The following is a 144,179-nucleotide window of genomic DNA, read 5'->3' as shown; positions in this document are numbered from 1 at the left end:
GGGAGAGGTCGAATCCAGCTGGTGTGGTGAAGAACCATTTACCTTAAGGAGCACGGAGTGAGGGTTTCTCTGTCCGGAACTCTGACCACCTCTTTCTCTGTGGCCCCTGGTAAATGCTATCCCTTTTCCTGGAAAATGAGATGCTCAGTGTGGACGGCTGAAGAAAATAAGTGCCCGGGCTGCAGGTGGACGCTGGAGACGGGTCCACTGAGTGTCGTGTACTGAGTGTCTGTGATCTGTCAAGGGGTTTGACTTTGTGCTGCCAGTGCTAAGAATCAACCACCTCTTTTAAATTTTTTATTTTTTTTAGAAAACATGTGTGTGTTTGATTTCATATTGTTAATATAGCTCCACTGGGGAGAGAACGATTAAAAGCCGGGAATGTAGTTGGCTGACAGCTGATCAGATCGAGGTAAAAGTGGAGACCTGACATGAAGACGGAGGCTGGGTGGTAGGACAATGTCCAGGACTTACTTTGGTGGAAGAGTTCAGTTCAGTGGTAGATTGGGTAAGGAGGGACTGTTAGGAAGAGTCAAGATGGGTGAGGTTTCTTATTTGGCTAAGTGGGTAGGTGGTGAAACCATTAATGAGTTGGTAAAGAAGCTATTCTGACAAGCAGTTACCTTTTGGAATTGTGAGTTACAGGTGTGTTTGGATAGCCAAGTGAGTTTGCTTTGGGCAATAAACGTCGAGGTTCTGCCAGGCAGGACTGGCTCCTGGGTAGTAGAGTGGGGCTTTCAAACCTGCACCATGTTGTGTTTGTCCAGCACACAGCCAGCTGCCTCTCCAGCAGCAGCACGTCTTTCTGACAGATGATACTCATGGATGATATGTCCAGCTGATTCCGAAATCTGTTAATAAAGTGATGGCAAGAAGAGAAGTTAAAAGGTGGGATGGTACTGCAGGGTGCACATGCTCCGCGGGATCAGGGACATGGGGTCACTGCAGCAGATGCTCTAGAACACTGTAGCTGGTGCCTCTGAAGAGGGAGTCAAGAGAGTAGGGAAGTCTGGGATCTTAAAGGTAGAAAAATGGGGTGACCAGGGACCTATGTCACTGTGGAACAAGGCAGTGAGGCAGAGCCTGGAGAAGGCAGAATCAAGGATCCCAAATAAATGCACCTTCAAGGTGAAGCGTTCTGCCTGATGAGAATGGGAAATGGCACAGGCCAAATATCATTTTTTAAAATATCTCACATTTCCAAATGACTGTGGCCAGAACAATGTGGTAAGGTTAGAGGAAGTTAGCATGTCCTTCTGGTGTCTGGATTATAGGGAACAGTGTCCTTGCATAGTGAGGAGGAGGTGCGAGCCCTGGTCTGGCATCTTGGTCCAGGAATCCAGGGCCACCTGGTCTGTCAGGCACTGTTTTTATTTCCACACAGTCTGCCTTACAGAAGGGCTGTTATCTTCTTCAAGATACCTCATGATTTGGAGGTGAGTAACTACTTTTTTTTAGAGCTCTACCAGGAACATATCTTTAGGTCCATTAAGAAGTCAGACTCTGCCTTACTCACTTCTTGGCTTTAGAAGTTTCAAATACCTCCACCAACTGACAGTGTCTGATTATAGGGATATCCTTCTCTAAAACTTCCATGGTCAAGGGGAAGGGCCTCTCTTTCTAGTGCTTTACTATCCACAGGATGTGTGCTATGTTAGAGAGTAAACTGAGGGGTGATGAAACTTGAAAAGTCTATTTGAGCAAACAACAATTCAGGAATTAGGCAGCTTCAAACCAGAATGGAGGAAACCCACAGGGGGAGCCTCTCACAGGAAAGACAGAGAAGTCAAGGAAAACGTGTCACTGGTTACACTCATGCAACTACTCCATGTGGAATGGCTCTTTGGAAAGTCCCTAGGTTGTAACTATAAATGCATTGGCTGCTTCTGATTGTTTGAGATTAAATTCCATTTTATCTTACAGATGTTCACAAGAACTAGCTCAAGTTAAGTCTGTCTAATGTTTGCAAAGGTTACTTGTGCATCCTCTGTGGTTTTCTCTGTTTAGGGATTCTTCAGCCCTGGTCCCCATTCTGATTTACTTTAACATTAGTGAGCACAACTCTATTTCTTGAGGGGGAGTTGAGTCTGAGGGTTGTTGACTTCATTGTAGAGCTAGGCTATGACTGTGGAGGGCCTCGAGCTGCCAGGCTAAACGGTCTAACGAAAGAAATGGTTGATGCATGGGCCCCTGAGATGAGATAGACCACCTCCTTGCCCAGGAAATGCTGGGGAGAGTTGACTCAGGGTCCTGTCATGGTGTGACACCTGGCCCCAGTGAGAAGCAACGTTTAAATGACTAGAACGATCTGGGCTCTATAGAGACACAGGTCAGTGGGAGCTCTGGCAGAGGCCACCCTGATGTACAGAAGGACTAACAGGTCAGAAGGAAGAGGAAAAGGCAGGGAATCCAGGCCTGCCCAGCAGAGGCCCCTGCATGGACCCGGTCCCTGTTTTCTTCATACTTTCTGCCCAGGCTGCGGAAGGCTTCCTAATGGGAATGAAGACTGAGGACTGTGTTTGTGGTCAATGGCGACGGTGTCAGTCCTCACTAAGTCTCAGTTCAAGTACTACGTTCTCAGTGAGCCTTCCCTGTGTGCCATCCTGAATACAGACCCACCTCCTTTATAACAACCGTTTCAGGTACATCTTGTCCAAATTCTGAAGTCTTTCTTTGACCATGCTATACATTTTCAAAGAACAGTGTTTATATTTGTCTTGGAATTGTATTTTTAGCAATGAACAAAAATAGTGGCATGTGGAAATGTTCATAAAGTGTCTATTGGATGGAAGGACATTAGAGAATAGAGCTCTGTGCATCATGCAGCAGTGAATTTCACCAGTTCATAGGGCCTGAGGATGTCTGTAAGTTCAGAAGGACACAGGACTGACATTCTCTCTGTTGGTTTGTGTTTTTTATTCATTTCTATTTTATGCACATATATCTCATTGCTGAAACTAAGTCCAAGTACATCAGGTACTAGATATTTTATATGCAAAATTATTTTGTGAATGCAAAGAATGCATAATTAATTGGCATATATTTTTATTGCCAATTAATTACTAAAGAGTAATATCTTATAAAAGAGGAAAATATTCTTTTCTTTAGAATCCTCTTCTTTTTCTCATTTCCTTAAGTATTAAATGGCATAAGGCAAAATGAACTGCAGGTAGTTTACATAATTTTAAAAATATTTAAAGCAAAATATTTAAAAGCTGAAATTATTTTCCATATTAAGCAGATTGAGTTTGGAAAACATCAGTTTCATCACTTAATTGGAAATATAAAATATAAGTAAAAAGTCATAGAAAGAAACCCACATTCCTTTGTATTAATGAGAATCCTTTATACACAACAGGTACTGTGTGTAAAAGTACCTATCTCCTAGTCTAACTCATTAGTTGATCAATATGATTTATTTTCTAATCCTTCTTTTTCAACTTGTCCATTAAAGATATGCTTAATGGAGGTATCCTTGTAATTTGCTATAACTATCAAATTAAAATTCGATCAATGCAAAAAATCATTTACCATATTCAATGGTTTTGTTTGCTTTTATTTTATCTTTAAAATAACTTCACAGGAAGCAGCTAAATGTGTAACATGTAACCATACTACAATGCAAATTACACACTGGCAATTTTTCACATTAGGGAAATTGCACCCAGACATTTCTATATCATTTTCTGCTCCATTTTTAAAGGAAGGAATTTTATATTATAATCAATTGTATTTAACGTGTTCCATCATTTTTAGGGAATTTATGGAGATTAAGCTTAGGTCAAAGCTCCTTCATGACACTCTAATATGTTTTCTAAGGCTTTTTGAAATGAGAGCAACACATTCAAAAACAACCCCTGGGAATATCTTCCAAGATACATAAATGGTTGTATCCACAGGCTCCTTTCAAGACTAAACCCTCGTGTATTTATGAAGAGAATGTATAAGATAATATGATAGAAATGCAGAGAAAGTTTGCCCCTGCATTTATCATCCTCTAGACTCAAATCCCTCCTGATTTGTGTGTCAACAACAAAACACCAACAAAAATCCCATTAATCACAGGGCAGAAACTGACCTCCTGTTATCTGCCTGCTTCTCCCTCACAGAGCCTATCTGACCCTTTCTGAATTCGACAAAGAACGGTTTGTGGAGTATTTTCTTTCCTGCTAGATCATTTGAACACTGTGAATTGATGGTGCTGGGGGAGTCGACTGACTTAGAAGATAAGCTAGACTCAGGGATGATTAGGTCGCCCAGCTGGACCCATAGGTTAGCTAAGAACACCAAGCCCAGGACTCAGGCGGCCAATTGGTATTCATGGTTTTCATGGGGCTAAACAGATAAATGCTCTCCCGACTCCTCAGCATCGGGCAATGTCTAGAGATGCAGAGGTTCGTTTCTTACGTCCAAAGGCATTCAAGTCAGGAGGCAGGAAAAGGTCGGCTAAGGCCAATAGAAACTCAGGGCACAGGGCACAGGGTGGAGTGTTCCACTGTGCTGATGGATGAAGCTCAGATCCTGCTTCTTATAAATGAAATTCAGCGTGCAGTAACTGCCTAGCCATTAGACGTTTGGGCCTGGGAAATAAGAACAGAAGCTGCTTCTGTTTCTGGGACTTTCACGGAACCTGCAGAGGTCAGAAAGGGAACCCACAAAAATCAGGGTCTTACAGGGTCTTGTGGTGGTGACAGTCGGGAGTCGGGGATGGAAGGACAATCTGAGCTGCCTTTGCAAGAGGAGATGCAGTGCGGGTGGGCCCTGAGGGCACCCAGTGATCCACCAGAGGAGGAGTGCGCTGGACAAGTGGAGAGCAGAGTCGTGGGTCTGAGTGCGCGGGAGGGGGGTCAGCAGGCGCCAACGGGCACTGCAGAAGCACAAGGGGGCTGTGGACCGAGGTACCCTAGTTATCAAGGGCTTTTGGTCCTCAGCAGGAAGAGGACTATTTTGTTTTCTCCGTTGCCGCAGTCTGGCTGGGCACAATCAGGAGCCACTTGTCAAAAGAAACTAACTTTATTTTTAGAACCACACACACCAAACAAAACAGCCTCTCAGGAAAAACCCTCAGAGCCTCAACTGCCACCACCGGCTTTCCACAAGCCTCTCTCTCCCCCCCCAGCTTCTCTCCACCTCCCACAATCCTCCTGCTCTTGAGGCCGATTGGCTGGGTCACGTGGGTGGAGCCAAAAAAGTCCCCCAATGAGCAGCTCCGTGGTCTGAAAGGGCAGGGAAACAGTCCAATGAGCATCACCGCAGAGGAGCCAATCAGCTAGATGTTGCTGGGGCCGAGGAGCCAATCAGCTAGATGTTGCTGGGGCCGCTGTGAGCCAATCATCAGCCGGCAGCTGGAAGTTTGCTGGGGCCCCTTCGGCTGTGGCTCTCAACATCTCCTGCCACAATCTGGCTGGGCACACAATCACGAGCCACCACACAGCTTGTAGATTCAAACAGCAACTCTTTATTCCCGAACTCACACCAGCCGTCTACAATCACATTCTGGGGAAATCCACGTTCTCTGCCCAAATCCACCTCCACTGGGCTTCTATCTCCAAAATATACTGTCTGAATCCCGTGAGAACTCAAGGGGAACTCAGGCAGCAGGATACGCCCTATTCCCAGCAGGAATAATCTTAAACCTTAAACCTGGAACCTAAACTGGGAACGCCCTAAACAAGATTATCTTAAAACCGGGAATACCCTAATCTGCCTTGGTCCTTGAGCAAGGTTAAGTACATTCAATGTCACTGCAACATGGGGTACGCTGGCAAGGAAATTGTCATACCTACTTGGCTAATGGCTCCCAGCATCTCCCCCCTTCTGATTAATTAAACAACAAGCAATGTGGCTTAAGGACCGTGCCTGGTAGGTTGTCCAATTCAACATATGGTTCTTACCCGTCATCGGAAAACTGACCTTTAGGCGTCAGCCTCCTGTCTTAGGTTGATACCACTGCAATTGAATCATACCCGTCACTGACTACCGGTCCAGCATACAGCCATACTTGTGGATAGGTCTATGCACCAGTGGGGGGGTGAGGTTCTTTGCCTCACCTCTGTTGGCCCCCAAATTTGGCCTTGGTGCCAGTGGGGGAGTGAGGTTAATGTGGCTTATGGACCGTGCCTGGTAGGTTGTCCAATTCAACATATGGTTCTTACCCGTCATCGGAAAACTGACCTTTAGGCGTCAGCCTCCTGTCTTAGGTTGATACCACTGCAATTGGATCATACCCGTCACTGACTACCGGTCCAGCATAAGCCATTGGCCCCCAAATTTTAGACCATCACTAGCAGAAGGGAGGAGGATACAGAAATGCCACGACACCAAGCCAATTGACGGCTCCTTGGGAAAAATTGCATCACTGGTGACACCTTCAGCAAAGATATGCCAGCATTACCACAATTCGCTGCACCAAACGATAGTTACATAGTCCAGGCAAGTTCTGCAAGCAGTTCAAAGCAGAGGAATCTATCAATATGTCCATATCCTCCCAAAATCCGTTTCCTCCCAAAGTAAGTTGACTCTTTGATTGAGCATTACTTGTTGAGTTCTTCACCCGCACTGGGATGGAGATAGGAATTCTGGCAATGATGCTAAAGAGACATTATCCTGAAAAATTATTAAATATAATGAAAAGGAAAGGTGAAAGTAAACAAACAGATCTGTTAACCTACTTTAAAAACAATCCTTAACAGCCTTTTACCTAATTTAAACTAGTAAACAAACAGATCTGTTAACCACCTTTAAAAACAATCCTTAACAGCTGTTTACATAATTTAAATTAAACCATTTAAATCACGTGAATAAAAAAATAATAATAATTCGGATCCATTTTTTCATGAGCGCTCCTCATACAAGAAATATGGACATACGCACATACAGACATACAACACAAAACACAAGAGTGTACACAAACGTACAACACATAAGAAAATAGTAAAGGCCTTGTAGCTTTACCTAGGTGAAATCTCCATTGCAATGTTTAAAAACTCCACAGTCAAAAAATAAAACTGATCAGAAAAACATTAACCTAGGTTTGTATGAGCTCAAAAAATAAAAATAGAACCTTATGATGTGGAAAAATGCAATAATAAAATAGCTATTGAAAACAGCATCCTGGTTAATCACTGTCGCAGATGTAAGAATGGCCAAGCTGGAGTTCTGGATATCAGCTGTTATGGATTTGAGTCAAATCATCTTCTTTTCGATCTGTAGAAACTGTTTTAGTTAATCTCTCTGGAATCCAAATGGGCTGCTGTTCTCCCTGTGGAAAAACACAAACAGACCCCCGACTCCAGACAATCACTGGGTCAGGACCTTTCCATTGTCCTGTTAGAATATCTTTCCAAAGTACTTTAGGCTTATGTACATTTTTTGGATACATATGCCTTTCCGCAGCACTAAGTCCTGATGAATCCAAATTTAAAAAGTTTAGAGTAAAAAGCGTTATTTTAAGTTTATCTTTGGGGGATATATACCCCCTTCCAATTCCCTCTTTTTGCTTTAATAAGTATGTCTGTATCTAATAGTTGTCTTAGCTTTTTGCATTTTCTATCTGTGTAATACCTTACTTGACATTTTCAACCATTTTCTATCTTATTTCTATCTTCTAGTTTTTTTTTCCCTAAGGTTTGTATTTTTACCCTTAGTTGCTTATTTTCCTCCTAGTTTTTTTTTTCCTATTTTGTGGGTTTAAAATTATTGTCTTCCTACATCTTTTCTATCTTCCTATATCTTTTTTATCTTTATTCTTTTTAACTTTCTATACTTCTGTCTTTAAAGTTTTTCACTTTAAATTTTTAATCTTCTTTATCTAAATATCTTTTATCCTATTATCTTCCATTTTTTTTAAAGTAATGCCTTTAAGATTAAGCTTCTTTCCTCCATCATGAAGGCATTTTAACCACCTTTAATTTAACCTTTTAAAGCCTTTTAATTATCATCTATACTGTACTTTTAAGTGTACTTTTTCACCACCTACAACTTCACTCTTTTAAACGAGGCTTAGATTTTGTTTAAATCACTTCAATGTTAGTTTACATGGCTGCCCTTCAACCAAAGACTTTTTTTTTTTTAACTCCATTGAGAAGCTTTGTCTCAATCTGCCATGTACAAATACCTTTTTCTTGTTTCTTCCTTTCTCAAGCTTTTAAAGTAAGTCTAGTTTCCTCAAAATCTTTTTAAATGGCATTTTACACCTTTTTACTTTACCACACAGAGATTATCTCATCTAGAAACATTTCTTTCTTTTCCTTTAACCTTTTATATTAAAATATATTTCCACATCTTGAATTTTTTTCTATCTCTTTTTTAGCCATTAACCCTTTTTATAAATTCACATTTTGAAACAACTCTTATAAAATTTCTGATTTAGACAAATTACTCCACTTTAATAAAATGAAAGACTTTCATGTTTTTTATGATACTATAATACTATAATTGAAACCCAACTGAAACTTCTTATACTCTTTGTATATAAATTACACATGATAGAATCTTAACTCTTAGTAACCTTGTTTTAGCAAAGACACAGACCAAAGCAATATTAAACCTTTTTTCCATTCACCAATTTATGAAAACACACATGCTTAAATATATTACCTTATGTAACTTAATAAGTAAAGAGTGGTTGATGTTTCAACATTTTAGCTTTGTAAATTAATCAGAACTTTGTAGAAACCAAGATCTTAGACAAGTGTAGCAAACAGAACTAGCCATCTCTTTCTTGTTGAAGAAAAATCCTTCTACAGGATACCATGGTGGTCCCATTGATATACTTAATAACTCGTCTTTAAAAAGCCATGGGCTACATTTTTGTATTGTATCAACATATGCCCTAATTGTTCTTGGTCTCACTGGGGTGCCTCCTTCCTCTAACAATTTCTCTTGCTCGGAGGTGAACAACTTCAAACCTTGAGTCAACCATTTTCCCCAGTTTGCCTGAGAAAGTTCTAGGAACAGGCAACTTGAAATAAAAACAAAATAAGTCAAAACAAGAACACATTGTTTTTTGAATTGGTCACCCATTCTTTCGCTCTTCTTCAGGGGTGAGAAATTTCACTTACCTTTAAGCTTCAGAAGTTCCCCGCACGGGCCGCCAAATGCCACAATCTGGCTGGGCACAAATGCCGCAGTCTGGCTGGGCACACAATCACGAGCCACCACACAGCTTGTAGATTCAAACAGCAACTCTTTATTCCCGAACTCACACCAGCCGTCTACAATCACATTCTGGGGAAATCCACGTTCTCTGCCCAAATCCACCTCCACTGGGCTTCTATCTCCAAAATATACTGTCTGAATCCCGTGAGAACTCAAGGGGAACTCAGGCAGCAGGATACGCCCTATTCCCAGCAGGAATAATCTTAAACCTTAAACCTGGAACCTAAACTGGGAACGCCCTAAACAAGATTATCTTAAAACCGGGAACACCCTAATCTGCCTTGGTCCTTGAGCAAGGTTAAGTACATTCAATGTCACTGCAACATGGGGTACGCTGGCAAGGAAATTGTCATACCTACTTGGCTAATGGCTCCCAGCAATCTCCCCCTCTCTGTTTAAACAACAAGCATGTGGCTTAGGGACCGTGTCTGTTAGGCAGTCCAATTCAACATATGGTCCTTACCCGTCATCGGATGTTTGCTGGCAGCTGGAAGTTTGTTGGGTCCCCTTCAGCTGTGGCTCTCAACACTCCGTAAAGTCACTTACGGTTCTGAGGACATCTATAAAGCAGTCAGCTCTCGGGGACCCTGGCAGCTGGAGGTCAAAGCTTGGGATAACGGAAGCATGGCTGGAGGCTTCCACTTCTTCCCTAGTTCTCAGCTTGCTAACTTTCCACCCATTTGTCATTAAACTGTCATCTCTGCATGAGCCACAGTGGGGGGAACCAAACTAGTGGCTTCCCTCAAGGGTAAACACTATTGTCACGTAAAGGCTTTTCACAAGCCATTTGTGAGCCTCAGTGTTTAACCTTCCTGCCCTGAGAGGAGTATCTTGATGGGGAAAAATCTCCATTTATTTTATTATCATCATGACTAGAGGAAGAACAATGAAACAAGGGAGTGGAAAACTTACTCTTAATTCAGAGATAACGAACAACAAAACCACATTTCAGAGGAGAATCTTAAAGCTCTTAAAGACACTTATAAACCTGTAACTATGCATGCAAAACGTGATTTTGCCATGCATACAAAGCAAATGACTGTGCAGAGTGTGAATAATTCATAAATAATTTACCATCACTTTAACCTATCCATTTTTATCCTATTTAGAGAAATTAAGATTCAAGTGATTTCATTCACTTCTTGTTTAGTAGAGTTTAAACCAGACAGAACTGGAGATGTTCAGGAAGACCCTGAAGTGGACGCAGCCTGGCCAGGGAGGAGGAGGAGCCTTGTCCACAGTCCCAGCCTGGGCTTCGCCTTACTCTGGTCATCTGTGTCCGTGTGAGTTAGACTGAGCTGTTCACGTGCCACAGACCAGAGGTCTAAACAGCAAACTCTTACTCCTAAGGTCCTGGAGTCTCAGAGGCCAAGACCAAGGCACCTGCAGACTGTGTCCAGTAACGGCTACTCTGTCATCACAGCTGTCTTCTGGGTCCTCACATGGCAGAGAGGAGAGGGCAGGCTTTCCTGTGTGAGGGCTCCGTCCCCACGCCTAGCACCTCCTGAGGCCCCAGGTCCTCATGCCAGCACCTTGGGGTGAGGATGGCGAGTGCACAGTGAGGCCCCCACAGACCTCCGGTCAGCCACCTGCCCTGCCCCCCGCCCTGTGTACTTAATGTGGACCCAGCAGCTGGCTCCTGTCCCCCCCAGTGGGAGAAGGCTATGCACTGCCTCCGACTCTCCTGTGTTTGCATCCTCACCTGATGGGTCAATTGAGTTTTCGGCACAGCCCTTCTGGCTGAATAAGGTCTTTAGAAATAAATATTCCCCAGTGTGCTTGAGTGTGTACCTGCCTCTGTGAGGGCTTTTGAGCAACAGATACCGTCCATCCACCTGTTGTCAACGTCCTGATCAGAAATGATGACAGGAAGAAACTGCCACAGAGCAGAGGGTTGTGAGGTGGGAGCTGGGAACCTGGGGTGGCTGAGCCTGGTGGAGAAGGGGCTGAGGCCAGCCTCCCCAAGGTGAGCCTGCACACAGCTCCTGGGCTCTTCTCTCCAAGTGAGTCTGGGCACTGGTTCCCTCAGAGGCCACAAGCAGCACAGTGCTCCTGTAGTGCCGGAGCACCTGCTGGATGGGGAGGTTAGAAAGGAGCAGGACTCCTCTAAGCTAGGCCTCCTTACCTCCAGCTCTGGACCAGGGAGCTAGAGTTTCCTTGCCATAAATTCAGAATCAAGCAAGGCTCATCTTCCCCTTCTCCTGTGTTGGCTTCCTGTGTTCTTCATGAATCTTTCCCTACTTGCTCCTTTCCTCGAGAGTCTGCTAGAAAGACTGGAGATATGTCCACATGATAACAGAAATCCACATGTAAGAGAGAGCCCAGCCAAGCCTCTCATTTTGCAACTGACCATGCGAACCTGCGAGCAGCTGAGCCCAGCCTTGGAGCAACAGGGTCCTCTTAAGGAGGAGAAGTTAATTTAGGGGCCCCAGTTTCAGGGGTCTGTTCATAGATGCCTGGCTTCTTTGCTCAGGGTTGAAAGTGAGGCAGAACATCATTGCAGAAGGGTGTGGAAGAGAAAATCAGCTCAGACATCACTCTAGGAAGGAGGGAGGGAGAGAGAGAGAGAGAGAACTCTTTCCCCAACAAGGGCAAAATGTAAACCCCAAAGGCATGCCCCTCAATGACCCACCCCTTCAGCCACATCCCACCTGCTTAGTTATCACCCAACTAATCTGTCCAATGGACCCATGCACTAACTAGATCATGGCTCTCACAACCCAATCATGTCAACTTTGAACTTTCTTGCATCATCCCACACAAGAGTTTGTGCAAGATAGTTCACACCTAAACCATAGCAGTTCTTTCTGAAATTTTGTCACTTATAATGTTCTGCAAACATTTCAGATATTATTTACAATGCTTTAGGGAGTGGCTATATGGCTCAGCACAAGCCCCGAGGGATGCATCCAAGTGGTTGGGTATATCTTTTTATTGGTGAATAGTATTCCATTGTATAGCTGTATTGCAGTTTGTTGGAATATTTGCCTTTTTAAGGACTTCTAGGTTATTTCCTATTTTGGGCTATCATGAATAAAACTGAATGTTTATGTCCAGGTATTTACATGAACATACCTTCTCAATTTTCTGGATAAATGCGATGTGTGCAATTACTGAAACACATGGCAGACAAACAGGTGGATAGGGAAAAACAAAATGAGAATAACAACTTACATTCATCTTAGAAAGGGTGTTCATTATATGATTATCCAAAAGTGGTGGTTGCCATTTTAAGTCATTCTGAATGCTCATTATTTTATTTATCCTCAATGATCATAGGAGAGAGAAAGTTATCAAGGACATTTTATTGTTAAACAAAAAATCCACTCAGAATGATTGACTTAGATACATACTTTCTAATGGAGCTAGTCTTTATATATGGCTCTGGAGAGCCAAAGCCTGAGCACTTAGCTAGTATGCTCGACCATGGATATGCTCCATCCGCCGACCAGGGGATAGAAGTTAGAATATACATGAAGCAGTATTTCCAGAAGGACCCATATGCCCTTGTCTATGAATACATGCTAAATTATTGTGAATCCTAATTTTACACTCAAATTCAATACTGGGGGCTCCTCTCCCTAAAGTTATTCTCTCATTATCATCTAGTTTTCTTTATGATAAGTCCCAGTGTGGATGCAGTTCAGCAGTCTCTCTGCCAATCTTTGAGGAGTGAGGTGGCATTTGAGGCCCTGGTCCACCGATCAGCTGTTGGGTCACAGACTCTGCACTTCAGAATCGTAAGTTCCTACTTTCTCAGATATGGAGAGGGGCTGAGGCCCAAGCAAGTGGCTCATGCTCCGTGGTTCTGGGCAATTCTGGCCAAGAAGAGCATCCACTGATGTTGGAGGAAACACTTTGCTTTCTCCTGCCCAGGCTTGGTGCCTCATCTCTGGAGGGGAGGAGTTTGCTGGTGGAGAAGGAGATGATGCTCTGTAAAGAAATGAAAAGGAAGACGATTTCGCTCCACATGGTCGCAGCCTCTTGATTTTAAATAGTATTTCACGTGTGGGGACTGTACAGAGAAACCAGTGAGTTTTCACGCTTACACAGTAAGAATTCGTTCCGTTCCCTACCCCTCTGCCCAGTTAAGACGTGCAGAAACAGTGCCCGACTACTGAAACTCACCTGGTTTCTCCGTGGGTTCTGGTGAGCTAAGGGCAAGAGTGATGGTGTCTCCCTGCCTTCCTGAGAACGCAGGTCCCTGGGAGTTTCAGGACGCAGAGCCAACGGGGTGCAAAATGAGAGTTCTGGGCTTCAGAGATAACACCCAACACTGCATACTGGGAATCTGTGGAACAGTCTAGATAAAGACGTGATGTGCACCTTCAAGCTGTCAGTCACCATTTGCAAGAAGGCAGTAGTCAGCATATTAGAGGACGTCTTGGCAGGTGACAATCTTGGTTTGAAAATGACCACAGTGAACTGAAGTCATATTGCAAATGGCATTCAGCAGGAGAGAGAATTGAAGGAGCTTTGAGAGATGAAATCACACTCCGGCTGCTGACTCAGCTAGATGTGTCCTGTGCTCGCGCAGTCTCCATCCTCTTTCCTTCAGTGAAGCGCAGACAGGAAGGTGACTCATGAAGCCTCAGGTCAGCGGTGAGGACCAACCTGGCCATATCTGGGTGGCAGTGTTGAGCTTCCATGAAAAGTAAGGGTGATTGGGATTGGCACCATCTGTTGTAACCCACACAGGGCAGCAGGTGACAAAGCTACTGTGACACGGTTCAGTTCAGCACATTTTGATACAACATGTCCCACAGCCCTTTCGCTTGGCATTGGGACATACCAAGAAAAAAGAAGCCCAGACTCCAGAGGGAGAGTGCCACAGAGCAGAAATGTTACTGTGTGCAGAGAGGTCAGAGACCCAGAAGATCCAGGTGTCACCCAGAGCACAGGGAGGATTTGGGAATGTCTCTTGCAGGAGGTAACTTGAATTGAGACTTACCAACCAAAAGAGCCCTGGAGGAAAGCTCCGGAAAGTGGGAGGGGACCAGGGGAAGCAAAGATCTGAGAGAGAAGGGGAATGGAGGGGCCAGCCCCAGCCATGAGGGGGCTTTGAAGGCTGGTGGCTCCATGTGCAATTAGATTTTCCAGCAAAGTGACATTCAGTGCTGAGCTTCCAAGCCTTGGTCTGCTAGAAACGGGATGAGGAGAGATTCCTGCTTTTCTTTGCTCCCATTTCCTTCCCCTTTCTCTACTGAACCATTTTCATCCAGAAGGGGAAGAAAAATAACTCAACGTCCATGAGTTTTTGTTGTCACAAAGATCAGACTAACGAAAGCAAATGAGGTGTATTTGCAGGTAAGCCTCATGTAGACATGGGGCGTGCAGAGGGAAGGAGTGATCCTCAAGGAAGGGCTTTTGGGTATCAGCTTGTACAGCGTCTTCAGGGAGACGCAGAGGGAAGGGCATGAGATGGTGGGAGTGGAAACCAGAGGGGGACGGGCAGACAGGCGCTAACTGGCGAAGCTGGCTCACGCAGACGCCCCAGGCTGTCTTCCCTGGTAACGTTTTCCTCCCTGGTGGAAGGCGGGTTAAACAGCTTCTGTTCTTGCAAGTCTCCATCCTACCTTAGGTGACTAGAGGAAGGGCCGAGTGTTGTCTCAGGTCTCCTGCTTCTTGATTCCCTCAGCTCAACAACGCTTATGCAAAATGTGAACTTAAGGGTGGTGCACCCACATTAAGGGGGGTCCTCCGGGGTCTGGAGTTTCCATTTAAAGTCCTGGGAGCAGCCGTGGAGAAGGAAAACCTGAATCAAGCCTCATGGCAGTGCCCACGGAGGTCCCTATCCTCAGGTGATGGTGTGCTTCTCAAGAATTCCACAGCCCCGGTGAGAACTGTCCCCCCTGAGCCATGAAGCAGGAACCCCGAGGATGATGACCATTGCTTTCCAGCCTTTGACTCTGCCATGTATATCGTGGGTCCAGCTGCCCTTGCTGAGTCAGTGGCCTTCTGGGGACAGCCCACTACCACTAATCCACCCAGTCCCGAGTTCCTGCTCCACCTGGGCTGTCTGCTCAGATGCTGGCTCCCACAGCAAATCAGCCTTCCCTGACTGCTGGGTTAACTCAGTTCTTTCTTAACACAGAGTCTGGATACAGTTTCAGAGCTCCAGGGGAAAAGCATCTATACCTGCATCCTGTCTGTGGAGGGGAGTAAAATTCCAGTCACAGTTTTTATCAGACCATTCTAAGCCATGACCTACCCTTGTCCTTGAATCTGTAAAAGCCCGTATAAAAGTTAGGCTTCTAAATGCACTAACAGTTAAAAAGCAGACATGGGAACACAGTGACCCAGGGAGGAATCAGACTCTCTGAAAACTTCCTTCCAAGTGACACACTTTAAATGCTTTTCAAAAAGAGCTCAAGAATAAGAGTTCAAGAGTTCCTTTTCAGCCCCGCCCCTTCGCCGCTGTCCTGTGCTGGGCATGGGGGTAAACAGTGGTGAGTGTGGTCACAGCTCCTGGATCCACGCTGGCAGCGTTGAGCACCTGTTCTGCACTTAAACCTGTGGTTATGTGAAAACCACGAGTGAAGTTAATGAGCCATCCAAGCTCGGAATCCGCCAGGATCCGATTTTAAAGCTGAGGTCCTATGGTAACGCTTCCACTGCCCTACTGTATGCTCTTGGAATTTGTCTGTGATTATGTTGCTGTTGTAATTACGGGGAACTTTACAATGCCTGGGTTGTTCGCAAAGGCCTTTATTTATTTGCAGTCTGGCAGCAGCGAGTTACATTCATCAAGAGGAGGCAGGAGGCACAGCGCTACCTGATGATTCAGCGCAAGCCTGTGCTCCATGTTGGGCAGGGGCCTCTTTCTTCTTAAATATTCATCCCGAATGAGTCTCGAGTGTGGAGAGACATACAGCAGCCGAGAGGAGATAACGAGTCTCATATCTCTTTCCTAAAGAGAAGGTCTCCTCTGACCTTGTGCGCTGCTGCGCCAGAGAACTGACTGAGGCTCTCTACCTTGCAGGACATGAGTGGAATTTGCTTGTGATTTAACTCAAACCACAAGTGAGTCTTCGCTGACAATCACAGCCTCTGTGTGTCCCTAGCAGATGGAGGATGGTGGGAAAGAGGGCTCTCTGAATCCGACCTGGTGCCCGACTGGCCTTTCACCTGCTGCCGAGCACAGCTGTGTACAGAATCAGCAGGTCAGATGTGGACGCCCGGCGTGTCACCAGATCTCTGCAAACGCAAAGGCCTCAGGAGTGTCCTCAATGCTGGCAGTGTGCTAGACTCCCGGGAGCTTCAGAACCCTGCACTCAGCCACTCACAGAGCAATGGCATCAAAATCCTATGGGTGGCCACCGGGTACCAGTGTTCCCAGCGTGCCTCACCAGGCTTCAAGGAACTTGAGGAGGGGAGCCACTGCCTGGGGGCACCGTTGGACTCCACCTGGCTGTACGTGAAGAGGAGCTAGCTCCCGAGTTAGTACACTTGGATCTGAAAAATCAGAGTGGTAACTGGGACTGGGAGCAGGTGGCTTTGACGAGAGTGACAGTCACAGCTGGTTTGCTGGTGATTTAATTCCCGTGTTCTAGCCCTTGGTAAGATCTTTATATTTACTCTATTGTTGATTTCTTATAGAAACTTTAAGGATAGGTGTTTTTATTCCCATTTCACAGATGAGAGAACTTGGGTTTAGAAAATGTAGGTAACTTGCTAAAAATAACTTGTTTATTCCGAATTCAATGAAGGCTAGAATTTACCTCCAGCTCTAACTCCAGAGTCACGGGCTTTGTCCACCACAGTCCTACTTACAAAACCCTGTCGACACACCTTTCCATCTCCACTCTAGTGAGGGGCACTTGCTTGGCCTGGCCCAGCACGTTTGTCACCCCACCATAGAGTACCCAGAGCCTCCACGGGTATCACCACCACGATCATTTCTACCTTTTCTGAAATCAACACAGACATCATGTATTAAAGGAATAGATACTATGTTTCCTACATATAATGATTTCATTAACGTGCACAGGATATTCACACACACATAGGATTCATGCTTAGTTTAGACCACTTGCTGTGTGCCAAGTTTTTGGTTGTATATAGACCCTGATCAGGACCTCCCCTAATTCCTGATCCCTTGGGATGAGTTGGCTTAGACATGCAATTGCCAAACACTATGCACCCACTGACTGCAAAGACTGAACTGTTAGAGAGGGTGGCATGACTACAACAGAATCACAACAATGTTACATAATTCCTTCTGGAATAAAAAAGAGCATCATCTCTAATAATAGAAAACAAATGCAAATAAATTAACTAAAATATATTAAGAAGGTAGCAAATTTAGACTATTAATAAGTTATTTTAGAACCCAGAAACATCTAAGGGCAAAAAAACAAAATAAAAATGCAAATGAATCTTACAGTGCACATGTTATATTAAATGCTTTGGTTGTATATTTATTCTATCAACAATATTGACATTGTTCGCCTGATATTTTGAGTCTATTGCATCTACTAATGAAGTTTAAATAGGATAAAATATATTTTCTGTTGATTCAATTAGCAACAAAGATTTTCATTACAGAGAAAAGACATGCAAAATTAAAATCAGAAAAATTAAATAAAAATCAAGTTTCACAATATTGACATAAATTACAAATTTATTATGAACTCACAATTTTCCTCTTCTATGAAATATCTGTTGAAGTGATTACAAGCCAGTACCAGTCAACTACTCATGGTACAATCTAAGTACCCCTCCCTGTTGTAAGAAACCAGGCTACTCAGAGAGAAGCCAAGTCCAAGACTGAATTAGAGTAAGTATTAGTTTGAACTAAATGAAATTGCCTCTTTGTAAGTTGAATATTGGCTATTTCAAACATTTCACCTAATGTGGAATGAGCTTGGGACATGTTGGAAGCAAAGAAATTATCATAGACTAAATCAAAGCTCTCTATACAAGAGGCAATGTGAAAACTGGATTCCCAGTGGTGTATAGTGAGAAAATTTGAGCAGCTCAGAGGAAAACACCTTCAATGGATTCATAAAAATCATATACATGTGTATATACATATATGTATACATACATGTGTGCAAATATATATGCATATATACATATATGTACATAATCATTATTTCATAGGAATGACCTTTTAAAGTAATAAACTTTTTTTTTTTTACCAACTATGGAGGTTTCTAGGACATTCACTCATTATTCTAAACATTAAAAAGTAAACTAAAAGATAAACATTAGGTACATACACCTGTAATCTCAGTGACTCTAGAGACTGAGGCAGGAGGATCCAAGGTCAAGTTCAGTCTGAGCAACTTAGCAAGACCCTATCCTGAAATATAATAAAATAAAATAAAAAGGGCTGGGGTAAAGTACCCCTGGGTTCATCCCCAGTTTGAAAATAATAAATAAATAAATAAATAAATAAATACCATCTATTCTGCTTTTCCAGTTTGGGCTGCAATTCAGGAAATGAAATACAAGAAGAGGTTACATTTGTTATAAAACATTATACCTAAGAAATGCAGGAGACACTTTGTTATTTAGAAATGACCATTATTTCACTCCCAGTGCAGTATGTATCAGTGCCTGATAAACTACAGGGAAAGGCTGGGGAGTCCACCAGGGAAGGAGCAGGGTGACGCCCATGCCATAAGGCAACTTAGTGTCTCTAAAGCAGCACAATAGGACTGTGTGGGCTCCTTGATGGGCTTAGATAGGAGGGGCCCCAAAAGCTCCCATGTGAGACAGTGCGAGAAACTCAGAGGTGAGAGGATTGTGTATGAGAGCCTTAGCCAATCAGTGGGCTAGCGTGGGTTAACTGGGTGGTAGCTGTGATCCCGTAGGGTCTGACTGGAGGAGGTAGGTCACTGGGGATGGGATTTGGGGGTTCCCTTTCTGCTTCCCGATGGCCCCGTCCTGAGCGCATTCCTCCCCCACACCCTTCCACCATGATGCTCTGCTCACTCAGGGTTAGAGCAATGCACTTGGCTGACCATGGGCCAAGCCTCTGATAAATGTTTCCTCCTCTCTGTTGCTCCTGTGAGGTCTTTGGGTTCCAGAAGAAAAGCCAACGAACACAGATACAGTAGGGAATGCTTGGCATGCTCTCCCAAACCTCTGGACCTAACTGGTTGGTCACTGGGAAGCAGGTGAGCAAAGTTGTTAAATAGCATGGTGTGTGAGGAGCTGATTCCAGATTCCGGACTCTTATGCAGTTTCTTAAGACAGAAGCAGCAATGAGAAAATGTGAGGAGTGAGTGGCGGCTCTGTTAGAGCCTCCAGCACAGGGGCAAAGGGTGGGCAAGAAGCCGGCTCTGGGGGAGCAGAGACCGCGTGGTCACAGGAAAAGAAAACAATTTCTGAAGCCAGAATTCTAGCCTGAGGCCTCCTAGTTATATCTTCCAGGCAAACCACTTCACCTTTCCCAATTTGTCACCTGGAAAACAGGAGAGCCCGGCTCCCTGTCAGCGTGCTCAGCGGGACGCGGAAGGCACACAGCACACTAAGTCTGCAGCTGCTGGTTTCAGTCACTGTGCTGTAAGACACATGGGACCACACAGGGACGTCAGGCCCCAGAAGATAGTTATGGATAGCAAAGGCTTACTTCTTTATTTATTTTTTGCTGTTCTGCTGTTGCTGCTAAGTCATAGTGAAATCACTTCTGAATGCTCCTTAGTGAATTATAGTCATGAAATTGCAATGACCAAATGTTTTTCTCTAAATATCAAACATAAAACTATGTTATATAATTGAACATATTCTGAGATTAAAAAAGACAATTGACTAGAAATTGAAATTCACCATTGTGCTTTGAAATGAAGTTCATTTAATGTTTGGTAAGTTCATTCGAGAAGCACTTGTAATTAATATGTGAAGTTATTAATTGGTTTTTTACCATACACCATCTTTATTACAAAGGGCTACAGGGAAGCCAGAGAAAGCAATTGGGAAAGCAACTGGGTGATTCATAAGGAGAAAATTAAGAACCTTTATCTTTTATTTTCATTACATTTTACACTAAACTGACCACACTTTTGTCTTATGCATGAATCTGTGGGTGAGGGTAGATGTGGGCGTCAACAAAGCTGCCTTGATTTGTTCCCGGCTCAGAGACATCTGGTGTGTCCTGATGTTCTGCCCTGATGATTGTCACAATACAGATCCAGTGACTGTGTTAGCAGTCTCTCTGGCTCCTGTTAATTCTGCCTGCCTCTTCTTTTCACATGTCATATAATCATGGTAATGAACCAGGAAGTGGTATTTGAGAAAAGTACAATAGACAGAACCAATTTATCATGTTCTGTTAAACGAAACTGTAACAATAAAAACAAAATTGCCCATGACAGTGGGAAGCCTTCTGGAGGATTTATGATGTGCAGGCCTAGCCCTCCAGGCTGACCCGCAGTGGCCCTGCCCAGAGCGCCATACAACCTTAGAAAGCACGCATCAGTGGCTTTCAACAAGCTATGTCGAGGCCTGCACACTTATTTATGTGTGTGTGCACACTGTGGCATGAGCTCTGTAACACTAAAAACTTTTGCAAATACATGTCAAAGCCTTTAGAGATAAACTAAATGAGAATGAAGCAATGGTCCTCTGTGGGGCATGAGCTCTCAAGTTGCAGATTAGAAAGAGGATTCTAATAGGCACAGCATTCACAGATTTATATCACAGAGTGGAAAAGTAACTTCAAAATGTCACCATCTCATGTCCACCAAGCATGTTCATGTGGACTTCATCTAGACATTTCAGTCCATCTTGGATACCTTTAATAATTAGAAATTCTTTCCTATATTGAGATCTAGCTTTCAGATATGAGTTTTAGTTTTGCTTTCTTGAATCAAACAGAAACTTGACACGTTCCTCAAATACTGGGAGAGGGAGAACCAAAGGTTTTATTGTTCTGGCTAAACTTTAGCCACTTTTCTTCCTCAAAGGACTTGTTTGCTTTCTCTGTTTTCATCTTGACCACTTTTCTCACCTTAGTTAGTCATGAGATTCTATGTAATTTCTTTTTTTAAAACTTATTAGATTTATTGTAAAACATTTATGTATTACATAACTGCATTGAAATTCATATTACATCTATATTAAAATATGTATATTACAGAGGACAAAATCACATTTTAAATGTCATGTAGAAATAAACTATTTTGTGCATGTGAATTTCCTAGATAAGTAAAAATTTACCACTGTGAATGACTCTTTAATATTATAACCACTAAATAAAAGTATTGCAGCTTTTTCACAAATCTTACAGACATTTTAAAAATCATCAAAAAATATTTTCTTGACAAATGCAAGGTCATCATTTGGAAAAAAAAAAAGAATTGGCTGTGAGCCCCCAGCAGGCCAACGTGGAAGGAAAGCACAGTCAGCTATAAACTCCTTGCTGAGTACGAGACTTCACTCCAGGGATCCTGGACCTCCACCTCTGAAGTAATGTTCTCTCCTGGGGCAGATGCCAGGAGGGAGAGTGAAGGATTCCTTCTGCATCATTCCCATGGCAGAAGCAGTAGCCAGCTTCTGAGGCTTGGTGGGCAAGATCGGCTGGGACCTCATCATCCCCTCCCCTTGGGTCCTGTGTATCTCTGAACATTTGCAAACATCCCTAGGACCAGAGCTCCCCAATACAACTGTGACACTCAGACATTTACGGAAGTGGTTCTCATCACTGCAGCTAGCAAGAGAGGAACTGAGTGATTTTTCTAGGCTTCTCTTTCTGAAAAATCTCAGCACTTCAAATATAACTGAAACAGTGAATTACGTTATAAGGTCACGGAAGATACGGGGTGCTGCGGTGCAGGCCTGCAAACCCGGTGACTCAGTGACTCCAAGGCTGAAGCAGGAGGATCACATCTTTGGGGTCAACCTGGGTACATTAGCAAAACCCTATCTCAAAATAAAAATAAATAAATAAATAAAAATAATGACTGGGAATGATGCTCGGTGGCAAAGTGCCCTTGGGTTCCAGCCCTAGTTCCAAAAAAGAAAAAAAAATCATGGAAGTGCATAGAATAAGTATGTTCCACATTAACAGTTTTCTGATCATGCATCTGGATTCCCTGAACTCATCTGCAGAAATTGTTAATGGTTGATACATTGAAAAAAATGCATCCCATGGTCAAGTATGTTGGAAAATACTGAGTTTAAAGGAAATAATACTATGTTATAGCAATCTCTCTACCTATATCACAAAAACATAGCATACCCCATAACCAAAATGTTTTTTTCTGCCTATGCTAAAACATTTTAAAACATTTCAGAGATACAGGAAATGAAGAAAATAATTTAATAGAAATCTATTTATGCAAAGCTGATATTAAAATGCTATTAACCCTTTTGCATTTTATGCTTCTAATTGTTCCTTTTTAAGCAAACAGTCTGATAGATACTCCTAAGCCCCCAGCTTCTGGCCCTGGCCCAGACGTGATCACTTTCCTGGGATGGAGTGCGGGCTTCCCATGTGTTCTACCTCCCAGTCATTCACTATTTATTGAGTATCAATTATGTGTTTGACAATGGTACAAGAATGGTTGATAGAATAGTTAAAAAAATAAGATATAATGAAACGGAGTCATCAGGTAGGCTAGCCTCACGGAAGCCGACAGTGAGATGAAATGCATAATGATTTATTGAGCAGTGACAATGTTTAGGTGGAAAATGGAGCAAAGTAAAGAGCCTGGGGCCTCTCAAACAGCCATGGGACACCTGGAGAATGCAGGAGTGCCCCCCCAGCAGCCTGGAGGTGGCGTCCTAAAAAGCCACACACAAACCAAAGGTGGGACCCAGCCAGGGAGGCAGCAGAACCAGAAAGCAGAAATAGGGGGTGGGGGTACAGGAGGAGGTGAGACCCCAGATGGAAGTGCAGAGGGCGTGGCTTAGGTGCCACTTTGGGAACCAGGCAGTTCAGGACAGAAGCAGGTGACCTGGCCTCCAGCATAGCCTGCCACACTGGCGGTCAGCACTCTCCTGGGCCTTGATTTTTTCCTCAGGTAGATGCCTCTAGTACTTTACTTCATGTGCCAGCTGCAGGCTGAGGAGGCTGCTTGGGAGGGCAATGCGAGCTGGGTCTTGGGTGCTGGCCACATAAGGGTGACCACTCCAGAACAGGAATGGGAGTTGGTTCTCTCACAGCTGGAGACATGAACTGAAGTATGGAAAGAGGGTTAACTGGAGTGAGCTCTGAATGTTGGGTTGAGATGGAAGGATGGACGCTCTGCATACAGTGACAGAGGGAGACAGGGATGCCATCCTTGTGTGTGACTTTCACTGATGAGCCCTTCGCTGTGCACGTGGGTCAGAATGTGACTCACCACTCTGCTCCCCGAGAAGCAACAGACCCCTTTCATGGTTTACTTCTAGGCACCATGTGTGTGTGTGTCATCTGCACCAGGAAGAGAAAACTGTTCCCAGAGAGAAAGGTATGGGTCATGGCCAACAGCAATTTTTCTGTTTTTTTGCTCTACAGGTCTCAAAGTAGAACAAGGTTAAACTGCTGCTACCCAATAAAATGCAATTTGCACCTCGCCTGATGCTACGAGATCATGGCTCAGCCGGTGCCACGTACCCTGCCCTTATCTTCTCTAAAGTGGTTCCAATATGCAGTCCTGAATCCAGCCCTCCTTCTCGGAACATGGTGGGTTGTTTGTCATCTCTGTTCCACTTATTTCTACCCAGCCCAAGCAGAAACTCCAGAGACATTGCAAAGGGACAACCAACCACATCTGAGTGGAAAGCCTCCAGTCCTCTGGACTTTCTCAAACAGCGGTGTCTCGTCTGATCTGCTGCATGGGACAGATCTCCCCTCTGCTGGGAAAGTCTCTCTGACAGACTGCAGTTCGCAGCTGAAGGTGCTGAAAGCCGGCAGAGGTGCCCTCCAGCTGCTGGTCCACACGTCAGCATGCTCCTGCTCCAGCATGCTCAGTCCCCCAGGGATGCATTCACAGAAACACTTCAAATAAAGTTTTTTACATCTGTCTTGCTGGATTCCTCCACCGATCCTCCTCTACTGCTTAAAAATCTCAAAACATGGCTCATTTGAAAATCTACATTTAAATCTCTTAATTGCACTTTTTTTTTTGGCACTGTCTTCCCTACATTCTGTGTTCAAATGCAATTTCAATAATACTCATCTCTGTCGATATCCAGAGCCAGCTCCATCTTTCAAACGAGTTTCTTGGTCATCCGTACCCAACCATTGTGTCAGCTGGCCTCCGCAACGCATTGCCCACAGTCTTCTCTCAGTTGCATTTTATGTTTGTAATTCATCAATTCGGCAGCTGGACCCTAAACTGTGGACAAAACAAGCCAACTGTGCTCTCCAAAGTGAAGGAGATCACAGCCACAGTCAATAAATGATAGTCTAACTCTCCCTATGTGTGGTGGATTTCCTCAATTAAAGGTGGGCATACAACTGGAGTAACAGAAACTGAAGTGTGGGTTTTCTTTTTCTTTTGAAATGCTTACATGAAATCATCTGCTTTTTAACCTTTATAATATATGTTTCTTTTTTCATTTTTGTCATAAACATAAATTGCCAGTGGAAGAATATGAGCCCTTCCCACAATTTTTATATTGTCTTTGGTTTTCAGGAGGGAATCAAAAGTACTGGTTTTAGTGCAGGTGAGTCCTGATTGTTTTTATGTTATAGGTAAAAGTATTTGCATGGGTGCTGAGGATGGAACTCAGGGACTTGGGTGGGCTGGGCAAGTCCCTGATCACTGAGCTGCTCCCCAGCCCTTAAAGTACTTTTAAATAAAATCTACCTGAGTATGCCAGGCCATGATAGGGCATGCATTTTACCATATAATTAAATCTTACTTCTCCCAAAGTAGTTAGTTCAAGTACTTGACCTTAGCTATTGAGAGAACCAGTGGGACACTGCACATAAAGTTTTTAAAAAGTAAGACTGTAAGATTCTTTATAGTCACAATAATTATTGAAATCCAACAAGACATATTTCATAATTCATTTTCTATATTTAAGAAATCTACTCAGTGCTTCTTTTGACTATCTTGTTTTCCACCCACAGAAGATTAAGTTCAGCAAGTTTTAACAAGGGCATCTAGAAATAGAAAGACTGAGAACAAAAAGTAAATATAGCTGACAATCTGACAATGAAAGATAAAAATATTAAAACCAAATCAACATCAAGAATCTGACAAGCTTGGGACACAGCAGACATTCTGGCCAGCCCGAACCTGAGAAGGCAGCCCTGCACCGCAGTGAAAATTGCGTTCTAGAACCTAAAGCTCAGAGCCAGTGCTTACACACAGCACACACTTGTGTTAGTTGATGTGATCCTGCATCTGAAGCAGAGCAGAGCTGTGGCTCCCTCTGAATAGCTAAGTGCTTTGTATGACACTCACCAGCAGGAGCTCAGGACCAGATGGACTTGGGAAATCATGAGCTGCATCCAGCTTGATCTGTGCTCCTGGTTAGCACAGTGGAGACTGTGCAAAGGGTATAGTGATGCCTACCTCACCTGATGCCGAGAAGACAGGTGAGATGATGCACTCTGACAGGCAGAAGCCGTCAGTAAGCAGTCATTGCTGCCATCAGACGCAACAAATGGAAGCCCAGAGCTCCGGACTTGCTCTGGATCACAGAACCCAGAAGAGGTGCAGCTGGATCCGAGGCTCCTCTTATGCAGGGCCCTTTGTCCTTCCTGCAGTTCTGCCATTGTCTCCAAGCTGACACACAGAATCTACGGTGTGAGGCTAAGTGACATTCAGGAGTTTTTACATCATAAGAGATGATTGGGATCTTGAAGTACTGAACTTTACTTATTTGTTTTCTTATAATCATGGGGTCAAAGATCGGCTCCAGCTGTAAAGAGAATTCTCTGCAGTGACATGAGTAGTACAGCAAAAAGGAGGCCGGCAGCGTGTCTTAGGGCAGCAAGGACCAAGAGAGCCTGAAGGAGCAGCAGCTGAAGAGGAATACGGAAAAGAGCTCACTGCATCAACCAGTCCCCCGCCCTGGACTCCATTCCTCCCTCCCTCTCTTCCTCCTCCCTCCCTCCCTCCCTCTCTCACTCCTCCCTGCCTCCCTCCCTCTCTTCCTCCTCCCTCCCTCCCTCCCTCTCTTCCTCCTCCCTCCCTCCCTCTCTCCCTCCTCCCTCCCTCCCTCTCTCCCTCCTCCCTCCCTCCCTCTCTCCCTCCTCCCTGCCTCCCTCCCTCTCTCCCTCCTCCCTCCCTCCCTCTCTTCCTCCTCCCTCCCTCCCTCCCTCTCTTCCTCCTCCCTCCCTCCCTCTCTCCCTCCTCCCTCCCTCCCTCTCTCCCTCCTCCCTCCCTCCCTCTCTCCCTCCTCCCTCCCTCCTTTCCTCCCTCTTCCTTTTATTCTTTCATTCTTCCCTTCTTTCCCCCTCTCTCCTTCCTCCCTTGGCATAGAGTTGGCTGTGCCAAGAGCCACTCTACATAGAGTCTCCCGTCTAAAAGAGTTTGCATTTAACCAGGGAAACAAAGAAACAGACACGTATAATATAGTGAGGAAAATAGTGTGACAGAAAGAGTAACAGAGCTACCAGCCACAGAGGAGAAGGCTTGACCTTGACTTGGAAAGCTGGGGGAGGGGTGTTTTGGGGTGGTGGCTGGTAATGATAACCACCTAGTGGTGGCTGTGAGTTCTAGAACAAGATCGTGCTAAAGCATGTTCAGCACCTGGGGGTGGGACACAGGGCCCGGGGGACGCAGAGAGACTGGTTTCCCTTTGAAAACTGAAGAGCTGAGTAACAAGGAGAAAGGGTGAAGGACGCCAACTAGAGAGGCGGCAGGTGCCAGACAATAAAGGGTGGCGTGTGTGTGGAAGGACCTGCGGTCTAGCTGGGATGCTGGGGTGGGGTTCCTGGACACCCCTTCCACCTCCTTCCATCTGGGTTTCTGGCTCACAGTTGTCCTCGTGGGCTGGGACATGGGAGTGAGCCGAGGACTCACTGCCCTGCAGAGGCAGCAGAGGCAGCGGGGGAGCCTGCAGAGCCACTTGGATCCCACATGTTTATGCCCCGTTCTCTGTCATGGCAAGGAGCTGCCTGGCTGCAAACTCACAGGTGCAGACAGTGTCATCCTGAACCAACGTGCCGTGCTGAGGACTTTCACGCCTTCCTCCCTTAGGTCCTGCTCTGGCTCCTTGACGGTCCACCTTCCTCCTTCCAGCTCTCACCTGACCCTGACCGCAGCTCCTGTCCTCCAGGGTTGCCTGGTGCCCTTGACTTGTTAAATGCCACCTTTTCTTCCAGACTTGACTTTGCAGTTCCTTCCAAACTTTTACAAGATCCAAGAATTTTACCTACAATATTTTACCATTCTACTCTGTTTCCATTCACACCATTATTGACACTAAAAGTGTTTCTAGAGCAACAACATTTTAGCAATGAGACACTGGAAATGGTTATCTGCCTATTGATTAGGTATAGGCCATTAGTGACTGTTTGAAAGGGGACACTGATGGCATGTCAGGTGACACCTGTTGGCACCTGTTGACACGTAGCTATGGAAGGCAAATCCATCACAGCAAACATTAGTGAAAGTAAGTGGGTGGAATTAGCTGGTTGCATGTAAGCAAGCTGGAGATATTGGAGGAAAATGAGCTCTTGGATTTGCATTCTCAATGTAGTCCAAATTGGACAACAAGTTTATCATTTCCTTACAAAATCCGATCACCTCCTCCAGCCACAGACATGAAATTTCTGAAAAACTAAACACCATGTCTTGCTCGTGGGGGAGTAAATAACCACAAAAATTGATTAATCAGTTCGAATTAAATGAAGCTGAAGATGGGGACATAAGAGCAAATTCCTCCGTGGAAGAGGACCTTGAACTCCTAAATGCTCTAGGGCTGCCTCGGCTCAGAGGAGCAGACTTCTCTCCCACCTGAGGATGCTCTTGTGGAAGAGACACTGGAGGTCATCCCCAAGCCTCATCAAATTTTATTGCTTCTAGTTCACAGATTTTCAAGTTTTCTCAATTTCTGGCTACCTTAGCATCTCAACAATGTTCCACAGTTTCCTGAGGCCAGAAGAAGTGGCCAGCAGTGGCATTCATGAAAGAGGTTAGCCCTCAATGCTTTTTTGCTATTCATTTTGTATCTTGATCCCAATTTCACACCTCCTTTTTTAAAAGCATACATAACCTGAAAGGAAAAAATAGGTTCACTTCATTCTTAAGTAACCACAATTACTTACTGGGGTACACATGCACCTGATGTGCATGCCACAACTTCTCAAACCTAGAAATCAAGAATGGACACCCCAGATTTTCATCCTGGCAACTTCTCAAATGCTCAGTTTACAAAAGATATGACATCACCAGAGAGACTGCAGCATGATCTAATGCTAGAAGTGATAGACATCAAGCAAGTGGTCCCCAGGGTGTCAGACCAGCTGAAGGCATGCTTCCCTTAGCGTGGTGCCCCAGAGCACCTCTGTCACAGTGTGAAAACTAGAGCTAACCTAAACCAGCACCAATGGTTCCCAGAGAAACAGGGCCAAAGTGTTTCTCAGGAGGATATGGACTATATACCTGAAGAACTGTAGAATGTTGTCCATTTGCATGCACAGAATTAGGACATATGTTTGGTAGTGGATCCTAGGTATTCTAAAGCAAGCCCTCCCAAACAGCAGATCATGTGCAAAAAAAGGGTTTTGTTTCTGATTTGGGACATTAAGTTTTGGGACATTTTGTGATATTTTAATACATGACCAGAAGTTTTATCTTCAGCAATGTTACTATATTTTCTGTTTTAGATGGACCATGGCTGGCTTTCTATGGGACATGCATTAGAATGAGAGGGTGGGCTTGGACACACAAGAATGAGTTGGTTCTTAGATGTGATCAAGAGCCTGCCTGTGCAACATTCCAGACATCCCCCATGGCCCTTGGCTAGCCAGTAAGAATGAAAGGCTTCCCTAGAACTTGTCAGCCGCTCCCATAAAATACCTTAAGGTCAACTAAACAACAGGAATCTGCTGCTCCTAGTACTGGAGGCTGGGATTCCAAGGCCAAGTGCAGAGTTGGTGTCTGGTGAGAGCCTATTCTCCAGAGAGGGCACCTTCTCTGTGTCCTCACAGGAGGCATGGGGTAAATGGGTTTCTGCAGGCCTTTCTTACAAGGTCACTGATCCCACCTGTGAGGCAGAGTGCTCCTGACCTGCTCACCACCCAAAGGCCCACCTTGGAATCCATCACACTGGGGAGCAGTTCACAGTGTGTGAGCGTTTCCAACATCTGGACCACAGCAGGTTCTATAGAGTAGTCTGAGGCTCGCACTCGCAGGTATCCCATTACCTAGCAAAACCAGGTACAAGACAATCCATTCAATCAGAGGGTGGCACATTTTTATAAGGCAAACACAGGTATCTAACTAGTCTTGTAGTCAGTCTTAGGATTTGTGATATCTAATTATCAGAACTAACACTTCACCTGAGATCTCCGGCATCTGAGAATCTTGGGGATTGCCCAGTGTGCAGGTACCGCAGCCTGGGAGGGAGCAGACGGTGCTTTGGCCCCAGGGAAGAGTACACACCCATGTTGTTGGTGGGTGGCACAATGGCTTCTCAAAACACAGAAAATGGAGTGAATTCCTTAAAACAGCATTACAGAGTTCTCCTTTTTCCAAATACGCCAAATAACTTAAACTTGCCACTATAGTAGCTTTTCCTTGACTTGAAATATTACTTTGTATACACAGGCTCTGAGTTGCTGGAGTGGGTTTTGTGTTGGCTTTTTTCCGGTCTGAAGGAGCACAGGGATGGCTAGGAGTACCCACTGTGTCCTCACCCACACGCCTTCTCCTCATATTGACAGTACTGGCCGTCCTGCCTCCGTCCATCCGTCTCCCCCATCAATTCACACACAGAGCTGGTGCTAGAGAACGGATGAATGAAAACGTGCTCCCACCAGCCAGCGCCAGCTGGAGACAGGGGCAGTTCTCGTCCCAGGTCCAGTGCTGTTTACGCCCACTCTGACCTGCTAAGGAGCCACAGCCCCATGAGCTCCAGGGTCCACAGGGTGGTCAGGCAGGAGTGGCTCCCTCTGGACCTGCCTGGTGCAGTTCCTTCCAACTCCCATTCCTTCCTCGAAGCTCTGGTCTGGGGTGTGTGTTTTGTCCTCTGTAAGGACAAGGCACCTCCCCCAGGTGCTCAGCTGTCCCCAAGGCGGATGCACGCTCATCCCTGGTAGGATTGTGACTGTCTTTGTGCTTGAGGAGCTGGCTTTGGGGCTGAACTAGGGACACAGGTGTGGGGGTGGCGCTCCAGGTCCCCTCCATATGGGTTTCCAGGACAGCAGAGATAGCCAGAGTTCTCACATGGGATGAGAGTGGCCTTCAACCTCTCTGAGCTGTTGCAAAGGAGTGTCTTTCTGGGACAGAAGAGGGTGAGTGCCCCAAGTGTGGACCCTGCTTTGTCCTGAGAGAAGGAGGAAGGCTGGCCTGGAAGGGAGTGTTTTCCTCTTGAGTCAGAAGATTAGCAAAGCCTTGGAGCTGAGGTGCGTCAACACTAGAAAACACTGTCATCTTGTGCATCCTTACCCCATAAAGATGCCTCTATTACCCTTCCAATAGGATCAAGATCAAAGGGTGTGCTTGCAGGGACCAGTGAGCCCGAGGGGTGCCACCACCTGGCAATTGCAGCGAGCACAGCGTCAGATCTGCCAGGTTCCTTGCTCCAGCCTCCTGCCAGCCCACAAGGAGGCCTACTGGTCAACCTCGAACCCAACTCTAACTTAGTCATTGATGCTGTGTCATTTATACCTAATCAAAATAAATAAATTGATTAATAAAAATAAATAAACAGAACAGCTTGTGGACCCCACAGGCTAAGCAGGAGCAAGGACAGGGACAGCAGAGCTGGTCACTGTCGTGTGGAGAAGACGACAACGCAACACTCAGGGACGCCACTGGAGGGAACAGAGACAGCCTGGTGCTGGGAGCAGAGTCCCAGGGAGTCCGGTGTCCGAACTGTTTGGAGGAGTGTGGACAGTTTGCCAGTAAACAGTGAAGGCTTCGCTGAGGTCTTGAGTGTGTGAAGATCCATGTCCCACGGCAGTTGCCTTTGCCTGCCACAGTGCCCATGCAGTGGGAGTGAGCAGGGGACGGGCCTGGAGGTTCAGGCTTGCTGCCCTGATGTGACAACTTGCAGGCCCGAGGCCTCTGACCTCATCCTGGAGGCGGTGGGGGCGGGGCTCTCAGTGATGGGAAGCCAGGGAGCAGGTGAACAGGTGTCCCCTGTGGGCTCTGGGCGTCACACCTGTTCTCATGGAAGATAAAGCTGGGCCACATCTGCAGGACTCAAACAGCAACAGCTGTTGCAGCTCCATGTCAGGTGTCAGCCCTGTGGGGTCTGTGGGTGACCAGGCCTGGTCTGGCCTGCTCGCCTCTAGAGAGCTGACCGACTTTGCTCTCCCTCCGGGTACCTCATCCTGCTGTAGGCAATGTCTTCTGTTTCGCCTCCTCTTTTGAATTCCTGTGAGCACACTGGCTTCGGGCCTTGTGGAAAGTCACACTGGGAGGTGCATTGGACTTATCTTGTGGAGTTAGGTACAGGCATGTCAGCAGGTGGTCAGGAGGAGCAGGTGGCCTGGGAAGTTTAGGACCCAAAGACACCAGAGGGAGAGCTGTCAGAGCCAGAGGTTCCAGTGAAGAGGGTCCAGGAGAGGTGCCTGCTTCATCTCCCGGCTTTGCTGGTCAGCCCCAAGGGCAGGTGGTCTGTTAATGCACAGACCCTTCAGTGGGACGCAGTTGGGAGCATGGTGCTGATCTCTCATGGCTCTGGCTGTCCACCATGGTCCAGGGAAGGCAGTGGAGTCATGGTAGGCACCGTACATGGGGGCTGAGTCTCCTCTGCATTCAAGACATAACCATAGAAATAAAATGCTGCATCAGAATCACGACCACTGCTTCTTGCACACACCCTAGGTGCCATGGCTTATGCCGTCAGCTTTGAAAACACTGTTCATTAGCCTTTACCTGGTGAGACTTTGTGAGGTCACTAGCACTGTCCAGATCACATTCTCTGTATTTCCTGAACTAATGACTGGCTTCTCTTAAGTTCCCTCATAACCATTGGGCTGATTTCAGCCATTGCAAGGAGAAGAGCTGGGTCTCATTTCCAGGATTCTGAGGCCTGTTTCTTACAGCACCAGACCCTGTCTAATCCCAAGTAATACAAATGGAGGAAGCTGAGATGCAGAGGGGTGAATAACTTCTCCTAGTTCACACAGGTAGAGAACTGTGGGCCAGGAGGTGAAAGCAGGTCAGCCTCACCTCAAAGACAAGTGCATGCTCATTCTGTGCTCCTGGCTTTGCTCAGAGGGTGGCAGCTGGGTCTCCACTGGAGATCTCCCAAGGGAGCGGATCTGCAGATGGGCAGATGGCTTCTGGTGCAGTTGTGCACACGGCCCACTGGGAAGGAGCTGTCCCAACCCTCCCTCCCCCACTCTGTGCCTTCCAACATGGACTTGGGTCCTCAGTGTTTTTTGTTTTTCTTAGAAATAACACTTAAATTACTAATTCTTATTCCTTGCTGAGCCAATAGATTATGAACAATTTTTGCATATTTTATCTTAGAAGCAGAAATGATCATCAAAATATTTAGAATCAGTGAGGCAGACTCACCAGCTGACCAGAAAGAGCCCAGGCTGATGTTCAAAGTGTGTGACAGCTGGCTAGACCAGGTGAGAATATATGGCTACATATTAAGGACCAGCAGAAGTCCTGACTCGGATATTCCTCTAAGAATAAGAGTGGACATACTGGATGTGTAGGTCATACTAAAAGGTTAAAACCCCAGGATGAATTGGATTGTAAAAGTGTCTTCCTTTTCCTGACTTTTATGTGAATAACTGATAATTGTGTCATGTTATTTTCTTCCTTATTCCAAAAGCCTACTGTAAGAAGGACATCCAGTTTAATTGACAATTTGGTAATTTGAATGACTATAATTTTATTTTTATTCTTTTAGGATATATCTGGTAAATACTGAATTTTGTTACTCATGTTATCTACAGAAATTTTGAGTAAAAGTCTTAATTTCTTGTGTTAAATGTATAGACATTTAAAACTTCAAGAAGTGGGTGTGGGTGTGTATGTACGCATAAAACAACAACAGCAACAACAAAACCCTAAGAACCCAAAATCATATTCTGGAGATAGAAGAGGTTTAAATTAAGGTTGTGATGATGCAATCATTTGCCTTTTCCCATTTAGAATGATATTGAGATCATCTATATGGAGACCTGGTGGCTGCTGCTCAGGAACAACAAAATCACAGAACCTCCCTGGAGTAAGTCAGCACCCTCTGTAGCCAGCCCTCTGACCCTTGCTGGGCACTCTGGACTAGCAAGGACACCCTGCCAGGAGGTGGCAAGGCTGGGCGTCATTATCTCAGTGAACCTGATGCTCACTGGGGAGGGCCAGGGAGTCCTCGCTGAGGCTGTGGTCGGATCACATTACGCAAACAGAACTTGGCAGCCTTCCTCCCTAGGAGCATCTGCTGCACCCCTGGTCCCTTGTGCAGCCATTCTGTTTTGTCCAAGAAAGTATCATGAGTGATGGAGGGGGCTGAGCCTGCTAACACATGATGTAATCATCAGAGGGATTTAATTAGCAGCACATTTCACATGGGATTACTGTGTGGCACTTTCTCCAGCACACCCTCAGGCAAATTAGAACTGGTTTGAAACAAGACCACTGAGTCCTCCAAAAGTGACTAGTAATGTCCTTGCCTCTCTCCTGCCTGTCCAAGAGCTTAGAACAACCCTGCCTGCTTCACTTGCTGACTTCAGTAAGAAATCTGAGCAGCATCCTGTCCAAAGGCCATAGTGCAAGGCTCTCGAGAAGACACTCAGTGAGGACATTCACTGACCAGGGATAGCTACTTGAGCACAAACTCCACGAAGGGACAATTACCAGGAGCACATCCTTCCTCAGAAACAGACCAAGTAGATAGATAATGAAGCATGGTGCTCCGATTTAAGATGGATTAAAGTAAGACTTTGTGGAGTAGTCAAAGCGTGCACTTTACCTAACTAAAACCATTACCAGTAGCAACTACCAGTATCACTGGTTACCAGTTCATTTGTACAGCAAAGCAGGCAAAATGCTATACTTACTGTAGTTGGAGATATTTTAATTGAGTGCTCTATACTAGGCTAGCTATAGTATGTAGTTGTGTAGGCAATCTCTGAATAAAAAAGAAAGAACGAGTATTAATTTAATCATGTGGATGAGGGAACAGATTGAGGGTCAGAGGTAAATTGTCAAGGATAGACAATAGAAGGGTTTATGTAAAAACAGTGAGAATAGAGCTAGACATTCAGACAATAATTGCTTTAGATATTCTTGTGAAGACCTGATTTTAATGATTTATGTAGCAAAAGTCTACATGTCATACTCTACTGTTGGTTAGTAGAGTTATTACCAGGGTCTCTTTATAGAAAGCAGAGCACTTAGAGAGAGACAAGCTCTGGGTGATCTTGGGTGGAAGGAAGGTGGTGTGGGAGGTCAGGGGGACAGGTATTGAAGTAGGTGTGGAACAGCTAATGACGTAAAGAACAGAACGGAAACTTGAACCCCAAAGTCATTGTGATCCCAGCTTCCATTTAAAATGATCATATACAGATAGAGAAAATAAGTTAATTTTTAAGTTGTTTTTTACTCTTATTTAAATTTCTAATATAAATGTGGATTATTTTATACCAACAAACTTGATAATAGCCTCCAGTATTTAGCAAAATTAGGATGTGATTTGCTTTATTATTCATTCATGTCTGCTGGCAGTACTCATACCCCTCCGCTGCGTATTACTGTGTGTATGACATATATGCATGTCTCTGTGCATCATCTAGTGTTCTGAGACCTAAAGAGAGACAATCCATTGTCTCATAAACTAAGTCATGTTTTTCTCCTCTAAATCAGAAACTACTAGATCTGGCCCTTAATTGTAAACTATTTATCAAATTCACATTAGATAAATATTCAGATGATCATTTTAAAAATATGTATTTATTGATTGATGTATATGTGTATGTATTGGTATCAGGGATTGAACCCAGGGGCACTTAACCCCTGGGCCATGGCTCCAGTGTTTGTATTTGTTTTATTTTGAGTCAGGATTTTGCTAAGTTGCTGAGGGTCTCACTACATTGCTGAGGCTGGTTTTGAACTTGCAGTCCTCTTGACTCAGCCTCCCCAGCTGCTGAGATTACAAGCATGTACCACAGTGCCCGGCTCTCAAACAATAACTTAATTTAGATTTATAAAAAATTAGCTTTTTATTCTTAGGAAAGCTGCTTATTTTTTAAAAAATTATCAGATTCAAAGATGATTAAAATTTGGGGCATTCCAATATTTTGCACTGCTCTTTCACTATTTAGCACTAATATTCCCCTCTGTTTCTCTGAAGGCACATTCTGGTTGGAAAGGGTCTTCCTGCGTGCTGTGTGCTGAGTTCCTGCTCTTGGAGCTGCAGGAGGGTGCCTGCCCACCGCCCTTTGTTCAGCAGCAGCAGCAGCTCCTGACGGAGGGTAAGGTGGTTGGCCTGGTCTCGTTTCCTCTTCACCAAGTGGAGGTGTTGAACACTCTGAGACCACTTCCACCTCTCTTACTGGTTACTAGTTGCCATTGACCTCCGACTTTTACATTCACTTGTTCCTTTTCTTTCCCTTTTTAATGCCATCGATCCTGAAACCTGGGTCTTCCTCACTGACTCTTGCCCTTCCTCTGTGGCTGCCGGACAGTGGCAGGAAGGTGACGCTGGATTCCAGGGCCACTGCAGGTCACCACTTCCTTGCTCTGATTTTGCATGAGTCAGTCTCCCTGAGCCCTGGAAGCTGATGTCGCATGTTCCGACCTGGACCCCAGCACGTGGGGGTCGACCCCGTAGGCTGAAAGGCCACCAGCAAGTTAAGTAGGTGTGGAACAGCTACTTAAGTGCATCATAACCTGGAAAAGTCACAAAAATGCAAGTTCCCGTCTCACTTCTCATGTGTTTCTGTGTATTTACTTGTTTTCCTTTGTGAAAATTTGAAATTATTAAATAAATGCATTTTGTATTTTATATTTTATTTAAACTATAAAGTAATCACGTCAATTTTGTGTTGATGCATGATTTTAATCTTTTCTATTATATATCTTTTTATTACATAATTATGACAGATTTTTCTTAGATATAAAATGCTATCAACCAGCTTTCTGAGCATGTATAGATTTGCAAATAGGTACGTATTAACTAAACATACATATATGCTTTATATACCATTATTACTCAACCTTGATGTGATTTTTTTAATAAAAAAACATAATTAAGGGGTTTTAGTAATTTAAAGAAATCATTTTTGCAAATTCAAGTAATGTTTTTTACTGAAAGGCAGATGAGAGACATCATTGTTCTTATTTTATGGATTCCTGGCTATAGAGAACTATTCTCGACCATAAGTGTTCCCTCAAGAGCAGAGGTCAGCTTAAGAGACAACCATTAGGAATCTATTCCTGGTCCCAATTTCTGAAATCGCTCCCACAGAACGTCTCTTCCCTCTTGGTCTGAGGTGCTCTGGCCCTGTGCTGGGAGTTGCTTTGCTCTGGACAAGGAAGAGCAGCCCTGGCTGAAGGCTCTGCAGATGGGCAGGTGGCCTGGAAGGGAGGGACGGTGGCTTTGAGGACCTCACTTGAGTTTTCTGTTACCAGCTCATGTTGCATGAATGAGGAATCTGGTGTCTCAAAGCAGGTGAGGAGGGTGTTGCTTGCCTTCTTCATAAGGCAGCCGTCCTTCTACGCTGGATATCGGAGCTTCCCTCACTGGGCTGGGTACAAAGTGTCTTCACCTCATCAGAGTCTGCCCAGCAGAGCCACAGACTTCCAGCTCTAAATGCTTGGGAGGAGCAGGGCACTCCTCACATTTTCTAGCCTTCTCTTCACTAAGTTCTCATTATATATATTTTTACTTCCCAAATATGCAAAGTCAGCATTCAGAGTAGGCAGCTTGTAAACTGATGGCAATGAAAATCTGGACCCAGGTTTCCTTTTGGGACACTGTTTTTCAGATGGACTTTAAGAGGTGCCCTGTGGGCCTGAGCCCAGCTGTGCTGCCCCGGGGTGGCCACACTCACTGCCAATGTGCTGCTGCCCCGGGCTGTTCACGCATAGCCCCGCATGGCCAGCTAGTGCTGAGAGGTCACCAGGTGCTCCGTGTCCCCCTCCGTCAGCTGCAGGTCCAGAGAACTGCTTCACGTGCTCCTAGACAGCATCCTGGCACACGGTGGGCATTGGCTCTTGATACTGCTGCTAATGTTATCAGCCCTCAAAGCGTGATGTCACCTCCTAGTCCTTCTGAGGAATGACACCCATGAAGAGGTGTTGACACCTGGAACAGCAGCCAGCTCCCGCCCCATGCTCCCCTTGGCAGTGTATCCTCCTGGGGGAGGTGGTTTGGAAGATGCGCAGGACTCTCTTCCCATGATGCCAGATAGGGATTGGCTTTTGTTTATTTATTTTCTTTTGCTTCACCCTCAAGGCAAACCTTTGTACCCTCTGCAGGTAGAGGACAGCGTCCTGGGCAAGCCTAGGATTTCCTGGATAACAGACCTGCCATGGGTCACAGGCCCTTGGCTGACTCCAGGGACCTGGCCTGCTGACGACTGGCGCCAAGGAGGCTGTTCCTGGGGCCCAGTGGCTCTCAGGAGGCTAAACTTTCCCCATGGCTCAGGCTCAACAGGAGGAGGGAGAGGCAGGGTGCAGACTCCCAAGAGGCAGCATCTTTCCTGGAAGGCAGTCTATGGCTCCAAAGTGACTGCATTGCTTTCTTCCATAATAGACGAAGGCATGGGGTGAGTGTGCTCCAGGTGTGGACGCAGTCAGAAGTGCCACCCGAGTTCCAGTCGAGGACAGCAGAGCAGCACTGTCACCACCTGAGGGTCGCACACCACCCCACCAGTCCAGATCCCTGCTGATGCTGGGTCTGGAGGATGTTCTGTGGTCGGGCGACCTCTGCATTGCTTCATGCTTAGAACCACCCTGGCCTCCCCGGCTAGCCGCCAGTAGAATCCACCGATACTGACAACCAGGAAAACAAATGAATGAAACCCTCCATACAGAGCCCGGTTTCCCCTTGGGAGCAGGGGATGAGATCACCCTCCGGGAAAGGCAGGCTCCTGCTCTTCTTTACCCATGGGGAGCCGTCCTTCCCCTGCTGGGTGCCCTAGGACAACAGCAGTGGGGCTGCGGCCGGGGTGGAGTGCAGGAGGCAGGGCTCTGAGAGCGCTTCCCTCACGAGCTCACAGGGTCCTCACGGTGGCCTGGGCAGAAGGTGAGGGGACAGGAAGCAGGAGGAGAACCAGGACCCTGAGGCTGGGCCTGGAACTGTCCATCAGGCCACAAAGGAGCACAGGACAGACCACCTGCACCTCGTCTCTGTAAGGCTTCACACTCCCAGTGGCCTCGGAAGCACGTGCTTGTTCATTCTGCCCCTCACGTGGCCTGCTCCTGTAGAAGACCAGGCTCAGGTCACTGGGTTTCCCTGTCACTCCATCATCCACAGCTTCCTCGTGGCACCCGGGCAGAGTTGGTGACCGCATGGAAAGAATTAAGTCCCTTCAGGACAGCCACATAGCCAGGGCAGGGAAAGCGTGACTCCCCCCAGGCTGTCCCCCCATGCAGCCGCAGACCCACCCCCTGTGAAGCCAAGCCCCAGGGAAGGGGGCGGCACCAGGGTGGCTGGGTCTGGCTGTGTGGAGGGACCTTTCTCCCCCACTCCAGTGCCCCTCACGTGTTTTGTGGAAACGTGTGTCTTCCCAGAATGAAGAGCTGACAGTCCCCAACACGCTGTGCCTTCAGGGTCCAGAAGTGCCTGCTGCTGCTGCTGCTGCTGCCGCCTGATCTGGGCATGGCAGGATCCGGCTCCCAGGAGGTCCTCTCCGATGGCCCAGCTGCCACCTGGGAATGCTCACACTGCTGGGCTGGTCATCTGTCCAGTACCCAGATGTTCACAGACACTTCTTGGTGTCCTTGGGAACCTCAGGGGTTTGCGGAAAGTACTATCGGACAACAGGACGACTTGAGGCACCCAGCTCTACCTCCCAATATCATCTCCACTTTTGCAGGGGCCTCCAAGCTGCTGTGCAAAAGAAATGATTTAAATGTCATGGTGGGTCCCCTGAGGAAGGTGCTCAGAACAAAGTGCTGAGATCTCTGGTTTAATTTCAGAAATCCCTGAGTGCGGACCTGTCTAAGGAGCATTGGATGTTCTGGGTGACACACTGCCTCTGTCCTCTAGGACCCAGCCATGTGGCCTGGCTCCTCAGTCCTGTGCAGTGCTGGCCTTGGAGTGGACGGATGGACAGCTGCTTCGGGCTGCCCTGGTGTCCCTGGGTGGTTTTCCTTATCTCTGCCCTCCCTATTAGATGCCAGCGGCAGCTTCCCACCCCACCCCCAAATGTTGTCACCCAAAGTGTCTCCACATATGGTCTTTTGTCCTGTTGGGGCAGAAGCCCCACAGGTGGACAGCCACAGGCACGCCACCCAGGTTAAGGCAGGCCTTGGGCAGACCTGCGGGACAGAAGGAGCCCAGTCATCGTGGCCAGCCAGCCTGCCACCAAGCCCTGGTGGAGAAGCTGGGAAGTGGGATGAGTCCCTTCCTCTCCAGGCCTGGAAACCCTCCCTTCCCAGGACAGGGGACAAGTAGATTGCTCATTGAAAAGTGACCGAAGCAGAACAAATTGCAGAAAGCAAGAAGCCCTTCTCTCTCTCATTAGATTCACTTAATTGTCATTGAGAAAATCAAGGGAACAAGAAGAGCTTAAGACACGGGAGAGGTGCACGGAGAACAGAGGGGTGGTTTCTCTCTTAAGTGGATGAGAGGGAGGAACAAGATGCTTATCATTACCACAGACACCATAGGTGCCAGAGCACCGTGGATACTAGCTGAGCTCACACTCCAAACAAGTTGTATGTAGAGAGCGAAAAAATGATTTTGAAATAGATTAGTTTTTATAATTGTTGAATAATTTTTGTGTCTAAAAGCAAAGTACCAGACTGGGCTTGATGGCACATGCCTGCAATCCAAGTGGCTCAGGAGACTGAGGCAGGAGAACCATGAGTCCGAAGCCAGCCTTAGCAAAATCAAGGTGTTATGCAGCTCAGTGAGGCCCTGTCTCTAAATAAAATATAAAAATGGGGATGGGATGTGGCTCAGTGGTCGAGTGCCCCTGAGTTCAATCCCTGGTACCCCCCCAAAAAAAAGCCACAAAGTGCCACATTTTTACCTTATTACCTTATCTAGCTTTGTCTCTAACTACTTTTAAACATGTAAACACGATCTATGATCTTTCTCTTTCTAAGATAATTAGAATAATTATCTTATTCTAAAGCCTTGCCCCATACTTTTCATCTGGGAAGTTGAAATTTAATGCGATTTAAAAAATAAAACATAGCATGAAATGAAATGCTTACTAAGAAATGCATCCCCACCTTCCAGCCACAGTAGGGGAGGCCTTGCTTTGGGTGAAGTCAGTATCCTCAGATGCACCCAAAAACGCAGATGTGCTCCTCAGGACAAGACTGCGCACTAGTCAACAAGTGGTTGCCATGTGATTGAGGGGACACCAGGTAGGACATTCACTCTCTCAGCATTTCTGGTGGGTCACCATATTCAGTCTTCTGGGACAGGAAGGGAGGCAGGCACACCTGTGCCCAGGAGCACATGGCTTGTGGAGAAGGCTGAACTTGCCAACACATAAGGCGCAGGTGCCAGGTTACTGTGCCCGCTTACCTTCTGAATTGTCTAGTTCTGCTGTCACCCCTTCTCAGGAAGATAGCAGCCCCATTGTGTCACAGAGACACCTGACATTCTTCGGATCTGCAGGTGCCCAGTGTTCCCCACCCCAGACAGACCACATCTGAATCCCTGGGGCTGCTGAGCAACAGAACTTCTAAACCCTCCTGGTGATTCGGGTATTCAGTCAGCGCTAGGAGCCACCACTCCACTTAGTTTTCCTTAAATAAAGGCAGGTCAGGATGATGCTTCCATGTGCCAGACTGGCCTGAATCACAGAGGCACTTGTTGAATGGAAGTCTTAAGATTCTCCCTATGGAAACTGGGTTCAGGTTGGGTTCAAACCAACAACTCTCCATGCTGAAGAAGAGCTGTATGCAATTCTTAAGAACAGTTTGAAAATAGCTCAGAAGTAAATTTCTAACTTTAATGTGACTATACCTGCTCCGGCTGCCCTCTACTCTTTCTCCAGATGCATTACAAATCCCTACTGTGGACAGAATGCTCAAGTAGTCCAGAAATAATAATTATCCCACCAAGACACCTCGCCTCTCTTCCACTCTCTTCCACACCATCTGAGGATACAGCAGAGGCCAGAGAGCGACCTACCTACCTACCTACCTGATGACCACTAAGACTAATAATCAACTCTGCACGTGAATGGATAGCTAAGGTAATTCAAAGTGGATAATCTTGAAGAGTTTAAGAGATTCTTACAATCCATTTTGCATGAGGTGGTATTTATGCCTAAAATTAACAAACATAAATTGATGCTTATAAGCACAAGCCACTGATTAGGCCAATCATTATTGAGGGTCAGCTTGGGTCCAGCGTGCAGGACAGCCATGCTCATTAGCTGTAATGAAATGCTGGCCCTGAGTAAAGCACTGTACCTCCCACATACGTGTGACAAACAAGAATTCTACCAGCAGGCCACAGTGGCTGTTGTAAACTGTGGACTCTGAGTCTTAGAATCTAGCTCAGATAATAAGTAGAATCCACCCAATAAAGCACTTCTGAACATGACTATCAAGACTCTTGATGTGAGTTTTAACGTTGAACCAGGAACTGCTTCCTGAGTCCTGGGTCCCTGCCAGGTGAGGGACATGTGCTTTGCCTGCCGTGCGTACAGTCAGCCGCCTCACTTCTACCACCTGCTGTTTTGTGGCCTTGGACAGGTGCTCACCAACTTCTCCTGTGTGGGGTGGACCTGTTAGTGGTGTTCCTCTCATGTGGCACCAAGTCCTGTGCAGGGTGCAGCAGGTTCTTACAGCTTAGTCACACCAACAACAGAAACATATGCAATGGGAGTAAAGACCATATTATCTGGGATGGCATTTTAGTGCTCTAGACCTTACAAGGAGTGGTTAATAGTAGTGGGCTCAAGCTCCCACTAGTTTGTTGAAATTAATCAGTCAATTTCATAGAAGAATGGAATGGAATTTGGGGTCACTGAGACTGGGAAAGGCAGCCGGAGACAGACGGAAAGAAGTTTACTAAGGAGCACCAGAACCCTGGGAGTGAGGGAAGGACTGATTCTGCCACAGCACAGTAGGGCAACCAGGGGCCGACACAGTCTGGGATATACTTAAAAACGCCCAGGGAAGATGTGAAGACATTCTGAACACTTAAAATGATGATTCATGTTTATCACCCTGATTTGATTATTACACATTATACACATGTATTGAATTACCATAATGTACCCCATAAAGTTGAACAAATATCATTTATAAAACAGAGCTAATGAGGACAAAATTGTAGTGGGCTAGAATAGTTTAGGAAATAACAAACTCGAATCCCACAGATTGGAAGTTTGGAAACCTAACTGAGATTCTGGGTGGGGGGGTCCAAGCGTCCTGGGGTCATAAATGTACTTTTGAGAAGAGACGGGCAGACATCTATAGTGCCTAGAGGAGGAAGAAGCTGGAGAGGGCAGCTATCCAAAACAAACCCAATGCTGGAGACGGGGAGGAGCCTGGGAGCCACACCTGCCAGGGACCCAGAGGTCACCAGGGAGAGTGAGGAGTAGAGAAGATGTCCAGTGCCGCAGTCTGGCTGGGCAAAATCAGGAGCCACTTGTCAAAAGAAACTAACTTTATTTTTAGAACCACACACGCCAAACAAAACAGCCTCTCAGGAAAAACCCTCAGAGCCTCAACTGCCACCACCGGCTTTCCACAAGCCTCTCTCTCCCCACACAAGCTTCTCCCCACCTCCCACAATCCTCCTGCTCTTGAGGCCGATTGGCTGGGTCACGTGGGCGGAGCCAAAAAAGTCCCCCAATGAGCAGCTCCGTGGTCTGAAAGGGCAGGGAAACAGCCCAATGAGCATCACCGCAGAGGAGCCAATCAGCTAGATGTTGCTGGGGCCGCTGTGAGCCAATCATCAGCCAGCAGCTGGAAGTTTACTGGCAGCTGGAAGTTTGCTGGGGCCCCTTCGGCTGTGGCTCTCAACATCTCCCCCTCTCTGTTTAAACAACAAGCATGTGGCTTAGGGACCGTGCCTGCCTTAGGTTGTCCAATAGTACATATGGTCCTTAGGTTGCTACCATTGCAATTGGATCTTACCCGTCACTGACTACCGGTCCAGTATACAGCCACACCTGTGGAGAGGTCTTTGTACCAGCAGGGGGTGAGGTTCTTTGCCTCACCTCTGTTGGCCCCCAAATTTTAGCTGGACGATCATGACAAGCAGAAGAGAGGAAGATACACCAAGCCAATTGACGGCTCCTTTTGGAAAAATTGTACCACCAATGACATCATCAGCAAAAATACCCCAACACTACCACAAGTCGCTGCACCAACAGATAGTTCACAATGCATACAGGTGAGTTCACAATGCATACAGGTGAGCTCACAATGTGTCCAGGCAAGTTCTGCAAGCAGTTCAGTGATGGCTATTGTAGAAGCTGTAGATTAGTTTTATCTTTGACTTCACCAGCACTGGGATGAAGATAGGAATTCTGGCAATAATGGCTAAAAAAAAATTATGTAACATTCCAGAAGGCACTAAAAGAAAACAATTTTCTTAACAATTTACATTGTCTTCACCGACACTGGGATGAAGATAGGAATTCTGGCAATAATGGCTAAAGAAAAAATTATGTAACATTACAGAAGGCACTAAAAGAAAACAATTTTCTTAACAATTTACATTATCTTTAAGAGAATTATTAAATATAATGAAAAGGAAAGGTGAAAGTAAACAAACAGATCTGTTAACCTTCTTTTTTGTTTACATATTAAAACAATCCTCAACAGTTGTTTACCCAATTTAAATTAAACCATATAAATCATGTGAAAAAAAATATTTGGATGAGCACTCATCATATATGATATATGGACATACGTACATTCAAACATATAACACAAAACACAAGTGTGCACACATAATATAATACATACAACACATAACATTATAGTAAAGGCCTTATAACTTTTTACAGGTGAAATCTCCATTGCAATGTTTAAAAACTCTATAGTCAAAAAATAGAACTGATCAGCAAAACATTAACCTAGGTCTGTATGAGCTCAAAAAACAAAATAGAACTTCATGATATGGCAAAGGGCAATAATAAAATAGATATTGAAAAAAGCATCCTGGTTCTGTTGCAGATGTAAGAATAGCCAAACTGGAGTTTTGGATATCAGTTGTTATGGATTTGAGCCAAATCATCTTCTTTTTGGTGTGTAGAAATCGCTTTAGTTAATCTTTCTGGAATCCAAATCGGCTGCTGTTCTCCCTGTGGAAACACATAAACAGACCCCCGACTCCAGACAATCACTGGGTCAGGACCTTGGTTAATCTCTCTGGAATCCAAATCGGCTGCTGTTCTCCCTGTGGAAACACACAAACAGACCCCCGACTCCAGACAATTACTGGGTCAGGACCTTTCCATTGTCCTGTTAGAATATCCTTCCAAAGTACCTTGGGCTTATGCACATTTTTTGGACACATATGCCTTTCCGCAGCACTAAGTCCTGATGAATCCAAATTTAAAAAGTTTAGAGTAAAAAGGGTTATTTTAAGTTTATCTTTGGGGACTATATACCCCTTCCCAATTCCTTCTTTTTGCTTTAATAAGTACATTTTAATAGTTTGATGAGCTCTTTCAACTATGCCTTTTCCCTGTGGATTGTATGGGATTCCTGTTATATGAGTAATGCCAAATGATGAGCAAAACTGTTTAAAAGAGGTAGAAGTATAACCAGGGGCATTATCTGTTTTTAACTGTTTTGGAACACCCACAGTGGCAAAATTTTGTAAGCAATGAGCTATAACACCTTTAGTTTTTTCACCGGCATGAAGGGAGCCCATCAAAAATCCAGAAGAAGTATCCACTGTAACATGCAAATATTTTAATTTTCCAAATTCTGGCAAGTGTGTGACGTCCATCTGCCAAATATGGTTAGGTATCAATCCTCTAGGATTGACTCCAAGATTAACTTGTGGTAAAAAGGTCACACAATTTTGACATTGTTTTATTATTTGTCTAGCTTGTTCCTTAGTTATTTTAAAACACTTTTGTAAAGTATTAGTATTGACATGGAACCTTTTATGAAAATTTTTAGCTTCTTCTAGTGTAGAGAAAATATGTATGTCATGTGTAGTTTTATTTGCTAAATCATTGCCCAAACTAAGGGCTCCAGGCAATCCTGTATGTGCCCTGATATGTCCTATAAAGAATGGATCTTTTCTGTCCCAGATGAGACTTTGTATAGTGGAAAGTAAAGAGAAAACAGTAGAGGAAGGGGAAATCCTACCAGCATCTTCAAGTTATATTATAGCATCAACTATATACTGACTATCAGAAAATAAATTACATACAGAATGTTTAAACATCACAAAAGCTTGTAATACTGCATTAAGCTCTACCTTTTGAGCTGATTGTTTGGGTAGTAAAAATGTAAAAGTTTGATCAGGTGTAACTATTGCTGCTGTACCATTATTTGAACCATCAGTGAATATATTTGGAGCATTAATGATAGGTGTTTTTCTTGTCATTTTTGGAAAAATTACAGGATGCAATGACCAAAAAGACAATAAAGGATTAGATGGTAAGTGGTTATCAAATGAAACATTAGATTTGCACATGATTATTGCCCAAGTATTTAACTCATTAGCTAATTCATCAATTTGATTCATAGTATATGGAGTAATAATTTTATTGGGAGAAATTCCAAACACTCCCTTTGCTGCTTTTATTCCTTTGAGTATTAATTGTCCTACAGCCTCAGGATACCTAGTAAGAATAGTGTTAGGAGAATAAGATAAATGTATCCATAATAATGGAATTTCTTGCCAAAATACTCCTGTAGGAATATTTTTTGTTGGTAGTACAATAAAAAATAAAGGCAAACTTATATCAATTCTATCCAAATGCATATTTTCCATATATATTTCAATGATTTTTAATGCCTTTCTTGCTTCAGGCATTAACATTCGGGGTGAATTTGTATCTGATGGACCTTTTAGGATATCAAATAAAGGTCCCAACTCTCCTGTTGGTATACCTAAATAAGGCCTTATCCAATTTATGTCTCCTAATAACTTTTGAAAGTCATTAAGTGATTTGAGTTGATCTACTCGTATTTGAATTTTTGGTGGATGGACCATGGTTGAGGATAATAGAACTCCTAAATAATTAATTGGAAAATTTAATTGAACTTTATCTATTGCTATCTCTAGATTATAATTTTTTAATAAGTTTGTAAGTGTGGCATAACATTCTAGCAATGTGTTTTTATCTTTGTGTGCTAATAATACATCATTCATATAGTGAAATATTTGTAGTTCAGGATTTTGATTTCTAAGTGGCTGGATTACTTTGTTAACATAAATTTGACACATAGTTGGGCTGTTAGCCTTCCCTTGAGGGAGTACTTTCCATTCATATCTCTGATCAGGACCTTCATGATTCAGTGCAGGGATAGTAAATGCAAAACGTGGACTATACTCAGGATGAATTGGAATTGAAAAAAAAAACAATCTTTAATATCTCTAACTAAAACATACCAGGTTTTTGGCAAAGCAGACAACTGAGGAATCCCCAATTGAGCAGGTCCCATAATAACCATCTCATTATTATTGGCTCTTAAATCTTGCAATAATCTCCATTTACCAGATTTCTTTTTGATGACCAAAATGGGAGTATTATGGGGAGATACAGAAGGTTGTATATGTCCTTCCGCTAATTGTTGTTTGACCAGGTCATGGGCTGCTTGTATCTTTTCTTTAGTCAGGGGCCACTGAGGAACCCATACTGGTCTTTCTGATTTCCAAGTAATTTTTATTGTCTCAGTGGCCCTTTCTGAAAATCCAACCCATGACTGTCTGTTCCTTGATCTATTTGTATTGGTGCTGCTATACCTTGTTCTTGTTTTTCTAATATTTTTCCTTTCCTAAAACCTTGTCTAGTCATAATAGTGGGTGCATTTTGGTTGATGTTATTTGTTAATGTCAAACCTAATTGATCTAGGACATCTCGTCCCCATAAATTTACGGGAAGATGATCCAATACATATGGCTGTATAGTTCCTTCACATTCTTCAGGATCCTTCCAATCTAATACCATTGCACTTCTATGGGGATTAGTTGCCACTCCTAGGCCTCGAAGCGTTTGAGTGGCTTGTTGTAATTGCCAATGTTTTGGCCATTCTTGACGAGAGATGATGCTAAGGTCTGCACCTGTATCCAGTAGTCCATTAAATTCATGTCCTTGAATATTTAGTTTTAGCATGGGGCGAGAATCTAAATTTAAAGAAAGCATAGCCCAATCTACACCTGTGGAGCCTAATCCTTTGGAACCTCTTTCTACAGTACGAATGGAAAATTTATCATTTAGGCTGGGTATTATTAGTAACTGTGCTATTCTATCTCCTGGTGAAATTACTGATATACCCTTTGGAGAACTGGCTATAATTTTTATTTCACCTTCATAATCGGGATCAATTACCCCAGGACTTATCATAAGTCCTTTTAGAGTAGAAGAGCTGCGTCCCAATAATAAGCCTACTGTTCCTTTGGGAAGAGGTCCTTTCACCCCTGTGGGAATGATTTGAACTCCCATCTCTGGAGTTAGTACTGCTCTGGCGGAGGCGCAGATGTCCAACCCTGCGCTCCCTCTGGTTTGTCTGATGAGGGATCTGATGGACAATGTGTCCTGGGCACTACCCTGATGGGGTTGCTGGGTTCCTCCAGTGCTCCGTATATTTGTGGTTTTGGGCCCCGGAGCATTGGGCCCCCCTGTCCATTTTTTGGCAATGGAGCCCGATGCCTTTCTCCACGATATCGTGGATAAACACCTGGTCCTTGTTCGTTTTTTGATAATGGAGTACCCTCTATGGTGGTTTGAGAACGGCATTCATTAGCCCAATGTCTCCCTCTACGGCATCGTGGGCAAATACCTGGTATTCTACTCCTTTGATACCTAGTTTTGATAAACCCTCCTCCAATGGGGCAATTCCTTTTAAAATGTCCTGTTTGTTCACAATTGTAGCATGTTCTTGGCCTGGCATCAAAAGCCTGTTTTACTGCAGCTGCCACAATTTGCCCTTGTTCATTAATGTCTCTGGAATCTAAAGCCTGTTTTACTGCAGCTGCCACGACTTGCTCTTGTTCATTAATGTCTCTACATAATTTAATATATGTGTTTAAATCTTCATGTTTCCATGGTCTAATGATATCTCTGCACCAACGATTCGCTTGCTCATAAGCCAGGTGTTTTAGTAATGGCATTGCTTGTTCTGTATTCCCAAAAACTCTGGTAGCTGTTTGAATAAGCCTATCTACAAATTCAGCATAAGGTTCATTAGCTCCTTGTATTACCTTAGATAATTGACCTTGTAAACCTCCATGTCCTTGTAAAGTCTTCCATGCCTTAATTGCATCTACAGCAATTTGTGCATATACACCAGGATCATATGCAATTTGTTGCTGGTGATCCTCATAAGGTCCCTTTCCTAACAACATATCTAGATTTCTCTGAGGATAACCAGCTGCTGCATTTCGCCTAGCCGTCTCCTTGCAAAATTCCTCATTGGCAACCTTCCATAACAGGTATTGTCCTCCATTTAGCACAGCTTTACACATATTAGCCCAATCTGCTGGCGTCATGTTCAAGTTGTTAATGGATTCGACCATGCTTACAGTGAAGGGTGCTTGAGGACCATAGGTTGTTACAGCCTCTTTTAGCTGCTTCACTGTTTTGAAATTTAAAACTTGGTAAAATCGCTGCCCTCCTGCCTCAAATACAGGGCATGTTAATATTTGAGATCTTGTCTCAGGATCCCAACTATCAACTGCGGGGGTTGGGGGCCTCCCAGCATATGGAAGTGGCGCTGTTGGTTGGACACTTACGCCCTCTGGTGATAGAAAGGTGTTAGTAGCAGTCTCCTGTAGAGGTGGTGCTGTTGGTTGGACACTTACACCCTCTGGTGATAGAAAGGTGTTAGTAGCAGTCTCCTGTTGTAACTTTCCCCCTGATGGCTTTTTCTGTTTTACACTTTCTTTCTCTGTCTGACTAGCTTGAGAGGCCTTCTCTTTTACTTGAATCTTTTCCTCTGTCTGACTCACTTGAGAGACCTTCTCTTTTACTTGAATCATTATGTCTTCTCCTTCCCCTACCATTGTCTGAACTGAAGGCTTTGGACTAAGCAAACAAGATATGAACGTCCACAATGGCAATGTGCCAACTGGCAGAGTCCCTGGGCTTTTCTTTTCTATTCTTTTTAAATCTTCACCATGATGGTTCCATTGTGATATATTTAAGAACTCCTCCTTAAAAAGCCATGGGCTACATTTTTGTATTGTATCAACGTATGCCCTGATTGTTCTTGATTTTACTGGGATGCCTCCTTCCTCTAACAATTTACTTAACACTCTTTCAGTTTGTTTTTTACTAATTTCTGATCCCGTATTTCTACTATAATACAACCCAACAAGATGACGCCAAACAAAACCGAGACAGAATGAAATAAAAAGGGAACAACAAAAAGTCATTATAGCCTTTCTATCCTCCTGACATGTGCATCCGTCCTTTCTCCCTATCTGTTCCTCAGACGTAAATAGTTTTTCCTCAGATGTGAGCGGTTTTTCTTCTGTCTCACTCATCTCCAGGGACAGGCAACTTAAAACAAAAGTGAAGCAAAATAAAAGAGGAATCTTAAAATGGCTACCCATCCTCTCGCCCTGCCCTCAGGGGCGAGCAGTTTCACTTACCCTCAGTCGCTCCCCGTGCGAGCCACCAAATGCCGCAGTCTGGCTGGGCACAATCAGGAGCCACTTGTCAAAAGAAACTAACTTTATTTTTAGAACCACACACGCCAAACAAAACAGCCTCTCAGGAAAAACCCTCAGAGCCTCAACTGCCACCACCGGCTTTCCACAAGCCTCTCTCTCCCACCACAAGCTTCTCTCCACCTCCCACAATCCTCCTGCTCTTGAGGCCGATTGGCTGGGTCACGTGGGCGGAGCCAAAAAAGTCCCCCAATGAGCAGCTCCATGGTCTGAAAGGGCAGGGAAACAGCCCAATGAGCATCACCGCAGAGGAGCCAATCAGCTAGATGTTGCTGGGGCCGAGGAGCCAATCAGCTAGATGTTGCTGGGGCCGCTGTGAGCCAATCATCAGCCGGCAGCTGGAAGTTTGCTGGGGCCCCTTCGGCTGTGGCTCTCAACAATATATGCTGCTGAAGATTGAACCCAGGGCCCCACACATTACCACTTAGCCACAAGCCCAGCCCAGAAACTGGATTCTTTGGTGAATGATACAAGCAACCAAGGTCTGGGTTCTGTGTGTGCCTGCTGCCGCTGCCATATTGTTTGTTGCCATCTCAGCTGACAGACTAGGAGTGCACACAAGCGTACATGCACACAACACACACACACAGCACCATGCATGTATAAAAATATTTCCATCTGTAACCATCTGCATCTCTAGTAAGTGAAAATGAGTTCACACCTATGTCTCCAACTTTAATTCATTCTTGTATTGTCCCTAAACCAAACGGGAAGAGTAAGGTACCTTGTCCTTAAATGTCCCCTTTTCTGTTCCCTTAAAACCTCACAGTGGGAACAAGCCTGGGCTGGAAAGTCCAGACACAGATCATCGTGGACGACACTCTTACACACACAGGACCTAGGGCGAGTCAGTGTTATCTGTAGGAAGCGACTTTCTTGCAGGTTCACCAGGACGGTTGCTCCTTGGAATCCGTTGCCTCTGAACTCTTCTTGGAGCAGCCTCTGCTGTCCTGTAAGTTTCCCCCAATAAACCACATGTCTCCTATGCTGTCTCCGGGTACTTTATTTGACCTGTCTGTAACCTACTCCACTGCCCTAGCCCAACTAGGCTGTGAACAAGACAGTTACATGTGGGTTATTTTAGCCTGTCTCTCCTGTTCACCAGTAAATTTCCTTTCCAATAGTGAGAAACCAGGCCCCACCTTCTGTCATCTATTTACTGAATTGTTTAATTCCAGTATCAGTTTTGGTGGTACCAGAGTAGTTGTCATGTATCACTCCCTCAAAAAACAACAACAACAACAACAACAACAACAACAACAACAACAAAATGAACCTGAGCATCCTGTCCAGGCTAGGGTTCTCACGCACAGTTCCTTTTGTCTTGGTTTCACGTCATAGATCATTCCCCAAGTTAACCCGAGCCAACACCTTTACCCCTCACTCCCGTCAGTGAACTTGTTTGATGAAATTTGGAACAACAGTTAATCTGTTTTGTCACACTCTGTGTTCCATCTGGAGACCCCCAACCTCATAAATGAGTTATTATATTTGCATTCATTAAGATTTGCACTTTGTGGTATGAAATTCCATGCACTTTGACCAAAGCAGGGTATCTTGGATCCTACAGAGGAGTTTAACTTCAGGAAAAGTCCCCTGTTTCCCTATTGGACCCCCTGCCTGCCCCGGGAACCCTGTTGTTCTGTTGCGGTTCTGGCCATTTCTGGGTTCTGCTTTTTCCAGAATACCACAGAACTGGAACCAGCCCCCGTGCCTCCTCTTCAGATGAGCCCTGGTCAGCAGTGTGCCCTGGAGGACTTGGGCTCGGCCCTGGTCTTCACTGCTGCTTGATGAGATGGTAGTTTTCACTGCTGGATAAATTCAACATAAGGATCTACCTCTGCTTTGTTTCAGTCACCTACTGAAGGACATGTCGGTTGGGTTGCTTCCAGTGTGTTGTTATTGTAAATAAAGCTGCTACGAATATTCAGGTATAGGGATTGGGTGGGAGCCTCTGTTCAAATCAGCCTGTGTAACATGTGGGAGCATGGTGCGGCTGGGTCACACAGGAAGACTGTGTTCAGCTCTGTGGGAATCTTCCCGATGGCCCTCTGTAGTAGCTGGGCCACTTTGCATTCTAACCAGCAGTGCAGGTCACTTGTCGCCCTGCCTGGTCCCAGTGCCTGGCATCGTCAATGTCTTAGATTTCAGCCGTCAGAATGGACGTAGCATGCTGTTGCTCTGTTTGAACCCAGCATGTCCCATGATGAGCAGCTTTTCAGAGGTCTATTTGCTATCTGTATATCTTCTTTAGTGATGTCTTGGTTCCTATGTTTTGCACATTTTTAATTGGGTTGTTTTTCATTCTTGACTTTTAAGTGTTCTTTATATACATTGGATGAAATTCTTTATCAGATGTCCTGCAAATGTTTTATCTCAGCCTGTGTCTTCTATTTTGATTTCCTTTGCATGTCTTTCCTAGAGCAGAAATTATTATTTTTTATTTCAATTTATTTTTTTTTCTTTTGTGGATCATGCAGGTGCATTTGATTGAAAAAGAATCGTCACCACCTCCAGGCTATATAGATTTTGCAGCCATGTGTTCCTCTAGATATTTCGGAGCTCATGTCTTGTATTTAAGTTTATGGTCCACTAGGATTTCAGTTTTGTGAGGTGTAAGGTCTGTGCTAGAGGGAAACACAGTCTTCCCAGAATCATTAGGGGGTACCCATTCCCACCGAATGGCCACTGTTGCTTCGCACAGCACCCAGCACTCTGCCACTCTGGCTGGGTGTTTGCTCTGGACCACTGCAGTGCACACTGCGCTGTCTCCATCCCTGTGGATCGTGTGTATGAAGCAGGTGCGCTGTTCCTCCAGCTCCATGTGCTTGGAATTTGGAGTGGAAGCACCATGTAGTCAAACCTTTGTCCAACTCCTAACACCTCTGAAATCTTTACTAAACTTGACTCAACTTTGGGTTTCTCGTTTGTGAAATAGCACTCATAATAAAAAACAACTGCTGAGGCTGGAGAAAAATACATGAAGAGTGTTAGCACAGCACATGCCTCTTGACCCCTGAACGTGTTGGTTATCATGGTTTCTGCTCAGTTAACAGCACTGAGATCAACAGGTAAGCGCGCTCCCCTGAGTGGTTCTCAGCTGTCTTATCTTGTGGCTCCTGGACATTTGGCAAAACCTGGAGACATTTGTGGCTCTCACAGCCATGGGCACAGGATGCCACTGGCATCTAGTGGGTAGAGGATGGGAACACCAATCAACATCTGGCAGAGCACAGGAGGGACCGGCACAAAGAACTATCAGCTTCGCCTGGCAGGAGGGATGAGGTGAGAAACTGAGCTCTGAGGCAAGCTTGGGCTCTGGGCACCGCTGCTTTGCAAACAGATGTCACCCTCCAGTCACCGTTAAATCCTTGTTATTCATCCCAAGGAACGTGTTGGATAAAGGGATTCATTTTGCTCATTTCTGAACCCATCACAGATGTCACCAGCAAATAAAAATATATAACTCATATGCTGGAAATCAGTTTGTAAGGAAATGTTAGTAGAGGTCTTAACATCTTTATTACATTGTTGTGTCCTGAATTCACAATTCACAGGTGCACTCTTTGTTTGAACTAAGTATACCAAATGTGGTATTGCATGCAATCATTCTCCATCATTTATTTATTGGATAAATAATGAAATGTGCAACTTTACATAAGAAAATTATTTTTCTTCAGTCATATTTAACATATACACACACCAATCTCTGTTTTTATATACATTCATGTGCACACAGCTCTCCTTTCTTGAAGTGATGTTGAATTCAAATAGACTGTAATGGTCAAATACTGTCCAATGCAACTATATTTTAAAATCAAAGAAAACAGGAAAGAATTGTGCAGCCTGCGTATCCTCAATTGTCTGCATATCTCAGTTGTACAAATCAGCGAAAAAGAGACGCACTTAACCTCACTCTTTATTAGTTCTTGAGAAACTTAATTTAAAGAAAGAATCAAAACTGAGTTGCCTGTTTCCTGTTGGGCTCTTGAGGAGAGGCTGGCTGGCCTGGGCGACAACCTGCAGCGGGTGGCCCCCTGCAGACCTCCTGGTGACTCTCCACCACCTCAGGAGGCGCTGCTGATGTTTTCTTATGCAAGATACAGATCCCCAGGGAGTTGGTGCAGCACAGGGCATGAGGAGAGCATCGGGGACAGAAAGAGCGTTCTCAAAGTGCTTGAAGATCAAGAGGAGTAACTGAGCCAGTCACACGTCCAGACCATGGGAACATACATATTGCATATGATCAAAAATTCAACTCAAGGGTATTTAGCATTTAACCCAGAGATTCCAAGAGCAAAAATCCTTTTGGTGTTGATTCTTGGAATAATGTACCTCTTGAGTCCCACAATATCCTTAATCTCCACATTTCCAGTACACAAACAAGGAACCAAAGACAAGGTTTCTGCTAGGTGCTGTCATATGCACCTGTAGCTCCAGAGACTCAGGAGGCTAAGACTCAAGAGGCTCGCAGGTTCAAGGCCAGCCTGAGCAACTCAACAAGATCTTAAGCCACTTAGCAAGGGCCTGTCTCGCAAAAGTACAACAACAACTATATATATATATATATATATATATATATATATATATATATATATATATATATATAATAAAAACGTCTAGTGATGCAGCTCAATGTTAAAGCCCCTGGTTTCAATCTCTAGCATCAAACAACAAAAAAGAAAACAAGACAAAAAACAAGGTTTCACTGATGAAAAGTGTTGGAGCGGTTGGTCAGCCCACCTTCTGGCTCCTGAGCTGGACCATGGGAGTTTCATCTTATCTCAGGAGAGTAGGACTTCCCAAATTGTTTTTCTAGAAAGGAGCCAACACAATGGGGTTTGAACCATTTAAGGCAGTGTCTACCTTCCTACCTCCCTCCAAACCGAGAGCTTGGGGCTGGGGCTGGGACTGGGGACTAGTGGTACAGCGCTTACCTAGCATGTGTGAGGCCCTGGGTTCGAGTCTCAGCACCGCATATGAATAAATAAAATAAAGGTCCATCAACAACTAATAAAAATATTTAAAAACAAAACAGATGGTTTGTTCTGTGCAACTGGCTGAGGCAGGTCCCTTGGATTGTCCCCTACCCCTCCGTACCCTTTGTGCCCACCTACTATTTGGGTAGCTTATTTGCTCTCAAAAAGTACTCCTTTGTTTCCACGGGTGTGAAGTCTGCACAGCAGTACAGTGAAGCCGTTGCTTCTGGACCTGGGCCACACCTGGACGTCTGCAGGCAGCACACAGCCAAGCCACAGATCTGAGGGGACAGAAAGTCTCAGGCCTCAGGTGTCAAAGGACACAGGCCCTGCCCACTGCTATGGACCAGCAGGGTGAGTGCAGAAGCCTGTCAACCTGAAGGCAAATGCCGACTTGTTTTCCAACTCTCCTTTAGAAAATGTCATGGTGTTGGGTTTTGAACCCAGAGAAGTGGATTTGGGGCCTGACTCCATTATTTGGGGTACACGAGGCAGAGGCTTCTCTGAGCTTCGCATCCTCATCTTAGGAAGGGGGTGGGCTTGCCTTCGCGTCCTGGCTGTCTCCGAGGACAATCATACCTGGGATAGCTTCCTCTCCATAAACCAGGACCGAATCTCTTTTCTCATTTCTAACTTTGTTGATTTGGTTCTTCTCTCTCTCTCTTTGGTTAGTTTAGCTAGGGGGTTTATCAGTTAGGGTTTCTCTCTTCAGAAAACCAATTCTGAGCCTGTTCCTACCTATGATAAGAAAGCAGGTGAGCTGTGGGGCCTGACCCCTGAGCCCACTCTGCACAGCATGACTGGCACGGAAGTCATGGGGTCCCTCCAGGCCTCGGGGGTGAGTTGTGGAGAGCACTGTCCCTTCTCCAGCACTTGTTCTGACTGTTATGCTGGCCTTGGATGGAGGCCAGGCACTTGGTGAGCTTCCAGAGAGTGTAAATTAGTGTGTTGCTTTGATTTGTGAGAGGGCTACTGTGGAAAAGGGGGACGTTTCCCTCCCCACGTGGCCAATTTGAATTCCACTTGGAGAATCCCAGCATTATTTAGCAAAGATGGGCCAGCCACCCTCTCTCCTCCCCTGGCCCCCTTGCGCCCTCTGAGGCTCACACCTCCCTGGTTTAGCGACCCTGCAGTAGAGTCTGATGAAGCCCCTTGATTCTCAGAATACTAATGAAGAGAGAATTTTCACTCCTCAGAAATGCACATTCATTGGTGGAATTTGGAGAAAGATACTTTGTGTCCCTCAGAAATATCTCCATATTTTAAGGTCAAGCTACAGAAGTCGCAGAGTCAGCAGACACCACGGTAATTGTGAGCTACTCGGACGGTATGGAGGTCTAGGGTACGCCTCTTTTTCGCTCAGTGGGCTCTATGTGCAGCAAAGGTTTGATTCCACTAAATATTTATTAGTTAACACATTATCCTGCCCAGAAGGACCTTGCCATACTTTTACATGGTTCTGGTGTCTACTAAAAACAAACTCAAATTTGGAAGTTTGAAAGAAAATATGTAGGTCTTGGATTCATTCACAAATTAAAAGATACCTTGATTTAAAAACTCAGATTTTGAAAAGTAGAGGGAACTGTGACCACGCACAGAGCAGGCCCAGCGGCCTGCTGAGGGGCAGAGCCGCCCCCCACCCCCCGCGCCTGCCAGGTAGGTGGAACTGTGACCACGGACAGAAAAGGCCCAGGGGCCCGCGGTGGGACAGAGCTTCCAATCACTCCTGCAAGGTAGGCGGGCCTGCGACCCACCGGCAGAAGAGGAGCAGCGGCCTGCTGAGAGGCTGAGCCGCCCCCTCCCCCTGCACCGGCAAGGTAGAGGGAACTGTGACCACGCACAGAGCAGGCCCAGCGGCCTGCTGAGGGGCAGAGCCTCCCCCAACCGCCCGCGCCTGCCAGGTAGGGGAACTGTGACCACGGACAGAAAAGGCCCAGTGGTCCGCGGCGGGACAGAGCTTCCAATAACTCCTGCAAGGTAGGCGGGCCTGCGACCCACCGGCAGAAGAGGAGCAGCGACCTGCTGAGAGGCAGAGCCGCCCACTCCCCCTGCACCGGCAAGGTAGAGGGAACTGTGACCACGCACAGAGCAGGCCCAGCGGCCTGCTGAGGGGCAGAGCCGCCCCCCACCCCCCGCGCCTGCCAGGTGACCACCGACAGAAAAGGCCCAGTGGCCCGCGGTGGGACAGAGCTTCCAATCACTCCTGCAAGGTAGGCGGGCCTGCGACCCACCAGCAGAAGAGGAGCAGCGGCCTGCTGAGAGGCTGAGCCGCCCCCTCCCCCTGCGCCGGCAAAGTAGAGGGAACTGTGACCACGCACAGAGCAGGCCCAGCGGCCTGCTGAGGGGCAGAGCCACCCCCCACCCCCCGCGCCTGCCAGGTAGGTGGAACTGTGACCACGATTAGAAAAGGCCCAGTGGCCTGCGGCGGGACAGAGCTTCCAATCACTCCTGCAAGGTAGGCGGGCCTGCGACCCACCGGCAGAAGAGGAGCAGCGGCCTGCTGAGAGGCAGAGCCGCCCCCTCCCCCCAGCGCCTGCAAGGTAGACGGAAATGTGACCACCATCAGAACAGGCCAGACCTGCAACCGACAGACAGAACAGGCCCAGTGGCCTGAGGAAGGGTAGAGCCGCCCCCCCCCCCGCGCCTGCAAGGTAGGCGCACCTGCGACCCACTGGCAGTACAGCCCCAGAGGCCTGCAGAGGGGCAGTGCCGCTGCCTGCACCTGCAAAGTAGACAGAACTGTGACCACCGACAGAACAAGCCTAGCGGCCCGCAGAGGAACAGAGCCGCCGCCCACGCCTGCGAGGGAGACTTTGCAACTATACAAGACCAATATAAATATATAGGGGGAAAATTCAATAGCACAACAGTTTCACCAAGTAGAAAGGAACGCGAACAGTATGAAGAGACAAGGAAAGAAAGGACCACAAGCATTGCAGGTCAACTCAACGTTAGAAGAGGTAATAGCTGCAGCAGATGGAATGTCAGATAAAGAATTCAGGATATACATGCTTCAGATGATCTGGAGTCTCAAGGAAGACATCAGACAGCAAAATCAGACAATGAAAGATCACTTCAACAATGAATTACATAAACAAATCCAAGAAGCAAAAGATCAACTATACAGGGAAATAGAGGTTATAAAAAACAAACAAACAGAAATCCTAGAAATGCAGGAAGCAATAAGCCAACTTAAAAACTCAATTGAGAATACTACCAGCAGAGTAGAACACTTAGAAGACAGAACATCAGACAATGAAGATAAAGTATTTCAACTTGAAGAGAACATAGACAGCTCAGCAAGACTGTTAAGAAACCATGAGCAGAACATCCAAGAAATATGGGATAACATCAAGAGACCAAATTTAAGAGTCATTGGGATACAGGAAGGGACAGAGTTTCAAACCAAAGGAATGAGCAATCTATTCAATGAAATAATACGAGAAAACTTCCCAGACTTGAAGAATGAGACAGAACCCCAAATCCTAGAAGCCTACAGGACGCCGAATGTGCAAAATCATAAGAGACCCACACCTAGACACATTATAATGAAGATGCCCAACATACAGAATAAGGAGAGAATTTTAAAAGCTACAAGAGAAAGGAAGCAGATCACATTTAGGGGTAAGCCAATCAGGATAACAGCAGATCTTTCAACACAGACTCTGAAAGCTAGAAGATCCTGGAATAACATATTTCAAACACTGAAAGAAAATGGGTTCCAACCAAGAATTGTGTTTCCAGCGAAATTAAGCTTCAGGATGGAAGATGAAATTAAAACCTTCCATGATAAACAAAAGTTAAAAGAATTTGCAGCTAGAAAACCATCTCTTCAAAACATCCTTGGCAAAACATTACAGGAAGAGGAAATGGAAAATAACAATGAAAACCAACAGTGGGAGGTAGGACACTAAAGGGGGGAAAATAATCAAAGAGGAAAACAAAGCATGTTTAGTAACATAAATAAACAAATATGGCTGGAAGAACAACCCATATCTCAATAATAACCCTAAATGTTAATGGCTTAAACTCACCAATCAAGAGACACAGGCTAGTAGAATGGATCACAAAACAAGACCCAACAATATGCTGCCTACAGGAGACGCATTTGATAGGAAAAGACATACATAGGCTGAAGGTGAAAGGTTGGGAAAAATCATATCACTCATATGGACTTCGGAAACAAGCAGGAGTATCCATACTCATATCAAATAAAATAGATTTCAAGCCAAAGTTAATCAAAAGGGATAAAGAGGGACACTACATACTGCTCAAGGGAACCATACACCAACAAGACATAACAATCATAAATATATATGCCCCAAACAATGGTGCAGCTATGTTCATCAAACAAACTCTTCTCAAGTTCAAGAGTCTAATAGACCACCATACAATAATCATGGGAGACTTCAACACACCTCTATCACCACTGGACAGATCTTCCAAACAAAAGTTGAATAAGGAAACTATAGAACTCAATAACACAATTAATAACCTAGACTTAATTGACATATATAGAATATACCACCCAACATCAAGCAGTTACACTTTTTTCTCAGCAGCACATGGATCCTTCTCAAAAATAGATCATATATTATGTCACAGGGAAACTCTTAGGCAATATAAAGGAGTAGAGATAATACCATGCATCCTATCTGATCATAATGGAATGGAACTGAAAATCAATGATAAAAGAAGGAAGGGAAAAGAATACATCACTTGGAGAATGAACAATAGGTTACTGAATGATCAATGGGTTATAGAAGACATCAAGGAAGAAATTAAAAAATTCTTAGAGATTAATGAAAACACAGACACAACATATCGGAATCTATGGGACACATTGAAAGCAGTTCTAAGAGGAAAATTCATTGCTTGGAGTTCATTCCTTAAAAAAAGAAAAAACCAACAAATAAATGATCTCATACTTCATCTCAAAATCCTAGAAAAAGAAGAGCAAAACAACAGCAAAAGAAGTAGAAGGCAAGAAATAATTAAAATCAGAGCTGAAATTAATGAAATCGAAACAAAAGAAACAATTGAAAAAATTGACAAAACTAAAAGTTGGTTCTTTGAAAAAATAAACAAAATCGACAGACCCTTAGCCATGCTAGCGAAGAGAAGAAGAGAGAGAACTCAAATTACTAACATACGGGATGAAAGAGGCAATATCACAACAGACACTTCAGAAATACAGAAGATAATCAAAAATTATTTTGAATCCTTATACTCCAATAAATTAGAAGATAGTGAAGGCATAGATAAATTTCTTAAGTCATATGATCTGCCCAGATTGAGTCAGGAGGATATAGACAACCTAAACAGACCAATATCAATTGAGGAAATAGAAGAAACCATCAAAAGACTACCAACTAAGAAAAGCCCAGGACCGGATGGGTATACAGCAGAGTTTTACAAAACCTTTAAAGAGGAACTAATACCAATACTTTTCAAGCTACTTCGGGAAATAGAAAAAGAGGGAGAACTTCCAAATTCATTCTACGAGGCCAACATCACCCTGATACCTAAACCAGACAAAGACACTTCAAAGAAAGAAAACTACAGACCAGTATCTCTAATGAACCTAGATGCAAAAATCCTCAATAAAATTCTGGCCACTCGGATACAAAAACTTATCAAAAAAATTGTGCACCATGATCAAGTAGGATTCATCCCTGGGATGCAAGGCTGGTTCAATATACGGAAATCAATAAATGTTATTCACCACATCAATAGATTTAAAAATAAGAATCATATGATCATCTTGATAGATGCGGAAAAAGCATTCGACAAAGTACAGCATCCCTTTATGTTCAAAACTCTAGAAAAACTAGGGATAACAGGAACATACCTCAATATTGTAAAAGCAATCTATGCTAAGCCTCAGGCTAGCATCATTCTGAATGGGGAAAAATTGAAGGCATTCCCTCTAAAATCTGGAACAAGACAGGGATGCCCTCTCTCACCACTTCTGTTCAACATAGTTCTTGAAACACTGGCCAGAGCAATTAGACAGACGAAAGAAATTAAAGGCATCAAAATAGGAAAAGAAGAACTTAAATTATCACTATTTGCAGATGACATGATTCTATACCTAGCAGACCCAAAAGGGTCTACAAAGAAACTATTAGAGCTAATAAATGAATTCAGCAAAGTGGCAGGATATAAAATCAACACGCATAAATCAAAGGCATTCCTGTATATCAGCGACAAAGCCTCTGAAATGGAAATGAGGACAACCACTCCATTCACAATATCTTCAAAAAAAATAAAATACTTGGGAATCAACCTAACAAAAGAGGTGAAAGACTTATACAATGAAAACTACAGAACCCTAAAGAGAGAAATAGAAGAAGATCTTAGAAGATGGAAAAATATACCCTGTTCATGGATAGGCAGAACTAACATCATCAAAATGGTGATATTACCAAAAGTTCTCTATAGGTTTAATGCAATGCCAATCAAAATCCCAACGGCATTTCTTGTAGAAATAGAGAAAGCAATCATGAAATTCATATGGAAAAACAAAAGACCCAGAATAGCAAAAACAATGCTAAGCAGGAAGTGTGAATCAGGCGGTATAGCGATACCAGACTTCAAACTATACTACAGAGCAATAGTAACAAAAACAGCATGGTACTGGTACCAAAACAGGCGGGTGGACCAATGGTACAGAATAGAGGACACAGAAACCAATCCACAAAACTACAACTACCTTATATTTGATAAAGGGGCTAAAAGCATGCAATGGAGGAAGGATAGCATCTTCAACAAATGGTGCTGGGAAAACTGGAAATCCATATGCAACAAAATGAAACTGAATCCCTTTCTCTCGCCATGCACAAAAGTGAATTCAAAATGGATCAAGGAGCTTGATATCAAATCAGAGACACGCCGTCTGATAGAAGAAAAAGTTGGCTACGATCTACATACTGTGGGGTCGGGCTCCAAATTCCTCAGTAGGACACCCATAGCACAAAAGTTAATAACTAGAATCAACAAATGGGACTTACTCAAACTAAAAAGTTTTTTCTCAGCAAAAGATACAATAAGAGAGGTAAATAGAGAGCCTACATCCTGGGAACAAATCTTTACTCCTCACACTTCAGATAGAGCCCTAATATCCAGAGTATACAAAGAACTCAAAAAATTAGACAATAAGAGAACAAACAACCCAATCAACAAATGGGCCAAGGACCTGAACAGACACTTCTCAGAGGAGGACATACAATCAATCAACAAGTACATGAAAAAATGCTCACCATCTCTAGCAGTCAGAGAAATGCAAATCAAAACCACCCTAAGATACCATCTCACTCCAGTTAGATTGGCAGCCATTATGAAGTCAAACAACAACAAGTGCTGGCGAGGATGTGGGGAAAAGGGTACACTTGTACATTGCTGGTGGGACTGCAAATTGGTGCAGCCAATTTGGAAAGCAGTATGGAGATTTCTTGGAAAGCTGGGAATGGAGCCACCATTTGACCCAGCTATTCCCCTTCTCGGTCTATTCCCTAAAGACCTAAAAAGAGCATGCTACAGGGACACTGCTACATCGATGTTCATAGCAGCACAATTCACAATAGCTAGACTGTGGAACCAACCTAGATGCCCTTCAATGGATGAATGGATAAAAAAATGTGTCATTTATACACAATGGAGTATTACTCTGCATTAAAAAATGACAAAATCATAGAATTTACAGGGAAATGGATGGCATTAGAGCAGATTATGCTAAGTGAAGCTAGCCAATCCCTAAAAAACAAATGCCAAATGTCTTCTTTGATATAAGGAGAGTAACTAAGAACAGAGTAGGGTCGAAGAGCATGAGAAGAAGATTAACATTAAACAGGGATGAGAGGTGGGAGGGAAAGGGAGAGAGAAGGGAAAATGCATGGAAATGGAAGGAGACCCTCAGAGTTATACAAAAGTACATACAAGAGGAAGTGAGGGGAAGGGGAAAAATAATATAAGGGGGACAAACGAATGTCAGTAGAGGGAGCAGAGAGAGAAGAGGGGAGGGGAGGGGAGGGGAGGGGAGGGGGGATAGTAGAGGATAGGAAAGGCAGCAGAATACAACAGACACTAGTATGGCAATATGTAAATCAATGGATGTGTAACTGATGTGATTCTGCAATCTGTATATGGGGTGAAAATGGGAGCTCATAACCCACTTGAATCAAATTGTGAAATATGATATATCAAGAACTATGTAATGTTTTGAACAGCCAACAATAAAAAATTAAAAAAAAATAAAATAAAAAAAAAAATAAAAACTCAGATTTTTCACTTTGGCACTGTGTGTCCTGATGACAACGTTCTAATACGTGTACCCTGCTCATCTGCTCATCTCATTTTTTGATAAAGTCAATGAATGTACAAGAGGGGCAATAGCGAGGTCACCCTGAAGGTCACAGGGCGGGGCTGTGACAGGAACAGCTGTTCTGCATGCTGTGAGCTTCAGAGGTGCCCAATCTCCTCCCGGGTTTCTCCTGGGTTCGTTTGGATTTGCCGTATTATTTGGGGGTTTTGTAAGTATGTCGTGTATGTCGTGGGCTCGGGTCTACTTGCACACAGGCACGTTTGTCACCTTTCTAGGAGGAAATTGAATGTTGTGCATTTCCGTTTTATAAATTTGCTCAAAACAATTGACGAATTTTCTTTTTCATCATTTTCATTTACTAAAATGTAATGTTTTACATAATTCTGAAAATATATTGTAGTGAAAATGTTATGAATTTGCATTGTAAGATATAGAATAAAGATTTCCTAACACCAGAAATTCATGTGTGTGTATGTTTGTGTGTGTGTGTGTGTGTATATATATATATATATAAACCTGTATTTATATAGGTAAGGACACATGTAAACACACTGATTATAACTGACTTTATCTTTTATCATTTTTCACAATTATGTATGCATTGAAGAAAAATCGTGTATATCTGCCAATACTTTAAATTCATCATGCTTATTATATCGATATAAATACATTTGAAAGACATCTTATGCTTACACAGATACACAGATGCATATTTCACAGTTTATATTGTACACACATGAACAAGTTCCATAAGAACACAATTATGTGTATTCACACATCATTTATTCGAAAGCTCTGGAGGATGTTGTTCATCTCATTAATAAATTTTTCTGATCATTGAGCCTTAATATTTCAAGGCATAAGAGTTTAATTTTAAATATCTGCAAGGAAATTTTTTTTCTGTGGGTTAATCCCTTGGGTTTGTGGGAAGGTAACATTGAGTGTGATACTGGTGAAGAAAACTAGGAATGTGGCTGTAGACTGAGCTGGCACGCTGCACTCCCCACACACACTGACCCTAGAAAACCCCTCTCCCTTGGTCAACTGGTCTCGGTCACATATTACTGTGGAGCAAAGTGAAATTTGGCAAACTTCAGTAACCAGATTCAAGCCATCAAGCCAAGCAGCAGGTGAGCGCTGTGTCTGCCTTGCTCAGAAGGCTGCGGTCTCCCCAGGGCTGTCTTCTCACCTCCTGGGCATCCTTGCACCAGCACCCATGGCTCCCTGAGGCTACTGCACCCACAGGTGGCTCCCACCTGCTTGTCAGTTCTTCCTCTGATACTGAGACACCTGCTGTGAAGTCCCCAGGAGGCACAGCTTCCGGTGTTCATGCCAGGTCTTCCTGGAGGGCCTTGGTGCTGTGAAGTAGAAGGTGGGCGCCCTGGCTCGTATGCATGCTGAGTGTGTTCCCCAGGGTTCTGGGTGGGAGCTTGTCCTCGTGGCCAGTGCTGAGACACAGTGGGCCTGGAAAAGGTAGTGCCGGTGGGCGGTCCTGAGATCACTGCCGGAGGTGCTCTGGGGAAGGATTACCGGAGCTCTCCAGGACCTGGAGCTAGCAAGACAGTGTTGTTGTAAGGCTGAGCTGCCCTCACTCCGTCTCTGGCTTCCTGCTTGGCGCTGCAGTGTCTTCCTCTCACACACCGTCCTGCCATCCACCATGAGGTCGGCACCAGAATCAAGATACTGCTGTAAACCTGCCCTTGAATTTCCAGAAGTGGGAGCTAAATTGACCTCTTTCCTTAGTAAGTTACCCCTCTTAAAGTATGCCATCACAGTGACCAAAATAGACTAGGACAGTGTGTTTGATAAACACTGAGGCTGAGAGCCTACGCAAAGCACCAGAGAAAATCATGTGTGATAAATGTGAAACTTTCACATCATTGAGCCTTAATATTTCAAACATTACTAGAGGCACACATTGGTTCCTTCTTTCTGCTTTTATTTCTTTCAAGCCTATTTTATGTCAGATTTTGTTTATCTAGCAATGAACTTCTGGGAAGGATGCTTGGGCTGTAAGGTTTAGCTGTGTGGATATTCACTTGCTAGCCATGTTTTACTGAACCAAACATCTAGAAGGAAATACAAGCCACGAATGATGCAAACACCCCAAAGAATGAACAAGTTCAAGTGATTCACTAACACTGTAGGTCAGTTGGAGATCTTCAGAATACATTTGCTTGCCAGCTGCAGCCCCAGTTTCAGGCCTTCCAGAGGGAAAGCATGGTCACCAGGGCAGTGGACTTTGCCCTTGGACTTCCTGTTCTAAGGTCTATGTGAAAATGGCTATGAAGACTGTGCAGACGTTGTCCACCTGCTTCTATAACCAGCTCAAATTTCTCTTAAGTTGCATGAGAAGAAAATCAGATCTCTGCCGTCTTTGTAGATGTAATTGCAATAGAAAGGTCAGAGGAAAGAGAAACAAAGTCATTCCTCAAAGTATGAGGATCGAGTAGATTACAAAAGAAAACTAGCTCAAGTTCAAGTGTTGATGGGAAAAGCTCGGCAGCTTTGACAGCAGACCTTGGGCGGGACTGGGAGCACAGCCTTCCATGCAACATGGAAGAGAAACAGGACTTCAGAGCTCAGGGTAGGAAGGCACCCACCACCCAACCTCACTTGAGTTAAAGGTGGAATCTAGACGTGCAGTCAAATAGCTGAGCATGGGGAGTGGTGACACCAAGGTCTCCTGCTTCCTCTTGCAAGAATTTTAGTTTTTGGAAACAAGCATTGAAGCCCTTGACCAATACATATACTAAAATATAAAAAGAGACACATAATTCATCCTGATCTCATTGCTAATTCTAAAATGCTTTTTCATTGTCAACATTTGTTCTGGCTAAAGGATAACATTTTATAAATGACTAAAAAAGAAAAGAAGGATTTGCCCAGTTGCGTGAAAACATGTCCTAGAACCTAACTCCACGTCTACTTTCATTATCAGCCCCGAAAGCAATCCCAGAATCCTAAGCACAGGGGGAAGACGGTACTGCATGGTGTTCTTGTTCTGCTTTGCTTTGCTCTTTGCTTCACCCAGTCCTTTGGGGCCTCTGAGCCCTCTCACCTACACCAGCGCCAGTTCAGGTGCTCCCTGGGACGGCAGGAAGGCAGCCAGGCCACCTTCCCAGGGGTCTTCAGCCTCATGATGGCATCAAATGCTCATTCCTCCCTTTCTCCAGTTCACAGCTGTGAAGTGACATTGCAGGGCTGTTGTGTCACTGATGGGGGCCATCAGATTCTGCACCAGAGATGACAAACCCTAGCAGGCACCACAGAGGGAGAGGATCACCCCACCCTGCCTTCCCTGCCTGCCCCCTTCCTGCAGGGCAAGTGTCAGCCCCTGGCCTGATGCACTTGTGACAGGGTCCATTCTGCTCTGCAACCCCCTGACCTGTGCCCCTCACTGCATGTCCTCACCTGGGCCACCAAGCTTCCCATTTGCTGAGCTCTCTCAAGGCTCTCTTGCTGTAGCCATTATGGATGCATCAAAAGAAATCTTAGTGGGAGTATAATTTTTCTATACTTAGGATCACTTTTCTTTGTATCTCTAGGCTTTGGCCAAATATTTGTGTTTTTCTTTTTTCTCCATAAAATGAGTGATTTCTTGAGAGGTCCTGTGCTATGCATGTAAATATTTGACTGTGTAGTGGATTATTCAACAATCTGAGGGCACAATGGCCCTCACTCTCCACTAAATGAACCAGCAGCACATCTTGCGTAGGAAACCTCAGTCCTAAAATTTACCATCTGGAACTTTATTTTTCTTATACATTTTGTCAAAAAATGGAAGACTATGGGCACATATCCCCAGGAATGAGGCCTATGGGTTCAGCTGGAGTGCCTGGCTGGCGGAGGGCCATCAGAGCTTCGCCTCTAAGCACACAACAGATCCTTGGCTGCGAGGGACAGAGGGAGGGCAGACAGAGGCTGCTTATCAACATGCCTGGAATCTGAGTTAGGCAGGATGAGCCGGACTGGAGCCTGCAGAGAACATGGTGCCTGTGGATAACTGAGCTGTGATGTCCATTTTAGTAAAGTTCAGAGGGGCGACATCATGGTAAGTAGAAAATAAAAACATAAATAGTAATCTTTGAATCCTATAACTACCTTTGGACAAGTGTGCTGACCTGGCAAAGCCTTGCCCTCACCTGCAATATGGAAATACACCTGATACTTGCTGCATTAAGTTGTTGTAAGGCCACAATAAAATTATCATGCAAATTGCTCAGCATGGATAAAACAAAAGACAAATCATTAGTAATTTTATTAACTACTCTGTTTGATCTCATCAAAATGAGAAATGCGCGGAAGTTGTTGCATTGCTATTTCTTGTTTTATCTGATATCTAAAACTGCTCTTTAGCATTTAAACTATTCTGGTTTTCCCCATTTTCCAGATTTTCATTAAAAAATAATACTATCCAGTGCCTACCTAATACTGATAGTTTGTTAATTTATTAACACTAATGAGGATGTGGCCAAAGTTGGAGATTTGGAATTGGAGTTGAATCAATGATTCATTGTTATAAGATACAGAATTACTTAGGCAACATTAATTTGGGGGAATGTGACCTGAAGGTCCCCTGGAAGGCAGGCATGTCCAGGGGACTCTCAGAGAAGACAGTGCAGGGCTCTGAACCTCTGAGGATACTAACACCATGGTCCAGGAAGGATAGACAAGGTGCTAAAAGTCATGTTGTGGTTAACAGCAGAGACCAGACCCAGGGACATTCTGATGCTGTTTGCTAACTTTGGGGAGCCCCAATTTTGGCACGGGATCTTTCACATTAGTTTTAATGAACACTTACATTCTCCCATGTATCTTTGGTTCTGAACGACTGATTCATCGGCTTTGACACCCACACAAGAAGAGGCTGTGCTCTGGCTGATCTCCCCTTTGGACTGGACACACCTAGTTTTCACCTTCCCAGTTAACAAGTTGCCCAAAGTGTTCACATCACTGATTCATAGATCAAACATGTGGTGCACACACGAAGGACCTACCCCGAGCTGCCCAGGCAGCAGATTCCCGGGGCCTGATTTCCACGTCCCATTGGCCACACCAGCACAGTGCCATGAACGTGCCTGGGAAACATTTCCTTTTATAACATTTAGCATCAAGGACACTTTGGCAATGTCCTGCTTTGAGAACTGCTTGGGGGAGTGTCTCCAAGTTCCGTTTGACTTTCCTGGGACATTTTCAGAGTTTTGGATCAATTTTATTTATACACAGCTATTGTCTGCTTTAATTAGTTAAAAACTTTGAAGTCAAAGCTCAAGAAAATGGTTGGAAGACGGATATAGAAAAATAGTGTACCTCCATTTTCAAAAAGTTTACATGAACTTCTCGATATATACCTTGCAGATTTTAACCTAAAAGGACTTGGTTACTCCTTTACTAAGACACGGAGCTACCTGAATGCACTGTGCTGCAAGGTATATGAGGGTCACTGACCCTGTGTATGTGCTCTTCCACAAAACTCTCTGCCTTTCAAGTGGCCCATGTGACACTGGGCCCAGGTCTCACCTGCTTCTTCTTTCTCCTCTGGCCAGTGCTGAAGGGTGAAGTTCATGGATCCCAGCCTCACTATCCTGGGTCTCTCACGAGGCTGTGGCCATTCATCTAACATTCATTGCTCATTTTGCCTCTGTCTCCCACCCTGAAATGGGTTTTAGTTGTTCTACCCTGGCCCAATAAAATCACGTGCCCCACAAGATGGTTGTGGACATAAAACAAGATGTGGGCTTTTGCCACGTCTGGTAAGGATCGTTCTTTCAAAAAGTTGATTCTTGTCTCATCCTCTTCTCCTTATAACACTTCAACACTGAAGTTTAGGCAAATCAATTTTTTTTTCTGTGACTATTTAATATGTTGAGTTTTTTTTTTAAATATTTGGCTCAATTTTATTATATTAAGCATAGTCTTATTAAAGCGAATATAGCTCCTGGGGTGTTTGAAGAGACACGTTGACCTTGGGGAACGCCGTGGGTGCAGCAGGAGCCTGCAGCGGTTCTCAGCTCACACTTCTGCTGAAGTGTCCTAGGAACCCTGCTGTCCATTGAGTGGGTCAGTGGCAAGATGGACATTCAGTTCTCTGTGGGACTTCTATACTGATTTAACCCCTTAAATATTAGAAAGCAAGTATATCCGAATACATTTGGTCAAAAACTAAAGTTTAGTTTAAGAACTAAAACATAAAGGGGCTGCTTTGGTGTTACCGTGTTGCGATGGTGGAATGGAAGGCCTGAGCAGACTCGGGTGTTCCTGGCTCTGTGTGCATTTGGAGGGATAATGTAATTTATTGAAAGCCAAGAGAAAGCTGTAAGAACGTGTAATCTGTACGTTATTTCACATTACCGTAATAACCATTACCAAGTTTTTAATTTCCTTTATTCAAGCCAGTCAGTAAGTTTATCCTTGATAACCCAGGTGTCATTCTTGTTTTGCTTTTAATTCCCACAGTGCCCACCTACTGTATGCCACTCAGAGGGTGAGGTTATTGAGCAAGATGTTCATTTATTCTGTTAGGAATGCACTAACTGTCTTGGCACCATAAATCTCCTTGTTTTCAGAGGTCCAGGCTTTAACCACCACAAGAGCTAGGGACAGAGCTATCTAAACCAGCTGGAAAGTGTTGGAATTCACCTTTAAAAAGTGTTGCTGATTCCAAACCTGAGACAGAAAATAAACACATTACATAGGTTTGTGTACACACATTTTAGAAGCACACATTGTTGTGTAAGAGAAGTCAGAAAAGTACAAACAGCTTCCTTCTCATGCCATAAAAAGAAAAACAAAACAAACACTTTGGCCCAGTGGCGTGTGCCTGTCAACCCAGCAAGACTCAGAAGGCAGGAAAGGGGATGGCAAGTTCAAGACCAGCCTGGGCAACTTAGCAACTTAGGGAGAGTCTGTCTCAAAATCAAATTAAAAAGGAATAGGAATGTGTCTCAGAGATAAAGTGCTCCTGGGTTCAGTCCCCAGCATCAAAGAAAAAAAGAAATCACACACCCCAATCCCCTCCGTGTTGAGACGGAGCAGGGGATCCTGGGAATTGCTACAGGCTGCAGGGCTGGGCAGGAGCAGAATCGCAGGGTCAGAACCAGCGGGCTTCGGTTCTAAGCCCCTTCTCCTTCCAGTCTTCTGCGTCTTTAAGGGAATTTAGAGAAATGGAAGCCATGTTGACGAAGCAGCCAGTAGCCACTCTGCATCTGTCTGCTCTGCGACGCTGGGGTGGGGCTGCCTATCTAGTCACATGACCCAGGGAGGCCCTGGTGTCCCAGGCCAGCTCTCAGATCAGGGAACAGAAGCCTTCTCTGGCCTTTCCAACCTGAGGCTCTCCTCTTCTGAAGTCCCCCACCCCTTAGGGAAACTGGTGTAAGAAGCTTGCTCCACCCCCAAGGATTCCCCCAGCTTTCTTGCCAACCTCCCACCTCTCCCGTGGTCCCCAGCACACCTGGCTTCCAGGAGCACATACTTCTGTAAGAAAGAAATGAGGAGTGTCTCCTTCACATCTCTGTTTGGTGACAGGTTTGCAAATATTTGAGGCAGGTGGAACCATGTTTCATTCACAAGTTGTTTAGCTGACAGAAGCCTCTACTGAAACCAAGGAAGTGTTACCTTAAACCTGTGGGACGTGTGGATAACTCACAAAGCCATCGCTGTGTCCTTTCAAAGGCCACTGTGTACCCATCCCCAGAAGACCATCCAAGCCAGACCTAGGCAGGCTGGGCAGTCTCCTGTCAGGCGCTTTCCCAGGGCCTTGGCTGGCCGACACCTTTAAGAACTCTTTTGAGTTCTGTGCTGCAGTTCACTGAAACTTTATTTACCTTTTGAAAACATTTTTGCCAATTTTGCTCTGCTATTCTTAAGAAGGACCTCCCAAAATAAAGGTGGCCATAAATGACAAGCCATTTAGCTCAACACACAAACACACAGACATGTGTACCCAAAGGTGTCATCTCCTCCAGAGGACTGTCTTGAGAAACTGCAGATACACATTGCCTTCCGTCCTCATTTGTCACTCTTATTTATTTTTTCATTTCCTTCTTGTCAAAAGAGTGTGCAGAACAGAGCTATGTTCAAATTCTAGCTCAGGTTTGCAGCAATTTAGGAAAGTCACTTAGAGTTCCTGAGTCAGGAGGTCTTGTCTGTGGGACAGAGATGGGACCCCAGGAGGAAGAGCACATTCTGAATGGAGGGTGAGCTCCTGAGGGACACCCAGGGGTAAGGGACAGGCCCTTTGCTGCTGCTGAGGGGTGATCAAGAGCCTGCAGTGCTGCCTCCACCTCCGAACTCCTGGGGATGGAAGGGCCTCTTCCGTTTCTGAGCTCCTGCCTCTGTGTCTGGCTCTCCTTGGATCCTGCCTACATTTGCTGCTCCCTGTGACTTTTCTCTATGGATTTAGCTTCCAGCTTCACTGTCTGCTGTCCCCTGGCCCCCCCTGTCCTGCCACAGAGAATCCTGGTAACTCAGAGGAGATCTCTCCTCTTCACATCCCATCCCAACCCCAGTCCCTAAGTCTAGACCAGTCCCTAAGTTCAACCCCAGTCCCTAAGTTCAACCAGCCACATCACACCCTAGGGAAAGGAGGGATTAAGAAGGGCACTTTTGGAAAAGTTTTATTTCTTCATAAAATTTATTTGCACTAATTTATAATCAGATTTATATAATGAGATCTACAAATCCTTGGAGAAATATGTAAATACTAAGTGTTTTATTTATATGTGATTTGTTTAAAATCTTATAGATAAAATTTTAGAGGCTAACACCTTCGAGAGAGTTTGGATGGACCCAGAAGATGCTTAATTTCTCCTTAGAACATTTAAACTGCTTTCAAAGTACAAGTTGTATTGGAAGAAGGAAGGAAGGGAGGGAGGTGGACCCCTGTCCCTCCTTGATGTAGAGCAGTGACAGGGTATTGGCTGGCACATGAAACCTTGTTTCATTTGCTAAAATATGTGGATTTTCAATACCTGTCCTTTTGAAGGTTGTTTTTTAAATTTATCTATTTTCAGGTTGTAAATGCCACAGCAAGCGATTGTGGTTACTAGGACACAATGAAGGTGACCTTCCCTGTGAGCACCAGCTCACAGGACACTCAGGAGATGGCAAGAGGCCTGCTGCAGAACAAAAGCACAGGGTCCCAGCCTGGGGCAGGTCCCAGCCTGGGGCGAGGCCAGAGCTCCGAGTTCCAGAAACAAAGCTGTGTGAATTACAGGTTCATGGTACCACTGGTATCTGGGGACCCTGACAGGGGCAGGCTCAGTGTTCTTGTGACATCAGGGATCAAGAGCACTCATTCATTGGGCTATTGTTATCCCTGCCCCCTCCCCCAAAATAAACCCCGTGAGGCGTTAGGGTCCACACAGAGTGCTTGAATGCCCTTGTCTCTCTACCCACAAAAAGAAGGGACAGGACCTAAATATGGGCATTTGCGCTGCATCCAGAGAAGGTTTTGCTCAGAGAAGGTTTTGAACTGCGCATGACCTGAGGGCTGTGGGCCTCTCCCACCTCGGGAACCCTGGAGGTGGCTGTCACTTGGTCCACTCCTTCCTTCATCCCAGACCCTGCCCTCTGCTCCTCACTGACAGGTTAAAGGAATGGAAGGAGCTCTTGGACCTGGAGTCTGCAACAGCTCAGTTCTTCCAGCTGCTGTCACCACAACCTGAGCCACTTGTGAGCAAAGGCACGTGCTGCTTGTGGGTCCAGAGCCGGGGAGTCCAGGTGCTGCAGGGTCGGTGTCAGGGGCCCGCGTTCTGGTCACAGTGGAGTCCTCATGCCGTGTCTTTGCATGGCAGAGGGGGAGGCTGCTCCCAGTCCCAGGTCTCTGCCCAGCAGTCGGACCTCCAACCCCACCTTCCGCTGTCACAGGAGGGCTTAGGTGTTCAGTGTGGCAATGTTGGAGGGACATAGACATTAACACCAGAGTGTAAATACTCTGAAACTCATTTTATGAAAAAGTCAAAGCTGCTCTCCACTGCAGCCAGACGTTCTTGTTAATCCCATCTAATTCTTCAGTAAATTCCTCTTAAATTTTTGTCATTTGTTTGTTTAGTGAATATTAACAGATTATAAAAAGGTGAATAAGTCATTAGTTAACATTAAAGGAACACATGAAAATATTATTTTAAACATTCTATTTTATTTTGGTATATCCTGATTGCAAGATTCTTGTTGGAGTGGAAAGGTAAAATTGTCCTGGTGCCATAGATTTTCCCAAAGAACATACTTACAGCCCCTCAAGCAACAAATGTGAGTCACTACTTCAAGACTGTGCAGCTGAAAAGTGTTTGGGGGCAGGGTAGTGGTCAGTGCCAGGAGATGCAGCAGAGTTGGCCCGTCAGGGTGAAGGACAGCGGCCTTGGTAGTAGACAAGGTCGATGGTGGGTGGGTGCAGGTACAGAGGAGTCAGAGGAGAGGGAGCTGGTGGGGAAGCCCGGGGAGTCAGGTTCACACCTGTCAGGGAAAGGATAGAAATGACATAAGGCTGCGCTGCAGTCAAGGTCGCGCCACGGGCCTCCAGTGAGGGACCGAGGTGGCCCACTTTGGTGCAAAATAAGAGAGGTTACAGCTTTATTTTTCAGCAGTGGGGTGGGATAAGTGACCTAATGCATGCTTTCTGTCTCCCATCTCTCTGGTTAGACACTCACAGCAGTGCACGTGCCTTCATCAGTGAAGAAAGGAGAACATGCCTTTCATCCTAAATCTCACCTTGTAGCAGTGTAAGATTAACAAATTAGATAAATAAATTGTGTGGTACACAGGAGTTGAAATATTCTATGGAGAAAAAAATAGCTCAGAGTAAAGGGGATAGAGAGGCTAGTGTTTCTTCCTTTTTAAAAAATTTTTTATTAATTTTATTTTTAACACGTGAGAGTGGACTGTATTACAATTCTTATTACACATATATACCACGATTTTTCACATCTCTGTTTGTATATAAGGTATGTTGACACCCAATTCGTGTCTTCACACATGTACTTTGAATAATGATGTTCATCACATTCCACCATCCTTGCTAATCCCCTGCCTCCTCCCTTCCCCTCCCACCCCTGGGAAACAGATGTTCTGTGCTCTTTTTGCCACATACTTGTTGGTACAACACATCTGTCTGCAGGCTGGAGGGACCAGTGTGAGGCAAGGAGGTCTTTGCACGCTTTTCCTCAGAACCATGTCCCTGTCACATGAGAGCTGACTGCAGGCCCCACAGGGTGCACAGAGCGTGTGGTGCAGCATTTGCTGGAGCCCTGGTCAGTCCTGCAGCCCCTGCGAGTTTTCCAAGCTACCTTACACAGGGTATGGAAGGTATGTTAAGGGAACCTCTCTTCTTGCCCTGGACGCAAGACCATGTATTAATATGACCCATCCTTCCCACGTGTGGTCTATTTTAATGTCTAGATAGCATCTCAATTCTATAATATCCTCTTCCTTTTACTCAAAAATTTCACTTTATAAATGCACTTTACCTAACCCCTATCGGCTGGATAGGGCTAACATAGAAACTATAAAAGTGACCATTTGTCTTACAAATGTAAGCCCAGAAAAATTACAAAGTACAAAAAAATTAATTATTTTGAATGTCATATTATGTTACAAAACATGGAAACCACTGTAGATAGTGTGATACTTTCCTATGAGAAAGTCATGGCTAGAATCGTAGCTGTGTTTTCGTGGGTAGTTGACAGGTTTTCTCAAAGTGCCCTTACAGAGGCTGACTTGTCCTGGTTTACAGCAGGGCCTGGCTGGGTCTGCTTTGCTGCATAGAACTTTTATGGTGCACGTGTGTTTGTGTTATGTGTGTGTGATGTGTACTGACGTGTTCTTAATAAAGAACGCAGCACTCTGGTTACTGTGGACGGTGAGTGCGGTGGCCAGGCTGGCTTGCTAAATGACCTGCTCCCAGCCTGTGCCATGTGTCAAGGCTGGGTGGTTTCCCTTCAGGGTGGTGTGAGCTCTTTATATAAAAAGTGTATCAGTCTTCATCTGCTTTAATTAATTAGTCTTCATCTGCTTTGACTAACTTGGTTGGTCTTACGTAAAATTTCATACTTGTGAAAATTCCACTTTTCGGGAATTTCACCTTCCTGTTTCTTCCATGGCTTTTCGTCTTGGCAAGAAGGCCACCCTGCTGTCACTTGAGGAAAACCTTGCAGCAGCTGGGCAAGCCTGCCCTATCCAGCACAGCCACTCTGACAGGGCACTGGCCGGGACATGTCTAGACAGTCTCACAGAATCTACAGCTGGACACAGGGACATCGCCCCACATCAAAAGAACCAACTCCTGGCTTCCTGCCCTGAATGCTGCTGTTGGACGTGCCTAGACTTGATCAGAGGGATGGGAAAGCCAGGTGGGCTAAGGTGATTTGCTCGGACCTGTGACTTCTTAGAGATTTTATCAGACACTAAGGTCATGTCCAGGGAATGCTCTCAGCAGACAGAGAGAAAAGACAGTGAGCTCAAGCCACTGTAATACTTCAGAGCAGTGCTTCCCAAACCTTAAGGTGACTAAGACAAGGTGGGGATCTTGTTGAAACTCAGGTGCTATTTCAGGGTTCTGCATTTCTTACAGTCCTCCATGTGTTTCCAGAGCTGTGGGTACTGGTCCACTCTGAAGAGAGAAGGTAGAAAGATTCATAGAACTCTGGGTTCCAATCGATATTTCACTACTTATTAATTCTGCCCTTAAGCAAGTCGTGTACCCCGTTTAACTCCCAGTCCATCTGTATAATAGGTCAGGGTACCTATCTCCCAGGCAGATGGGAGTGTGCGGAGGAGCCCAAGAAGGCTTTCCCAGTCTCACAATTCCCGTATCCGCAGAACAATTCCTTTGAAACCAGCCAAGTTTCTGTGATCCCTATAACAATATGGGAGTGTTATTTTGTGAAAAGATGACAAAAATAAAACAGTGAAAAGAGAGTGGGAATTTGAATATTCAGGAAGTAGTCTTACTGGTCTAGGCAGCAGACTGTGCGCCCTGCTTACTGGACACTCCTTGAATATCAACAAGGGTGAGCAGGTACAGGTGTGTTGGAATTCGGTATCAGGACACTTGAGAGACACCCAGGAGGACAGAACAGATAGACTGAGTCAGAAAACCCATTCTGAGAATCAGCTCTGTCCCCATTTGGCCCCACTATCTCTGACCAAACCACCGTGTCCTCTGAGCCTTGTCCCCCTCCTCTTCAAATGCAGAAACACCATGCACCCTAGTTCTGCAGAGATGGGATGAGATCAAGATGAGATCTACCAGAGGGTACCTGACAGACCCTAGTTTCTCTGCACTTCCATCCTTCATTTTTTGAATGAGGACAGGAATGAATGGAATGAAGTTTTCCTAAGAAATCTTGATCCTTGTTATTCAGAGAAAAAAAAGAATGTGCAAGAAAGCACCACACCCAAGGAGGGGTCACTCTTAACTTCTGCCTCTGCTCAGCTCCTATTAACCATGCTTGCTTATCACCATTGAAATCAAAATGGCGAGTGGGAAATGTCTGAGAGCACCTGGGCCCTCAAAACCAGGGCTGAACACAAGTCAATGGCAGGAAATTTTCATAAAGAAAGTAGAAACCTGATGACCCATGCTATTCAAAGAGGAATGTGAACAGAAGAGTTCACCCATGTGCCCCCCTTTGTCCCTAGTTCAAGTTCTCTAACTCCAGCCAGATACTCTGTAGGGAAGTAACCCCGTCCATCCTGCAGTGTCTTAGGGACACCAACAGAAAGCTGTTCGAGGTGGGGCTGGCTGCTTCTCCACATCATTCTGGCTGCTTTCAGAGAAGGAGTGCTTACTCTCTGTAGACTCTTAATTGAAAAGCACCTTTGGGTGTAGTTGCTTTTGCTGGGGACTGTTTCAAAAGCACTATAATGTCAAAAAGTTCCAAAAAGATTAGTACAAGAAGAAAAATTAAGAGTCAAGTGAACAAAGAGGGGAGAGAGGGTTCTGATTAGAGGTGCACTTGGATCATTAAACACAAACCATGGAGTCTGGAAGCAGAGAACAGCAGAGTCATGTTTCAGGCAGCGCTAGTCAGCAGAGCTGTATGTGATTGGCCTCTGTAACAGCGAGCCAGCAAATCAGGCTTTGGCTCTCACAGTATGTTGCAGTTTGGGAGGAGGACCAGCAGCCAAGCTCAGAGACCCCTTATAAGCACACCCTCAGTCTACTGCAGATTTTTTGGTTAGGGCATCTGAGAAGCACAGAACCTTAGTATTGATGGTGTCTTACTTGCTGGATTTGTTATTGATTGCTGAGCAGAAGGTGTTCAGAGTTTTCTCAGAAAACCAGAGCAGCAGCATGGGATACTGGTATGTGAGTGGCTAGGTGCTAGCAGCATCGGGGAGCTAGAGAAGCGTCCACACCCATGCTCCCTCCTGGACAGATCAAATAGATGTGTATCCAGGTACCTTTCTCACAGAAGGATGACATCACTAATGAAATTAAGCCTCATCTGTGACTTTCTGGTTGGGGATGCAACTGAGTTCAAAGTACATAGATGAGATGTGATGACACATTCACCAGTTCAAAGCAGGATGTGAACTAACTGCAGGGACTACGTTGGGATAATCATGCCCCACACGAGGGACGGCTGGCACCTGAGGTAAGGAGGGGTAGAGTGGCAGCGTGGAAGAGAAAACTGTTCCTGCAGATCCATCAAGGTCAGGAGAAGATCACGGAGGAGAGGGTCAGGGTCTAGCACATGCTACTCTCTGGGGATCTGGAGGTCCACATCATCACCTTCCAAGATGGGAACTCTGCTCATCTCACTTACTTAACAACATCGGGAAGTGGAGTGGGTTCAGTTTAGTCATAAGCTGTTTGTGAGATTGACAATCTGGAAGTTAAGAGAAGGTGGGTCATGGAAATTCAGTCTGCTGTTTGCAAAAGCTGATGGTCAAAGCTCCAGAAATTGATGTGGTCACATCAGTTCCACGTCAGGACTGAAAACACAGGACTCCCAGCCACTAGGCAAGGGAAACCAGTATGTAAGTGGTGGACAGAGGTGGACAACTGGGACGGAATTGTAAATAGACTTCTTCTGGAGGGGAAAAGAACATGGTGCCTAGAACACTTCCTGCAAACACTGATTCAGTCCTACAGGAGACGGCAAGGGGAGGCTGTGGTTTTAAGATTCCAGCAAAATAATTCAAAATTATATTAAGCCTCAGTCCCACTTTCTAAATATTCACTTTTCTGAAGGAGCAAAGACAGAACCCCAGACACGGTCATGCCGTTGTGCTCCGTGAGTAATTGAACCTTTCCAGTGACCAGCCGTCTCCACAACATGCTTCTCTGGGCTGTGGCATGGAGAGCACAGGTGATGTACAAGGCTCCTCCCAACCACCGCCCAGAGCTGAAGGCCACACGCGACCACAGCCAGACCCAGGCCTTGGCAGACCCAGGCCTCCCCACAGTGTGGTTCTACATGCCAGGGAGTGGAGGGCGTGGCCTCACAGTGAGGTCTCAGTGCAGACTGTGAACAGGGGTCCTAAATGGAGAGTCGCGTCACAGTGTGCATATGAGGACACAGGCAAGCTCTCGGCAGTAGGTTGTCTAGGTTGGTTAGTCATGTGACGTATTCTCTTTATAAGGATGATCATTCAAAACACATTTTTATCAATTAAAGTCTCCATAGCTTTCATTTATTTGGTCAATAAATATTTTTCTGGATTCCTGCAATACATTTACCTCTTCACTGGGCTTTGAAAACAGAAGAAAAGTGCCTGCAATGTACGGCTGTCATGAAAGACCTCATCTAACAGGTGCACGCTTCATTTTTCACATGAATGCACGTAGCAATTTTTGTTTTGTTCCTTAGGCATTATTCAATATTATGAGTTAGAACATAAACATTTCTTACTTTTAAAGTAGTATTTTTCTAATAATGTAATCATTTATTATTTATCCAGAATTTGTTTTGTTTAATAACTCAGACAAATTCTGGTATGAACTTTTTTGTTGTCATATACTAAAATTCAACAAGAGCACCCTCGTCTCTTTTATAATTTTAATCATGTTGCTTTCTATTCCATTAATATTTTCTTTGATATATATATATTTTAATTTTCCAAAAATATAAATAATGATTACTATTTGGAAATAGATTATTCAAATATAAGTGTAAGCATTAAAATAGCTTGCAGTATCTAAATCCATTTATTTTTATTAAATTCTTATGCAAAATCTGACTACAGTTTTTCCCATTTTTACCCATATATGCTATTCCCCCCCAATAATTGTAATATATACGTAAGTTGATATCCTTTTTAAATATGATCACATACCACTTCCCAAGTCATTCTCTTGCTACATAAGTTCAATGGCTGCAAAATACTCCCTAGACCACACGTTACCTGCTTCCTCCAGAGTGCTTTAATGGTTTTCCTTGTTGCTTTGCAAAATAATGTTTGGCTGAAGATTTTGTGCCTGGGTGGATTACAGTCCTCACTTTCCTTTAGGCTAGGAGGATTGCTGGATTAGAAACTATAGTCCATGCAACAGAATCCCCCAAAGTGTCACATACACCTGGTCCACCCAATGGGACCTGGTTTAGAAATGGCCTTTGCGGATGTGACCATGCGAGGGACTTTGGAAGGAGGCCATGGTGAATCAAGGCTCAGGGAAGGAGCCCACGTGAAGACAGAGGATGGGAGAGAAGACACCTGAAGGTGGATGAGGTGAGGAGGGTCTCCCCTGAAGGCTCTGGGGGAGCATGGCCCTAGGGGTACCTTCATGTAGGCTGTCTGGCTTCCAGAACCAAGGGCAGCTCCTTTTTCTTGGATTCAGTCACCAAGTGAACAGTAATTAGTTGCAACAGTCCTGGAAATCTAGTACAGGAGAGATGGCACTCTCCAAGGGTTTGGAGCTACATGCCTACCATGTTTTCAGATCCATCTTGCCTCTTATTACCTAGGATTTTTTCCCTCTGCAGTGATTAAATAGTATTGTTCAAAGTCAGCCAAGAAATTGTATTTAGTGTAGAAACAGTGTATTCTGTCACGTGTTTGGGTGTATATGAGTGTGACCTTATTTTGAAAAGGTATCTTTGCAGATGTGACTAAGTTAAAGGAGGTCATGGTGGGGTGAGCCATGACTCCAATATGACTGGTGTCCTCAGGAAAAAAGAAAGAGAGACCCAGGAGGATATCAGCTGATGGAAATAGCCAGTGGGGGATGCCCCCAAGCCACAGAGCAGCGAGGAGCTGAAAAGCACCAAGAGCTGGAAGGGAGGGCAGGGGAGGTGCAGCTTCAGAGCCTGCAGGGAGTGCACAGCCCTGCCGACGCCTGCGGCTCAGCCTTCCTGCCTCCAGGAACGGGAGCCTCGCTGCCCTGGTGCCCAGCAGTGGCCCTGCTGTGGCAGCTGCAGGAAGCTACCATGGGTCCCGCAGCCTCTGGCTTTGCTGGGTGGATGCAGAAGTGACTCCTGTGCCATTGCCACTGGAGCTCCCAGTCCCCGCAGACCCCTCCAAGCTGGCTGTGCCCCCACATCCCTCGTTACCACCACCCCCAGAAGTGAAGAGGGACATTCACCTCTTTCCCTCACTGCCACTTTCTGAACATTTTTCCTCTTCCTTCCTGAAAGTCCCCAGCTCTGAACGTCATGCCATGGTCCTCCTGCTTTTCCCAATGACCAATGACCAGCCTGTCACCCTACATCTGCAGCCCACTGTCCAGTGCCACAGGATGATCGGTATCTGACACACACGCAGACGACCCTCTCAGCGTCACGACCTCCCCTTTTCGGGGAACTCTCTCAGAAGAGCACATTCTTTCCATTGCTCTGTCCTTTGTTACTGCCCACGTACAATCAGTGAGCACCCCTGTCTGTTTATCACCTCTGCTTTGTGTCCCCCACCCCCACTGTGTCCTCTGAGCATTCCTCCCAGCCCAGGCACTGCCCTCAGCCTCTGCACCTCTGCATCGCCCCCCTTGCTCATCCCATGTGCTGTGGTCAGTCCCAGCATTGACCTCCTGCAGCACTCTGGACTCCCTGGTCCCTCTATTCCTCAACTTGCTTCAATGGCGATACTGCAATCCAGCCAAAGCCAAATCTCCTCTGTTGACAAATATGGACACTTCTTGAGCTGAACATGATTGCATGAGACCAAACCACAGTGCTTCTTCCGTCTTGAGGTGCGTGACCATGAGCCTCACACCACTGGGCAGTCCAGATGCACACACTGCACACAGTCCCTGGGTTGCTCACCTTCTCCTGTCCCCTCCTCCACACAGCCTGGTGCTCACCTTGGTGTCTTCCTCGCTGAGAAAACTGATGGATGGAGTCAGAGAGAAATTCTTCACATTCCCAACTTGTGAACCCACCACCAACGTCTGTGCCAACTTATTCTGACTCCTGTGTGTGGCCACCAAGGTACCATCTCTGCTTTTACCTAGACCACTCTCTCCAGTGATCCACCAGGTTCCAGCTGCTCCTGCCTCCTCAACATCAGGAACCAGCAGTTGCTTTTGCCGGGCATGCTCATCACCTTGATGCATAGTGTCTAAAGCTGGCTTATTGTCGCTCGGCCGTATCCTGCATCACAGTGTTTTTCCTAAATAACTGTCCATTTGTGAGGGCTTAAAAACCTCATGCTCTACTTTCTTCTGTGGGGGATATTTTTCTCTTAATCTCACTTTTCCTGATTTCTATTTCCTCTCATTGGGAACAAGAACCACCAGAGATATCTGCATATGAGGTGTTCAATAAGCTCCTGGGTCTGCTTTTCCACTGTGGGTTTGAGACCCATGCATGCTGTGCTTCTGATTGATTCCATAAGCTCCCAGGCTGTCATTTTTATTAACAAAACTAATTTGTTTATTAATTTATGTCTCTTGGGTGTGTCAGGTAGATGATGGTTGGTTACTTGTACAAACACGGTGTAGAGTCATGCACCTCAGCACTGAAACTCAAAAGGGAGAAACTCACAGCAAACCGCTGCTTTACAGAATGGAGTCGCTCAGGGCAGGCACAGCCATCTCTCCACAGAAGACCTCTCACATGACCATTATGAGCACTTCCCAGGCCCATGGGGAGCTGCCCTGTGGTCTGGGAATCTGTTCATGCACTTTCTTTTGACTACATGCATTCTCCAAATTCTATAAACTGGATGCAATAAGGAAGGAAGACCCTAATGAAATAAAAGCTAGGTATTGTTCCTTGATGAGATGGATCTGGTGCCCTGCCTGGGCTTTCCCTCTGAAGGCAGAGCAGTGTTTGCAGCTGTTTCCTGATCCTCCTGGGCAGAGTACAGGCAGAGTCACACCTAGTGTGGCTTGGCCAGGACATCTCAAGCCCTGACTGCTGCTACTGGACAGTGTCTGTACGCAGAAGGAGAGGGCGTCAGGAGGCCCAACTGGCGAGGACCTAAGAGTCCTGCAGCCAGCTCTGCAGGATCCCTGACCTGGAACCCAAGGCAGATGGGCCTCTTATGCTCCCAGGCTCCCAGGCAGTTTCTCCCCAGAACACTCCGAAGCACCTTGGGAACAGCTCAAGGACTGGTTTTGCCAACTAGCGCCCAATGCCCACAACCAGTCACTGCCAGAGCATCATCTGGGGGACTGAGCCTGTGAAACTGCGAACCCCAATAAGCTTTTCCTCCTCCACGTTGCTTTTGCAGGGCATGCTCATCACCTTGATGCACAGTGTCTAAAGCTGGGCTTATCGTCGCTTGTCTTAGCCACAGGGGCCCAGCTCCATGGTGGCCGTGATGAAGCAGGGTTGGCTCCTACAGTGGCACAAAGGAAACAGAGTCAAAGACTGTCCCTCCTGACCTTGAGGTCTGCTGACCCTTTCTTCCTTGGGTTTCTTTTGCGTTAAGAGTGGGCAGTTTAGGGTAGAAGAAGCCATGTGGCCTTTAGCTTCACTTGACTTCTCCTAATTTATTCTCAATTAAGTAGAATTTTTTTTAAGCGAAAAGGGAACAAATTTTATATTTCAAAGTTTCTTCAAAAGAATTTCACCCTCCTTACTGGGAGAGGAAAAGATCTTTCCTTGTCAAGGGAGGGCTGTGTGAAGGCTTGGCTCTCTCTGGGCTCCAGGGGAGGCCCCCCTCTTGGATCAATAGCTATTGGTTCATGATTAGGCATTGGTGTTCCCCATTAAAACAAAACGAGGCTGTCACCCTAGAAATAATCCTGGAACCATGTTTCAATTTCCAAGAAGTCTGCGATGAGGGCAGAATATTAAGAAGCACGTGCTTTGGGGAGCTGAAGCTAAGGTTGGAGATACCTCCTCAGGTCTATTATGTAAGATGATCCGCTTACTGATGAGGCATGAATGTTTTTAATGGCATGTTCCGTAGGGTGATTTATTTTAATTGTCACTCTGGGACCTGTTATTACACAGTGTGAGGATGGGTCACTGCATTAGAAAATTGAAGCTGATGAAAGGCATTCCTTTTTATCCTGCTTGTAAATTCAGGCATGGGGATGCGGACGTGCCGACTGTACATGAAGGCTGCGTCACCATCAATGCACCACCCGCTACCTGTCCTGGGCAGCAGACGCTCAAGGCTGCGTGGCACAGAGTGGCCCTGGCTGTGTGGGGATCCTGTGCCAGCCACACTGGATGGCTGGGGCTCGGCACAGTGATAGACAAAGAGCCTCTCACCTGGGGGATAGCAGCTATTGGCCACTGCAAGGCAGCTTCAAGGTTGAGGGCCCAGAGAAGAACCAGCCCTTGAGAAGGGAGCAGCTGACCCTGATGGACCTCGGGCATCAAACAGGTGGGTTGAAGGTGGCTTCCTGCTGCCATCTCCCTGCGCCTCCCAGGTCACATAAGCCTGGTGGTATCTGTTTTCCATACAGTATCAGAGAGATCAGTTAACTTGAAGTTACGCTCAGTGAAATACGAGGCCAGGAATAATTTAGTTTGTTGGGAATATGCATAGAAAAGACACGTTTGTGATGTTTTCTTTAGTGGTGAATCCTGCGTTGTGTTGTATACTTAAACAAATAAAACAGCACTATGAGAACACATCCATATAGAACAACTATTTTGCAGCCTGAGCTCCTCAGGAAGTATGCTTTCTGTTTGATTCAACAGAACCCCAGGGCCAGCCCAGAGGTAGGTGTCTGGGTGGGAGGTGTGGAAGGGGTGAAAGAGGCAGGTGTCCAGGACTCAAGGCAGGATTTCAAGTCCAGTTCTATGAATCTTTAGAGCTTCTACAATAGAACAAAAATACATGAACATGTTTTAGGGAACAGAAAGAAATGGAGTTATTCACTCCATTTTTTGCTTAAATTGAATCCATCTTTTGTGCGTACTAAAATAGAAAATTGCCTGCAATGTAATGTCTAGTCAGTTTCCAAAGCAGAATAAGTAAGTGAGATGTCAAAAATCTCATCTGCTATTTACATAATTACCAGATTAGAAAGGAATTGTGTAAATGCAAATGAAGGTACAGGTGCCTGCCACGTGGAGATTTCACCAATTATAATCCGTTTGTCTAGAAAAACTGTTGCTTTTGTGTCTTCTTAAAGGCATGGAGCATCAAGGATGGAGAGAATCGCATTTCCAATCATACCTGCTGTAGCTGCGCAGGTCACGGACCTGCTGCCGCCTGGGACCAGGTGGCTGGCTGCACTGCTGCTGGTGGCTGCCCTCCAGGAGGCCTCCCTTCCTTTGGCTTCCGTTCCTGTGGCTTGAGCCCTCTTCTTGCTTCAGGGCCTTTCCCCGCAGCTTCTCTTCCTTCAAGGGCTCATCCCAGATCCTCTGAGCTGCCTCAGGAAAGCCATTTTTCTCGTTGCCCATGGAGCTTTGCTCCATGGGCTTGCACTGGTGTCTGTAGGATTTTGCACACTGGTTACTTGCCTCTTTCACTTGTACTTTTTATACCGATTGAATAATGAACAACTGAAGAGCAGCTTTCTCATCCGCTGCTCTCTGTGCTGCATTCATGTGTGATTCTTGCCCGTGCAGATGGAGGGGCACAGAGCTGACAGGAGAGCACCCGGCATTGGGATGCCACGTGTCAGTCTGGAAGTCAGGGGAGGCCGGGCCTGGGTGCACTGGGGCCTGCAAGGTCAGCACAGGTGGGTGGTCTCAGGCAGCTTTGGGAGCTCTGCTTTGCAGCCCTGCTGCCTCCTGCAGAGCCGACTGTGGTGTGTGAGCCCCAAGACTTCTGCAAGGGCAGCGTGGCTCTGAGGACTCCTTTCCCTCCTTCCCCTAAACGTCATCACACAGAGCGCCCTGCTGGGCTCCTGCGCCAGCTCTGCCTCCTGTGGAAGGACTGGCTGTCTCTTGGAAACTCCTGCCAAGCTGTCGTTATTTGGGGACTGCTGCATCCTACGGGGGGATGCTGCTCTCGGGTCCGGGTAGGTTGTGATTACTGTGAAGACTGTGTGCTCCCATTCTTTTGTTGAAGGAAATAATGACAGGATATTGATACTTGTGATTCCCTTTGGGGCCAAGGGTTCTGCTCAATATTGTCTGATCCTCCTGGACCCTTTGGTCAGTCCCATTCGTCCTCACACACTCAGTTGACTGGGTTCAGGTTCACTCAGACTGTAGCCTGGGAGTCCACTCCCCTCGTCTCTCTTGGGCAGGGTCGGCAGGTCTGACCACTCAACGTGCTGAACACGCAGGTAAATTTTAATTCCAAATGAACAACGAAGAGCTCTCTTTTATAAGTATGGCTCCAATCCTGCAGGTTTTTGTTAATATTATCAAAGTTTTTTATTGGTGCACATTTATTATATAGGGCTTTCACTGTGGCACATTTGTGCATGAATATAATGCAGTTGAATCAATTTCTTTTTCCTTGGTTCTTTAGTAATAGATGACAGTAGAATCCATTTTGAAAAAAAATTATAAAAGCAGGGGTATACCTTGTTCTAATTCAGTCCCCATTACTATTATGGGGAGCCGCTTCAGGAAACACTCTAAGTCTGAATTCAAATCAAAGAGAGCTTTATTTACCTGACCAAGGACTGTCACCCACCCAGAGAGACCGAAGCTCTGGAAAACAGCAATTTCCAGGCCTGTATCCTGGGAACTTAAAAAAACAATGCAACTCAGGGGCTTCCCTTAGCATCATGCAAGCAAGCCAATCACAGAAGTTTAGCAGGACCTAATCAGGGTTGGAATTTTCCAGTTGGCAATCAAGTAATTTACAGAAGCAAAAAAAGCAATCAGTTTGCAACTCAGTTAACTGCATCTTGGGTCCGAGCAGGTGTTAGACAACTGTATCCTGAGTGGGAGCAGGTGGTTAGCTGAGGCGAGAATCCACTTCAGAGTCTTGGGTCACCAAGACCACCATATCCTGGGTGGAGTACATTTTGTGGCGTACAAAGTGCAGAAAACAATATATTATAAGAAAACAGCTTTCATTTCAATTTTTCAGGAACAGCTCTTGTAACAGTTTATATATATATAGAAGGCAGCAAAATGGAGTCTTAGGCCTGCCTATGACCGTTCTTGCTTTATGATTATATTATTCATGTATCAAAATCTGTATCTGTAATCTACATTTTTACTAATCTATACCTTACACCTTACACTCTTATTGATTGTATTTATCAGCTCACACCCCTCCTTCCCCTTCCTTCCCCATCCCCTGATCCCTTTTCTCTATTGCTTTTTCTGCAATTTACCATAGTTATTTTTTAAAATTAATTTCTTGTGGATGTACATGATGGTGAGCTTCACTGTGGTTCATTCACATAGGAACATAGGAAAGTTAGGACAGATTCATTCTACTGTCTTTCCTATCGCCCCCCCTTCATTCCCCTTTGTCTACCCCTCACAATTTCTATCCTCCCCCACCCCTTACTGTGGGTTAGCTTCTACATAATCAGCGAAAACATTGACTTTGGGCTTTGGGGATTGGCTTGTGTCACTTAGCATGAGAGTCTCCAGATCCATCATTAACTGGCAAGTGTCATCAGGTCATTCTTCTTCATGGCTGAGCAGTACTCCACTGTGTATGTGGGCACATTTTCTTTATTCATGAGTTGAAGGGCATCTACCTTGGCTCAGCAGGTTTTAATACAAGTAATTGGGACATATTCATTGCAGCAATTAGACATCGTTTGTTGAAATTAGAATGGTTTGTGCGTCCTGGGCTTGTCTGGCCACCCTGCCCTCACTCCCTCACCTGCAGGTGGGGTTTAGAGCAGAGGCTTTCCTTCTAGCCTGTGGCCTTAGCAAGTGAGAGCAGAGGACTGCAGCTTCCCCTCTCAGAGTTCTGTTCCTGTGAGCCTGCTGGGACTTCTTCCTGGGATGTAGAGAAGCACTTTTCTCCTTCAAGGTTCTCCACCCACAGCATGTGGTACACATGGGCACAGCCCAGTGACCCTCATTGTCCTCGTGCACTAGCAGGGCACAGGCTCCCAAGTGACTAAGTGCTGGTGTTTTTCAGGCAAGTTTCTTGAGTAAAGTTTATAGACAGCAAAAGTTGCTGTTTTATTTCACAATTCCGAGTTCTGACAGAAGCCCGGTGATGAGTACCCACTGCCAACCCCACCACAGAATGACCCAACCCCTTCACAATCGCCCCCGCCCCCTGCACTTGGCGGGGAATCTGTGGCCCCTGCAAGGCCTGGCCTGCTTCCTCCCCTGTACTGTGGCTGTCTCCCCAGTGTCACACACCTGGGTCCCCAGCCTGGAGCCTCTGAAGTTGACTTCTTACCTGCACACCATCTGGATGCCATCCATTCTGCTGGGAGGATCCATTTTATTAGCAAGTGATGCTACCGTCTGCAGATGGCCACTATTTGCTTATCTCTGCACCAGCCAAAGAGCACTTGGGTGGCCTCCAGTGCCTTTAAATCATGAGTAAAGACACCATAAACATGTGGGTTCAGGTTTTCATGTGAACATACCTTTTATTTTTCTTTAATAACAACTGAAATTTACATCATTGGATGGAAACAGTGAATACACACTTAGCTTTGTAAGGAGCTGCCCAAGTGGCTTTTAGAGACCCAACCTTACAGCCCCAGGAACGAGAGAGAGCCCAGTGGCTTCATACCTTGGCCAGGAATTGCTTAGTACCAGCCGGTGCATTTCCTTCACATTCCAAAGTCAGCCCTTCTGGTGAATGTACGTATTTGCAATTTTTCTGATGAATAAAGTTAATAGACAGCAAAACATTTTATGTACTTAACTGTAATCTGTATATATTTGTATTGGAAGTACGTTTTTGGATAATTTGCCTAATTTTTGGGGGGAGGGATAGCAGGAATTGAACTCAGGGGCACTTGGCCACTGAGCTATATCCCCAGCCCTATGTTGTGTTGTATTTAAAGACGGGGTCTCACTGAGTTAATTACCACCTTGCTCTTTCTGAGGCTGGCTTTGAACTCGTGATCCTCCTGCCTCAGCCTCCAGAGCCCCTGGGATTACAGATGTGCACCATTGCACATGGCCTGCCCATTTTTTAATTGATTTTTGTTTTATTATTAAAACTAAAAAAATTCTTTAAATTTTTGAATTCAAGTTTGTTATCTTTCATAACTGTGCTATCAGTCTATAGCTGTCTTTTGTTTTCTCTTAATAGGGTCTTTCAAATGTGAAGGTTTCTAACTGTGATGCTCAGTTTGTGAATTTTTATTTTTTGCACTCATGCATTCAATGTCATACCTGAGAAATCTAATTCTAGATCTCCCCATGACCATTGGAAAATTTTTAGTTTTAGGTCTTATAGCTAATTCTATAAACTTGTTGTAGTTCATTTTATCGTATAAAGGTACAGACCCACATCTTCATTTTCATTTTTTAAAAATTATTACTGTCTAATTATTTCAGCATAATTTGTAAAATATATCACCCTTTATGCATCAAGTTACATTCTCCCTCATGTCGGCAATTAGCCGCACTCCTGTGGGTTGTCTACAGACTCCAGATCTGTTGATGGAGATTCCGTCGACCTGTTCACACTGTAGCCAACACCCAGCTCCTATGATCCTGGAGCTTTATAGTGAGTCCTGATGTCAAATTTGGTGAGCTCAGTGTCTTCATTTTTCCCCCTCTTTCTTTTTTCCAAAATTGTCTTGGATACGTGAACTCCTTTGATTTTTCCTAATCAAGATTATAGACAGATTTCTGATTCTACAGAAACAATTCTGATAGCATTATTGTTGGGGTAACATTGCATTTGTAACTCCCCCGGGGAAGAAGCGACATCTTAATCACATTGAGTCTGTTGTGGAAATGCTTTCCCCACTTGTCTAGATCATCTTTGACATCTTTCATCATTGTTTATAACTTTCAGTGTCCTGATCTTGCATATATTTTGATAGATAATCCTATATACATCATAACTGAAGTTAATTATTTTCTGGATACCCTTTCTTGGTTCTGAATTAGTATTGTATTTTTAAGTTGGAAAACATTCTCTACTAATTAAAGATAAATGAAATTATCATGAGATCTCTTAATATTTTCAACTAGTAACAGAATTACTTTAAATAATTGGGACGCAGAGTTAAAATTTTTGTTTGTATTTAATCTCACCAATGTGCTTACTTGACATACCAGCTTCATGTTGTTGTTGAAGACTTACAAGTGAACTTTTAAATAAGCAAATTGCCTTTGAAATATGTAACATGAATGTGTATTAAGAACATATTTTAATTGAGTAGCATTATAGACAATTTTACAACTAAAACTTTGCAACTTTCTACCCAGAGGATCAACGGTGGGGTGAGACTTTGTGCTGTCAACTTGTTCACATACAGAGCTTTCTGCACAGAGCAGGACCCTCAGGACTCCTTCCCCCTAGACTCCTGTGCTGAGGATGGCGGAAAGGGGACACCCATGCGCCACATGGGTGGAATAACGTGATGACCACCAAACGACTAGACCTGGTCAGTGAAGCAATTCTGACTGTAGGGAACTTGGTATCAATGTTCTTATGGATTTTCTAGGAAAGAAAGGGAAACAAATTCTGAAACAGTCATTTGTGTATAAATTATAGTTAAAAACTATTACAGAATGATGTTGGCAATGCTGAAACTGGTCATGGGGACACTTTAAACTGCACAATTTGATTTAAAAAAAATAACTTATTAGAAATAATGATTCATATAAAAAATGCAAAATGGCATAAGTTCTGACCAATACACAATAAGAGTAAAAAAAATATGTAAATTAAATTGTGTAAGTTCACTCAGAAAAACATAATTCTGTGAGGAAATAAAAATAAAATGAATGCTAAAATGGAAAAACTCAGAAATGTTTTCATTGTGCAGGCAGGAAGTCATGGAGTAACTAAACAGACTGACCACAGCTGCCCCTGACGCGATACTTCAGAAATGAAAATGCGTTGGTTTGGTCTTTCAAGCCCATGTCCAGCCCCTAACCACTTGGGTGTGTCGGGGAGACCACCAGAGTGTGGTGCTCAGCTCTGGGGGCGGGAGGACATGCAGATCTGTCTGTGTGTGATTTGGAACCACTGAACCTGGCTGCCTGAGAGACGTGTGAGTGGAGCAACGTGGCAGTGACAAACACCAGTGTTCTCTGTATCTTGTCATTCATTAAATTAGCATGAGTGACAACTGCATGCCTGTCTCTACTAATTTAAATTAATTCAGTCATAATAAAAATGAGTTTTAATGAAACACATTAAATGCAGGAGATCTGGTCAGGAGTTATGTTTCTGGGAAAAGTTCTGTTCTTTAGAATCATCAAAAGCAAAGTTGACTTCTCCCCGGTCTGATGCCCCCTCAGAGCAGTGGCTATAGGGAGTTAGACTTCCTAAGTCCAGTAAAGATTTCCAGTTTTATGTCAAGCAAAAGCAGATTGAACTTGGGATGTTTCCTCCGTGCTGACCCTGGGGCTGCTGGCTCAGCCAGGGTTTCCTAGTCCCAGGCACCTGGGGATCATCTTCCAGGGGTCAGCTGCTTTTGCCAAGTGCACTCTCACTTGTTTAATATGTCTACACGTCCAGGTCACGTCTGTGGCCATACAGTGGACATTGAATTGCTTAAAAATGGAAATTTACCAGGAAAATAAACAGTTTATTAACATATTTCAGAATCAGAAAAATAAACAAAATGAAAGAATAAAATGCCAAGCTTTGGTTTCTGTGCTTTTTGTTTGTTTGTTTGTTTGTTTGCAGAACTGGGTATCGAACTCAGGGCCTCATAAATGCTGGGGAGTCCCAGCCTGATTTCTAGGTGACTGTAATTCTCTGAGGGTTACAGATAAGAGATAGTTTTAGTTCTGAAAAGCACAACATTGTTGATAGCCAGTTGATCAATGAGCTGCTGTCCTTTGTTGTCCACAGGGGAGGACTAGACACATGGTGCCTTTGTAGAACTTCATGACAATTTTGTGATGGAGCAAAGATGGAAGTCCATGTAACAGTCACCGAATTTGTATATCTAGTACATTTGGGAAGAAGGAATGATCACTACGAAGCAGTGTCTTCAGAAAGGATTTTGGAGCGGCAGGGGAAGCACTCCAAATTTTCAGCGTGTCTTGGGATCTGGAATCTGTCGAAAGCACTAAATGAAGGTAGACCGCAGAGTCGGGCACTGGGTAGCACCAGCCGCAGAGAAAGTAACCATTGCACCCAGTTTAGAAAGTACCATCTGGAGGCTCTTCTGTGCTCTTGACACTCCCCCGCATGCTGAGGAGGCCAGTTATCCAGCCCTGGGGGCTTCCTCTCCCTCAGAGAAAGGAGCGCAGGTAGTGTGGACAGGTGGTGTGGACGCTGCAGGAGCCCGGAGGCAGGAGAAAGCAGAGTCTGGCTAAACCCAAGAGCAGCCTCAGAGCCAGCTCGCTGCCTTCTCACAAACCCTGGCCGAAGCCCCCTCTGAGCAGAAGACTCGCCTGTGGTTGGGGACCCTGTGGGGCAGGGCAGTACTTCAGACAAAGACGGAATACACAGGAAGGCCATGCCTCCAAAACCTAAGGGTGTGTGCTTTGACCTTGAAGAAGGCTGCAGGGCCAGATCCCAGGGGTGTGGGAAAGTGGTGAGCAGAGGGCTGGAGCGCTCAGATCCACCCCCGTTAAGTCAAGTGTACCACGTGGAGTGCCAAGATCAGAGTCCCGCTGGGCAGCACCTTTCTGGTGCACGTGGGAGATCAGGACCAGGTGGCCAGATAGGAAGACTCCGAGGCCCTCACGCTCCAGGAGAGGGAACAACAGAGGAAGAAAACGTGATAGCAATGAAGACTAAGGAGAGGGCGGGTGCGTCAGCAGGACACGGTGAGCCTGCAGGTGCTCAAGAGTTGGAAGGGAGCAGTCTGACCCTGGGTTACTGTCTTGGACTCACAGATCTATTGTTTACCAAAATATACAACACATGAAGAAGAGCAGGTTTGAGAACAAAATCATAAGAATTTTAAACGACATCATTCTGCAAATATCGGAAGCAGATACTGCAATTATACTGTGTGTGGAAGGAAAAAAAAGTGTCTGGATTCTTGAATTGGGAATTCAGAAAAATAGGTGAAATCTACAGCTGTGGGAGGAGCAGACACAGGTGTCTAAGGAGGTGGACTGTACTTGCTCATGAAGGAGTCCTGGGAGATCGAGCTACACAAGTAGCATAGGGTTATTTTTATGCAGCTTTAAATATCAAACTACACAGTTTAAAACATGTAACTAGTGAGGAAAGTTCAGTGTTTTCTCCCTCCCCTGCCCCAGGAAATTGGTATGGTGTATAACCATTATGAAGCTAAAGCGAATCCTGGGAATTGTTGGTGGTATTATCAACAAATCACTGCAAAAATCTTAAACAGCAACTAGAAACTAAAGATGAATGCTATCACAAACCACTGGCCCCAGACCAAGGAGAATGTGGGCACTGGAAAGATGTTTTGTGATTTGCTACATCATCAAATACATATTGGTTTTTCTCCAGACTTTGTCTTGTCCCAGAGAGGCAAGATAAAATTAATTAAACCACAGCAATGCTGCTACATTGTGTGCATGCACAACTATGTAACAATAAACCCCGCCATCATGTGTAATTATAATGCAACAATAAAAGGAAAAATATTTAATAAAATCGGTGAGAGTTGTCCTCCCCATTCAGCATTTTATTGATTCTGGAGATCAGAATCTGCATCATCAAATCAAACATGATAGTGAGTTGCTAAATAGTCTGTTTTTTCACAGAGCATCTGTGAAATCCCAGAAGATCTCAGATTTCAAGGTCTAGTACCATAGATCAAGAAGAGGGACAGGACTAAACAGCTGTTCTGCAGGGGAATCTCCCTCCAGAGGCGAGCACCTCTGTTCCCTGTCATGACAAAGATGTGTGTGGTTCCTGCACACTTCTACCACTTCCTATTTCATCTGTTTCCTTGTCTCCATATTGAAACAGGCAGGATGCCTGTTTAGGTGATTTTCACCACATTAGATGACTCTTCTTTCTTCACATTAGAACAGTGAACTATCCCTTGCTTTAATATAGTAGTCTATATTTTGTAGATGAATGTTGCTCTACAGGGAAGAACCCAGATGTCCAGTTTGGAGGGTGCAGTCCTATCAATTTCTGGCTCAGATTGCAGGACTCCCTGGGCTGGGAGGTATCTCCACGGGACATTCAGTTCTTACTGTAAAATTGTACAAAACAGTGCTACACAGTTTAAAACTTCTTTTATTCTTTTCTAAGTCTTGGTGCTTCCATAGTACTTCTCTTATATCCGTTCCCTTCTCTCATAGGAGGCTGAGCAAACATAAGGTCAGCCTTTCAGCTGAGAAGGGCTTTCCAAAGTCACAGATTCCCTGAGCCTTTCAGATCCTTTAAGACAGAGACCTGCAGAGTCCAGGTCAGCCTTGGTTTGGATCTGGGAGTCACATGTACACTGATTCAGATCCAGGTAGATGGGCTCTAGATGCATAATATCTCTGTGGTTTTATTTGCATTTCTCTGAAACACTGTTGCATACTTCAGCCACCTGAGCTGCATCTGAGCCACTGGGGGCTCATGCTTCCTGCTCACCCTCTGCTCATCTCTCACACCATAGTTTTCCACCAGGGTCAGGTAGGACCTTCCACGAATTATTAAGAGTACATAGTCCACTGTGAGGAATGATTTTACATTTTTGTGATTTTGTGTATTTTCAAAAGTAAAAATCATCCCTTTACTCAACAAGGTGATTATTTCTGTGCCAACTCCAGGGGCAAAGGTGTGGCTGGCAACAGACTGTGGACAGCGAGTGGAAATTGTCTCAAACACATTTCTGTGTGGACCTGTAGAGCTCACTTGGGACTGCAGGTGATGTAAAGGGGCGATGAGGTGTTCACTGGGCTGTGTCCTTCACCGCTGACCACTATGGACTGCACAGTTCCCAGAGGATGGGGCTGTGGAAGCCCCCAGCTGTGAGGCAGGGCTGTGCTCCCTCCTAACGCAGCACTGATGCTGAGCACTTCTGCTAGAAGGCAAGGAGAAGAGGGGACCCAGACAAGGGTGGCATGCTTCAGCAAGGTGTGCATGTGCCAGCTGCCAGGTGGGGTGGCAGACAGAGAGATCCAGGCCCCCCTCAGCGTGCTGGGTGGTCCCAAGACCACAGTGGCACCCTGCAGTGTGGAGGGCAGAGCCCTGCCTGCAAGTCCATGGATCCATGCTGTCCACAGACTGACACAAGCTCAAGCAGGGAACTCTCACAGGGAGACAGGCGTGGTGACATTTATGAAAGCTAATGCAATATACATGTGCGAGTCCCACAAAAGGAAATTAAAATCTAATTTCAGAATTTGATATCCAATGGCTGTCTAAAAAAGCAAAAGGCACAACAAATTAAGCTGAAATAATCAACTGCTGCCTGAAATCATTGATTTGAATCACACAGAACACATAATTGTCTCAATTGAATAGAGTCGCAATCCAAAACAATTCAGTTTTAATAACGAGGCATTCTAAATGAGTCACAGTGAGAAAGGCCCAGCTGTGACTGCATTTGCCCTGGATGATGATATCATCTTCTGTCTCTGCATAAAGCAATCCTGTTTATCCTTCCCGGTGCTAACAAGTAAGCAGGCATTGTAGCAGGACCAATCTGCAGCGACTTTACAAGCTGAAAGCATCTTCATAATCACCATGACTTCATAGCTGCAGCTATTAGTTTTTTTAACAACCTGAACTGTACGTGGCTGATGCTTGAAAGACCTAGAAACTGGGGGCCCAACATGCAGCTTTGCTAGCACCTGAAGAGGTGGAGAAGCCTTACTTAAAGTCCTAGACTTTTGGGCTGGGATTGTGGCTCAGCGGTAGAGTGCTCCCCTAGCATGGGCAGGACCCAGGTTCCATTCTCTGCACCACATAAAAGTAATAAAGGCATTGTTGTGTCCATCTAAAAAAAAAAAAGATATTCTCTCTCTCTCTCTCTCTCTCTCTCTCTCTCTCTCTCTCTCTCTCTCTCTCTCTCCATGGGGAAAAGAAAATAAAGAATGCCTGCAAAGTACCACTTTGGGTGGTACTGAGAGCACACAGTGCTACAGACTTACTTACTTCATCTTCAGATTTAAACTATGAACTCTTTATGGCGGTCTCATTAGCACTTGGCGTGAGCTTGACAGAGAACATGCTCACTCCTTATTTGTCAAAATAAATCAAATAAAACTTAGGCTTCTAATTCTGCGTTTGCACCATCACCTGAGTGAAAAATCCCATTGCTCCAGCTTGCAGGAGGTGCCCCCTGTGCGGGTAGGGAGCCAGACACTGCCCCACCAGCCGCCAGGGGCAGGAGAAACCCTTCACCCCAACTGAGTATCCATATTTGGAAGAAAAGAGCCATGAATTCACAAGAGTAATTTCAAGTTTTCTCTGTATTTAATCTTCTATTTCCTCCCCAGTGTTTCTCATTCACATTTTAAATATTGTAATTACCAACTGCAAAATCCCCAGGGGCATCCACATTCGAATTTTGAGAAATGAGGAAAAGGGGTGTTAGGCAAGGCTTCGAGACATTTAGTGAAATTTGGCAGTCTTTCATTGGGGTGCCCAGAAGGAGGGATACTGTGGAAAATTTTGACTGTTCAGATCGACCAGTGAAGTGTGGAGAAGCCCGAGCACAGGGAAGGTGCAGCCTTGACCTGGTTTTGCTTCCCAGGTTAATGGCAGTTAAAGGAAAGATGGAGAGGATCAGAAGGAGAAGCACCTGTGGTTTCAATTCTTCTGAGAATCTTCCAAAAACCAAATGTAGACCCACGTTTTAATAGAACCATTTGCTCCATCTGTTTAGCTGGCCTCTGCATTTAGTAAGAGAAGGACATATGTCCCCTAGAACCCCAGGTTCCCTCTGGTTGTTGGGATTAGTGGAATTCTCCATGGCACTGAGAGGAAAATAGACCCTATGTGATGATGCTGCTTCACCACCCAGAACTGCCTTTGTTAGGGCCGTGACATGGCAATAAGAGGTGAAGTCCCTGGGCTTGCCTCTCTAGCACACAGCTGCAAGGTCAAGCCTGTGCTGCTACTTTCAGTGTTGTCAAGTTGTCTGTGAGCTCTGGGCGGCATCATCCATATGAGAACTGGGCAGAAAAGATGACTTAGAACCTGGAGTGTCGTGGACAAAATGCTAGTGTCCCTTCAAATCTGTATGCTGCCACCCTGGCCCCAACAGTTGTCAGCAGGGGGGCTGTGGCAGGTGGTCAGGTCTTGGGTGGAGCTGCCAGAGCTGGGATTAGTGCTCCTGCAAGAAGAGACAGCTTCATCGTCTCTGTCCTCTGCCCAAGGGGCACGTGTAGAAGGTGCCATCCGTAACCAGGCAGGAGCCCTCTCCAGACACTGGGTCTGCCAGTACCTTGATCTTGGACTCCCACCTCCAGGACTGAGAGGCATCATCACCTGTTGCCAGGCCACCCAGTCTGTGCTGTTTTTATAGCAGCTGAGCTGACTGCGTCCTGTGACAGATGTGAAGATGCGACCTTGCATGCTTACTCTTCTCTGCACTAGGAATCCAGAAATAATGGGCCAGCTCTCTGAAGTTCAGCCACCAGAAGCTGTGTTTGCTCTCGCTCCTGTCACCCAGGGGCTCTCCTCTCTGCCTAGGCTCCAGGCACCTTCTCTCAATTTGAACCCCTAGAACATGTGTTGTTTAACTGGACTCAATGCACTTTAGAATTTGGGGTGTGTCTACACATTAGTGCAGTGAGAATATGTCACTGAGATGGCAAAGAAGTCCCCCCACCACGATCCCATCTCCCATACCTGTCCCACACCCATGTTCTAGGGGGACCTAGAGCTAATGAGTGGAACAAGCTGGCACTCAGGAGCATGTGGCAAAGGCCACTGTCATTTCCAGGGCCCTGCCCATACTGACATGTGGCAGGCCCTCTGTAGGTACCTGTGGTATTCTCCAGGGGACCCTCCTGGAATACAATCCTGGTAAGAAGATCACTTCCGCCTCACGTGGCCGCCTCCGGGCCTCTCTCCCATTCCTCAGAGGTTGTTTCTTTTTTCCTTAGTACGATTTCCTCTACCTGGGGGGAGCGAATCTCTAGTGTAATCTTTATATCTCAAGATGGTACTTTCATATCCAGTAAGTCACTGCCACATGCACTATAAAGTGCACCCCACAGTGAGCAGGCAGAATGACATTTGTAAGTTTCCCTTCAGAGGATCACACTGCACCAGGGGCAGGCCCAGGAAACGCTTCTCCAAACACAGAATTCACAAGTACTTTGCTGGCCATCACTGGAAAGCCCTTCCCCTCTTTTGGGGGTACCCTGATCCCAGTGCGGACCACTGGGCCTTACTCCCTGCTCCTGGCCAGCTGGTTTCAGGAGGAAAACAAGAGTCATGAAGGAAAGCTGGGGATTTTCCATCAGGGAGCCAGGAGCTGGGGCTCTGGATGGGTCAGCTATCTGAGGGCTGCAGTGCGCCAGGCTGTACCTCACCAGGTGCCAGCCTTCCGCTTCTGCTTGGTCATCGAATGCAAGCAAATCCAGACCCCTGAGTGGGCAGAGAGACCTTCACTGTTTGTCCTTTGGTGAGGACTCTGGAGATGGGCAGCTGCTGTGACAGGAAGTTTGTGTGGCACGTGGGGCCGGGCAGGACTCCCCACAGATGTGCTCCAGAACTCTTTGTTTGGTTCCCTGCCCTCCCAGGACAAGGGGGACTGGGTGTCATCTCCCTATGTATCAGTACACATCAGTCTGCCTCTCAGACAGTCTGCGTTTGCTTCCTGTGTCGTCTGTTTTGAATGAAGACAGCTTGATGCAAAGGAGGGACTCCCAGGTGTGGAGCAGGTGCGCAGGACGCCCTGAGTCCTTTGCAGGAGACACACCCACCCGGGGTCGGGGGTAAGGGAAAGGGATGCACAGTGGAACTGGAAGTCAGAGCTGGGATGTGGGCAGGAGCAGAGGAGGACAGGGCCCCTGACCACCTGTGGCTCACATTCCCCAAAGGAAACATGGCCCGGCCAAGGCTGCCGTTCTAGAGGCACTGGGAGGACAGTTCCAGGATCCTGCAAAAACCACAAACTTCACTGATGGCAATGCACTGGACTAGCTCACTTCAAGAAAATGAAATGATGTTATCAGGATCTCATTAATCATTCTGAACTTGGATACTTCCCAGTTGAGGTTCTACCTCTTTTACTAAAATGATGACAGTTGTTTTGGATGCAGTACCACATGGTGCAAAGCCATAGCTATGAGACATACTTGATTCTCCCACTACAAGCGCATGGTCCAGTCCAAAAACATGCATTCATTATTAAAATTTGCCAACTTAAATAAGTATAATAGAAGGCAGATATCTCCATTTCTATATGTACACATGCGATGGGGACAGTAAAGCCTATGATTCGGTCGTTGTGGAGGTTACAAATAATGTGTGCAGAGTTCTTGCGCCCTTGAGTGATCCGCAAGTTCCTCTTCTGTGTTTGTTACTTAGGGAGGAGAGCTCTGAGTGCAGAACAAAAGAACTCTTGTTGAATATTTGACACAAGCACATGCACAATGAAGGAGTAAGCAGGATAATCAAAGGAGGAAGGAGTAAGAAGGGGATAAGCATGGCAAAGGGAAACAGAAACGGCAGACCACGGACTTCCGATTTCTACAGTAAGAGACTGCAATGAGCGGAGCCACTCGTGGCCTGTCTCCTTGAAGGAGGTCCACGGTTCAGCGAGCCTCCGCTCCAGGCATCCCCTGTGCTCCTGGAGGACTGATCAGGAGTGGAGGTAAATGGTGTTTCTGGAGCTGCAGATGCAGCCCTGGGTACCCAGATCACAGGCACTTGCTCTGATGGGATGCTTCGTGATTTTCCTCTGTGTGTCCCTAATTGCCTTTTTACGTGGAAAAGTTAACCGTGCAATCTTCAAATGCCAATGTGGAAAGGCCGAGTGGTAATACAGATGGCTGCACACGACACTCCTGCCTGGGAAGGGGCTCAGACACTCTGGGGCCCTGCTGCTCCACCCACTGGGCGTTGGACAGCCTGGGAAGTCCTTCCTTTCAACAGTGACAGTGGAGGAAGCACCCAGGACCTGGAGCACAGCGGGGGACGGGGGGGGACCACCCCTTCCACCGGTCACCTTGACCATGACTCCCTTCCTTCTTCATCTGACAATGTTCTGACATTGCCACCTGCAGGGGGCATCAATAGGCAAGAGAACGGGTGCAGCAGCTCTACCCTCACGTCACCACTTCACGTTCTGTGGGCCACACGGGGCAAGGTCAGATGTTATCTTCCCCAGGACAGGGGGCTGTAACACTTGGTGTATGTGCAAATGTGCACACTTGCGTGCACACACACACACACACACACTTTCCCTCAAAGAAGACGATGTTCCACTGTGATAAGATATAAGAAGCAAATTCTTGGGATTGTGATAGACTTTGAAATGAATCTTAAAGGGCTGTCATGTCAGCACTCAGAAGGTCAAAGATACTTAAAGGATAAAGGGCATTTTGAGGGAAGGAGGAATATTGTACACAGAAGAAGCATTAGAGGCTTGAGTTCTCTGGGCACGGTTGGTTTGGAGTGTTGGTCTGTGTGGTGCTGGTAACCAGTGTGGACAGTCCAGGGAGGGACTTTGTGGAGGGGGCATTCAGAGGCCCACCAAGCGCTGGGCTTTGTTTGCTGGATTTGAGCAGAGGTCATGGACACCAGGTCTGCAGGTAAACTTTCAGAGAAAAATAGGGAATATCACAAAAAATAAATTCTTCCAAGAAAGGAAGTGAAGGAGACAATGTGTCCCATGACACAGGCCAACAGAGTTCACTCATATGACAACCACATCCTCAAACTTCCTGAGAAACCTCAGGCTCTTCCCTGGAGAACAAAGGACAGGTAAGTTTTCCCAAGTCACTGTGTATCGTCTGCTCCCAGGGAGCGTTCACAACTCAGATAGACAGACAATAGGTACACACATAGATAGATAGATAATATGAAGGTAGATAGATAGACAATAAGTAGGTAGATAGATGGATAGATAGATAGACAATAGGTAGGTACATACATAGGTAGATAGATAGACAGTAGGTAGGTGGGTAGATAGATAAACAATAGGTAGGTAGGTAGATAGATAGACAATAGGTAGGTGGGTAGATAGATAGGCAATAGGTAGGTAGGTAGATAGATAGATAATAGGTAGATCAATAGATAGACAACAGGTAGGTAGATAGATAATAAATGATGGATGGATGATAGGTGGATGGAAGAAAGGAAGGATGGATGGATGATGAATACATGATAGATAATTGATGGGTAGATAGATGATTGATAGATAGATGATTGATGATTGATAGATAGACAGGGAAATTTCTGAATGAATTTAACCCTGAAGGAGAATGAGAGATGAAAAAGAGGCACTTCTAGTAATCTTCAAATTGTGAACTGAAAAAAAAAATTAAAACCCATAGAAATAGGTGTAAAGTACACTGATTCACAGCCTTTGGATTTTAATTTGTTTAAAATAGTTAGTGACTGATGTCCAGGGGCTAATCTTTCTTACCACTTCAAAGTTTTCTCTTCCTCTTCTTATTCCTCTAGATCCTTTTCCTTTAAAGAGCAATGACTGCATGTGGGACTGTCAGGGGAACGGTGTGGTTGAATTTCAGAACCTCTTCTGTGTCTCTCTTGGGGGTCCAAGACAGCAAAGCCTGCTGGGATGCGCACTGAGGCTTTGTAACGGCAAATGCAACCTGCGGAGCCACGGCGGCTGTGTCCTCCCTCCACGGACCTCACTCCTGCATCATGCATGGTCTGAAGGCGCTGAAGGACTGCCCTGAGGTGCAGAGTTGGAATTCTTGCTTCATGACTTGTAGTTAGGCATTGGTGGTCAAGTTGTTGACCATATTTTTATATCTATACATGAAGGATTTGGATAATAGGAAAATCAGTGTTTTGAAGCAAACTGAAAGTCCATGCACCATGGACACTTTCCCGCAAGGGACTCTAAGCTTTTGACTTTCATCATCTTGTTGGGTTTTGTAACAAAACCCTGACAGCCTCCATCAATGGGATGCAAGATGTGCTGGGAGAATGTGATGTCAACAGCCAGATCACCTTCACTTACTGCTCTCAAACTGTCACTCGTGTTTTCAGATGTGTGGCTTTTCCCTGCAACTGAATGTTTGCATGATGTTAGTCTCAGAGCAGAAGATGTGACTCCCTCTCTCAGCACTCTCAGACTTTGGGGCAGCACTTCACGCGAGATGTGTTTCTCCAGACATTAATTAGCAGACGAGACAGCCACACCTATCCACACCTGTAATCCAGATGTTGCTGCACACAGCTGCCTCCACGGTAGTTCACACACTGCTACCACCCCACCAGTTACTCATTCATTATGCTGTGATGTTTTCCAAAGTAGGATAATAATAGAAAATCTTTCAGCAGCTGTCAAGGCGGCAGGAAAAACACGCCGTTGTTAGACGGCATTGACTGTGCTCAGTCCCGGGGCTGGAGCCCAGCCAGAGGCTTGCAGCAGTGCCTTTTCTGAGCTCTGCTTCACAGTATCAATGCAGAATAATGTGGTGACAAACTCATTGGTGCACCTTAACAACACAATAAAAACTGGCCTGGCAGCAGAGGACTCACAGGAAAGGCCTTTTGTGCACCCTCATAGTGTGCTGGGTTGGCTACAGAAGGGGCCAAGACACATGCACCCAGCGTCCACTCCAGAACCACACCTGGCCTTGGAAATGGAGGTGAGCAGCCCTGTGTACCAGGGCCCAACTCATCCAGTGTGGACACAGGCGTGGGACAACCCCTGACTCCAGAGCTGCGTTCCTGGGAATCCTGGTGCCCACGCGTTCCCGTCCTGCCTGGATAACATGTGGTTCATGAAAGACTACCTGACTTTGGAGATTAGTGTGTGTGTGTGCTCACTTATTAAGAAAATTGTTATTTGGAAGGACCTGGGATCTCTTAGTTGTGGGCACCAGCTTCCCTTGCAGAGGAAAGACCCATAGACTTCAAGAGAAAGAAGAACTTGAAGTGATGGTGACAGCCGCCCTCAAGTCACAAATGAAACGCTGGATGACATCCAGCAAGACCGAGTCTCCCCTTCTGGCGGGATCTTACACATCCACCTGCACCAAGGGCAAGTTCCGGACCTGGACGTAAGGGTGCAAGGCAGATACTCAGTACTGCTGAGAGTTGTCCCAAGTCCTGCTATTGAAATTCAACAAAAGGTAAACATAAATTTTATGTGAGTACCCAAGCCAGCATCTCACCAAAGAGACTTAATGAGCTCGTTCACCTGATTGTGATTGTCTGGCTAGTGCAACACGTTCGGAGCCATGTGGGTGTGTGGGACGCAGGACCACATGCTGAACTTGAAACAAGGTCTCGGGAAAAACAGGAGTAAGAAGCTCAGGTGTGAGACCACACACAGGGTACTCACTTGCAGATAGTAATAGCCACACTTCAAAAAGCAACAAGAAAGGACTTTGAATATTTTAACCATAAAAAAATGGTACATATTTGAGGAGACAGACCTATTTAGCCTGATTTAAAATATAATAAAAAGTATATATGAATCAAATCCCCACAAGATGACCCACATACATATAATTTTTATGTATTTATATATCAGTTTACAATAAATTTAAATAGGAAAGAGGAATGAGTGCGAGGGGCCTGTGGGAGCAGCCACAGAAGGCAGGTGGCACACAGCTGGACGGGGGTGGACAGTCCTTGCAGTGTCCCACAGAACCTCCTCTGCTGAGTGGGAGGGGCCAGTGGCCACCTGCCTCTTGGTGTGGAGGTGGACACTGTTCTTCCCACTGCTGCTGTCCTTGTCCCATGCCTCTGCTCGCCTGGCCCCTCCCTATTCCTGCGACACTCACACCGTCAATCCTGGGCCTCGTCTGGTTTGGAGAGCCGTACAGCCGCAGGTCTCCCATGTAGCCTTGCACTTGAGACACCATGGCCTCCGTGGTCCTCACCTAACCGACCACATCCCAGCTGGAAGAGGCACCAGCCCCCTCCTGACCCTGACTGAGCCAGGACACAGATTGGACCTGCTCTCAGGGGCCCCAGGTTCCCATACTTCCCTCCACAAAGGTAGACTCACCTTTCAGGCCTGGAGTGGGGATCACACATCTAGAAGAAAGGGAAGAGCCAGGGCATCAAGCCTCACAGCTCCAAATGTTTGCGCGTTTGCCTGATCACGTCACAGGTACACTTTTCTTATTTAAGAAAACCAAAGCCTAAATTTCCATGTTGATTTTCACCCCCAACCCAGACGCCCTGTGCATAAGAACCCCTAAGCCACGACAGGCCTTGGGAAATGAGGACACCCCTTGTGGTTTCAGGTCTCCTGTTCTTCATATGCCTGTTGGCTGCAGGGCAGCTGTGGGGGCTCTAAACACCAGCTGTCGCCCTGGAGGAGGGGCCTGCGGAGAATCCCAAGCTGCTGAAGTGAAACTAGAAAGGCTGGTGTTCCTCCAGTCACCCTGAGCCACGCGCCCCCATCCTCTTCTGAGACTGGGAACCGGTGTTTAAGGCTGCCCAGGAGTGGGGACATCTGCTCCCACCGCCTGGGCCCTGCAGGGCCACAGGCACTCTGGTCTGGGTCCCCTGGGCAAATGCATGTGAGCTGGTAGGGTCGGGAGGAGGGCAGAGAGCCCCATGGGTTCTCCTGCTGCTGCTGCCCTGGATGGTGCCTGCCCCTGCTTTTGCAGCCCCACGGCTTGGCTAGGGACCACGTCGACTCTTTCCTACCGCCAACTTGAAAATGATACTATTCACAGCTACTTTTAAGTCTCTCCAGTGGAGCAGCAAGATTTCCTCCTCTCCTCCTTCTGTATCCCACATATCTTTGGAGACCGGCCTGTGGTTGAACTCCTTGGCTCTGGGAAAGTACTTTTCCTGTGGATCTACACAGCTACAGAAATGCACCGGTGTGTGGAAACTGAACTCATAGAGCCAATAAGGGGGTCTCCATGTCAAGCTGATTATCCAAGTGAACTGTTGAATTGCCGGTAACTGGGCGACAATGGAGCTCCTCTTCCAATTCCACATCTTGGAACTGGTTAAAGCCTAGAGAGAAGGAGGTGGCAGAGGCTGGGCAGCTAGCAGTTCAGGGCTCCTCTGTAGGTCACAGACAGGGCTGGCCTGTCACAAGAAAACCACAACATGTAATTTACACATACGTAAGACCAGACCATCTATCCAGCCCACTGGGCAGTGAATGTGCCCATACCATGAGGGGACAAGTGCATCCTCAGGAGAGGGAGAAAGGTACAGCTGGTGATGGCAGCCTCAAGGAATTTGGGAGGACAGACCCCTGGCCTGAGATATAGGAGAAGTGGGCAGATGAGAGTCACATTCCACTGGGCAGAACAGCTCTTCTCAGTCTGCATGTCTGCACCCAGCACCAGCCTGAAGTGAGGGCCATGGGTAAGTATTCAGAGAAACCAATTTCAGTTCAAGACAGTCTCCCCCAAAAGCAGCTGACCTGGTTGGATGTGAACTGTCCCCTGAAACTCACATGTTAGGCAATGAAGCAGTGTTTAGGGTGAAAACATTGGGTCATAAGGGTCTGACCTCACCTACAGATTACTCAACATGGTGGATTAAGAATAGATCATTGGTGGTGGCCATGGCAGGTTGTGGTTGGAGGAAGCAGGACACTGGCAGCATGCCCTTGGGGGTAATATGGGTCCCAGGCCCCTTGTCCTCTCTCTCTGCTACCCAACTGCCCTGAGTTGAACCGTTTTCCTGCACTACACCCTTGCACTGTGATGCCTCTGCCTTGAAATCTGACAATCATAGATTGAACCTCTGAAGTCATGAGCCAAAATAAACCTTTTCTCCTCTAATTGATCTTGTTGATTAATCTGGTCACAGAGAACAAAAGCTGACTAACCCAAAAATTGGTACCAAGATGTGGGGTCTGGCTACCTCTACCAAGAATTGTGGTTCAGAAGCATAGGAATTGGGTTGCAGGAGGAGTTTGAGGAAGTTTAGAGATGCAGGTGGGACACCTTAGACTGTTGTAAGGGGAGCTTTTCGGATGATTCTGGTGGGTGCTCAGAAGACCAGAATGCTGATGGGAATGTGGGGGTAGGGTGCTCAGAAGCTTCACCGAGGAACAGGACTCCTTTGGGGACTGGACTAGAAGCCATTCCTGTTGCATTCTGACAAGGAACTTGTCTATATTTTGCCTGAGTCCTGAGACTTTGTGTGAGGCTGAATTCAAAGGAGATGGGATAATCAATCTGGTGAAGAAAATGTCAAGGCAGCACAGCCTTCAGGCAGAACCGTGGACAATGATGACAGATTTCAGACAGATTGACTCTGAGGCTCAGGAGCAAAAAACAGACAGAAAACATTTTTAAAATTTGCAGTTTGGCCAGAAAAGCTCACATAAAATTGGGGTCAAGGAAGATGTGGTTGCTCAAGATATTAGCATCATTAAAGAGAAACTTTAGCTTCATCCTAAAGTACTTTGCACAGAGACAATAGGAAAGATGCCTGAGGGCCTCTCGGGTCTTGCAGCAAAACAACTTCCTGAGCCCCCCTGTGAAAGCAGGGCCTGAAAATCATCTCTTCTCAATGGAATTTTCCTTTCTATACCATGTGATCCTGACAATTCCTGGGATACTCTTATGCCATCTTTCCTGTGTCTCTGTGCAAAGAACTTAGCATGCCTTTAGTGGCTGTAGTCTCTTCAACAGCCATGCCTTTCTCAATCCATTATATGCACTTTTATTTCAAACAGAGATTTTTAAAAATCTTTCAGCTGTGCTTTCTGCTGCTGCTGATTCTCACATTGAAACTGGCTAAAGGATTCCAGAAATACCATGCCATTGCCTGAATGCATCTACTGCCTTAAAATTTCTTCCACCAGATTAATTAGTCCTTCACCTTTAACTTCAGCCTCACAGTCTCAGAACCTGGGCAAAATGTAGAAAAGTTCTTTGCCAAAATATAAAATTAGTGGCCATTAGTTCAATTTCAAAAGAGTGCCCGTTTTCCTCTAAAACCTCATGAACACGGGCTTACTGTCTGCATTCTGGTCTTCTCCCATTAACTCTGCTTGCAACATCCTAAAACTTATCTACCCTACACCTCAAGTATTTCCAAACTCTCTTCCTGCAAAGCCACACCAAAGGCTTTTGAACCACAATTCTAGGTATCATACTCAAGACACCACTTTTCAGTACCGATTGCTGTGTTAATCATCTTTTCTATGCTATTACCAAAATGCTGGACAAGAACAATTCAGAGAAGGAAAGTTCATTTTGGTTCATGATTTGAGAGATTTAGTCCATGGTGGACTGACTCCATTGCTCTGGGCCCAAGATGAGGCAGAAGACCGTGGTGGAAAGGTGTGGTGGAGGACCCTGCTCCAATCACGGCAGCTGGGAAGCAGAGGAGGAAGGAGCCCAGGTGCACCCTTCAGGGCAGCCCCCAGTGCCCTCTCTCCTCCAGTTAGCCCCACTACCTACAGTTACCACCCACTTAGTCCATTTAAACTAGAATGGAATGACTAGGTTACAGCTCTCATAATCCAATCATTTTACCTCTGAATATTTGTGCATTAACATAGGAGCTTTGGGGGATCCCTCATGTTCAAGCCATACCAGCTTGGAAAATCCTTCTGCTTATTACTGACAAGAAATGTTTCTTTCTCCTAAGACAGGCTTCTTCTGGTCCTCTGACTTCTACCCTCTTAATTCCAGGAAATCTGTATTGCTGGTCATCTTCAGTCTTTCACATTCCCAACCACACTGAAGACAGATGAAGAAAGCTCCGCCTTTGGAGCCCTTCTCATTCTTCAATATCCTCTTACTTCTTCTCTCAAACCCTCACCCTTACATGTGGCAATATCTTCAGAGGTCCTTCTTTTATTAATAAATCCTCACTTTTCTTAGATCTGAACTGCCCTCTTCCAGTTGATACATTGAAACACAGTACCCCCAAAAAACAGTACTGAGAGGGAAGGCATCGGGAGACGGTGGGATTACAAAGGTGGCCTTCATGAATGCATCAGCCTACTTATCAAAGGGACCTGAGTGTGCGTGCTTGCTTATCTTTCCATGTGAGGAGACTCTGAGCAGGCGCCATCTTTGAAGCACCAGACACCACGTCTGGTCTGTCTTCATCTTAGACGTCCAGCCTTCAAATTCTGAGCAATTAGTCTCTGGGGCTTGTCGGCACCAGTCCAGGTGTGTGTAATGGTAGAATGGACGGGCTTGCTCACACCTTCATTCTGAGCGTGGTGCCTGCCATTAAGCCACGTCCATGTTCGCTCACCTTGACATGGAAACCAAGTGTCCCTTGTCGACCTTGATCTGTGCTGACCACACATCGACACCAAAGCAATGCCTCAGGCCACCTGCAGAATCCTCTCTTACCTGATTCCTTGGAAAATTGATCCCATGTTCTTAAGTTTTTCTTTCATTCAATATTTTTTTTTTTTGGAATCACCTACTTTTCATTCTGCTTACTGCTCCAGGAGAAGCCCCTCTCCTTTCTGCCCCGTGTTATGGAAAACATTCCCTGTGTTCAGAGAGTATCCATCTGGTTAGAGGAACTTAGAGTGAATGTTTGGGTGTTGGGAGGCTGAATGGCTGAAATGTCAATTGGATCAGAACCAGACTATGAAATCCTATGCTTTGAGAGTTTCCCATCTGACCCCATTGGGCAAAGCCTCTTTCTACACTTATCCAGAAACATACTTTGTTTATTGAAAATGATCGTAAAATGTTTGCTAAATCAAAATAAACCAAAATGATAATAACATGGGTAAAAAACGATTCATACCTAGAGCAAATGTGGAGAGAAAGGGAGATTGAAACAGGTTTATCTAGTCCCTAGGCAGATGGGTATGTATTTTTCAAATACTTTTTTTTGTATTTTTATAATTATTAATGTAAGGATATAATCACACACTAAATGAAACACACGTGTGATTTAAAACTCAGGACATCTTCACACTCCCCGCCAGGAGCACACGGTGCCACGGGGATGCACACGGAGCTCAGGGTGTCTTCAGCCAGCCCGTCAGGTGCGCCCCGCACACCCTGGGGGTGCTTTCATAGCCTTTTCTGTCTTTCCTGCACTTTTTATTCTTCATGTCATTGGTAATTTTAAATACTGTGCTTGTCATTCTGAGGACTCTCTGCACTCTGGATTTTCTAACCATTTCTCCCTCCTCAGTGCCCAGTGGTTTGGGCCATGAGGTACCAGGGGCCATGAGGTACCAGATGCCATGACTCCCTCTTCTCATTGCCTCAGAAGGAATCTTGGATTCTTGCAAAAGAATTTCATCTGCCAGATTTCTTCATTTTAAATCTAGTTTATTTGTAATTAACAATTAATGTGTATCAGTGATACACCAAGATTCTCCCAGCTCTTGGCGGCTCCTGCTGCGTTAGCAGCCATGGTAGAGTGCCCCGTCAGTCCGTGATCTCACCTACAGCTCCACATCACTGACTGGCCTTCTTCTGTGAAAGAGGGTCCAAACCACGCCCACAGGCATATTAAAAAAAATCTCTATTTACATGTGTTTCCAAACTCTCAGTGCTCGCTGTTGTCATAGATTTCAGATTATACCCCAAACTGGTCACAGGTAACTCCTTAGATTTACAGAATTATGCTTTCCTGACATTCTTGTTCTTATTTTTCAAACTTTCTATTGAGCTTTTTCACACACACACACACACACACACACACACCTTGCACTAATCAAAACTCTCCACAGGTTCAATTAGCCTCCCCAGTCTTCGCCCCTGGGCAGCCAGCACAGAGTCCAGAGGCAGGACATGCCGCCCTGAGGACACCTCTCTTCCTCCCTTGGCAACATCCCGGTTCTGTTAACTTCTCTGTGTTTTCTTGCTTTCTAGTTTGAGATGCCAGAACTCACCTTGCATACTCTTTCCCCCAGAAATCTCAGTTCATTGAGTAGAGAATGGCATTTAGAAACTAGGACCTCGTCGAATGTTATCTTTTATTGTGAATATACATTTACAATTTCTATAAATATAAAATACGCTACAAGCATAGTGGGAAAATTACAAGTCATTACTAATGAAATGAACAAAAGCCGGAACACTTAAGGGAGGCAGCATATGACCTGAGGCAAAGCTAAATCCAGCAAAAGTCATAATCTTTCGAAATGGAACTGTTGAGTTAATGAATTTAGAACAACCTGCCTCACTTTTTGGAAGATCATAATGAGCGCATCAGAATAAGAACAAAGGAAACTACAGATTAAAAATATAAAGGCGATGGGACTAGGAGACCCAAAGGCACACTTGAACTCTGAAATAGCAAAAGTACGGTGGTAAATATCCCCAAATGGGCAAAGAATGTGAAGGAGTGTCCAGAAAAACGTCACATTGAAAAATCAGCGCATACCATCAGTGTGGGAGGATGGGTGTATCTCTAAATAAATAATACTGGAGATATTGCCCTCGATTTGAAGTTTCCAATATTAATTCTCAAGACTGACTAGTTCCAAAATGAATCAGAAATGTTTTTTTAAGAAAAATAAACACAAAGGGAGAGCAGGTGACCGAACACGGGAATTCAACCATTGGCAGGCATCAAACTGCACAGCTTTTTCACATTGATACAAAGAAGGAAAACACTGGAATATTTTGAGAAATATATTTCTAATGCAATAAACGAGACGGCACACAACATGAAGAGTAAAGAGCACACAAAAAAATAGCCATCAGGGACAGTTGACGCACCTGACATTTCTCAAATAGTCAAACTAATGCAGATCCCAACAAGTAAAGACGTCTCTTGGCATACCACATTGACTTTTTGTAAACTTCAGGATTGTCCAGGGCATGGGACACAGGACATTCCCCTGCCAGCGGAAACCAAGCAGGCCACACAAATGTGCTGCACCTTTTCCATAAACTGGTGCCTGAAAAAGGTGTTCACACAAAATGGAAAAAGCATCCCTGTTTTATGAGGTTTTACTGCAAGGTGAGGTATTCCTCAAGGTACATGCTTTTCAAATGCTGTGGTACAAATACACACCAACACGCTGGCCCACGTGTGTACCTATGTGCATGTGCACAATCTCATGCAGTTACACACATGCATACATACACATGCAAGCCAATACATGTGCCATTCATGCGTCTACATTCATATGTAGGTATGTACACATACACATTCACCTTGCACTGATCAAAACTCTCCACAGGCTTTCCCAGTCTAGGCCTACATGTACACACACAGCTACCTGCAAACACATGCTTATGTGTGTACATGTGTGTACATATACAGGTATATATACACACACATTCCAATACGCACAGGCACTGACACACACACAATGAGTTACAATCAAATGTGTCAGCATTTTTCTGCATTCATGGACGGTGCTTCCAGTGCTGCCTGCTGGTGACAGGAGGGTGCTGGGGGCAGACACGCCACATCACAAGGAAAACACAGAGGCGTGGTGTCCTCACAGAGGACCTTTGACATCTCCATCGGAGGTGCAAATTGTACCCGTGCACGGCACAGTCTTCTGCTACTGGGATTCTGTCGTAAGGATAAATGAACTTTTAATGAAGATTTACCAACAAGAACATCTACTGCATACGTCTAGAATAAGACCTTGAAAACAAAACACTAGCTGGGAGAGATCTGGTGACGTCAGTGTGACGATCACATAAAATGGGGTATCCAGCAGTGACTGGAGCAATGTGATGATGGCAGTGTAGTTACACACAAGGCCGAGTGACGTGGAGAGCCTGTGACACAGGTTGTCCACTGTGTGTCCACTTACACAACCAAGGAATAAAAAGTCAATACAGCAACAATTGTCATGATTATTTTTGAGGTAGAGAAAATAGGCTTCGTTTTTATTTACAATTCTCTCATGTATGTTTTGAAAATATTTTATAACATAAAGGTACAATTCACACACACACACACACACACACACACAGACACACACACACTCTCTCTCTGTCTCCTACATATGGAGCTCCCTATTATCTCTAATATTTATCTCTATGAGATTTATTCTTATTTTCCTTAATATGAAAACTCCTTCAGAACCTGATCATGATTTTAAAAAAGAAAAAAGATCTCTTTATTACAGTTTCGTTCAATGTTTTGACAAACAATGTTTAGCAAATGAATGCTACTCTGAAACAAATCTGGTAAGACAATAGGAAATCAAGACACAGCGTGTGCTATTTTGGAAAGTTTGACAGTGAATGTTTAAAGTACTTTACCAAAATAAAAGGAACATCTCCCAGTGGTCTGCGGAGGGAGAGACCACTGCCTGACCTGAGGCAGGAGACAGTTATGGTACTAGTGACCCAGGTTCTTCCATAGAGGAAACTTTGTGTGTGTGTGCATGTGTGTGTATGTGGGTGTGCATGTGTGTGTATGTGGGTGTGCAGGTCGGTCCACTGCATCCTTGGTCATTCCCTGTGCTCACAGTGTTCATGGTCATCCTCTCCACCTGCTCAGCAGCCCTCTGCTTCAGCTGAATGGAGGGCCCAGAAGGAGAGGTGTCCTTAGACATAGCTCTTGTGGTTAGGGACACTCAAGTGAGTCTTCTTAAAGAATTAAGCCTAGAATTCTAGGGGAAAAAAAAGCCACATGATACCCTTGTAAACGTGGTTTGGTGGAGACTGAGCCACACAGAGAAGAATCCAAGAACTCTGGCTTTGGATCCCATTTCTACTCACAAAGAGCAGTTCCCCTTTGTATCAACTCTTACTCTCCCTGGGCTTCAGTAACTCACTGCCAAGTAAACTCAACATTCTTTTTCTATTTCTATTACATGGTATGGCAAAAGAATTTTAAAAAGTTGCATGAGATTTGCCAGGTGTATGTTTTTATTTACATTCTAAATATTTAATGAGTAATGTGTCATAGTTGAATTAACAAAAGTAATTTTAAGTATAAATCAAAGACAATTCTATTATTTTTACCTTAGTCATTCTCTGCCTCCTCCTGAAAGGCAGGCTACAGCACACCCAGCTGTGCCTCTTTCCACCACTCAAGGCTTAATTCAAAAGGAGGAGTCTGCACAGGGGCCTTCAGTCTGCCCCAGTGCGAGTGGGTAAAGAACAAAATTAAAGTATTTATTCTAACCCTCAAAGCAATATTATTTATAATAAATTCTAAAATAAGAAAAATAAAATAAGAAAACATAGCTTTGTAAGGGGGTACCCAGCACTGTTTTAATTTATATAGTCCATGTTACACCCCCTCCCCCCCTCGTAGAAGCTATCGCTGTCCCCGTGTCAGGTGTGAATTACAAGAGGGGAATTAATCCGGCCACAGTTCCTCAGGTCAGAAAGCATCCTGCCCGCCACCTTCTCGCCATTATCCTGGGCCATCTCCAGGATCTAGAATTGTTCTGAAAGCAGCCGTGGGAAGAAGTGACCCCTCTGGACCTGCTGTTCTCACGTGCTCCTGTGCTCCTGTGTGCACCTAGGAGCACAGCAGCAGCAGCTTGGTGGAAATGGGAACCGATTTCCGCGAATGCCTCCCCTCTCAGGACCACCTGCAGTAGGGTGGACAGCCCCCGCCCTCAGCTTTGTTGGTGGGCTCCTGTCTTTCCTGACCTTGGTTTCTTCACATTGAAATCAGGACACGGGTATTTCACGGGTAGTCCTACAGTGAAGACCCAATACAGTCTCTGCAAACCGTCCTGCCCGATGCCTTACGAAGATGGGGACCCGGGAACCTTGGTCTCCGCCCTGGCGTGGAGCAGCCCGGGGTCTGTGTGCACACTCTGCAGGATGAGGCCAAAGGGCTGGCTTGCTGGCCTGCATTTCCTGGGAGTGCTCTGACTCACAGGGCCACATTTTGTCACAACAGCATCCACCATTTATCAAATTCTGCTACCCAGAACCACGGAGACCGGGACCTGGGATTTGGGATCCTGAATGGCACCTCCCAGGAGAGCCGGCCCTTTGGCAGCTCCACGCTCTCTGCCCCTCAGCTGTGTTTACTCATTCCTCCTCGAAGCTATTGCTAAGGTTGTGGTCACTACCATCACTTCTGTGCAAGCTCACCTCAGTGGCTTCTGTGACTTGCAAAGCACTTGAGCTGCTGTGTAACGCCAAAGCCCTTCCCTCTCCCGCCGGCTGCCTTGCCACCGACACCCAGAACAGGGTTTTCGTGGCTGATGGGGACCTTGACAACCATGTTGGAGTCCTCACAGCAATAGGTTCAGCCACAGAGTCCTTCCCTGAACTCACTTCTCTTTTAACTCTTCATTTCATTGATTTGAAAAAAATGATACTTTGTGAAATTCTTTATCCATAATCTTTTATAAAATCTGGCCATCCATCACTAATGGCAGGAAGTAATCAAACCAAGGTTTTCCACCATCAACTTGAGAATAATTGGTAGGAAAATTTCAAAAGAAAATACTCCCTAAAGTTGATGAACTATTCAAGAAAATATTGAATATATATTCACGGCATTCTAAAACTAGACTTGTACAAAACACTAGTACTTGTTTTAAAAAGATGTATTTTTATTTTTAATATGTGATATAATTAGGTTTTTAACTTTTATTTTTTCTCTCAGTCATGTTGGGCATCTGTCACAAAACAATATGCAGAGACCTCAAGAAAGGGTTTGAAATTCTAAATCAAACAAAACTTATCTGGACCCCAGAGTCATGCTACAATGTTTCTCAGGTCCTCAGTGTAAGGTCCTTGCTTAGCATCTGGATGGCCATCTTTAGTGACAGCCACCATTTCAAGAAAAAATTCACTTTCCCGCCCTTGGGTGTTTCTAAGAAAGACTCACCACTCCCTCACACCAACCCCAAGCTTAACCACCAGCATCAGGACCTGAGCCTGCCCCATAAAAGTCCCGAACCCAAGCCTTTTTGCCTCCCCGTCTATGGAGAGATGGCCTTGTCCTCTCGCGCCATCTCCCGGTTCCTTGCTTTCCTTTCACTCGGGATTTTATTCCACGTGTGTACGGATAAGGACAAGGGCGCTTGCACTCCTCAGCTGGACCGTGATGCCTTCCAGACTGGTGTGAGCTCTGGACCAGAGACTGGCCTATGTCAAGGTCACACCAGGGCACTGCACTGTGTCCCATTCAGGGCCAAATTAACCCCATTATTATGCCACGCTCAACCCACAGCTTCCTGGAAAATGAAGTGTCACCAGGAGCACCTGGTGACCAGCTTGTGCTGGAACTGGGTTCATATGCTGGTTGAGCGTGACACGCGAGGCCTACCTGGTGCAGATCTGTCAAAGTTTCCCTTCAAAGCAACAACTCTATTGGCAGAGAAGTCAATGGTCCATGTAGATACAAGGAAAACTGTGTAGAGCAGAAACGAGTTTGCTTCATTTTGAGTTAGAGGATTCAAATCCCTAATAAAATGTGCCTAAGTTTTTGCTTACAGGGGGTTTGTGGGTGAGAAACAGAAGCAACCAGGGAGTGAGTCAGGTGGGAACTAAGAAGGAGCCAGAGGAGGGGACCAGGAGGGAGAAGCAGGCCTCCCACCAGAGACTGCCTGGAAGCACCAGTTAGGAGTCCGGCTGAAGGATGGAGAGGTGTCTCCTCCTGAGAAGCTGTGTCTCCAGACAGCAGATCAGCTCTCTGGCTGCGAGGCCAGCACGCGACATGGCAGGGCAGGCATAGCCTCTCTCAGAGTCATGCACATGTCATTGGTAAGTAACCGAGGACACAAAAGAAAGGAGAAAAGCAATGTCACCTTCCTACAACTCCCAGGGACCAGCACTGGGGAGTGACCAGTCCCAGGCCAGGTGCACAAGAGCGTGTGCTGCCCAGCTGGCCGGGCCCTTCTTCAGGGTGGGCTGCTTCTGTTCAGCAGGCCCAGCCAGGGACCCTCCTCTCAGCACAGGGCAAACAGTGCTCCTGGGCATGTGCTGGGCTGCAGGGCAAAGCTGGATGCTGAGGGCAGCACTGGCACCAGAGCCCAGCAGGAGAGCTCGGGGAAGGCGGTGTCCTCGTGCGCAGGCCTCCTCACAACGTAGGTCAGGGGCGAGCAGAGCAGAGCTCAGTGCGGAGGGCTGGACTGAGACACCCGAGAGGCCAGCCCCTGTCCTTCAGGTGCCCTTGTTGCTCAGACAGCTGGAGGATGGGGGACACACAGCCAAGTCAGGATTCATGAGTACCTTTGGCTGGACCCACGGAACCAGGCCCTTTATTAAATAATAATCACACTTTGAAAACAGAGGCCAGGATGGTTGGGTATGGCATGGGCATTTGAATCTCCAGCTGGGAAAACCCAGTGTGTTGTGAGCTGAAGCAAGTCACCGCACAGTGATTTGAAGTTGCTTCTATCTTATTTATTTTCTTGCCAGAAATACTAACATGTTAAGCTCTTCACCAGTTAGAAAAGTAACTTTTAAGGAAACATGGTTTTAGGTTACACACACACAATTCTTACTTTCTGTCTGTTTGTAAATAGAGAGCTAGGACAGCTGTCCTGTAGGCCGGCACTTCCGAAGAGTGAGCCTGGACAAGTTGCATCTTTCTTACATAACACTACATGGAAATCCTTTCACTATGGAAGACAATTTTTTATTTTTTTAAATTTTTGTGATATTTTCAGATTAACTGTAGTATGCAATGTCAAAAGAATTAGAAATGCAAGAATACATTAGAATTACAATAAATATGTCTCCAAAAGAAACACATATAAAAACTCATGGCACACGCTGTCCAACGCCTGCATGGATGTGCCTGGGCAACACGCGTGATGTCATACAGAGGACACAGTGTGCCCACATATATCTACACATGCTCTACATATAGACTGCATGTTTGGGTAGTTTAAACAACATTGCTTATGGCCCATGTAAGGAGCATAGGTATGCCATGTGAATTTTATTTATGTGCTTTTTTAAGACATTGTAACGTTGGAGACATTGTAACATTGTAAGTGTCTTCCACAGCATGACAGCCATGAAGGGCCACACAGCTCTCTCCCTGTGTCATGCATTAACCACTTCAGGGAGCATTGTCTTCTAGTATCTTATTGTTTTAACAGCATTCGAGTAGCATGCCTGTCCAACCCAGCACGCATGCCTCTCAGCACTTGATCTCAGATGTGAGCTCACAGGTTGGTCTGTGGAGCCGTGGTGAAGGCCTGAGGTGCTTTTCACAAGCAGTCTGCGAGGTGGTGGGCACCACCAGGAAGCACCTTCTCCTGCTCCTCCTCCCACCCCTCCTCTTTTACCTGTGCGGGACAAACCTGCATCCCACCCTAGTCATTTCTCCTTGGAAGACAAATGCTTCTTGTAGATTCCATGTGTCTCTCAAAGAATACATAGCATGGCTGCATCCTTCAGAAAACCTGAGACTTAGCACTCAGACATTCCCTCTCCTCACAGAATCTGCATCTTCCTGCCCTTTACCCCCAATACCATGTGTCCCTCCTGTCTGTGCTTTTCAGCCTAGCTGGTTGAGTGCGCAGACCATGCAGGGTCATGGACTCTTTACAGGTTTGGGGAAGGCACGTGACTCCTAGCCTACTAACATGCTCTGTGATGCATTTTTGTATATAAAAACCTCCCTGAATTCGATCTTTCCCATGAAAAATGAAATGGTAACATCGGGCAGAAATGCTGGTTGCCTGGTGTAGCCCCCATTAGGGATGCAGAGGCTTGGAAGCTAAATACTGTCCTTTTTGGACATAATTGAAGGTAGATTCTTGATGTGCGTCCAGCTCTGTCCAGCAGATTACCTGGCATCTGGACTGGGAACACTCCTGTGACAGGCTCCGTGTGGTGTGTGAGACTCTGTTCTGCCCGGGCCCTGGGAGTGCCAGGAATGTCAGGGCTGCTTCTCTCAGTGGGGAGTCCCTGGTCTTCCGCAGGTCCGGAAGCTCCAGGTGATTGTGGTGGTCATCTTGAGGCTTCAGTCTTTCTGAGGATCAACAAGGAGAACAAATCCACTTCTGTTTAAATTACCTAGAACCGGTCTTTATCTGCACAGTTAAAGGCAGGCCACGGGACGATCCTGCAGTGTCCCTGTGGCAGTCAATGAAGGAAAGCACACAGCTACCTGGTAGTCAGTTGCATGAGTAAGTGGAATTCTATATTTTTAATTTAAGTACACCTACTTTATTGACATCAGATTTCTCACCTGGGAGGTCATTCTGACATTAGCTTACTGAGAACAAGACCCCGTGTTTGACTCCCCTTTCGTCCCTCCCAGTATCCAGGGTGATGCATTTGTACGTGGCCAGTAACCTCTAATACATTCCAGCTAGGAGGAGCACAAGGTAGTAAGGACTATTTACATGACACATTTGCATGCCAATTAAACTGAGAACCATTCGAGGTTTTGCAATTTAAAAGAAGAAATGAAGAAAACTACTTTGCTCGTCTGGATTTTCTTTTCTTTTTAAACCTCAATGACCAAGTAAAATGTTCCAAGAAAATGATGTTCACACCTCGCTTTAAATCTACTCACTGGATTCCTTTCCCAGTGCTGGTACACTCCAGTGACAGCGGGTGAGGGGTGTAACCGCTGCTCCTCTGTGTGTAGGAGCTCTGCTTGGCATGCCGACACTGGGGTGCCTGGGATGCTGGAGGCTGTTCCTACAGATTCGTGCATGCCTAGAATAGGGGCCTTCGGCAGCCAGGGTGGTGACAGATATACATGCCTCGTGCAGTTCTACCCAAGACACGCCAAATCACATCCGTTAATTTTTCCTGCATCACTTCGAGAACATAGTTTGCCTGCCTATGTGTGGTTTTTGAAATCTGGTGGAAAACAAGCCAATTCCTATTTGTTCCTGACAGTTTGGAAAGAATTATTTATTGCTTTTATGGGAATGTGCCTCTTCCCTCCCCTCATGCTGAACCTTAGCATTGTGCTCCCAGAATGATAATAATCTATTTCTTTCCTCACACTGCTGGGCCCGGGGTGACCCCGTCTGACCCAATTGAAATTGATTTTGTTGTTGAACTCCTCGCTAGTGCAAATTAATCTTAGATCCATACAAGATCAGGGAAGCAAGACAGAGAGTACAAAGACCTCAAGTGCTGAGGGAAAAATTAGTTCTGCAGAAGGTATTTTAAGTTTGGCAAGATAAATGGTCACAATGACTGGCTTTGATAGAACGTCTGCAGGAAGGGGAGGGCCTCACAGGGCCTCTGGAGAAAGGCTGCAATTTAATAGCCTAATTTCCTGCCCAGTCCTGCAAAAGTATCTGCCTGCTCCTGGCAGCTGATGGAAATCACCAAGGGCTTGATTTGGTCCCCAGTGTGGGACAAGTTGAGACCCCTTTCCCTCAGACTCGGGCAACAGTGCTTTGGCACACAGAGGTGGGTCCTGTCTGCTCCTCATGGAACAGAAGCCATTCATTTTGTGAAATTCGTCCCGTGCCCACGCGGGCCCCGGCCTGTTGGCCCTGTGACACTCACGAGCTCCCCTTAGTGAGTGCAGGGAAGCAGCTTCAAAACTCAGGGCTCCCCCAGTAAGGAGCATGCCGGACTCGCGGAGACTTGGAGGCACCCTGCAGTGGGAGGGTTCCACTCCAGCCCACCTCGCTCATCTGGTTCCCTCTTCCTCACCACACTGACCCACATTCTGATTCTCATGAAAAGACAAGGCTGATTAGCTCCCTGCCACTCTGGCCTCCTTTCCACTCCTCGAGTGTCCTCCCTTTCAGCAGTGCCAGCTCTGACAGGCCTCGGAGACTTGGACCTCGGGTCCTGCTGGGCTTGGGTTATAGGCACTCCTCATGCCCGGGCACCAGGCTGACTTCCAGGGGGGAGCAGGTACAGGCCCAGGTCCCCCGCTCCTGCCACCGAACTGTGCTGAGGGCCAGGTCCCGAGCCAGGGGCCGGGCGACAGGCAGCAGGATCCATTGCTCTAGATCTGCCCGGGTCTCAGACTGCATCTTCATGCCCAAGCCATTGACCCTCTTCACAGCAATTTTTACAAGAGCAACCCTAATGCCAAGTTATGATTTAAGGTCGATAATGCTGAGATTTTTAAAGAGGTGTTTTTAGTGTTGTTGTTTTTTTATGTTTAACTGTGAAATATCAGTGTTTTAACATTGCTTATCTTAAAATTAATGAATTTGACTGAAAATGAATAAGATATTATTTTTTAAAATGTGTAATTTCATCTTACCAATGATAAGAACTTTCATTTGTTAAATTTCATGATTGATATATGTGTATACACACATTGAATATGTGTATATATGTAATATGTAATTAGTGGATAGTAATGGACTATCCACTCTTTTCTTGAAACAATAAATTTTAATTTCTGTGCTTCTGTATGGATTCTGCAAGAACATTTTGGATGTGTGTGTCATAGTCCAAATTGTATTATTATTTAAGGTATTGTGATATCACATCCCTTAGATAATATTCATATTTATATGAAATCATTAGCTTTGAAAAGTTTCTGTTACTACAATTTCTAACATAAAAACATAAAGTATGATTCTATTTGTTGTCATGCTCTCTTGAAAAATGTTAGATCAATTGTTAGGAGTGACCAGAAAAGGTCCCCATTCGTGTTCCTGTGTGTGACTGCACTCAGCCAAGCTGCACCACTCTCGTGGCTCTTAAGACATGAGGCCGGGTGGGCTGAGATGTGGCTCAGTGGTGTAGTGCCGGGCTGCCGGAGGGAAGGCCCGAGTCAAGCCCCAGCAAGACACAAAACACAGGCTTTGTGAAGCCTTCGTACTGCATGTGAAGACTCCACAGAGTATTTGGGACAGTTATTGCTTTATTCAGTTTTCCACTGGTTAAGCAAATAATGTAGATGGGAAAGCTCACTGTGGTCAGGGAGGATCTATGATGAAACCTACAGCATGGGGCAGGACAGCTCTCCACAGCGGTTATTCAAAGAAGCAGTGTCACTGCTTGTGAAACCAAAACGACTCAGTCATTCCTAAATGGGTTGAACATTATGTTTGCCCTGAAGTACTTTGAAAGAATAACATATCTATATATCTATATCTATGTATATGTATAAATTTTTGTTGTTGTTACCAGGGATTAAACCCCGGGGTGCTTAACCACATTGCCACATCCCTAGCCCTTTTTATTTTTTTTTTATTTTGAGAAGGGGTCTTGCTAAGTTGCTTAGGGCCTTCCTATGATTCTGAGGCTGACTTTGAGTTGAGATCCTCCTGCCTCAGCCTATTGAGCTGCTGAGATTACAGGCATGCGCCACCATGCCTCACTAATATATATGGATTTTAAAAACATATTACAATGTGGAGAAAATGGCTACAGAGTGAAAGAGAGGCTGCAATACAGCCACCTCAAGAGATCTTTTGTAGATCTCTGGGGTTCCTTGGTGGAGGCCTCTGGGCCTTAGGAAGCTCCATCTCCCTGAGAGGTGGCCTATGGCATGGACAAGCATAGTTGAGGGCTGTGTTGTCCTGAGCAGTCTCAAATCCAGGTTGGCTGCAGTGGCCAACCTTTGGCCGGGTCTGCTATTTTTCTAAGAAGGATCTATAAATTGAATCTGCATTTTCTTGCACAGAGAGTGTACCAATAACACTACTATATAGAGGTGCTCTCGAGGAATTCCCACGGTGCCCTGCTGGTGAGTTAACAGTTGTCCCCCGCACTTGAGGCACCATGGAGTCCGAGTGAGGGATGAACGCTGAACTGTTTGATTTGTGGGTCTGCACAGCAGTTCCTGTCTCTTAACAGAAAAGAAGCCAGCATGAAAATAGCGCCCTCTGCCTTCGGCTAATGGGATGAGGCTCTCCACCCACTCAGGAAGGACAGGGTACGCCCCAGCCGCTGACCTCACAAATCCAGAACACCCAGAGAAAAGCCCAGAAGGGGTGATGGGTGGTTCTCTGGTTACTAACTGGTGCGAAGTGTTAGGATCAATCATGTGCAGTGTTTGCTGATTTAACCAGGAAGGCAGGTTGTGTTCACTTAGTCGAGGATGAAACTTCAGGGGCAATCGATACTGTAATTATAAAACCTAAAGAAACAACAACGAGGAAGGGAAGTCATAATTTATGGCACATCATGTCTTTCTGGTTTCTCTGGAACATTTCCCAAAACAATTACAGCTCATTTTTGTGCATTGTGCTTCACTCCGCAGATTTAGCATATAAATCAGATGATTATCTAATTGGATTTTGATTCATTCAAAAATTGTTAAATTTCCAATTTCTTCCTCTCACTGTGTATTTAGGAGTTATGATATATGAGACAAATAATTCAAACTATAATTAGGGCTCAAAAATAAAGCATATGTTACATTTAACCTTGAGTATGTGGGGGTTTAAGTGTTTAGTCAAGTTCTGTTTAACCTTGATATTAAGACTGAATGAGTAAAGCATCTGCTAATGAGGAAAAAGAGAAGAGATTCTAATTATGTACAAGATTCACAGCGCTGAGTTCACAGACTTAAAAATGTATCCATATAGTATTTGTAATATTGCAAACCAATATTGTGTCTTTTAAAGGTTCCATGCAGCTTTGACAGGAGAAGCAAGGTGGGTCCCTACAGGATGTGGCTTCATCCCGCTTTGGTCCCCGCTGTGGGGTAGTCTGTGCCTCCTCTCCCTGCACATGGGTAACAGCAGGCCAACCCCCGGGGAAGGCTGTGGACATGCCATGAGACACTTCATGCAAAATGCTCGCCACCGTCCCCTGGTACTCAGTCGGGACTTGGCAAACCTGAGTGACCGTCACCATCACCACTGGCTGCCAGTGATGCACGGGAGGGCGTAGGAAGTCCCAGGCCTATGCCACAACCTGAAGATCTCACTGAGCTCCAGCGTGAGGCCGCCTGCTTCCTGCCCTTGAAACACTCATTTCCCACTGGCTCCCCTGGGCCTGTCCCCAAGCCGTTTCCAGTTGAAGGAAATGTGGGAAGAACCCTCTCATTGGATTTTGAGTCAGGCAGCACACGGGCCTAATGCCCTGGAAGTAAAGGCAGAGGTGAGGTCTGAAGGTGGAACACGCGAGGCGGGCAGAGGGGCAGTCCAGGAAGACGGGCAGCAGCACGGATGCACAATGGGCAATGCCAGATACGCAGGGACGCAGTGGCATGTCCTTGTCCTCTGTGGGCAGTCGGACCTCTTGTCACCACGTTTCCTGGGGCCGATCCTACTGTGGGAGCTTTAGACACTGGACCCAGCAGGAGAGGCATCTCCTGCTCACAGGGTGGGATCTCGGAGACTGGCCTTGCACCTGCTCGGCTGTACCCAGGGAAGAAACGCACTGAGAGCGCAGCAGAGGAAACCCAGACCAGGGACGGGCGACGAGAGACGTGGAGGAGACTGGGTGGAACAAGCCAGGGCTCCCAAACAAGTCCCCAGGCCTGCAGGTCTGGGGGGCTCAACCCAGCCTCCGGGGCTTCTGGACCATCTCCGCCTCTTTCTCTCTCCTTCCTCTCTGTCTCTCTGTCTCTGTTGCTCTGCCTTGCTTTCTCCCTTGCCCTCCCACAGTAGATGCTGCCTGTTTTCACCCTGCTACAAGTGACGGATATGTCCCATTGAGTCCTTCCTCATAGTCACCCTGTCCTTGGGATTGGCCAGTTAGCTCCCACATCTGAACTTCTGTTCTGCTCTAAGCCACGGTGCTCAGAGAGATGCACAGTGCTCATGGCCCCTCGGACCATTTCTTCCCAGACCACTGGATTCATGGTCTTCAGCCATGTCCTTTGCCCCTTAAGGAGTTTTATTCCAAATGAAATCACACCTGGAATTGCCAGACTTAAGGCAAACAGCTGCCCTTGCAGGTGTGAAGGATGGTCTCCCTGTGACCACCATCGGCTTATTGGGAGGAAGGGAGTGCCTCTGTCCAGCTTGCCCAGGAGAGTTCTGGATTGTGCCTGCTGTCCTGAGGGTATTGGTGGTAGCAGCCCCTTCACTGCAGGAGAGTCAAGTCTGGGCCCCCAGTGCGGCCAGCTGACCTCCAGGGATGTGCTCACAGCCGCCTGCAGTTCGGCGCAGTGCAGACGGGGCCCAGATTTCCTGGGTGTCCTCTTGGTTACAAGGTTCCCCCAATCTTCCCTCTTATCTAAGAATGAAGGAAGGAGAGTTCCTCAGTCCCTGGAGCAGGGTAATGATCTCCTGGGCTCAGAGAAAATAGCAGAGCAAGTGCGAAGAGCAGCCCGCCGGGCGGTGGGTGAGTGCTGCTGCAGCGCTGAGTCACGAACAGGCTGACCTCAAAGGGCACCACGGGCACCGTCCGCAACACCAACACCCGTGTCTACACAGGGGTATTTTTAGAAGCTATTGAGCCAGGCAGGTTGCATGAGGCCAAGGTGTTTCAAACAGAAGAAGTCCGTTCTTTGTCAAATGGCTTCCTGCTCTTATCTGCGAACCCCTCGGGATCAGCATAACCAGGAGCACAAAGTTCCCAAATGAAGGCTTCATCCGGGCTTCGTCTCGGGTCCAACGCAGGGTGTGTGAATTGCCCACAGCCGTGAGCCCTGGGCTGCATTTCACACTCCTTTATTTCACTCCTGTCCAGGCCTCTCTGGGCAGGGCAGGTGCTCCGGACAGCACAAGGGCCAGCTGGCCAGTCCTGAAGGTGGAGCTCCTTACCCTCAGGGCATGTTTTAAAGCCGGCACTGAAGCCACGTTGCTCACATCCAGGCCCTCCACCCCGTTAAACCAAGGTCTGACTACCACTAATGGGTTTTATGTTCAGCAGCGAGTTCTAAATCATGTTCACACGTTGGGGGAAGAGGGCAAAGGACCCACATTGAGGGGTGCAGTCAGAACCCCTTAATTTGTTACTCTTTCTGTCCTCCAGACCCTCCGTGGCCACCTTCCTGCTCCCCACCAGGTGATTCTTCACTCAGACGGGATGTCTGTGTCCTGGGCAGACAATGGCATCTGCAGCCCGTCACCCAGGACCTGCCTCGGCCTCCAGCTGACCCCCTTGCCTCTTGCTGCAGGAAAAAGGTTCCCTGGGACCCAATCCGCCGTGGTTAATGTAGTGCCATTTGTTCCCACAAGCCCTCCGGATGCTTCTGCACCATGAGACCTCCTGCTCTCCGTGTGCCCGCCTCTCCCAGTCTCGGATTCTCATCTGTAACTGCTCACCTTGGTGTCTACGGCACGTAGCTTATGAGTTGTATATAACTTTAGAGTCAGGGTGAACCTTTGCTATGTGACTCCAGATTTATCCCTTCTTTAACTGCCTGCCCTCCAGCACCATGAGGGTCCATCCTTCTGCAGGTCAGCTCAGCGTTCAAGGTAAAAGGAAGGAGCAGAGAGCAATCGGCCTTCTCGTTGACCCTCAAGGCGAACGGTGTTTTATTGTTTTATTACTGCCCAGCGCTCCCGGGATCCTCGAGGATGGAAGAGCACGCTGAAGAATTTAAGCAGCACCCAGGATACAGAAAAACTGCCAAACCAAGCCGTGAGTACGTTATATCTATTTCTCATTTTAATGAGCTCCTCAGGGCAAAGGCAGTTAGAAGTTAATAAATTAGTAAATAAAAAATAAATAAATAAGTAAGTAAAATCCCTACTTACAGGAGGCAAAACCTGAGATGCATCCTCAGGATAGATTGGGTTCATTAATCGGCCTCTGAACAAATATAGGGAAAATCACCAGCAAGCCCACGTTTCAAGGAAATAGAGCAGAACTTGTTCAGTGCATCCCTGAGCACTCCTAGAAAACAAGCGGGCGAGAAACCAAGGCGTTTCCTTGCCGGCCCGGCCCGTTTCCAGAGTGAAAGAAAGGCAGGTCTTGCATAGCTGGCTCCCATGCAGACAGCTCATCCTGGGGCTGGGCGGGCGGCCACACGTCAGTGAGCTCGGACTAGCTGACCATGTGCGTGTGTTTCATATTTCACATCCACAGCTGGCAGGGAGTTTCTCGGATTCTTTCCCTGGGGCATTAGAACTGCTCATCAGAAGATGCTTCTCCATGACAACACTCATGTCTGACTTTTCCTTTTCTTTGGGGGGGGGGGCGGTTCAGAGTACCAGGGATTGAACTCAAGGGCACTTGACCACTGAGCCACATCTCCAGCCCTATATGGTATTTTATTTAGAGACAGGGCCTCACTGAGTTGCTTAGCACCTCACGATTGTTGAGGCTGGCTTTGAACTCGCCATCCTCCTCCCTCAGCCTCCCAAGCCATTAGATCACAGGCGTGTGCCACTCCATCTGGCACGTCTGAATTTTCAATACTTGGAAGCCTGACACAGAAACACTGTCACCCACATGATAGATTAGGGATTTGGGGTTCAAATGGATTATATGTCTGAGTCTTACCTTTTTAAACTAAGTTATAATTTGATTAAAAAATAGCAAGAGAGGGATGTTACAGCATGTTTAGATAAAGACAAGTAGATTTCCAGCTTCCTTTTCCATGTTAAATGCACTGCCAACTAGTTAGGTGTGTTACTCACCCCAGGAACTCTCTCAAGAGCCTTGGTGGAGGGCCACAGGGTCCTTCTGCTACAAGGCCTTTGCCAGGCATCGATCCTGTCCAGGGCAGAGTGGGAAAGAACAGTCCTCTTCTCGTAGTATTTCTCTCACTGGCACCAACTGTGGTATTTGTCACCTTACTGTGGACCATACTGGACAAAGTATAGAACAAAACAGGACTGAGCCAAAAAACCCTGGGCTTGATTGGAGGTTTTTATCATGTTTTTTCTTTGCGGTTCTCCTGCACCTGTCTCTGGAGAAATGCTCTCAAATTTCTGCCTTAGTATCTTGCCTCAAAGCCATGCAATGCCGTCTTAGTATTGATGGTGTGTGTTTGCCATAGGGGGAATATTTTTAAGCCTCTCCAGCTACCTGGATTGGATTAAGGGAGGGCTTGTGAGCACTTGTGGAATCGTGTGCCTGGACCCAGGGGAGAAAACCTGAACCACAACGATTTCCACGTTTTCTTAGCATACAGGGGAGAAAACGTAAATGAGATCCTTCATCTGTAGGTACGGGCTCTTTCCTAGCGACGCTGTGGAGCTTAAGTTTTCCCTGGGCTAACTTGACTTGTTTCATAGTTTTCACATATTTGTCTCTAGGAAATAAATCAGCTCCCTCACTAAAAAGACATTTTTGTCTTAATCATGTGGAAATTAGAGATAGATCTGTTGACAAGGGATGTGAAGCAGAATCGGAACTTCATGGTTCACTGATCATTGAAGGCGTTTGGAGTTAGCACATAGGTCCAGAGCCATTACAACCGTGGAACTGCGTGGGGGACACGGTTGCTCTTCTGTGCCTCTGTGGTGCCCTGTGCAGGACAGAGGAGATGGCCAGTACAACACAACACTGCTGGTCAGGGAACCCAGCAAGAGCAATATGGTACCCTCCCCTCAGGAATCCTTGATCCCCTAAGGAATTCTAAGGAGTCAGAGAGGAGGAATGATGTCCACACAGCAGGAAGAGTTCTTTTTGAAGGTAAGGTCCCTCCTTGGCCCATGCAAACAAACCTTCATCCCATTCCCTGAGCACAACAAGAAAACAACAAAAATAGCTTTTCTCCTACCAAACCCCTTGGGATCAGGCTGGGAGCCTGCCCTGCTCCTCAGGAAGGTGGCGAGTGAGTCGTGGTGGATTTCTCCCCACTTTCTCAATGGGTGTGTGGCCAGTCCTGGTGAGGAGTGCCCTGTCCTCTGAGGGCAACCACAAGACCCACAAAGCTCTGGTTTTTAAGGTATGGAATTCCATAAATGAGATATTGCCACCAAGCCTAGACCCCCCAAAGGAAACACACTGACATGTTTTAATGAAGTTATCAAACTTCAACTCTGTGCCATCAAAGTCATACAAATCATTCAATAGCACCTTTGTACAAAATGGTCAGTAAGTGCAATGCATTTCCTGCAATCAGTCATGACAGCACTCAGCTGCAGTGGCCTGCAAATCGTCTTATTTTACATTTCCCTAATATCTTACATTACATGCCAGTCAATATTTAACCAACTTTTTCATGCCTGCTGCTCAAACTTTCTTGAATCAAATGCTGAACACATGCTTCAAGGCAGATCATACTGAATATCCCGCTACCCTACCCCACCAACCCCGCACACTGGAAGACAGTGGCACAGCAGAGACCCGTCAGGAACCCACAGGCCCACTGTTGGAATGTGATACAATATTCACCAACGCAATACTATCATCAAAAATATGCGAATATGTGAAGTGTTTCTGAACTACATTTCCAAATTAATGCCTTTCATCAAATCGGCAAAGATTAATATAGATTTTTAGGCATTTTTTCATACTAAGGGCATTAAACATTCCTGTGCACAGCCTGGGGCACAGATTGTTGATCTGGCGTGGCCTGCTGAGTCCTTCCACCTGCAGAATCATCTCCACTCACCATCTCTGCCCAGTTGGCAGCAGTCATAGACATCTCCTAAGGGCCTCTGGGTAATGACCTTGTTCCAAGGAAGCCCCTGGGAGACTCACAGAGTTACACGTAGAAATATGTTTCATGCAGCAATGAAATAAAACTAGGTAAAATTCCAGGTGGGGGGATCACTCTGATTTGGCTATCTCGTGTTTTTCAAAGCTTCCTGTGCTGGACGCTTGGTCCCAAATATGATGATGTTGAGTAGTAGTGGACCTTTGAGGCAGGGGCTAGAGGAAGGCGGTAGACCACGGAGGCCCCACCCTCAGAAGGGACTGAGGTAGTTTTCACAGGAACAAGCAGTTCTCAGGGGAGCCAGCTGCCGTGAGCCAGGGCACCTCGCCTGCTGGGCCCCTTGTGCACAGAGCTCTCCCCTTTCTGCTGCTCCATGTTGCCACAGAGAGGCCCTCACCACACTCCAGGGCTTTCTGCCTCTTTTCCTTGTATCTTATAAAATGTACCAAGACAGAAATGAACTAAGAACCCCTGAAAGAGAACACCAGCCCACCGAGGGGGCGCAGCCCACCAACGCCCTCTGAGTGGAAACAAGCCTGTTGCAAAAGAGTATTTACCTTGTTCTTTAAATTAAAAGATGCGACCAGACACTGCATAATACCATGAACAGAGCCGCTTTGTCACCTGATGGAGAAGTTACATTTCCTTTGAGTTGTTTCCATACTTTTTCTGTTTTTCATTGAAAATTTGCTACTTTTAAACTTAGAAAAACAATTATCCTATAATGTGAGTGAAGATATGTCCCCAAAATTTTATTCTTCAGGGGGTATTATAAAATATCATGATAACAAAAGAATATGATTAAGAGTTTTTCTTTTTTGTTTTCCAACATCATTATATATTATTTTAATGTAATTCTTTTCTGCTGTTTATTTTTAAAGAGATACAACTTTTGCTTTATGAGAACATCTGCTAAAGAGAGCTTTGAACATGATACACTATCAGTTAATTGTATTTAATAATATATTTACAGTTACCATCAAAAAAATTTGTATTTTATTCATTTTAACATCAAAAATAGTTTTCCTCATAATAGATGCCAGAGTTAGAATTTTCCATGATTTTGGTTTGTATGTGGCTTTGGAATCACAACTAAACATCATGAGTCTCATGACTGTGATGGTACATTGCAGCACATAACTTTCTAACCACATCAACAAAGGACCTAAGGAACTTTTTAAAGATTATGCTTCTATCTTAGGTCATATAGGACTCACCCACAGGCAGTGCTTGATTTCCTATCGCCAACTGTCCCTCCAGCGAGTCAGCCTGAGAACCCAGTACCAGTGCCTGCTTCCTCAGGCCACAGTCAGTGCCCACTGTTGCAAGAGAGCGTAGGAACTCCCCGTGGCTGCCATCACAAGCACCCCAAACTGGGTTGCTTTAAATAACCTGAATCTGTTCTCTGCCGGTTCTGAAGGACAAGAGTCCAAAATAAAGTTGGGGTGGGGGCTGTGCTCCTGCTGAGATTGAGCACAACCCCTTGCTTCGCCACGGCTCTCAGTGGTGGTCTCGCTCAGAGGCATCCTCGATTTGCAGCCACGTCCTATCGCTGCCTCAGTGTGTGCCTCATGTGCTGTCCTGACTCTCTCCATCTTCACGGGACACGACCTCTCCTTAGAAAGACACTGCCTATTGCATGTAAGCTCAGCAGAAATGTTTTGCCATAAAGAGATTGAAAGACCCTCCGACTCCCTGTCCAAGGAAAAGCACATGAGACATTGGCTGCAAAAGCAAGAGGCGATTTATTGATACACAGGCGCCTGCGGGTGCTCAGCAAGACCTCAGCCGGGGCTTCGGCGAACTGGCACACCGGGCTTTGGGGCACAGATCTTTTATAGGGTAAAGGAGCAGGTTTCGCGCGCACGGTAAGCAACAGGTTTCTTACTGGTCTTTTTGAACCTAGCATATAGGTTACCTAAAAGGCAAGGTTGTTTTTCACTGTATGTTCCTGGAAACCACATGAAAACCACTTGTTTTTCACTGTATGTTTCCGTTTGCTCAACTGTGCCGGTTCTTTCCCAACCATCCTGTTCTTTTCTAATCGGTTACACTTAACTGATTATCTGAAAAACACATCTGATGCCTGTGCAGGTGCAAAAGCAAGCCCTGATGATTTTGTAACTGGGCCTAAAGTTATTGGGCTGGGGTCTCTCATTCCCCCCTTTTTCTTTATCATGGATAGAATCTTATATCCATTGTCCTGCTTGCTCAGGTTCTTGGATTAAGCTTGTTTGTGACCCTGTTTGTTGTTTAAGCAACTGGTATTGTTGAGTTAGAACCATAGTCTGGATTATAGAAAGTCTTTCTTTCATGAACTGCACTAGTCTATTAAGTATACAAGGTCCGAATGTCAGGAGTAACAGCAAAATAACTAAAGGTCCTGCTATGGTAGATAGCAAAGTAGTTAACCATGGGGATTTATTAAACCAGTGTTCAAACCATCCTTGTTGAGCCTCAAATTCCTTCTGTCTCTTGGCCAGCCTTTCAGTGACCTTTTCCATAGTTTCCCGGACTACCCCTGTATGGTCAGCGTAAAAGCAACATTGTTCTTGTAGAGCTACACAAAGACCACTTTCTCTGAGGAACAACAGATCTAATCCTCTCCTATTCTGTAACACAACTTCCGAGAGGGAGGAGAGAGATTTCTCTAGGGCTGTGATAGACTTGGCCATTGCAGTTAAATCCTCATTCATAGCTGCCTGTAGTTGCAATAATTGGTTACCTTGCATTATCACGGCAGTTCCTGTTCCTATTCCGGCTGCTATTCCTCCAATTCCTAGTAGTAGAGCTATGGTCATGCTGATGGGCTCTCTAGGGTATCGTTTCCGCCCCTCAAGGCATCCTAGGACATAGTCTGACCCTAGATATGATATTTTAGGCCATAATTGTATTAACACGCAAAAATCAGTGGTTGCATTGAGGACTGCCGTAGAAATACAAGGGGTCAGTCCGGTATTGCAGGCCCAGTAAGTTCCGTGGGGACCCCACAAATAGTTATTTTGTGAGCCTGTCACTGGGGGGGTAATATTACAGAGATGTTGGTGTGATGGGGGTACGTTCCCCATACAGACCCCTTGTCCTGTCACTTCGGTGATGGTAAGCTTATAGCTTGGTAGAGATACACACTTAGGGTCAGGGTTTGTACTACTGTTCCAGTTGGACATAATTGCTATCCCTTCATAATAGGGTGGGCTGGAGGTGAGACACAACCAACAATCTTGGGTGCGATTTGGGTCGGTGGCATTGAGGGCATAGAATGCTCCTTGAATCAAATTTAACAATCGATCTCCAGTCCCAGGGTGAGTGGGCTCAGGGGTATAACTAGAGGTTTGATGCTCGGGTGGTTTACTGGAGGGAACTTCTTCTAAGTCTTTGGGCTGTTTAGGCAGGGAGGGGACCTTTTGGTCTCCGAGTACCTGATTTGGTCCTATGGAGTGGGAAGGGGGCTCCTGTGCAACCAGCTTGAGTCGGAACACAATCCCTGGATCTTCCCCACTAGGATGATAAAGGCGTAATCCCCAAGTATTTCCTATGAGCCAATTTATCTGTTGGCGCCCTTTTAGGGTAAATGTAAGGGTGATATTGGACTCTCCTGGGGTTGTTTCAGAGAACCATACATAATCTTCCTTAGGGTGCCCTTTTAGCCAGTGTCCATTTGAACTGGTTTCACATCCCCATGACCCGCAGTAGTAGTGGTTTATTCCGCCACATGTCCAAGAATATGGCTTCCATCCTGGACAGACGTACCATGAGCGGAACCTACAAGGGGGGTAAGAATCTCCTGGAGTCCTATCTGTATTCGGCCAAGACCCTGTTGCTAGTTGACATAGATCAAAGGTCATGTTTGGCCACCAAGTATTCAGAGGATTGTGTTCTGAAGCTAAAGTTAATTGGGCATTTGTCTCTACATTGGTGAGGGTCCAGGTCAACTTTCTTACTACATGAGGGGTTTTTCCTAAAACAAGGGGAACAAGACAGAAAGTAAGGACAGCTAAGAGCGCGTAAGTCTTATCTTTAGTGGGTTTTGAGTACGTTGCAACTTCCATTGTGAGTCTCGGGGTGTAACCGCTGGGTCTTGCGGATGTGCAGCCTTTACATGGGAAGCGTGAATCCAGGCCGCGATGCCGTCCACCTTAATGGCGGTGGGGGTGGTCAGCAGGACAGTGTAGGGTCCTTTCCACCGAGGTTCGAGGTTCTTGCTCTGATGTCTGCGCACCCAGACGGTGTCCCCGATTTTGAAGGAATGTGGCACTGAAGGGGTTTTGAGTTCTTCTTTGTATGCTGCTGCTAATGGCTTCCAGACCTCGTTCTGGACCAATTGCAGTGCGCGTAAATGAGTCTGCACAGATGGGGTGAGGGAGGCAGAAATTTCAGTTTCATAGAAGTTAACAGCAGGTGGTGGGGCACCATATAGGATTTCAAATGGGGTTAGTCCCTGAGGGCCAGGAGTATTTCTGGCCCGATATAAAGCTAAGGGTAGGAGTTGTACCCAGTCTCTAGTGCCAGTTTCAAGCATTAATTTAGTTAAAGTCTCCTTGATTGTTCTATTCATTCTTTCTACTTGCCCTGAGCTTTGGGGTCTATATGCACAATGTAACTTCCAATTAATCCCCAGCGAATTGGCCACCGCCTGACTTACCTGGGAGACGAAGGCAGGCCCATTATCTGACCCAATTGTTCCAGGTACCCCATACCTTGGAAAAATTTCTTCCAATAGCTTCTTAGCAACGTTTTTGGCAGTTTCATGTCGGGTGGGGAACGCTTCTACCCATCCGGAAAAAGTATCAACGAAGACTAGAAGATATTTATATCCATACATACCAGGTTTGACTTCAGTAAAGTCTATTTCCCAATGTGTCCCGGGTTTATGTCCTCTAACCCGGACTCCTGTCCCAAGTTTAACTTTACCAGCATTTACCTGGGCACATGCCTGACAATTTTCTGCAACTCGCTGGAGGAGTCGATCCCTATTTGGAAGATATAGAGTACCTTCTCCACGGTCCAAGAGATTTTTCATCTTTTTAGCCCCAAGATGTGTCAGTTTGTGTAATGATTTTACTAGTTCTTTAGCATTTTTAAGGGGAATTATGGTTTTTCCCTGATATTCCCAGGTATGGTCCTCTGGGTTGTAAGAGGCATTTAGCTTCTGTATGATATCCAGATCTTGGTCCTCATAGACCCATTTACCCTCATAGTCATCATGTTGTGGGTTTTCCCGTTGGGGCAATAAAGTCATTACCAAGAGTTGAGGCCCCTGAGCTGCCTTTCTGGCTGTCTCATCCGCCAATTTGTTTCCCCTGGCCTCCGGAGTATTTCCTCTTTGATGGCCAGGGCAATGCATGATACTTAACTTTTTAGGCAGAAATAGAGCTTTAAGTAAGGCCAATATTTCAGTCTTATTCTTGATTTCTTTTCCATCTGAAGTTAGTAGCCCTCGCCGTCTGTAAATTTCCCCGTGTATATGGGCAGTGGCAAAGGCATATCTACTGTCCGTATACACATTTAGCTTCTTTCCCTCAGCCAACTTTAAGGCTTGTGTTAGAGCTATTAGTTCCGCCCGCTGAGCTGAGGTTCCACCCGGCAACGCACTCGCCCAGATTACCTCGGATTCGGTGGTGATGGCTGCTCCTGCTCGCCGTTCTCCATTGAGCAAATAACTGCTCCCGTCGGTGTACCAGACCAGTTCTGCATCTTTCATAGGTTGGTCTGTGAGGTCTGGTCAGGTTACTTGTGTTTCTGCAAGAATCTGCTGGCAGTTGTGGGGATTTGCTTTTCCAGGAAGCGGCAGGAGGGTTGCTGGGTTCAGTGTGACCATGGGGCCTAATTGAATTCGGTCCGTGTCCAGCAGCAAAGACTGGTAATGGGTGAGTCGGGCATTGGACACCCAGCGGTCAGGTGGTTGGCGAATTATTGCCTCGATGGCATGAGGGGTTAACAAAGTTAATGGCTGTCCCAGAGTCAGTTTAGTGGCATCCTTAATCAGAATAGCCACTGCTGCTATCATTTGAAGACATGATGGCCATCCTGACGCCACTGGATCCAATTTCTTGGACAGATAGGCTATAGGACGCCTCCAGGGTCCCAGTTTTTGGGTTAGGACTCCTTTAGCATAGCCCTGTTTCTCATCCACAAACAAGTCAAAAGGCTTGGTAACGTCTGGTAGGCCTAAGGCGGGGGCTGACAGAAGGGCCAATTTGATACGATCAAATGCCAATTGGTGCTCCCCAGTCCAGGTAAAGGGGTTGCTTTGTTTGGTTAGCAGGTATAAGGGGGCCGCTATCTCGGCAAACCCAGGAATCCAAAGTCTGCAGAAACCTGCTGTGCCCAGAAATTGCCGTAGTTGTTTAGGGTTCTGGGGAGTTGGTATGCTCGAGATAGTTTCTTTCCTGGCTGTGGTTAGCCACCGTTGGCCATTATGAAGTTCATAGCCAAGGTAAGTAACTTTTGTCTGACAGATCTGTGCCTTTTTAGCCGATGCCCTGTAACCCAACTGTCCCAAAGTTCGCAATAATGCCTCCGTACCTGTAAGGCAATCCTCCTCGGTGGTGGCAGCCAACAGGATGTCATCTACATATTGGAGCATAATTAAGGAGGGGTGTCTTACGCGGAAATCGGCCAGGTCCTGATGTAAGGCTTCATCGAAGAGCGTCGGGCTATTCTTGAACCCTTGTGGCAGTCTGGTCCAGGTCAATTGACCGGAGACCCCTTCGTCAGGATCTTTCCATTCAAATGCAAAGAGGGCCTGGCTTTGAGGGCACAGTCTCAAACAGAAAAAGGCATCTTTTAAGTCTAGAACGGTGTACCAAGTATGGGTGGGAGGCAAGGTGCTGAGGAGATTGTAGGGGTTAGGCACCGTGGGGTGGATGTCCTCTACCCTTTTGTTTACCTCTCTTAAGTCCTGGACAGGCCTATAATCATTCATCCCCGGCTTCTTAACTGGTAGCAATGGGGTGTTCCAGGGCGATGGACAAGGGGTTAGAATGCCTAGGTCTAGGAGGCGTTTGATATGTGGCCTGATGCCTTGGTAAGCTTCTCTTGACATGGGATACTGTTTAATATTCACGGGAGTAGCAGTGGTTTTTAGGTGAATGACTATTGGAGGTTGTTGTTTAGCCATTCCCATTCCACCGGTTTCAGCCCAGGCCTCCGGGTAGGATTCAAGCCAATAATTTATGTCCTTATCAGATACAGGAGGTTTATCAAAAAGTTTATATTCATCTTCTAATTTGAAAGTTAGTACATGTAAGGGGGCCTGATCTGGCCCCGTAACGGAGGCACTCCCATTTTTAAAATAGATTTGAGCTCTCAACTTGGTTAATAAGTCTCTTCCTAGTAGTGGATACGGACAATCAGGCACATGCAGAAACGAATGGGAAACTTTACCTGTAGCAGGTGTACTTCCCTCTTGGTGGTCCATCGGTACGGCTTGCTTCCAGTGGCGCCTTGGACCCACGTCGTTTTGTGGCTCATGGGTCCTGGCGTTCGTGTTAACACCGAATGTTGGGCTCCAGTATCTACTAGGAAGGTTACAGGTTGCCCCCTACTTGCAAAGTTACCCGGGGCTCAGGGGGGAGCTCCTGGCCCTGACTCCCCTAATCTTCATCCAGGGCTAGTAATTGAGGGGTCCGGTTAGTACCTCTTCGGGGATTGGGGGGTTTCTTTGGACAGTCCTTAACCCAATGTCCTTTCTCCTTGCAGTAGGCACATTGGTCTCGGTCTATACAGGGTCTGCCTCATTCTCTTTCCCTACCTGTTCTATCTCCTCGTTGCCCTGCCTGAGTTACAGTGGCCAATATCTTACTTAATTCTTTATTACGCTTTCAATCTTTTTCTCTTTCTCTCTTATCTAACTCTTCTCTAAATTTAAGATCTCTTTCTTCCTGCATTTTTCTGATCCTTTCTTCCTTTTCCTCTGGGGTTTCTCTCTTATTAAAAATCTTTTCTGCTTCCTTTAATAAGTCCGCTAGAGTAAAGTCTTGTAGGTTGTCTAACCTTTGCAACTTGGCCCTAATATCTGGAGCGGATTGCCAAATGAAAGCCATAGATATGTTTCCCTTCTGATCCTCACTATCGGGGTCGAAAGGAGTGTATCTCCGATAGGCTTCTTTTAGTCTCTCTAGGAATGCGGTCGGAGTTTCCTCCGAACCCTGGGCGGTTTGTCTTACCTGGGCCAAATTGGTGGGCCGTCGCCCTGCTCCATGGAGACCCACTATGAGTAACTGGCGATAGAGACGTAGGTGGTTCCTACCTGCATCAGTATTATAATCCCAATCCGGTCGAATTAAGGGAAAAGCTTCATTGATCAAATTTGGGAGTTGGGTAGGGCGCCCATCATCTCCCGGCACATTTTTACGGGCCTCTAAGAGAACTTTTTGTCTCTCCTCTGAAGTGAGAAGAGTCTGCAAAAGCTGCTGACAGTCGTCCCATGTTGGTTGATGAGTCACTAGAATAGATTCAATCAGGGAAGTTAGGGCTACAGGGTCATTGGTAAAGGAGGGATTGTGGGTTTTCCAGTTATAAAGATCAGAGGCAGAGAAAGGCCAGTACTGATATTGGCCGTTAGGACCTCCCGTCTGCCGCAAGGGGAAGGCCCTTGAAGCATCCCCTGGGGCGGTAGGTTCTCGGCGCCCACGAAGTCTCCCCACCATGGAGGACGGGCCCGGAGGGGCATTAGTAGTTGGACCCTCTTGTTCTTCTTCTTCTGAGGAAACCTGGATGGGATCTGGAGCTGGTAGAGGTTGGGGATGGTAAGGTGGGGGTTCTTCAGTCATCAGGTCTATAAGAGTTGAATCCTCTGGTGGTAAGACCTTCTTGGGTTTTGTCCCTGCTGGAGTCACGTTTTTGGGTTTATATAGAATAGGGTAAAGCCTAGAGGTTTGAGGAGGGGGTGCGGGTATCGGGATAAGTGGAGCGGAAGGTGGGGGTGGGGCTTCAAGGGGAGAACGGGGAGAAAGCTTAGGTGGAGAGAAAGGGGCGACCCAAGGAGGTGGGTCGGAGGCTAGATCTTCTCAAGTAACAATGTAGGGCACTTGATCGGGGTGTCCTTGAGGACCTTGGGTGAAAACCCGAGACTTCACCTGTAAAATAAGATCAAGGTTAAATGTCCCTTCTTTTGGCCAGCCAACATCGAACGTTGGCCATTCCGTGGTGCAGAGTGTTATCCATCTTTTCTTTTTGATTTCCACTGACAGGTTGTTAGCCCGGTTCCGGACGTCCTGCCAATGATCAAGAGTAAGACTCAAGGGAGTTGTTATAGATTGTCCCATGTTAGTCTCAGGTGGAATGAGAAAGTACAAAGGCAAGGAGACAGATACAAAAATCAGACAGGACACAAAGAACGCTGCGCGGCCTCGGCACAAACCGAAAGTATCTGTTGGATTAGGGGGAGGAGGAACTCTGTCACCCACAAGAACAGTGTACTCTTTGAAAACACTTGAGGCCCCCAAAATTGGGCCCTCCGAATCCCCGGGACGTCTCCCAGGGTGGCAGGGGAGAAGTCCGAGTTCGTCAACTCCTTCTCAAGCTGCCCAGAAAACAGAGCGACTACGCGTAATCGTACGGACGCTGCGCACAGACAGATAACAATCGAAGACTGCAAACATAGAACAAAAGAAACACAAAATGACACGAGCTGGCCAGCTTACCTCCCAGTGGTTGCCGGGTGTTCCTCGGGCAGGGATTCGGACGGGGGCGCAGGGGGAATCTCGGTGGAACCTCCAAATGAAAGACCCTCCGACTCCCTGTCCAAGGAAAAGCACACGAGACATTGGCTGCAAAAGCAAGAGGCGATTTATTGATACACAGGCGCCTGCGGGTGCTCAGCAAGACCTCAGCCGGGGCTTCGGCGAACTGGCACACCGGGCTTTGGGGCACAGATCTTTTATAGGGTAAAGGAGCAGGTTTCGCGCGCGCGGTAAGCAACAGGTTTCTTACTGGTCTTTTTGAACCTAGCATATAGGTTACCTAAAAGGCAAGGTTGTTTTTCACTGTATGTTCCTGGAAACCACATGAAAACCACTTGTTTTTCACTGTATGTTTCCGTTTGCTCAACCGTGCCGGTTCTTTCCCAACCATCCTGTTCTTTTCTAATCGGTTACACTTAACTGATTATCTGAAAAACACATCTGATGCCTGTGCAGGTGCAAAAGCAAGCCCTGATGATTTTGTAACTGGGCCTAAAGTTATTGGGCTGGGGTCTCTCAAGATGATACCTGCAAAGAACCTGTCTCCAGTTAGGTCACACGGGACACACCAGGGCTTAGGACACCAGTACATTGGGATGGGGGACGCATCTGCACTCACAGCAGGTAGATTTTCTGGGAGGTAGAATCGAAGGTGAGTTTACTTGAAAGTGCTCTTGGGATCGACCGTGTTGGTGGGAGGGGAAAGTGCAGGGTTACCGAGGGGGAATCTGGACTGTAGGTGTTCATCCTGAGAACAGACGCAGCTGCCTGTCCTGGAGCTCTGAACCTGGGAAGAGAGCCTTAGAATTGTCCCAGATTGGGGTGAAGAGGATTTGGAGTTTGCTAAGAGCCATAGCCAAGTAGTAATGATGCATGGCATTTTTGGTTGAAAGGTGACTCCAGCAAGCCATTGAGATGATATGATTATGTTAAGATCTGCATTCAAATGGATATTCGACCCCTGCTGTTGACCTCAGCCTGCTCAGGACTCCTGGAGAGTTCCCATTGGTTGGGGAAGTGCGGTAGGAGGGAATTCCGGAGGAGGGATTTCCTGTTGGTGTCCGGGAGAACACCCCGTGTGTGGGTCGGCATATTTCCCTGGAGCTTACAGGGCATTGGCGGGAGTTTCAAAAATAAAATTTGTTCCTGTTTGAGTGGCTCGTGATTTTTGTGCCCAGCCAGACTGCGGCAGGAGTTCAGTGACTGGCCAAGACCAGGGACATGATTTCTGTCCCCCAGGCAGCTCTCTGTGCCTGCAGTGGAGCAGCAGGGACCCGTCCTCTCTTCCCCTCACCCAGGTTCTCACTTCCTGTCTCTTGACTCCCGTCCCATGGCTGCTGTGCTTCTCCAGTGGCCTGCTAGCCCACCTCCTTCACTGTCTCCTTTGCCTTTGCTTCCAGCTGTGTTAGAGCAAGGAAGGAAAAAAATAAAGAATGCCAACAAGGCCCGAAAGAAAGAGAGAAAGCCCCTGGACTGTCCCGAGGGCAGATTCAGTGGCAGACGCTCTGTTCCAGGCCACTGCCTCTGGCTGTTGGCTCCCTCAGGGGCTTTAGACGGGAGGTCTGCATCTCATGCACACATACTCGCTGGATTTCTCTTACTGTCCTTTTTAAGTTCCAATTTTTCCTGGTCATGTCTGGAGCAGCAGATTTGGAGTCTTCTTCCTCAGAGGTGTCGTCTAACTTTTTATATTTTTTTCCTTTTATTTCAGATGACTAAAATACTTCCAGGTACAGAAAATACCTAAAGTACATTTCAGCCCTGCACAAACCCAGCGCTGGAGCTCACACCTGGCTGGACTTGACCAGCTTACTGAGAGGCACCACCGCGGTTCAGAAGGTCTAAAGCTGACGCCAAGCTCTGCCCTGCTTACGCCCTGGCATGGCCCCTGAAGTGCCCTGCCTCGGCCCAACAGCCCCCATCTCACACCATTTGTTACTAATCTGCTGAAAACTTGCGGTCCTCACTGACCCTCTGCCCTCCACTTCCACACACCCTGTGGCCCTTGCTGCTGCTGAGTCTCAGGAGCCCTGGGTTCCTCTCCTGGTCAGCGCCACTGGCCTAACTCAAAGCTCCATCTTCCCCACCACAGCAGGAGCTCCTCGTGGTCCTTCAGGTGCCACAGCAGGAGCTCCTCGTGGTCCTTCAGGTGCCACAGCAGGAGATCCACCTGGTCCTTCAGGTGCCGCAGCAGGAGCTCCTCGTGGTCCTTCAGGTGCTGCAGCAGAAGATCCACCTGGTCCTTCAGGTGTCACAGCAGGAGATCCACCTGGTCCTTCAGGTGCTGCAGCAGGAGATCCTCCTGGTCCTTCAGGTGCCGCAGCAGGAGATCCTCGTGGTCCTTCAGGTGCCGCAGCAAGAGATCCACCTGGTCCTTCAGGTGCCACAGCAGGAGCTCCTCGTGGCCCTTCAGGTGCCACTCCTGGGTGCTCACACTCAGAGTGGACCATATCGCCCTCTGCCCAACAAAATTCAGTTTCCCTCCAGGGCATCTTTCTCACTGAAGCCCCCTCCTCACGAGCCAGCGACCCAGGCCCTGGAACCCCTGGCGCTCCTGTTCTCAGCCTCCCAAGGAACCCTGAATGTTCCACCCTTCAGGTGTTCAGAAATGGTCTCAGTTTCTGTCGGGAGGACGCCGCACAGTGCCTGGAGTCTGGAATGCTCCCTGCTCTGTTCTCCTGGCCACCTCCTTTTATCCCTTCAGGTCTCCTTTTAATAGCTACTGTCACCAGCTCTTTCCACCCGCTCAGCTCTGCACGCCTGTCCTCCTCTGTCACGGAACGAGGCTTTCTTCCTCAGAGTCCCAAGCACACACACTCACTGTTGCAAGAGTCTCTGTTAAACTGTCTCAGAAGAATTCTCAGGAATTGCACAGGCTGTGCCTCTGTCGCATGTTGAACAAGGGCCTGGCACACGGTAACCACTTGACACAGATTCGTCTCTGCTTCAGGGATCACTCAGGGCGTGCCGGGCCTCACCTGGCCCCCTTGACAGGGTAGAAGTGGACAGTCAGCCCAAGGAGCATCCACGTCGCCTCTATGGGTCTTCAGGCCCAGAGAGCGCCAGGTTCCCACAGATGAAGAAAGCCCCGCCAGTCACGGAGCAGCAGAACCCGTCAGATGCTGTGCAGGCGCTGGTGTCTTAGGAACAGATGGCTCTGGGGGCCTTTGGAGAGCCCCAGCCCTGGAAGTGGGGACTCCCATAGTTCTTGTCCTCACACAGAGCTGAGCCCCTGCAGCGGAGCAGCCTGAACTCGCTGGCCCACACCCTGCACTCAACAGCATGGCTTCCGGCATGCTGGAGTCTTGGGCATCAGCAGGTGCGGTCACCTTCCAGCTCGACTCCTTCCACTGTCTGCATTTGTGGCTGAGCCTGATCAACCTCAGGGTGGGGGAGAGGGCTGGTGTGGTCTCCAGGAAACAGCTGGGAGTCGGAAACACTCTGCTGGAGGTCCACCTGTGCCGGGGTTTCTTTACCAACAGTGCACATCAGGAGAGGCTGCTGTGTGTCAAAGCTTCTGGAAAAGCTCTCTGCCCACTGACCCTTGGCAGAAACTTCCCTGCTTAATATCAAGAATTGGAATGAGATTAAGGATATTCCTTTGTCCATCGTTCTGTCTTTAACACATTGCAAGGCCAAAGGCTGTGTCTCTAAAATATTCCCTGTAAAAATAATGCAGTGCGCCAGGACCTGTCCTCGGAAAAGATTGCATTTTCCTGGCTCCACAATGTCCTTGATAAACTGCTCAGGGTGGTGCGAGCACGTGGTCTCCAAGGCAGGCTGCTGTTAGCACTCAGCTGGCCATAAATTAAGTGCAACATGCCAAGTGGGTCTCCTGTTAAAAGAATCTCAGGAATAACCAGTCTTTACCACGAATCTGGAAAGAAAAGTTGCATAAATATCATTTATGAGCTCCTAAACTGAGGAAGGCATATAGAAAATCAGGAGAAAAAATGAGGAAATGCTGCAACCATATCCTTGTAAGAAGAAAGCATGCACTTTTCCCCAATTGTCTCCAAAATTATGCAACCAAAGCAAAGGAGCTGTCAAATCCCTTTCTAATTAAATTCATACATTTGTTCCTCTTCAAAAATGGCCACACACTCCATCTGCTCGTGCAAAATGCCTGGTTTTCTCAGCCAGTATTCTCATGCTAGGCTGTTCACACGGAGTCGAGGGGCACAGGGGCCTGAACCCTTCCAACAGCTCCCTGAAGAGAACTGAAAGAATGTTCTGTTTGCATTTGAGTTATTTATTTTCACTTTTATGATAAAAAGATCTAATACTGCATGAAAGTTAAATCATCGGAGGGTTCAAATTGCAGGCACAGGCCTGACAGGCTGAGGAACATTTTTAGTGGTATGATAATTTGGTTGAAATGCAGTGATTCTTTTTAACAGCTCATATTAAATCAGAAGAGTCGTTAACTACAGCTACTCAAAAAAAAAAAAAAAAACTCAGACATTTCATGTGCATTCGCCCAGCGTGTGTGATGATCCACGGGCCGGTTGTCCTTGTTCCCTGGTACTCACACAAAACCCCTCGGTCACGCCTGCAGCCTAAGGAGGTGGGAGCCTCGTGGTACCTCCTTCACCCTGCCCTGCTGCCTCCAGAAATTCTCCGGGAACTCTGATTTCTATCTGAGTTCAAGTGAAAATCTCTTGTGTGGGTCCCAAGACTCTTGTTCTACAAAAATTATGTCATTTTCTCTCTCAGATTCATCTCTTTCCTCATTCACTCCACAAATACTGTGCTATTTTTATCCTCCCAATCCTTCTGTGAGAATCTGATTCTCTCCTTCTCTCTGGCTTCCTAACCCCTTCCTCCCTTCCGTCCTTTATCTAGTAATGGATACATTCTCATCATCTATGATTACATAAACGGGCAAGTGGGGCTGTGATAACCCTGTGACAAGACCACGTCCCATCAGCTCAAGTTTAATCATTATCCTCATTATTGTTGCTATTTTTGTCAGTCATCAAAGCCAGAGTAAGTGCCTAATAATCTGGAAGGTTATTCTTGTTCTCAACAAATGCCATGGCAGGAGGTTTCAGGCAGGTTTTCTGAGAGTGAATCAGGTCACGTGGAGCAACTCCACCTGCTCGCGGGCAGCGCCACCTCTCCTCGGCAGGCTGCATGGCACAGACCACGTAAGTTACTGCCGTCCTCCTCCTCCCCCCTCTAATACCCTAGCTGTTCCCCCTCGGAGTATGGAAAATGAGTCTCATCCTTGCCGTTCTGAGTGCTGACAGTACATTTCACTCAGTAGGTTTTTTGGAGAAGGCAAACAGCTGTCCCTGGTCATCATCACTAAAGTCGTCCACTCAGCAGAGTGCCAGCCCTGAGTCTTCCCTCCCCCTCGGATCCTGGCTGCTCCAGGGTCTCCTGTCCGTCTTCTCACACTTGGTGTAGGATGCCAAGCTGGTCAGTCATTTAGAGCGGGCGCCTGGTCTTCCCTTCTTCTGACTACTGCTGAAGTGGACTCTCTGGTTTCATTTGGTGTGTCCTCTTCTGCCAGCAAGATTCCCTCCTTCCTCTGGTGACCCCAAGGCTGCCCACACCACCAGACATGCTGGACCAGAATCCCCACATTCCCCAGACAAAGGGACTTGAGTCGTGTCTGCCTTCTGGAGACCGCAGACTCTGCTCCGTGCTGTGCTGAGAACTCCAACAGCCTCGCTCTCCTCTCTCTCCTCAGCCCAGGTGAGTGGCAGAACCCACGCCTGAGCAGGGAGATGCTCAAAGAGGTGGAATCCAGGCAGCTGGGTCCCTGAACAGTGGACACCATCCCCTAAGATCCCCTCCAGTGCGCCAGCCTTGTCCTCCTTTGCTCTCTGTTCCCTGGAAAGAGGAGGGAGATGTTCACCCGCATGGACAGAACAAAGCAGCAGACCCCAGGAGGGGCGGTGGCTTCTGGGTGTCATTTAGTCTCTCAAATTATGTGAAATGCAGGAGCAGCAGCAAGTCGACCCGAGGGCGGGGGGAGTCCAAGTTTCCAGGGCCTTCTGCTGCATACAAATTCAGCAAAACTGGCAGCTCAAGAGAGGGCCAGGTGGACATTTTCTAGAAAGATATAAACTTCTTGGTCAAAGTCCTTTGCAGGTAAAAGGAAGCACTTAGTGTCGGATGCCAAGATTATTGTACCTGTGCTGATGTCAGGCAATAGTCCTTGAATAACCAAGCTTTGTTTTAGAAAAGTAGGACGCTACTGAGGAAGAGCTCAGCAGGATAGAGGTGGAGTCAGGAATAATGTCTGTGAAATGTCTCTCACAGGGTAGTTCATCAGCCACCAGGCATTTGTAGACCTTCTTGTTGGAATCTTCACCATCACCCCAGCTTTGGAAGGTGTTA

Source organism: Marmota monax, unplaced genomic scaffold (genome assembly GCF_021218885.2).
Source record: "Marmota monax isolate L192 unplaced genomic scaffold, Marmota_monax_Labrador192_F-V1.1 WCK01_AAM20220418_F8-fsc00010, whole genome shotgun sequence".
Taxonomy (NCBI): Eukaryota; Metazoa; Chordata; class Mammalia; order Rodentia; family Sciuridae; genus Marmota; species Marmota monax.
This window is presented reverse-complemented; position numbering follows the sequence as displayed.